The 118,415-nt window shown below is 38.1% G+C and overlaps 4 protein-coding genes across 6 annotated transcripts; 1 reads left to right on the top strand and 3 right to left on the bottom strand.

Moving 5' to 3' along the window:
- The first annotated feature begins 6,431 nt into the window (after nucleotides 1-6,431).
- On the top strand, nucleotides 6,432-17,749 carry kcnk2a (potassium channel, subfamily K, member 2a). The gene is made up of 9 exons (XM_041987566.1): nucleotides 6,432-6,724; nucleotides 7,978-8,084; nucleotides 8,232-8,344; nucleotides 8,657-8,747; nucleotides 10,345-10,462; nucleotides 11,414-11,574; nucleotides 13,674-13,860; nucleotides 13,945-14,084; nucleotides 16,789-17,749. Coding segments are annotated over exons 1-9 (1,254 nt in total). The 5' UTR covers nucleotides 6,432-6,723; the 3' UTR covers nucleotides 17,125-17,749.
- Nucleotides 17,750-27,970: 10,221 nt separating this feature from the next.
- Nucleotides 27,971-45,342, bottom strand: cenpf (centromere protein F). Of its 3 annotated transcripts, none has more exons than XM_041983672.1 (38): nucleotides 45,253-45,342; nucleotides 44,360-44,531; nucleotides 44,067-44,192; nucleotides 43,770-43,840; nucleotides 43,456-43,592; nucleotides 43,228-43,319; nucleotides 42,865-43,135; nucleotides 42,489-42,691; nucleotides 42,226-42,351; nucleotides 42,007-42,135; nucleotides 41,693-41,815; nucleotides 41,457-41,592; nucleotides 41,218-41,347; nucleotides 40,799-41,078; nucleotides 40,321-40,527; nucleotides 39,735-39,943; nucleotides 39,477-39,606; nucleotides 38,813-39,091; nucleotides 38,017-38,604; nucleotides 37,701-37,874; nucleotides 36,664-37,547; nucleotides 36,337-36,548; nucleotides 36,144-36,261; nucleotides 35,914-36,064; nucleotides 35,601-35,676; nucleotides 35,076-35,326; nucleotides 34,878-34,986; nucleotides 34,578-34,783; nucleotides 34,177-34,395; nucleotides 33,160-33,303; nucleotides 32,713-32,902; nucleotides 32,538-32,635; nucleotides 32,412-32,453; nucleotides 31,135-32,262; nucleotides 30,720-30,849; nucleotides 29,824-30,516; nucleotides 29,364-29,473; nucleotides 27,971-28,894 (listed from the first exon to the last, which is right to left on the bottom strand). In XM_041983672.1, the coding sequence occupies exons 2-38, from the start codon at nucleotides 44,519-44,521 to the stop codon at nucleotides 28,715-28,717; spliced, it is 8,514 nt and encodes a 2,837-aa protein (XP_041839606.1). In that variant the 5' UTR covers nucleotides 44,522-44,531; nucleotides 45,253-45,342; the 3' UTR covers nucleotides 27,971-28,714. The 3 variants fall into 3 exon arrangements, with proteins under 3 accessions (XP_041839606.1, XP_041839623.1, XP_041839615.1); XM_041983689.1 differs by having other exon boundaries at nucleotides 35,076-35,245; XM_041983681.1 differs by having other exon boundaries at nucleotides 35,914-36,043.
- A 1,992-nt stretch (nucleotides 45,343-47,334) lies between these two features.
- smyd2a (SET and MYND domain containing 2a) lies at nucleotides 47,335-61,660 on the bottom strand. The gene is made up of 12 exons (XM_041983696.1): nucleotides 61,392-61,660; nucleotides 59,928-59,991; nucleotides 59,228-59,338; nucleotides 56,797-56,857; nucleotides 55,453-55,580; nucleotides 53,955-54,022; nucleotides 52,851-52,953; nucleotides 52,618-52,728; nucleotides 51,889-52,009; nucleotides 51,597-51,771; nucleotides 50,288-50,396; nucleotides 47,335-49,054 (listed from the first exon to the last, which is right to left on the bottom strand). The coding sequence occupies exons 1-12, from the start codon at nucleotides 61,562-61,564 to the stop codon at nucleotides 48,971-48,973; spliced, it is 1,308 nt and encodes a 435-aa protein (XP_041839630.1). The 5' UTR covers nucleotides 61,565-61,660; the 3' UTR covers nucleotides 47,335-48,970.
- Nucleotides 61,661-64,806: 3,146 nt separating this feature from the next.
- galnt2 (UDP-N-acetyl-alpha-D-galactosamine:polypeptide N-acetylgalactosaminyltransferase 2) lies at nucleotides 64,807-117,381 on the bottom strand. Its single transcript, XM_042000969.1, has 16 exons — nucleotides 116,935-117,381; nucleotides 88,894-88,975; nucleotides 83,606-83,759; nucleotides 79,962-80,060; nucleotides 79,800-79,867; nucleotides 79,642-79,707; nucleotides 79,415-79,536; nucleotides 77,760-77,847; nucleotides 76,735-76,822; nucleotides 76,541-76,644; nucleotides 75,267-75,393; nucleotides 71,794-71,886; nucleotides 71,576-71,659; nucleotides 70,960-71,086; nucleotides 69,367-69,486; nucleotides 64,807-69,250 (listed from the first exon to the last, which is right to left on the bottom strand). Exons 1-16 carry the CDS (start codon nucleotides 117,028-117,030, stop codon nucleotides 69,095-69,097), a joined length of 1,674 nt encoding a protein of 557 aa, XP_041856903.1. The 5' UTR covers nucleotides 117,031-117,381; the 3' UTR covers nucleotides 64,807-69,094.
- Nucleotides 117,382-118,415: the final 1,034 nt, after the last annotated feature.

The raw sequence follows: 118,415 nt of genomic DNA, 5'->3' as shown, positions 1-118,415 counted from the left end.
TTGGTGATAATTTGGCCTAACATTTTAAAGACGACTGTACCTGCTATCTTCTGGCTGCTCTTCTTTCTTCCCAGCACCATGTCACGCAACTGCATGACTCTGTTTATCTTTAGCATAGCCCAAGTGCATTCACATGTGTACTCACACAAGTATGTACTCTTGCAAGCACACATGTACACACACATACAGTATGTGCAAACAGAGGCCTTTTCCCCATCAAGTTATGTAACAAGGATTAGGTTCCACTGTTTTGTGCCCCCCAACAGTCAAAACCGTGTGAGCTATTTTTGACCCATGGACCCCACTGTAATTTCAACAAATGCTTACCACAATAATGGGTACACTGACAGTCACTGCTGCATTTGTGGACATGATGTCCTATCATATATTCTGTGCTTGAGCCTCCAAAAACTGCACAAGCAACCATTGTAAAGTACAATTCAAAGCTTTGCCACTTTATATAACCATGTAGGCCCATTAATGTGTTTTATCATTTCCTGAAGCTGAAGCCTATTACTAAGACAAAGAGCAAGTCAAATAAGGGTTTAGAAATATTAAAGGAATGTTAAATTTATTGCCACATACATTTTTGCATATTACAGAACTCATGAAATTCTTGTAGCCTCTCAACAAAGATATTGAGAAAATAGTATCAAGGTATGTCTGGTGTAAAAGATCCTCCATGGCAGATTTCCTCAACTCCAGTCCTCAAGGCCCATTGTCCTGTATACTTTCAATGTTTACCTGCTTTCAACACACCTGACTCAAATTAATGGCTCAATGGCAATCCATTTAACTTGATTCAGGTGTGTCGCAGCTAGGAAACATCTGATACCTGAAGGATAGTGGGCCTTGAGGACCAGGTAGGTAGGTTTGAGTTATTTTAGATGGTGAAAAGTTGCTCTTTTATGGCTCTTGTGAGTAGCTGTTCGCCCCACCATCAGAATTCTTTCACTTACCCTTCATGTTGACTACTGCAGTTTAGACACTGACTGCTCATAAGCTAAAAAAAATCCTTTTAGACATTACCACAGTTCAGTTACCACATTCCCACACACCTGACTTAACCTTAAAAGTTTATACCTAACAACTGCTGCTCAAAATCTTAATGATATGAAGACATTTTATGATGTGAAGTTTAGCTCACACACACACAAACACTCACACAGCAGAGTAAAGCTCCATGCTGTGAGTCTGTTTGAAATAGTTGCTGTCACATTCCACAAGCTAATTGCTCAACTAGAGAACCAGAGGAAGCAGTCATTCTGTTGCAGTGGCTTCTCAAACACACTCACTCACACTGTCCCAATCACACACTAACACTGACACAAGTACACACAGTTTCATACTGTCACTGTTTCAATTCCTAACCTCACAGAGAGGATGTTTCTCTTGCACTCTGGCAACACATACTGTACTTGTGCACACAAACTCACACATAAACACACTCAGATGGCAGTTCTGCTCCATGGCTATTTAATTAGAGACCTGTGTCCAGTTACCACATAGTGTTCTGGGGACACGCAGGGTCATGTTTGCACCGGCATCTGAGAAGGCTACACATTGTTAGAGCCAATTAACTGAGAAATTTCTTAAATACTGCTACACACGCATGCACAGGCAGGATTAATGTGTGTACATATGCATTCATCGGTACAGTGCCTGAACATATAATGTGTATAAATTTACACTTATACAGCACTTCTTAGACTATACAGTCATGCTGTACAGGCTACACAATATTCCACTCTTCCACTTGTGTAACACATGCATACATACTTAAATATAATCACACAAGGTTTTCTATGTACCTGTTCAGAGGTTGGGGGATGTTTTTACTTGAATCTGGAACAGGACAGCTTGACATTACTGATGAATTCAGAATTATACCAGTGAACTAAAATGTGAGCACATCTGTCAGAGAAAAGAGAAAAAGGGTAAAGCAGAAAGATAGAGAGCCAGAGTATTCAATTTATTCTGACAAAGAGTGATTAAAATTAATAAATTAGAATAAAGAACTGCAAAGTCAGAGTAAAATCCAATAGAAATGTTGTGCAAAGACCTGAAAGAGAGGTTCATGTGAGAAAAATATCCTGGAGTAGAAGCTGCTTTGTTTAGAGAATTTCTTCTGAGCTTATGTCAAGGACTCATCAACAGCTACTGTAAATGTTTTTCTCAAGTTATGGATGCGTAAGGGGTCACATCAGGTATTTAAAGCAAAACTTTATATTCTTTTGCACTCACATATATACAGTGTTATATTGTTCTGTAAATAAATATCAAAGTATTTTATACTTGTCTAATTTTTTCAAACAGATTCTTTTAATCCACCTGTAGGGCCTGTGTTATTTTAGAACTTTCTTAATTAATTCAAAACTGTCTGCAGACAGACACCATACACTTTTGTATGATGAAGACAAAATTGATGAATGAATATAAACACAGCTGCATGCAATTAAGAATCACCACTGATCCATGTTGTTATTTTTCATTGTTAATTTCACATATAAAGGTTTGCATGATTCCTCTGTCATTATCTCCTAATTATAAAACTAAAATGTCCTAAAGACATTTTTTTTGTGTGACAAATTGTTTTCACAACAGATTTTTGTATGAGATATATTTACATTTATAGTATTTTTACCCTTCAGACAAGCTACATTTTCCTGATGACAAATGACAGACAAATAAACTCAAATGAGAGTTCTATATTTGGTCACTGGCTCGTAAATTAAGTGTAACTAAGTATCAGAATAATTGATTATCATGTGGCAGACTTACTGCAATCATCAAACAGTCAGTTTCTAAATAATTTGCCACAGGACAAGACACAGCACACACATTCACAGGCACGTAAACTACAACTGAAATAATATTTTTATTCATTAGCACAGTATTACAAATTAACACACAATAAGAACATGTGGAAATGTTTGAAGAACAGTTTGAAGACTAAAGGTGTGAAGCAATGTACTAATTTGGAGTTTTAGTTCATCTTGTGCACAGTTACAAGTTCACCACTAGAAAGAAATTTACTCCATAGGAAGGATATAGGGATGGGCGCATCGATACTCTGCAGCTGATACTTCTATCAGCCAGTATAAATATTGGATTCAGTACTGTTGTTAAATATCGAGTTACCACTCTGCTGATACAAAACATACCATTTGTTTCACTTCTGAGAGTTTTAGGCAATAAATTAACGTGCAAAGCTCCGCCAGTGTATTCCTTCTATGTCACATGATTATGGCAGCCTATCAGTTTTGTTTTGATATTTTACTGGTTTAATGCAGGTTATTGTATTAATTGTTTTATTATATTAATCATATTACTGTTACATATTAGATTTTTTATTTCCCATTTAATAAATATGAATAGTAATAATGTATTAATCTGTGGTTTATTTATCAGTTTAAAAAGATTATTTGATAAAATTTTTGTTTAATCAGTCTACATTATTATTGTTTTAAAAGTATTTCTTTTAAGTATTAATGTTTTTTAGTTTTATTTATATTCCACATTGCCTTTGCAGTAAAGATATTAATGCACACAGTACAATCATGATTTTCCTTTAAGGGGCAAGAAGTATCAATATTGGTATCTATGAAAAATTAACATAAACTAATGGTATCATATCGACAGGAAAAGTTTTGGTATCATCCATCCTTAGTAGGATATAGTCATAAAAAAGTGTAAAATAATAAAATAATAAACAGCAAATCTGGAGTGAGATTGGATGTTTTTGGAAACCTGTCATTTTTCATTAACTGAATCAGAGGAGGGGACCTGCAGCTTTAAAAAAAAAGGATGATTACACTTGACTTTGTATCATAAACTATGAAGAACTTTATTTTTGTTTGGTTTTTATTAGGAAGTGTTGATGTCTAAAAGTGTGACGTAGTTGGTCTGAAAATTAATTGCAAGGAGTTTAAACCTACAGGTTGGACCTACAGGATATCTCCTGACAGGAAGTCAACAATCAACTTTTAAACCAGTATTCATCATGTGCCTCAGGAAGGAGAGAATGGAGCTAATACTATTCAAGACCAATAAAATAAATGATTAGGCCCATTGGTCTGAAACAGGTTATTGATTAGCATTATATGTGCATCATCATTCAAGTGCTGTTCAGAAAAAACTACTAGAAAAAAAGCAGACTTAGCATGAAATGTATCAGTATTATTTTATATTATCATTTCTTTTCTATTTTGAATGATCAGAATAAGCTGATAGCTTGTGTTGGGAGTTCCACTTCTGAGAAACTTCCTCCACTAGTGATTCAATCATTTCACGGACAAAGGTAAATTTGTGCACATACCTTCAACACATGAAGTTTAGCAGCTTGTAAGAAGTATTACTCAGCACAGTGAAACAAAACTCTGTGCAGAAATATATGTGCATGATTCCTACTGAAATATACCAAGTGTTTGTGTATCACAAAGCTTAGAGTACAATGATCAACAGGTACTGTGTAAGAGGATGTGAATTTAAAAAAATTATGTGGTTTGTACATCTTTGTACACTTTCACCAGATGAATGGACAGTTTGATGGAGGTAAGTTGAATTGTATGAACTCAGATCTCAGATAAAATATACTGTCCACCCGCCCAATATTTAATATTTCATATAAAATACAAAGTACAAGTATAGTTATTTACACAGAAATGGCATGTTAGTATGTAACTTCCAGGCACACATGCTGCAGAAACTCACATACGGAAAGTCATGCATACAGCTTCTATTTTTAGAAGTTTAAATGGGCGGATAATTAATGTTTAATTGTTGGAGTCATGAGGTTGAAACACTAACATTTAAACTGCTATTAATTTCTCTTCAGGGTCTAAGACAAAGAGAAGAATGAGTGGGACCAACAGGGAAAGCGGCAGGAACAGAAGAGATGGAAAGACCAGTTGAGCATGTGAGATAAATGATGATTGATTATCAAAACTTAAAAAGCTGAATGTCCTCTGTAAACACGTACATTTGAGAGATTACTCCAGCGAGCAGCCAAATGCTGAGCTTACACTGAGCTATTGAGCACTCCATCTATGCCATCATTTTCTGCTTCTGCACCTTTAGGGCTTTAATTAGTCTGTGAACAGCAGCCTGATTCATGTACACCAACACTGTAATCAGCAGCCTTTGCCTTAGAAAGCTACAAAATCTGGTTTTAATCAGAGGGTGTTGGTCACACGAAGGACTTCCTGCAAAACAGCTGAGGGCTTGTGATTTTTATGACCTTAAATAATTAATATTAGACAAACTGATTCCTGCCTGTTTGTTGACAGCAGTTGTCTCAAACACACCATTTGACCTGGTTCAAAACCATTTCAACTGCACATTTTATCTGAATTTTAATTTAAAAAAACATCTGAACATGTGGGAAAAAAAAGATCATCGCTACTAAAACTACTACTGAGGCATCTTAATTGAACCTTTACTTGGTTCTCTTCTCTCATCTTTCACCTCTTGAGAAGTCTGGTTTTAAAGTTAAGATTTTACCTGTGGCCATGGCAATATGTGTAAATATCCAAAAGCAGATAAGATGTGTTAGATTGCAGGAAATGAGTGTGATAATAAATCATCTCTGTGCTCATTGAATGCTGGTTTACAGCACCTGTTCTGGTAAAACAAAGTATAAACTCTAATACAACAATATATAAACACTAAGGTTAAATTATGGCTTTGATTTCCATTGAAAAGCACAATGACACATAGGCACAACATCTACGTAATTAAGCACCAATCAGTATTAGACTTTAGCTGAATTAACATCCAAACGATCACTAAAACAGTGATTGAATTATCCCATGTTTTAAACCAATGAAAATATCATTTCTCAGAAACAGCAAGAAATTTATTGCTTGACATTTTCCAATATCAACCAACAGTTTCAAACAAATATGTAAATGTTTTCCTTCTTTGTCTCTTTTTAATGTCATCTTGCATCTATGTGTAATTTAAGCAGTAGTATTAAACAAAAAGTAAGTCTAGATGGAACTAAACTAACTTTTAGATGAATGTTTTCACAATCTTGTGAAGAAGGATTACAAGCAGACCTGATACATTTTAAAGGTTCACACTGTAAGTTTAAGACTAACACTGCACTACAGCCACTTTCATCTTAACAGAATACCAAGAAAATCTTTCTCTCATATCATACCTGCTTGTCATCTATTACACTAAAAAAACTTTATTGTTAGGCTTTCTTGTGAGCATTGGAGAGGTATACCAAAACCCCATTCCCTGCTGGATGTTTTCTGGTTCAGGAATCTAATCCTGCAGAAGATCTCCCTGGGTATCCAGATTGGGGAGCACCTCCCCATATCCTGAACCTCCACCCCCTCCCCTCATGCCTCTCCTCCTCCTCCTCCCTCTCCATAATATTCCACTGCTCCACTGGTGTGCTCAAAAGCCTGAGCACAGACGGGGCACAGTTGATGCTGCAGAGCTGAAACAAGAGAGAGGGGAACCAGAGAAAACTCTTTGCTGTGGCACTCAGTAAGAAGAAGAAGAAAAAAAACACCTCATAGACACAGGATCAGTGTCCAATCACCAGTAAAAGTCAAGCAGAGAAACAGAAAGAAGACGGAGCACCAGTCTGTCCCCCAGCCTCAGCACCACAGGGAGGAGACACGCAGAGGAGGAAAGATTCTCCTAAACACAGTGAGAGCCTCGGATGAGGAGACCAGGAGAGCCGAGGGCATAGGATAGCCAGCAACAAGTAAGTGCAAGTTTTTTTGTTGTGTGGAAGTCTAATTTGTATGCATTTACAAATTAAAATCCATGCAATTTTTGTATGTATTTTAAATATAACAGTTGTTGAATAGCAGGTGCAGATGCAAACCCTATCATTCCCCAGCACTAACATGTCATCACCTACTATTTTTCTTCAGCAAAGTTCACAAGATATTTCTTATGTAATTTCTTATGTAATTTCTTGTGTAATCTTGTGTAGTCTTGTTTTTCCATCAAGATCTTTGACTCCAACAGTTCTTCTGCACCACAGCACCAAAAACTTTGATTAAGATTGTTGGGTGATTCTTTCTTTAAAATACAAGAATTTCCATGAAAAATATTAAGTTTTCATCATAATAGCTTAGAAAATCTTGAAATTAGATCCATCACTCCTGACAGTAGAAGAAGACCACATAAAAAAGATGAGTTTTAGACCACTGAGGTGTGTTTTATGGAAAGTAAAATTCTTCTCTTCTCTTCTCTTCTCTTCTCTTCTCTTCTCAACATCAGAAAGTTTGATCATTTTTGCGCTATCTTCCTCAATTCATTACCCTCATTTCAAAATAGTACTTATGCTGTATAATAAAGAAAACCAGATACATATTTAGGTAGAATCTGAGGTATATGCAGTTATCAATTTATTATTTTGATTTGAGATTTTAAGATTATTGATAGATGATGTAACAAGAACACAATGGCTTTATCTATACAGTCCAGGACTGATAAATGTTCAACTTCTGCTGGTGAACATTTCTGCTGAAAGGATGAAACAACAAAGAAGTAACTAAAGAGTATGAAATACATGGGATAAAACATACTGTAACATTCTGCTTCTGTCTCACTAAATAGGACTGAATTGCTGAACTGCTCTTAAACTGTTTCATATTCGCACACACTAACTTGCTGAAACATGAATGCATGAAAGGCGTGTTTTTCTTTCTTAAACTTCCTTTTGCTTTTTGCCCCCTTTATTTTAGATGTTCCTCCTCTTTGTTCTTGTTTCTGTTGTGCTTTTGAATCTAAAATGCTACCTGTGTCAGATAAGAGAACGCACATTACAGACCCAAGTGTTACTGAGGTCTCATTCATGTTTTCACCAGTGGCTACTCAAAGAGAGCATTATATGTAATTCTAAAATTAACAGCTAAATGTGTTGACCAGAGAAGCATGTGAGGAAAGACAGAGAAAAAGTGCATGAGGGAGAAAATTTCAATGTCATTTTCTCATTTTCCTTGACAGTGGCAGCGCCAGACTTATTGGACCCTAAATCTGCCACTCACAACACTAAGCCCCGCCTCTCCTTCTCCACAAAGCCAATTACACTGACTCCTCGGGAGGAAAGTGAGGTGAGGGAATAAGAAACTAAGCCGAGACAACCAAAGTTTGTTTGTTTGTTTGTTTCTTTTAAAGAAATCCTTAAAGCATTCTGTTAACAGAGCTTTTGGATCCATCCTGTGTGAAAGTGGGTTGGTTGATTAAATAAGGTGTTGCAGGTGGTTGCCACAGTGATGAAGTGGAAGACGGTGACAGCCATCTTTCTTTTGGTGGTTCTTTACCTGGTGATGGGAGCTGCAGTCTTCAGATCCCTGGAGCAGCCTCATGAGAGGTGGGCACTACTGACAGAATCATATAAATAACAATGATCATCACATTGCAAAGCAACTCACTGCAGTGAAGCACAAGCAGAACCAATACAACATCAGGCAGGTGGTTTTAATACTATGGCTAAGGCAGTTTTCACACACTTTCAATCAGCAGTTTTCACACACTTTCAATCAGCATTTGTCAGTTTTAGAAACTTTGCTGCATAATCATCAGGCTCTGACAACAGCTATCTCTTTGTCCACTGTTACTGAATAATTATTTTAAACGGGTCCACACTCTTTTTAAACTTAAAACACAACTATGTCTCTCATAGTGCCCAGCGTTTGGCTATCCTGTCCCAGAAGCTGGAGTTCCTTTCCAGTCACTCCTGTGTCAACCAGAGCCAGCTGGAGGAGCTGGTTAAGGTGAGACTGACCTTGACTTAAAACTATAGCCTACATACAGCTGTGCATGTGCTGAATATCTGGGAAGCATGCTCAGATACCTTAATGATAGAACAATGCCTCTCATAAAGGAATTTATACATGAATATGAGCAAACATAAGGCAGCTTAAGGCCTGTATTGTGAGTGAGCAGCTATGCCAAAGGAAACTGGGGTTTTTGACCCATTAAATAATTCCTGGTCATATAATTCTAATTACTTTTATTGGTTTTACAGTTCCATCACTTTTAGACAATTAACCTATTTTGATTTAAACTATTTCAGCAAAAGATCATAACTTGGGTTACAATATCCTTTTAAAAAACAACTTCTTATTTTTTTTAATCTGACCAAGAGTATCAACAACTTTAAAAAAATTTTTTTTCAAAGCCTCATGCACATGACAATAAGAAGCTACCTGTTGTAAAATGGTTACAAATCTAGTAGGCTAAGTACCACAAAACAACCTATTACCAGCTGCACAGGTGAAACTAATGTAGTTGTCTACTTAGCTGTTGCCAAGTAATCAGCTGGTCTCTAGTTACTAAGGAATCCCCTCCACTGAAGACATCAGTCAGAATGGCAATAGGGTTCAGCAGAAGCACCTCAGACCTCTCCAGTCAGGACCAATTCATCCTGTCATTATTGCCTCCTGCTGGTTGGTTGACCTCAGTAATTGTGCTCAGAGATTACCTACCATAATTGGAACATTAGGAGGGAGCAGATCTAAGGTGAAAATGTTCTAAATATAGCACACACTTATCCCGTTAAGATATGATGAAGTATGTGCAGGCTTATACCTTTCAAGCCTGATGTAAAGTGAAAGTTAAATTAATAAATAAGAGGTTTGATGGAAAACAAAAAACAAAAAACATCAGGTCATGGTGAGTTAAACTTATACTAACACAGTAGGCCTACATTAAGTTATTAAGAAATAAGCAATTGCAAGAATAATACTTCAGAAAAGTTTTACTAGCTAAAATTTATCAAAGGAGCCTGGAGGCCCCACAAACGTTTAATCAAGCTTTTAGAAGAGGTCTTATACATCTGGTAAGAGTGAAGATTCAGAAGCTGGACTGCTCATGTCTCACTCCAAATTTCATCAGAAACTGATCCTTGTGAACCATTAAAGTTTAATGAGTAAAAACACACAGTCCTTAGACTACTTCATAGTACAGAACCCTTACACTCATGCACTTGGAACTTGAAGTACAGTAAATTGGAAACAGCATGGTGGTGGTGGATTCAGGACCATGGACAGCTCCTCAGCTTTACAGGCAGAACGTTTGTTCCTGCTGTTTGTTAAATAGCTGATGTTTGTTCAGTTCGCCATTTTATACCAGGAAACCTCCTGGAGCTTGCCACAAGCACCATGTTGCTTGAAGGCACTTTCTTTACTAACTTTTTATACCCCTCTCACAATCACCCCATATTCAACCCCTCTTTGCATTAAATCAATGTCTCAAATTATTTACAGTAGTAAGAAAGTCAAACAACTAATATTTTTTAAGATGGATTTGAAAGTTAACAGTAACTTTTTATTTCTTCTCCCCCCCCCCTACCCCCACCCCTCCCATCAGCAAGTTGTGTTGGCTATCCGCTCAGGGGTGAACCCTGCAGGTACACTGAGCAACCACAGCAGTCTGTGGGACCTGAGCTCAGCCTTCTTCTTTGCAGGGACTGTCATCACAACCATTGGTAAGAACATATACTACCTAGTTTCTTAGTTTTAACCTGATTAGATAATTTTGTTCATTTTATTATATGTGTTTATTTTGGGTTTACAAACCAAATCAGGTTTATTTTAGACATAGAGCAGCAAAGGATAGCTAGAAAATGGAACCCAGCAAAAGGGTGCATTAGCTTTTTCTACATTTTAAGAAGCTCTGTTGTTTTATTCCCTACAATTCCAGTCTGCCTTCGCAGACTACCATCCCAGCTCTGTTTTATCAGAGGGAAGCCAAAATGTGGGCTTCCTGTCAGTGATTTTTTGATATTCTTCCAACATCTGAATAAAACTGCATTACTTTATTCAGTCTAACCTCTCACAGCCTTGGGGCTCATTTCCTGCTTTGGCAATAGAGGGGGTTCCAGCAAGTCATCGTACTTCAGGGAGGCTGCTGCTGTGAAAAGTGTAGTTTTTTCATTTGTCTTTAATCTGCGTATGCTTCCTGTATATAATCAAACTAGCAAACGTACTATCCGCTTACAATAATTTTGTGCACACATCTGTGGAGAGTCATGTCTCCTCCCAGTTAATCCACATTGATCAGCTTTACTATGTTGGTTGCTTTTGTTTTGTTTCTAATTTGACCTCATCAGTACAATAACTAAGAGAAGTGATCTGCAAACTTGAATCAATCACACACAGTAGTAAGTCATCACCCAAAAATAATTGTTTTGAAAAAATGGTTATTGTAACTTTTCTTTATATTCAGTCATTTTAAGAGACAATTAAAGAGCCCATATGTGTACAATATGCGATGTACCGTCTGGAGTAAACCTTTTTACCACATTTTGCCAAAAATCATGTGAAAAGGGAAAAGATGCTCTATGGGCTGCTGTTCTAGTCTTTATACAATAGCCACTATGACACAGGTTACAACTTATATATTTCCCTGTCTGACTTTCTAAGTGTCCTCTCTGCAGGTTTCGGAAACATCTCTCCTCACACTGAAGGTGGAAGGATATTCTGTATTGTCTACGCTCTTCTGGGGATACCTCTGTTTGGTTTCCTATTGGCAGGTGTTGGAGATCAACTCGGCACCATCTTTGGCAAGGGCATTGCCAAAGTGGAGAAGATGTTTGTGGTGAGTCTGCAGTACCACATACTCACAAGCGGACAAGCGTATGGAGTGGATTTACATTAACTACTCCATAAATTCACCTAAATAATCATGTCATGGTATTTTTACAGACACTATCCATTCTGGTTGAACTATGGAACCATGCAATGGTAGTAACTAAAGCATATAAGAATACAGGGAGATATTGAATAAATCCATAATTTAAACATGTGTCAGCCAGTTCAGGTGACCTGTCTTTCTAGATGTCATAAATTGAATATTCACCTTAGAAGTAAATCCTTCGTTGCCCCCCTGGTGACAGTGGTAGGAAAATTATTACTATGTGGCCATGAGTTAATGATACGTTGCCATACGATCAATAAGTAAAGACCACAAGTTAATAACTTAATAATGGCTTAAAGTATGGGAAATCCTGCACGCTGAGCTAGTTTATAGACAGCAACATTTTATATTAATCACTAAAAGGAAGAAAAAAAAAACACTAAACGCAGCATCTGAGTTGATTTACTGCACCTTGGAAGGTTGGCTTATGTAAATTAATCTTTTTCACTCTGCGTTTAACACTTTTTAATTATGCTAAAGACATCTACATGAGACACACTGTGAGCATCATCATAACCAATGCTGTTAATAACACTTGTTGTTATGATGTTGTACTTCTGAGATAAAGACAATGTTTCTAAGATGAGGGAAATTTTTAAATAGAAAACAAAAATTGTGCTTCATGCCAACAAGCCTGCAAATCCAGAAAATATAATCAAAACTAATTCAGTTTGTGGTTAGCTTACAAAGTAAGTAAAGTAAAGAAGTTTACAAAGGTAAATAAATATATTTCGCATCTTAAGCAAGAGAAACAAGAATCTGAAGACAGAAACATAGTTTAGAATGATTTACTCCTTCTGCTGCTCTCAGGGCTCCCAAAGGACTCACTAATGAATAACATGACTGAGGGCAGAGGACAGAAGTTCACTGTATGTCTGCAAAAGCCTTGTGGCTCTTTGCAGATTTTGTAGAACCACAATGTTATCCACAGTGAATATTTTTGTTTAAACAGCCTCCAAAGAACCAATTTATGGAATATTGCATTCACTGCTTATAGTTTTAGGCTCATATGTTTAAAATCAGTTTTCTCTTCGACAGGGCACTTTGTGATTGTCATTGAAAGGTTTTTTCCTCTATGTTCTTTCTGACTTGCCTTCCACAAATATTCAGCATCTTGCTGTGGTTTAAAAGTTTCATCTTGCTGTTGGACAGAGACACAAACTTGCACTTTTCAACATTGAAATGTCCTCAGTGGATCTCACATATATGTTTACTTGAATACTAAACTAGGCTGTGCATTAACAAGCTATTACTGCTTAATGGTTAATTAAATCTGAAAAATTAATTAATCTGCTACTGAAATGCCTGCAGTTATTGCCTGCAGCTTTTACTTGGCCATCTGTAGCCATTCCAGATGCAGCTCTGCCAAACGACATATTTTTACTTGTAAATCTCTGTTATAATAGTTCACAAAAGCAAAGATTAGAGAAAAGACTGAAAATTTAATATAGATTTGATTCCAAGAATGCTACCTCATTAATCTTCTCACAGCCCATTGTATCAATCATACTGTGCCAATAGATAAAATGGGTTCTGCCTCCATAGCAACAGATAGACTTTAAAACAGTGTTTTGCCTTGCAAGATTGGTGGTTTCTGTAGGGGTCTGAATATTTGCTGCATCACTGTCTAGATAACACTGTCATAACATTAATAAAAAATTTGAAAAATTAATCAAGTGTCCAAAAGTATAGTATAATTTAAAAAAGGCAAACAGAACAAAACTCCTCAATGGATAGTTGCAATGTAGACAGATTAACTAATGAATAAATTATCCAAGAGGCCTAAAACCTTCCATCAGTACAATGTCAACTCAAACAGAATCACCTTCCGTATTAGCATATGCATCCGAAACAGTATCAATTTTTTAATTTGAAATATCTCTCATCATCATCACAAACATATGATGACTCCCTGAGGCTGGTGATTAACCGTAAACACACCAGCTCTTTCAGGTGAACAGTTCACTAATGGAGCCTTGGTTGTTGCCTCTCTCCTGCAGCACTGGGACATCAGTCAGACAAAGATCCGGGTCATATCCACACTGCTGTTTGTGCTGTTTGGCTGCCTGCTGTTTGTGGCACTCCCAGCTGCCATCTTTAAGCACATCGAGGGCTGGTCTGCGCTGGAGTCCCTTTACTTTGTGGTTATAACCTTAACAACTATTGGATTTGGGGACTTTGTGGCAGGTAAATGCGTCACAGCCACACTTTTTAAATGTAAGTTCCCAGCACCATGCTAATATGTCTCACCACTATGTCTCTGTGTGTTAGGTGGCTCAGAAATAGAATACCTGGACTATTACAAACCAGTGGTATGGTTTTGGATTCTGGTGGGACTGGCCTATTTTGCCGCTATCCTCAGCATGATAGGGGATTGGCTCAGAGTCATCTCCAAGCGGACAAAGGAGGAGGTAGGACACCCTGGCTTTCATCTGTTGTTTTGTCTTCTTTCTTTTGCAGTTTGCTTCTGCCATTTCTATTTTATTTTGCATACCTCTTCATCTCACTCATCTTTTTAGTGGCACACAAGTTACAAGAGCTCCTTGGTTACAATGCCACATCCCCACATCAACTTTTGCCCTCTGCTTAACTTCGTTTCAATGACACGACTGTTTTCAAATCCAATCAGCTCTCTGCCAAACACATAAACACATACAATATCATGAGCATCTCCAGAGGGAGAAAAGACCATTAAGGCAATGTGAGGTGAGGCTCCTATTGGATAATTAAAATAGAACTGTTTCAACTCTAAATATAGCACAAGTTAGGGAAATGAATCCAGCTGTTTCCAGAAAGGAACATCTAGAAGTTTTCAGCCTGAGGTCCCCCTTTAGAAAGACAGAGCTGTCACCATTTGAAAATTGAATTTCACTGGCACACATGAATTTAACAAACATCCTCCTGAGCGTCAGGCAAGAACATCATGACACAATGACACGGCACAGGGTCCCCGTTTCTTAATCATAATTAAATGAAAGATGCAGCTGTGGTGATTTTTAATCATTTGTGTGTGCTTGAGAGTGTGTTTGTGTGTGTTCACTCATGCTTCCTCTATGGTTTTTCATGCTGAAGTCCTGCTGTGATACACCATAATCTTACTACGCAGTAAATGTGTTTGTGTTATCATTGTCAGTCACTGTAATGCAGTTAGAGGTAAAGACGTCAGCAGAGATGTCCACGGGCTTCATTTTTTGGCCTGAAGTGACACCAAGCTGGGCTTGTGGCTGCTGAGACTTTTAGAAAAGCTGCAACATTTTCATTAGATATTTTTAAAGAAAGTTAAAGCCTTAAATAAAAACATCAGCAACACTGGGGTTTTTGGCTGTATTTATTGGTTGAAATGTGTGTGCTACTGAATATTTTCTCTCACAACCAGTTGAAGCTGGTGTACAAACCTGTCCCCACAGGCAAAATACAAAACTGTGTTTTGCTCCATTTTATTAATGTGATTCATGGCCCTGTGTCACAGCAGGTATTTTGACTAAACATCTAAGTGGTTGAGCAAAGTAAAACTCCATGTAAGAGTCGGGACTTTTCTTTAAAAAGAAGCTATATTATGTAAAGACAGCTGTGTTTTACAGCATTGTTTATATTTTCTATACATGGAAACCAAATATTTTCACTGTAGCAGCAACATATAGGAGCATTATAGATGAATACTGATTAAAATTGTCTAATTTATTCTCAGTTCGTCAGAAAAGAAATATTGTGTCTATTTGCTTCCTGCAACATACCCCCAGAACACAGCTACACATTGTAACTATTTGGGGGTGTTAAATTTATTTGGCTGTGCACATCTTTTCAGTGGTTGATAAATACTGTATGCTGTCTAGTTTTAAGTAAGTAAGTTTATTTTGAGCACATAGAAAACCAAATGTACAGCCATGAAAATTCCAAATACAAAAAAAAAAGAAAAATGAAGCAAAGATCATGCTCGAAAAGGAGTGGGAAGAAGTAAAACTTATTAAATCCCACCCCTTCTCCAAAGTTAAAATTTTATATATATATATATATATATATATATATATATATATTTCACTTCCTGTTAGTTTTCCATCTGAACTTTACAGCCCTACGTCGTAGTACACATGTAAATGATTTCATATTGTTTAGATGCAGATACAGTATATTAATGTAACTGAGTTGACTTCCTGGTTAGTAGGATTGTCTCTCTCCTCTTCACTCATGCTCTGTTTCTCTTTCTCTACTTGAAATCTTAAAACAGTACATTTGCAAGCGTGCTGTAGGTTGCATGAAGAGGACTGCTGTCTTACTTTTGATTAATATAGCACAAAAAATAACGGTTTGGGTTGATAAAGAATGTATTTTAAGCCTTAAGCATAAATGAAACAAAGAAAAGGTGAGTTTTTACTTTCTTAGAAGAATTTAACTGAGCACAATAATGAGGAAACTAAATTCCAAAAAACAAATTAAAGATTGTATTTTTATCCTCCATATTCTGTCCAATTCAGTGGCCACTACAGTCACACTGTTTGAAGCCATTCTAGCAAACCCAGCTGTGGAGTTCTTGAATGCAATGCGGCCCATTATCTTGCAGAAAGATGATAAAATTGCTCATATAAATTACACTCCACAGCCTAACATTAGGAATGGAAGATTATTTTAGTTCATTATTAACCTCTAGAAGCCCAACTAGCTAATTAATGACAACAGCCCTTCACCCAGATGGGGCCTGATTTGAAGTGGTGCGTTTTGTCTGTTAGCGATCCAGTTCCGGTGCATTCTGCTCCATAAATAGTCATTTTCATTTCATTTAACCATAAACCTAAAAAATCTTACTTGTGTCAGCTACCTAAAATAGATGCATGGATATGGTGGAATAATACATCTGATTGGAAATAAGTCAATGACAGTTATGTATTTCTGCAACAGCTGATTGCAAGCAGATAAAACTAACTTGGCTTCATAATTTCATTTATTATTAAATTAGTGAAGTTATTCAATAATAATTCCTAATTTCATTAGAATCTGTAAAAAAAAAAAAAGTTTGCAGTGGACTCTTTTATTTGATTTTGGCAGCAAAACTGTTGTTCATTTGTCTCCCTCTGTCTTAATACAGCATCTCTGTTTACTTCTGTCTCTCTCTTCCTGCAGGTAGGGGAGATCCGGGCTCATGCCGCAGAGTGGACAGCCAATGTCTCTGCAGAGTTTAAAGAAACCCGCCGTCGTGTTAGTGTTGAGATCTACGACAAGTTCCAGCGTGCTGCGTCAATTAAACGCAAACTGTCCTCTGAGCTGGGATTCAGCTCAGCCCCTGAGCTCACTCTGCCCAGGCGGACTGTGTCCACCAACTTCAATGATGAGCGGGACAAGAATGAGGAGGCTGGGTTGCAGGGCTTGTCGACCCCTCTGGCCAGAAACGGAGGTTTGCTTATGAATGGACTGGACCTGGAGAGAGGAGACATCTCAATCATTGAACATTTCAAGTAGAGAGATTTACAGTGTTGGGCCCAGCATTGCTGAAATGAACTGTTTTCAAGTAACAAAGTAATAATGACAATGTGGTACTTTTTGACACCTGCTTAGTAATGAGTAATTAGATTTCAGAAAAGTTGCACCAGTGGGGAGAATAATTGGACTAAGCTTATTTCAAACTAAAAATGAAAAACAAAGTAAAATTTTGTAAAAAAAAAAAAAAAAAAAAAAAAAAAAAGCTTTAAAAGTTTGAAATGGATTTTGGAAGAAGTTGAACACTTTTCTAGTCCAAAACCCTTTTGTCAATAACAACATAAATATTGACACATTCACAGCATCTCTGAATAATATTCCACATTATATCATAACACAGTACGCAACACACAATGCTACTATTTACAATAATATAGCTTTCAACAGATATCATTATTAGCTTCATATCCTTCAGTATAGTATGTAGTCTTATTTAAGTTGTTTTCAGTATGAGGATGATACAGAACATGTAAAAGCATGTCCATGTTTGTTTGTTTGTTCCTTTTTTGCTCTGACTTTATAACTTTTCAATTTCATTTTAGACTGGAGTTGGTAAGAGTTATAATGATTGCAGCAAACCAATGTTTTATTAAAAAGTTGGATGGCAGTTTGATTGTTTTATTTTTGTTTTTGTTTTTTTGTTGGTTTTTTTTTTTTTGTTTGGTTGGTTGTTTTTTTTTTTTTTTTTTAATATAACAGCATTTCATTTCTATAAGTTGATGGTTAATTTAGATCATACCATCATCACTGCTATCAACAACAAATATAAAATATTACCTATGGAGGGAATGTTGAATATGGTTTTTCAGATGTTACATATTTTTGAGAAACTAAGCTGTTGGTTTCTCTGAACTGGAGGCTGAATTTGATCCCTGTGGTGATTTTCCTGTCATACCCATGTTAGTCCTACAATTATGTCTCTACCAGCCATTATTCTTATAGCAGGAATTGGTATGGTGTATGTAGATGTATGATGTATGTAGGTATATGGTAGAGGGCATTATGAGAAGATGTGTGTCTGGATTCTGGATGTATTTAGAGCATCGAATGTCTCTTTGAACATTTGTCACACCGCTGCAGTGCCTAAAACAACTAAAACAAAATAAAGACTGTGAATAAAGACCAAAATTATTCACATCATTTATCAGTAAATGATGCACAGCTAATGTAATTTTTTTTTTTTTTTTTTTTTTGCTTTTGTTTCCCTCATTTGCAAACTTATTGCTTGTCTCCGTTGGGATTACAGACCACTCCTTTTCTTCAATGAGATTTGAAGCCTTTTCCTCCACTTTAGTTTCTTCTAGGGTTTGTGTGGGATTCAGGTCTGGACTTGGTTTAATACCAAAAATTGAATTCTGTCTGATAATTTGTTGGAACATCATCTTATCTTCAGCGTAATCATTGGTCATATTTTTGTGTTGCTTTATCAAGTACGTACTTTGATCATGTTACTGACATCGTTTTATTTAATCCAGTGTAATATCTTCAAACTGTTTAGACCTGATGGATGATCATTTGATAAGTGGTTTGCTCAAACATCATTGTGAAGAAGAAGGTGAAGATACATGAACATTTGCACTGAGAATTCATGAAAACTTTATTACTGTGGAAGAAAATTAGAATCTGCTTTAACACACACAGAAACACACACAAAGACAGTAAGGGCTGTATAACACCTGTCAAAGAAAATGTACTTGTTTCAACAGCCTTTAAGCTCAATATCATGTCACACTGTAAAACACAGTTAAGTGAACTTTAAGGTATGGCAACCAGCTGCAAAGCTTTCTAAATAAACCAACTAAGTGGTTCTAGTGTTGTGTGAACCTAAATTAAGAGAGTAAGTCAAACCTATTCAGGTCTACTCATGTAGTTCCGCTATAGCAACTCATGTTAAGTTGAAAATATCTGACAAAGTTCAGAAAACTTCTGTTCACAAATTAATTGTGTGAGTACATTTGAAGTTTCAGAGAGATAAACAGGCATTCATGCAACTTCCACACAGGAAGGCTGAGGCTTGTACCAGGAAACTTTGTGCTGTGAGGAGACAGTGCTAACCACCACACCACCACGCAGCCCAAAAAACCTGCATTAAAAGAATTCAAATACCTCTTAAAAATAATCTAATTTCTTAGGAACAATTAAAGATTTCTATTGCAATATCATTACAGGCTATTTCAAATTATCCTTTGGAAAGTTCAGGTTTAGAGTATATGTAAGGCAAACTTGTACATAAAGGAATATTTTGAGTCTAAAGACTTCCTGGCACTGTTGCCTCACAGAATGAAGGTTCCTGCTTCAAACCTCAGGATTTCTGTACTGTTTGTGTCTCTGCGTTGGCCCTGCAATGGTCTGGCAACCTGTCCAGAGTGTGCCATGTCTCTTGCCTAGTTGCTGTTGGGACTGAGTCCAGCATCTACCATGAGTAGACTTTAATGTCTATCCTAACTTCGTTCAATTTAGAATTCTACTCAGAGTTACGCTTTAAATTTAGGTTTACAAAACACCAGAAACTCCTAGCTGAGTTTACTCCACAAACCTAAGCAGCTGGTTGCTTTAAGTTCAAATCAAGATTTTTTGGACCTTTTTTTTCCCGTCAGATGGCTTTGTTGTTGTTGTTGTTATAGGATTTTTGTGTTGACTAAACCACTAAATAAAAAGGCAGTTTAATCCTAGATTACATAGGCACGGAGTGTGAAAAAAAAATCAAAGCTATGAAAATATTTATTTTCAGTAATATCCTGAGAAGAGATATATGTAGTGACAAAAAGTAGTAATGAGTGGGTAGCGCAGCATGTTTTTTTTTCATAGAACCAATTACACTGCAAGTAAAAGCTTGATATCAGAAAAAAAATCAAGTGCAGTGTTATTAGATACTAAATCCATATAAAAAGGATAAGAGGTGAAAGGGATCCCTTTCATTTTTATGGATGTATTATTTTTTAAGCTCCCTCTGGACATCTTAACCAAACTGATATAAATATAAATTTTTTTGAATAACTGTGAAAGTGTTTTTATTTGTAGTATTTATAGGGCGGCATTAACACTAAATGGAAATTATTGTGGCTTTAAGCTGTGTTGGACTTTTATCACTGTCTTTACTGTTCATACCTTTCTTACACAGACATCCGTCTTAGCTGCTCTCTAATGAAACTACACCTTGTTTGTGCTACACATGTTAAAGCTTTTCATGATGACAGCTGTATTTTTCTAAAAGTTGTTTCTGCTCGTAGAGATGAGATGAGTCATATTATAAGCCTGTAGAGCTAATCTCTAATATAGCTCATATTTTTGGTACACTGTGTGACTTTAAAATAAAAGAACATTGATTTTTTTTCTGTTTCTGTACATTTGAGGTGCTTTGCTTCTGAAGTCAAAGCTGTGTGTGATGTGCATCAAATGGTAAATCGAGATAAGAAAGGTTAACATATTGCACTGATGTTCAAACTGAGCAGTCATCATTTCTAGTGTTTCTAACACATTTCTAATCATAAAACTAATACTTGACTTGAAGTTAACTATTAAGGCAGCATGTACAGATGTGATTGTAGGAGTATTACTCAAAATCCATTAAATGTGAACAATGACTTCTTGAGAGTGGTAAATATGTGATGTTGATGGGTTTTATGGTAAAGCCTGGGCATGATAAAAGATGGTTGGGGACCAGTGGTAGTTCCTGGACTCACAAAGTAAGAAGAGAGAGGAGAAGGGAGAGAAGAGACTTTACTACTCACCAGTTAGCAAAGTGGGAGCTACATGAGATTCAGTGCCTTTCCAAACACACCCCGGTACGTCTTAATTTCATAACAGTAAAAGATTTCCCCACTTAAGGTAAAAGTTAGGATCAAAGATGATATTAATCAATTCAGTCCCATAAGGCTTTGTTTAAAACAGCTTTCTAATGCAGATACTGCCACGACCAAAATCCGGCTTCTTCATGTGTGAGCCATTCACTTCACAACCAAGTCTCTGCGTGGTCTATAGTTGGATTTAGCTCAGCCTTGACCATAGAGAGGAACATATACAGCACATGGCGGCATCTGTAGCTGAGGGTTTTGTTTTGTTTCTTAACTTAAAAATGTCCACTAAAGATTTGAATTTCTCATCCTCTACAGAGACAACATAAAATATATACTATTTGAGAAGTTAAATCTTGTCATTTTAGTTGCTTTGCCCCAAATGCATCACGTGTTTGTGAAAGATTACAACTGTAACAGTGTGTCTTAAAATGTTGTCTCTCAGTCCAGATTTAAATGGCAAAACAATGCATGTTGCTTCAGATCACAAAAGGATGAAGAGTTGAAGAGTCTATATCACATAAACAACCTCACTGCTTTATTTGGGGACTCTGAAAGATACTTACCTGATTTACAGGAGAGCTGGTAAGTTTTCTAAATTAAAACAAATGTTGAGGCTTGCAGGGCACACTAAAACACAGAACCAAGCAGCAAAAGTTCAAGATAATGTACTTATCTTGAACCTTTACTTGACAGATACTAGTACAAATTAAATTATTTCCAGTCTTCTCTAACTTAATTAATTGCACTCAGAAGAAATAATAAAACGTAGGGGCTGCAGAGTGGTGTGGAAGTCAACACAGCTGCCTCACAGCAAAAACGTTTCAGATTGCAGCCCGTGAGGAGTTTGCATGCTATCTCCTGGTATTCTGGTTTTCTTCAACAGACCAAAAACATGCTTGTTTGGCTAATTAGCAATTCTAAATGGACTGTTCTAGTAAGTGTGGATGAAATTTATTTATTTTTGGTTTCTGTATTGGCCCTGTGATGGGTAGGTATCCTGTCCATAGTAAATTTTGCCTCTTGCCTTGTAAAGCAAATGAAGCATTGAGACAATTAAAGTCTGGTGTTTTTTAAATATTTGAGAACTGAGGATTGTAATGGTTGAAGTTTTGTTCAAAGAAATCTGCACACACCCTTACAAAGAAATGGAATATCTTTTAAACTTGTTTTCTCAGTCAGCCTCTTACCAGAAGAAAAATTGTTTAACAGAAGTGTATAAATCTTTAGTAGCGTATCGTTTTGTTTTATTTATTTTTTTTTCTTTTATCCTCTCAGTGGTTTAAAGTGTGCACAGTTCATCCTCACACAGTTAAGGGCAAAAAAAATATGGATCTTGTAACATTTAGATTATAATCTAAAGACATTTGAAAAATACAAGAGTAAATTCAAAAATCTTTTATGGTCAGCTGATTAAATTTTGACTTTCATGTGAAAATACATGAAATCATGCATACCCAGCCAGACACACATTAATCACTAATCACAGCAATGTAGCAGGTGTTCATAACACTGAGATTTTTTCACTGAAATTATTCTCTCATTTGTCCCCCCAACACATTTATTTTTGGAAGCACATTAACTGATACGCTCTCCTTTCTCACAGAGTTCGCAGCTGCTGATCCACAGAGTAATTATAGTGTTTAAACTTCCTGGACAATAGAGTGACCTTATGAGAGTGACTGGCCGGTGACAGCAGATCTTTTGATGCGTGAGGCAAAGTTATGAAAGCAGGAAGTACAGAACATAATCAACACTACACTCACAGTCAGATACAGTGCACCGACTTACCCCCGTGTTCCTCCACTGAAAAAGCTCCTAATGTTAAGAAAAGGTTTAAGCCATAATCTAAGCCTGCTGTTGAACCTCTTCAGATTTAGCACAGATAAATCAACAGCATGTCAGTGAAGTTTAAGGTTCTGTTTGCTGCTGCTGTGCTGCTGCTATGAATATCTGCAGCAGGTAGATTGATCTCTACTATATATAAATCAGGCTAGTGTTCTTCTCAACTTTCTATTTAAATCTTAATTTAGTCAAAAGTGCCATATTAATTAATTAATATTACCATTTACTAAGGCTGGATTTGCAGGAGGTCATAATTAGTGGCAGCCATTGTTTGCACATCATCAGATACTAAGTTTTAAACAGGGGCAGTCTTCAAATCATGCAGAGGTTCTTATTTATTGTCCCCACTTTCTGTATTCACACAATTTGAAGATGTTGTTTCTAAGAGACCTTTATCTGTCCTCTGGTCTTCAGCAGAGGCTTTTTGGGGGTTTGTTCATTCATTCATCTGCCAAACCCACTATATTTTATTCAGTGTTGCAGACTTTTAGGAAGCTGAACTGTAGGAAAGATCACTTGTTCTGCATGCTGCTTGAAGACATGACCCTTTCACACACGCAAAACAGAGCAAATTACACTGTTTACTAAGCGGTTACATTCAGGCCAGAGAATAATTTGCATTGATCAAATCATTGCACGAGAGGATATTTTGGTGGTGAGTTTTCGTAATCTTATTTTTCTTCACCAACAAACCAATAAACAGCTGAGACTAAGATTTTCATCAAATGAAACAAAACTATCTGCAAGACACAGAAGAGTGGGAAAGTAAGATTGTTTTCATTATTTAAATTTCCTCTGTAGAAATCATAACTATGAGCGAACAACACCCCCAAGTATCCTATACCTCAATCCTGATATATTTTTTCAGTCAATTAAAAAAGTACCTATTTCACCCATTATTTATAGAGCTCATTTCACATGAAAGTACATCAGGGTTTTTGAGTCATTTTTCAAATGGGTTTGGAAACATAACTACAGACGTCAGATAAACTAAAGTGTCAAGTGGTTGTAATTTTGCTTGAATTAAAATGGTTTCTATCTTTAGTGCCTCACATGTAAAGGAAATGTATTGTAATTAAGTAAAGTGACACTTGGTAGCACATACTCTGATTGTGAACACCTTCAACAAGAGGCTTTGAGTTTATGGAGCCATCACCATGAAAGCCAAACAGAAAATTGTGTGTGGAGATGAGCCAGCTTCTCCCGGTTTATATTAGATAACACATTTTCCCCTCTTCTTATCTTTCTTTTAACCTTCTATTCATGCCAGAGGACTAAAATATGTGAGCAAGTTGCTCCTGACACTAGATAAAGAAACTAAATCAGAGGCTTCTTGTCCCAGCTCTGTAACAGGACATATGCTTCATTTAACCTTCCACAGATCTGTAGTGGCTTCGAGCATGTTTGATATGAGAATCATCATGTTAAAGTCAGGACATTTTGTTCTAGGCTGCACCGTTGTTTTTAAAATTACTTTAGGGACAACTTTAATATTTTCAAATGCATCGTAAAACAAGATAGCCATGCATACATATACATACTAAAACAAGCAGCATTGCTTAAAAGTTTGCTAACTTTTTACATTTTTTCTATATTCCTGCGGTAGTTTATTCAAATTGCACAAGAATGAAAATAAATATGAGTCAATAGCTAAACAAATAATTCACAAATATTTTAGGCTACTTATCTTTTAAGAAAAGTTGTCCAGTATAACACAGAGGTGAGACCTGTGACATTAGCAGGTCATTTGAAGGTGAAACTACTCAGGTTTTTTCAGTTATTGGGATAAAGATCAAGGGTGAGGGGATACATTATGGGGGAAAAAAGGCAATCTTTAAAATCTCACCATTTCAATGAGTGTTAAAAGAGGCTCAAAAGGATGAAAAAAGTAGTCAATGCTCACTGGGCTGGAAAAGTTATATAATCATCCCTAAGAGGTTTAGGCTCGATCAAACCACTGTCAGACTAACTGTGTACATATGAGGTAAATTCAGGGCTGGGGTTACACTTGAAGTTTGTATCAGTCTTTAGGATCATAAAGGACAAAAGAATAATCTCTAAGTACCTAAAGGTCTGTTCCACACTAACTGATATTAATGTTCATGAGTCAACCGTCATAAAAAGGCTGAGCAATAATGGCGTTCCTGCAGGTGCTCCTGATGATTGTCTGCTGTATTTTTTTTTACAGAAACTGGAGGATATTTTAAGTTTCTGTACAGGTGCAGCAGCTGGTTGTCTGGGTTTTTCTTTCGGGTTTTACTACACACTTGTGTTTTTTCTGTCTTTTTTATGTTGTCCTCTTTTTTCCTCTCTTTTCTTCTTTTGTTGACTCACTCCCTTCTTTTGTCCTCCCTGTCAAGTCCACGTCAAGTATATGTAAATTCAGCAATAAACAAATTAAATGATAAAAATAATACTTAAGTATTAAAAGGAGCCTTATCTCCATAAAACTCCTTTTGGCAAAGAAAACTTTTTCAGCATGGCAACATAACCCCCAGATGCTCATAGGACAAGGTTAAAAAGAAAAGAGAAATAATGGTGTGGATGGCAGCATTGTTAATATACATATAAAAAAAACCCTGTCAGTGCTTCTGAAAACAGTGAAGAGTTGGGGTATTATTTTAGCATTTCAGCCTAATAGGTTTGCAGCTAAAATGTACCATCATCCTCTGTACTGTTGGTACCCACCATTCACTTCCTGTCAGTGGCTCTCTATAGCCTGGGAGCAGCTGCTTACACAGTGTTGCTGGGTAAAGAATGGGACAAATCATGCATACATCAGGGGGATCGACAGTCAGTCCGTCTGTCAGTTTTACAGACGGACATGCACACATATGCATAAACAAACACACACTCTCCAGTCTCAGTGCCAGTGATAACATAGCTCAGCAGACCCATCTCTTCATTTCCCGTGTCCTGGGCCAGAGTTGGTTCTGGCACTGCAGCTTCCGCTAACAGCTCCAGACATCCGCCACAGACATCAGAGCAGGACCGTGTCCGCTGTGAGGTGTGTGACTTTGTCATCTCCTCCCTGTTCCCATAACCCAGTAATGCCCTTCTGTTCCCTCGCCCACTGCCAAGCAGAAGAAGGGACAGAAGGGTTCGGGACCCTGAACTAACCAGGTGGATGGAAAAACCTCTATTCTCTGTGATCAACACATCCTCTGACAAACTCCTTTGTGCCCCTTCTTAATGTGACTCCATAAGGCATTAGAGGACCAAGAGGTGAAAAGGTTAGCTCAAATCAATACCACTAATTTTAATGTCTAAAGAGAAAATCAATGTTATTGATCCAAAGCAGAGTTCCTCAGGTTCACTCAGAAGAAAAACTGTACAAATCATTTTTGACATTTACATCAGCCTTTGTTCCCCAGCAAGAAATCCAAACCACTGAAAACAGCAGCTGTGAAAACCCATTGTGTAAGCCAAAGATCTGCTGGAGGACCCGATGAATGCAGGAGCAGAAGTATCAATAAATTAATGCCATTATACCTCATTAAACTCCATCCTTGACCAAATAAAGTTAAATATGAAGAAAGAAAGAAAAACAAAAGTCAAATACTAACACTGTTCCAGCAGTCTGGACGGAGGTGTGTTCATCTTGAGGAGTTAACACTGAAAAGCCTTTCTCATGAGCATATGTCCAAACAGTTATATTGATTTTGTGGGTTAAGTAATATAGCATGTTTAAGGTCTCTCCGGGAAGTTTGGCCACTTTTAATAAGCTTGTTTTTATGTTCTAAAAAATAAAATCAAATAAAAATATGCATTTTTTTTATTTTTAACTCCATCAAAGCTTTAATTGATGTTTTCATTCAGTTTCATCCATGTAATACCATAGTTAATGTCTTATGGTAAAAAGGACTCAATAATTTGGATTTCAACTGTAATCTGCTGTTTCCCATTAAAATTGATGTGAATTTTGATTTTAAAGACTGGATTTAATCAAATAAACCAATGTCTCAAACGGTCAGCAGGGGGCAGTGCCTAAAAAAAGATGTTCTAACTACTTTTTGCAGCAACTAGTACTTGAGGAAAAAGTAGTCCACTGAAATTGATGAAAAAAATTAGCCAACTTCTAAACTGATTAGTGAACAATGCAGTAAACAATGTTCATATAACTTTGTCAATTGCTTCAAGTCTTTTTAATATATTATAATGTTTGCAAAGAGTCCATTAGTTTGGAGTAAAACAGATGATGCAGGTCGTTTCCTTTTGTTATGTTCTCAGTCTGATCCAATGATGGATGTTTTAAAAATAACAAGACGTTGATGTACAAAATGTTGAACTTGAGGCTACAACAGTCCCTACACCAAAAGAGACAAGTCACTTTGACTCCTTCCATATCTTATCTACAGTGTCTGGGTTTGTGTAAATAAAGGAAAAGTGTCTTAATGTACTGTACATTAGAAGAAGCTTGTGAACTCTGGTCTTATCAACTTTTCTGAACTGAGTGTGATTAATAACGAATAACTAACGTTAAGGATCTTGTTTATCTTTCTTGAGCTGCAGCGACAGACTATCATTGACTGCAGCTACTAATGACTTTCATGGCTTATTAACAATTGTGGACTATTCCTCCTCACACAGCCGATTCATCAGTCTTTACATTTATCTATCTTTAGTGCATATTGTGCCATTTAAACTACAGCAGTTGGGATTCAAGTCGTTTTCACAAATGCATGCATCAGGCTGGAGTGAGACCAACCTAAATCTAAGCGCACTATGTGAATATTATATCTGTGCCTCTGATGAACCCAGGTCACATGACCTTATGAAGCCTAATAGAATCACTATATTAATAATAAACAAGCCTTCTGCATAACTATACATTACTTGCTTATCTTTTATGAATAAATTGAGTCCTCTACTATAAAACAGGTGCATGTTGACTGAGCTAAAGTTGTTTTTCTTAAGAAATCTGTAAAATGTCTATTAATGCCTTCCACTGGCAAATATGATTAACTATGGATCCTGAACTAAACCTGTTACTCACATACTCTTTCTAGCTTTCCAAAGCTACACCATTACTCCATACGACTCATGATCTCCACCCTGTGGTGAGTGTACTGTGTGGAAGCTTAGCTACACACATACTCTGATTATGCATTCTGTGACTATTTAGATGTCATCTTAATGTAGCAGTAAAAACAAGAAGTGTGTGTACAACAGAAACTACACAAGTTAAAGTAGTTAAAATGAGTTTAATAAAACAAAAAAACTAAAATAAACTATAAAAGCAATTTTTGCATCAATAACTATGTACAGGGATCTAAGCAGAAATAGAAAAGTCTTGGTTTGACCATAATAAAAATGTCTAGAAAAAAAATTAAAAAATACAGACTGAAAGTAGAAAGTCTATTAAATGTTAGCTGCCATTAGCTTTTGGGTAATATGTAAGACATTTAGCTATGGATTTCCATAATAAACAAGGTCCATTAAGAGACATGTCTGTCACAAACAGCAATGAAAGGACAGAACAAAAAGAGGAGAAAGCATATCTAATAAGACAATGCTAAAGAAACAGAGGCAGATACAAATATACAAAGTTGTGAAAGGAGAAGAAGACATGACTGATTTAAACTGTATCTGTTGGGCTTTTTCAAAGATGCATTTTGATAAAAAGAAATAATATCAACAATTATAAAAACAGTGATATAAAGATAGTGAGCACTGGGGTTAATGTTTTCTTATTCCTTATGATGGTGAACTACCAGTTAGCAGTGGGGAGAACAGGGTGGTATAGTCCCGGTCCAGGACAAAAAGTGATTTGACACCAACAAAAAGCTACCAATCCCCAAATTAAATTAACGTGTACATTTTACGTGTTAAAGATGTTTAGAAATATGTCTTAAAAAAAAAAAAAAGACAGAAGAATCAGTGCTAATATGTTGTGCACGTTAGTCTATGAACAAGTTTATGTGTAATCTGATCTACTGGACGTGACAGTTGTCTTCTTGTTGTGGTTGCTTCTCTCTGCACTCCAATTCCTTTTGCAAACTCAGTGAACAATGCAAAGGTTTCTCCTTGTTACCCGGGGACAGGCCTGTCCTGCTAGACGTGTCTGTTGACATACCAGCTGAGGGACTCTGGAGAGCTTTGAGCCCCAAAACCTGAGGGGAAAACAAGGACACGATAAGAGATGAGAGATGATCAATAAGCAGGAAGTGAGACATTTAGAAATCAAAATGGAATAAATCCAACAGCAACAATTCAACACATAAAAGTAGAAACAAAGTCAGAACTCAAAGATGCAATGTCTCCTTAAACATGAATAAATATGTAGATAGTATGTAAATGTATCACTGCCATTAAAATAATAGTTTATGGGTGTTATGAATAGGTGCATTTTAGCAGGGATGGAGCTGAAACAACGAGCAGACACACAAAATGACCCTCTTCCATTGTGCTTTGGTACATTTTGCTTTATATCAACATAAATTTAAAAAGTATAACTTTATAATCACATTGATGTGACCGTATGCAGAGAATAAAGTAACAACCTGCCCACTGAATGTTTATTTTGCGAAGCCATCTCTTAGGGATAAACAGAGTGCAGTGTGGGTGGGCTGTGTTGCTCACCTTGCCATCAGGTACAGTCTGCTTGGCGGCCAGCCGAGGACTGCATCGCCTTGTAGTGGTTCTCCTAATGATGAATGGACTCGCCTCCCCCAGAGGAATATCAGCAAACCCTGAGGAAGAAATGATGAATTAGAAGTTGAAAAAGAAAAAAAAAAACATTCTTTAGTGAAAATTTGAAGCTTTCCTTTGGTCAACCCATTGATTTACTATTTTGTGCAACAGCCCTCGTGCAGCCAATCGAGCCCACATCGGTGTCTCAACCTTACTGTCATGTATAGCATTGCTGATTTCCTTACTAGTGTTACCGTTGTTTCTTCATCCAGGTTAAAGCTAATCATTCCCTATTTAACTGACACAAGAGGGCAATGTGACAGAAATCAGTTAATAGCAGTGAAAAAGAAAACGTCTGATTAACTTGTGAGGCTGTTACTGCTACAACAAGGTACTATGCAACACAAACCTTTCTGCACCAGCTCAGGAAGTCCCTCTGGTCTGAACTCTTCATCTTCCTGCTCAGATTTTGATTTGGGTGTAGTTATGGCGTTAGCTTTAATCTTCTTTGTTAGATTGTGCAGGGCCTCCTGGGCACTGTCTTTGTCACTCATGTCCCGATGACCTCGTTTTCCCGAGGACACCTGAGGGGAAGTGTGAGCTGTTAAGGGAGCCAAGTTTTCAGTGTTGGCCTCTGTTTTTTCTTCCTGGTGTTTGGAGGAAGACTTCCTTGATGAACGCCGGCGGCTGTCAGTGATGCTAGTGTGGCTGTTGGTTTCATTAGCATGTTGATTAGCAGAAACCTGCTGCAGTCGTGTTTTCAGTGCATCGTTGGACTCTTCCAGTTTGTGGACTTTAACAATCAGGCTGCAGTATTTGTCCATGCTCTCATCAGCCTCTCTGCTTTTCTCCTCAAGAAGTTTGTTCAGATCATCCAGCTTCCTCTTGCTCTCCTCCAACTCTCGGTCCTTCTCCTCCATTTCCTTTTTCTTTTCATCGAGGGTGGCTGTCAGTTCCTTCAGCGCTTTGCTTTTTTCTTCAGCCTCAGTGCTCTTCATCTCCACGGTACTCTTTAGGTCTTCCACTTCTTTCCTCATCTCCTCTGCTTCTGTCCTCAGCTGGGTCACCTCGGCCTGCACCTTCTCAGTGTTCTTTCCTTCTCCTGGAACACAGATGTGGTTTGTGTTAAAACAAGATTTAGACTTCCTATAGACATGCTGAGCAATTCCTTTGGAAAAGTAAATAAATTATTGTGGCTGAAAATTTAAATGCAACACCTTAGTTTTACAAGCATTCCTCCTAATCTGTTTACAATGGAAAGCTTGCACATCTCTATGGAAAACCAGATGCTAGATGTGTTCATACCTGAGCTGCTTAACATCATTTGATTCTCCTGCTCCAGCTGTTTGCAGGTCTTCATCCACAGGCTCATCTTGCTCAAGGCAGAGTCTCTCTCTTTAGACAAACGAGCTGCACGAGATGTTATCTCCGACACCTGGAAGGCACGGATAAAGTGGAATTTAGGGAAAATCACTGTGACTGTACAAGTATCGTTTGTAGTTTTCCAATAGCTGTTGTACAAAGACCAATATTTTTCTAGCTCTTCTTTTCATATAGTTTTAAATATTCTTCAACATTTGTAATACCAAGTTTTTTGGGGGGTAATTTTGCAGTCTTTCAACCTTAGAACATGCTTCATTAGTGACCAGGAACAGCAGTGTGACTGGTCCATTGATTAAAGCCCTGGGTAGATCATGATTGGATCTGTGTGCACACATACCTGTTCACTGAGTTGTGAGCTAGACTGCTTGTGTGTTTCCAATTCCTTCTCCATAGAAGCAACAGTTGTCTGAAGACTCTCATGTTCTTCCGTAAGCTTCTCTTTCACATCTTCTACCTGCTGCTTCTCTTGTTCCAGCAAAGAGAGCGCCGAGGAGAGTTTCTGCTTCTCGTCTTGAACCAAATCGAGGGAAGACTGCAGTTCTTGCTTTTCAACCTCCAGCTTCTGTTTCTCTTGCTCTACTGTCCCCTTTGTTTCCTCTAATAAGGAAAGAGTTTGTTTCAAGTCATGCATCTCCTTCTCTATTAAGGAGAGGTTTGATTGAAGCTTCACTCTCTCATCTACTAACACACTTGTCTCCTGAACTATTCTGCCTTTCTCCTCTTCTACAGATATTAGAGTGCAGCGCAGGTTATCCCTCTCCTGCTCCAATGACATCAGGCTCGAGTGCAGTTGCTCTTTTTCCTCCATCAGTTGTTTGTTTACTCCTTCCAGCTGTTCTTTCTCAGCTGTAAGAGATAAGATTGATTCTTGCGAAGCTTGCCTCTGGTCTGCTTCCTTCTCCCTCTCCTTTTCCAAAGTATGTATCTCTTCCTCTTTAACTGTTATGAGTTCTTTAAGCACCTTTATTTCTTTTCCCAAAGACTCAGTTTGGGTCTTTAGGTTGTTTCTTTCCATATCCCATTCCTCTACATCAGTCTGCCTCTCCTGCAGAGAACTCAGCAGGCATAGTTTTTCTTTTTCCAGCTCTGCCAACACAGACTGCATCTTCACCTTTTCTTCTTCTGTTTCAGCACTCCTCTGTTTAATTAAAACCTCTCTCTGCTGAGAGGCTTCCAGCTGTGCCTGGAGGTGATCAACTTGTCTGATTTGTTTTTCAGTTTCTTCTCTCATTCTGTTCTCCAGTTCCTCGACTCTAGATTTCTGTCTTTCTTCTTCTTCTCTTCTATCCAGCTCTGCCTTCTCCAGTCCTCTTTCCAGTTCATCCTTGACTGCCTTTAGCTCTTCTACCTCTTGTTTTTTTATTTCCAGCTCTCTCTCCATCTGTGCCTTCTCAGACTTGAGGTTGTCCAGTGTTGCAGAGAGCTCAGACAATTTCTCATTAAGCTCTTTCTTCTCCTCCTCCACCTAAAAGTCAGGGAGTTGTTAGGGTTGAACAAAGACAACCACAAGAATAACGTTAGGAAGATGAATTGTAACAACTGTTTATTGTTAAGAGAGAAAAGCATCACAGATACACAGAGAAAGGCGTTAAACACCATTTGGTATAGCAGTACCTTTCTTCTCTCCTCCTCTAGCTCTGCTTGGACTGTTTCAGCCTGTGGAAGAGCACATCAAAATAAGATGCTACTAAAGAAAGAAGTTATTTTTTGTTGTTATTTTTTATGTTTGGAACTAAATACCTGCAGCACAGCTTCCTCCAGACTATGCTCTAAATCCTCCTTCTCTCGCTCCAGAGCATCAATGCGATCCTGCAGGGAGTCAGACTTTCTCTGGGCATCTACAGACACACAAAGTCCCATTAAGACCGGCGCCTCCAAAACAAGAGTTTAAGCAATTTCCTGGGATCTGAATTACCTTTGATCAGTTCTCCCATCTTCCTTTTCTTTCTCTCATCTGACTCAATGCGAACCCGAAGCTTTTCAATGCCAGTCCTCATCTGCTGGACTTCATCTTGAGTGGAATTCAGTCGAGAAGCAATTTCTCCTTTTTCAAGCAGAGAGGACTCCAAAGACTGTGAAAGACGGCATACTTCTCCCTCTAAAGCCTTGGTAAAACAGGAGGAAAATAGGAATGAGTAATTCTGATGATAAGTGCTATTATTTTTAATGTATTTTATTAGTATTGTTTTTACACAGATGTGAGCTGACAGATGTTTAAGTCCAATATTCAATTTTCTAAAAACATGAAGAAAAAAAGATCTAGGACATATAATTAGAGATATGCCAAACGTAGCATAAACATGTTCCCTGTTCACCCAGCTGTAACAGCTATGACGAGCTTTGTATCAAACTTTTCTCTGACCTGTATCTTGCCGACCATGGACTCAGTGTTTTGACTGGCAGAGGTGCGATCATCTTTTATTTGGTTAAGACGGCCAAGTAGCTCCTCTCTTTCTCCGTGTTGTTGAGATACTGCCTCCTCCAGCACCTTAATCTGCTCCAACATCTTGGTGCAAAAGAAAAAAGGTCAACTTTATTCAGTCAAGCAAAAAGCTCAAAGATCAACACTCAGTAAAAATGAAACACTGAGCACCCGATACCATAAAAACAAACTTCTTAACAATGGTGAGATTTAAAACTTACACAAAGGGATGAGGAGAAAGTAACCAGAGTGTATATGGAGCTCACATGTAACAGACTGATTGGACTTGATTAAACCCGCACTATAACCTAACCTCTGTCCCCACTTTAGTCTGGACTCTTCTAACCTCAATGTGACCCTCACATAGCCAGGATCACAGAGATCCCCATTTCTAATAGCGATAGGAAAGTGTGACTTTACTTTACATGCATTATAAGTGTTTTCAAGACTTTGCTCGTTTTCTAAGACGTACATGCAGGGAAATGTATGCTATCGCTCCCTGTGGTCACAGATTCTGATGGGTCGGAGATTTTGATAAAACACCAGCTGGGTCATTTCTTTGTAAATGTGTTACCTGAACTTATTAAAGTGTTTCACATCATTGTAAAGGTGCTTTGTTGTTGGTAAAAGTGTTTCAGCAATGTTTTCAGAATGTAAAGAATGTAAATTTGTATCGCAAAAATGTTAAGTGTTTCACTCAGTGCAATATTGTTTTGCACTTCCCGGCCACCGTAGTTTCCCCAATAGGATCAAAGTGATACGTCCGCTACCACTCACACTGCTATATTTTAAACAAAAAAGGGGGATTAAAAAAAAATAAAAAATCATTCCATTTTTGTGGTATACTGCCTTTAAATAAAGGTCTAGTTTGGCTTGTGACTGGTCTTGTAATTATTGCTGAAAAATATATTTAGGCACACGTTCTTTTGCCTTTGTGTGAATTCCTCCTTACAGTACCTGATCCCTCTCAGCTTTCAGTTTCTCCATGCTGCTTTGAAGGGCTTCATACTCCTTTCTTCCAGCTCTGATGTCATCCTCCAGGATGGATATCAAGTTTCTGGTGTCACAGTTAGTCTTCTCCAAACTATGAACTTTCTCTTTCCACTGGTCCAAAGACTGACTCAACTCATCCCGATCTTCAGAGCAGGCCACAATTTCTGATCTCAGCTGGGTTGTCTGGAGAAATGACAAGATTTTTAATGGCTATCCTGAACAGTGTGAATCACAAAGCAGATCAAGTTTATGATGCCTGATTTATATCTCCCTTTTCATTCTTTAATGGAAATCTAAGTGGCTTAAGTTCATATACTTCATTAATTAAATACTTTCCCCTCAAAGGTTTTTGGCAGAGTGCTCACCTCTGTCATAAGTGTTTCTATCTGTTTGTCCATGCCTGAGCAAGTCCTCTTTTGGGTCCCCAAATCATCTTTAAGCCTGGCACTCTCCACCTGCATGGTCTCCAGCTCAGACTCCATCCCCAGGATGTGCTGCTCCAGGTTTGCTTTTTCAGAGCGAACTCTCTTTAACTCACTCTCCTGCTGAAGAAACTTCTCATCCCATCCACCTACAGGACCAAGTAAATTAATTAATGAGTATATCTTTTGACCCAATGCATATTATCACTGAGTACACATTAAGTTAATGAAAAAAAAACAAACCTTTGGTCATCTCAAGTCCTTCCAGCATCTCCATCACATCAGCCAGCTGACATTTAGCCGTTTGCAGCTGTAAAGTCAATGTCTCTTTTTCCTCTGACAGTTGAGTTAACTATACAAGAAAAGATTGATAGTAAAATAAAACACACGTATATGTCCATCACTAGAATGACAACAATGCCGGACAATCTTTGCTCTTACCTCCCCAACCAGACTCTTCTTCTCCTCCAAAGCAATGCTCAGCTGATGTCCTGCAGTGCATGCTTCTTCTTCTGTAGCACGAGTTTTCTTTTCCAGGTTTTGAACTTGGACTTTCATTTCAGAGTTGAGTTCGTTTCTCAGCTCAAGGTCAGAGCTAAGAAGGTCAAACTCTGAGCGAAGGGTCACAAGTTCATTCTCTTTTTGTGAGAGCATTTCTTTGTAATGGTTAAGGTCTTGTACAGGGAATGGTTCTGTTTCAGAGACAGATTTTTGCTTAAATAAGTTTTATATATTTATTAAATCTGAATTAAAACATTCTTATGAGTTGGGAGTCACAGACCAAAGCAAAATCCAGATGAAACTGAATGTTAAAATTATTCAGTCATAACATTACAAACATTTTTTTAAATTTTTAATCCCTCAAATTAAAACTATAATAAGTGGTGCAATGTTAGGCTTTAAGTGTGTTTGGAACAATGAAGAAAGCTGAAGGACAACACATGAAGTTGGGGGCAAGTTACTCACCAGGAGATGAAGACAAATTGCAGATTTCAGGCTCATATGCAAGAACATCTCTGGGACTACAGCTGTCTTCAGAAACCTGTGGGCAAAAGAAAACCAAAAACATCATATAACATTCAAAAGCAGCCGTGTGAATAACTAACTAATAAAGGATGAACTATATGTTTAAATTCCAAGACAAAAAGTAGCATTTTATCTTTTATTTAAAAGAGTTTTGAATAAAAGATTTTTACAAATCACTGACAAATAATTTAAACATTTCCAGCTCAAATTAAACTTTAGATAGCAAGGTGACCTGTGATTACGTGGTTTCTACCTGTTGATGAAGTGCCTGGTCCTCTTCATTGCTCTTCATTTCCTCTACATCAGCTTCAAATGCCTCCTTCTCCTCCTCCTGGATCATCTCTTGCTCAGTGGCATCCACACTGAAGACCAGTTTTGCCTCACTACCGGGCACATAGGGACATCTATTTTCTCACCATTATAGAAATAAAATCACTACAGAATGCTAATTTGCCTTTTTGTTGAGTCAAAAACTCTCTGTACCTGAAAGTCTGGTGAGAACCGTCACGCAGTTCAGACACCAGATGCTGGTCCTTTAAGGGAAGGGACTCAGTACAGTCACTGATGCTGGGATCAAACTCAGCCTCCCTTGGGGTGATTTCTGCAGATAATTAGACAAACACGTTGTTATTCAAATAATATAAAACGCTGACTGACATACATAACTGACACTTACCACAACTTTTGGCATCTTCTGGGCCGAGGTGGCTGCTTTTTTCTGCTGTGCTCTGAGTTTTCTGTGACGCTGAGAGCTGCTGTATGAGACTATGTTGTTGGCCCACTTTTTCCAGCAGTGACTCGTACTGCTGCTTGAACATAGTTAGCTCTTTTTGCAAGACTGCAAGCTTCTGGTGAAGTTCATCCTGTTCTGCCTCAAACTGCTGACTCCTGTAACACAACACATAAGCAAATCAAGTGTCTTTCCAGATTTAGATGAGTACAACACACTGAAGAATCTGTCTATAACTCATAGAAACAGATTTATATATAAACACATACATACCACTGCTTGCTCTCTTCCTCAGTCCTCCCATCCCTCATCTCAAGCTGCTCCTTCAGACTCTGCCGCTCTTGTTCTGAGGACAGCAGGGAGCGCTGGACACATTCATTCTCCTCTCTGAGAGAAACCATCTCATCCTCATGCCTCTCTCTGCTTGTCTGTAATTGATGATTCATTTCAACTATTTCATTCAAACTAGACTGTAGTTTGACGTTTTCCTCAGACAGCTGAGCATAACTAAATTCCTGCTGAAACTTTTCCTCCATTAGCTGATTCAAGTTAGTAGCCAAGTCACTTTTTTCAGAAGTTAATGCAAGGCATTTATCTTTAAGTTGGGCTTTTTCCTCCTTCAACAGACTCAAGGTAACATCTAGCTGGGTTTTCTCTTCGTTGACCAGACTCAAGGCTGATTCAGCCTTGTGTATTTCTGCAGTCATTTGCTGCTTTTCCTCAGCTAGCTGCTCAACGTTAGTCTGCAGCCGTGTGATTTCTTCATATAACTCTTCTACTCTAGCTTCCAGGTGTTTCTTCTCTGCATTTACTTGAATTATTTCAGTTTCAACTTCTTTTTTGTCATCCGATAACTGCTTCAATGAAAGTTCAAGGCTGGTCTTTTCCTGAAGTAACTCGGTGAGATTGTTGTCTTTGTCCTGAATTATCTGCCTGAAACTTTCCTCTAAACTAGCATTTTCTTTTGTAATGTAACCGAGTTTAGACTCTAACATAGCAACGCTCTCTTCCAGCTGCTGCCGTCTGACAGAGTCCTCCTCCATGCGAGTTATTTCACAGGTCCTCTCAAACAACTCCTCCTTGGCTGTGATGTATTTTGTCTCCAGCAGAGAGCTCTGGGATTGGACCTCATCTAAACGGTTTTCCAAAACAGAGACCTGGAAAAAAAAGAGCTATTAATAAATGACAATGTGATACCCAATTATAAGAAACACATTCACCAGCTAGAGCAAAGAAGTGCGAAAAAGGAATCATATGGAAAACGCTGCCTAGAGATTATAGCAGATTTTTGTGTAAAATAGTGGCCAAACCTGAGCTTTGCTTTCCTCCAGCCTGATCTCCATGTCAGACATCTGGGTCTGGTTTTGAGCAAGCTGGGCTTCCAGTGATGCTATAGTTCCTTTAAGTTCCTCCACATGACTGTCAACAGAGTTCATGGCTGTCTCGTTATCTTCTAGGTCCATCTGCAGCATCTCCAGTTGCACCTTAATTGAAGAAATGACAACCAGTCATAAATATATCTTTACACTTTAATGGCCTTATTAAATGATATGATACCATTAAGACTGAAGCAGTACAGATGGTTTTAGGCCAGGTTATTGTAAAAAATTAAGGCCACACACCCACCTTGATTTTGTTCATGGCGACAGTCTTTTCCTTCAGGAGATCAGAGGTTTTGACCTGTTCTGCTTCTGTTTTATTCAGCTTCTCCTTCAAATTTTTAATCGTGTTGTCCCTCTCTTCTAAACCACGTGACGCGGCAGACAGAGTCGTCTTCATGGTTCTGATCTCCTCGCGACGGGAACTTGCTTCTGTCTTGGCAGCGGCTAATGATTTCTTAGAGGATTCAAGCTGCTCTTTGAGGCTCTTCTCTTTAATGGTGAAGTTTTCAATCTCCAAAGTGTGGCTCTCTGACTCTTTACTCATCTTCTCAGTTAGATCTTTGATCTCCTTCTCTAAAGCCGACATCAGTTTCATTTTCTCAAGCAGAGTGCTCTCCAAGTTGGTTTTAATTTCACTTGCAGAGGAGAGACTCTCCTGAAGATCTTGTAGAGACTTGTTAAGGTCAGCGAGGGATTGATTCGCCACATCCAGTTCACTCTGCAAGACTGGAAGCTTCTCTGCTGCATCTTTATTAGCAGCTACCTTTTCTTCTAAGAAAGAAATTTGCTCCAGCAGATTGTTGGTCCTCATAATCTGATTGTCCTGAAGGATCTTTGTAAAAATACATGTAAAAGTATTATTTGTAAGAAAGAAAGATGTAAATGCAAAATATGTAACATTAAATAAAGGCAGCATACATATACCAAGAAAAAGCAAGAAGACATTGAATAAGATTTGCGTTTATGATCCGACTAGACTTGCTGGGTGTAGATGAGAAAACATGCAGAACTTGAAATAATCAAAACACCCAATATTTTACCTCCGCTTCTTTCTTCATCTCTTGAACTGTGTTTTCCAGCTCAGATTTTAGTTTTTCTGCAGACACAAGCTGAGCTTCAGCCTCTCTGAGCTTCTTCTCTTTTTCCTCAGTCTGGCTCTGCTGATCCTTCAGGTCCTTTTCCAACTGTTTGAGCTCGTCTGATTTACTTTCATACACCTTTCTGAGCTCCTCTTCCCTACTTGAAATGGTCTTAGCTTCTTTCTGCAGCTCAGCCACCAGCTGCTCCTGGACTCTCAAGAACTGCTCCATGGAAGTGATCTGAGACAAGCAGAAAAACAAACTGACTTTAAGAGTGAAGTCACAAATGAAAACCATTATAATTAAATGTAATTATCAAGCAGAAATAATCACATCCAATGTGGGCAGAAAAAGTCAAAAATAATTAAATAAAATACTGCATTTTTGTTTGTTTTTGCATTATAAGCATTGCCATATAACTGATACCATCTTATACTTTTGGTACTACCTGATAGTATCATTAGCCAGTATTGGTCATTATTCTGATTTGCTGTTTATTCAATAACATTCATTTAAGTGAAAGTAATAAAGCAAACTTGTGAGAAACCTGATAACAGTAAATGAGAGTTAATAACAGCAAAAAACAAATAAAAGTTCCTCTATAGTTAGAGTCATTATAATGGACCTGGTTTTTGCTGAGCAGCAGTTCCTGCTGGGCCTCCTCCAACAGAAGCCTGATGTCCCCAACCTCTTCAGTCTTTGCTAAAACCTTCTCCTCACATTGCTTTAGTAGAGCTGACCTCTCCTCTGCAAACCTGAGGAAGCAGGAGATAAAAAAAAACAAAACAAAACAAGAAAATGTAAGTGACCCCCGAATTTGCAGCACTCTTAATAAAAGTGCAAATGTCATGTTTTTGCTGAATGAAAGTGAAACATCCCCTACCTGGTATTTAGATCCTCCTGCTGTGCAGTGGCCTGTTCAAGGCTTTCCCGCAGCTGGCTGACCTCAGCCTGGCCCAGCTCCACCAGCTGGTCTTTAGAGCGCACCAGGTCACAAGCTGCCTGGTGCTCATCCTGCAGCTCTGTGTTTGTTCTCTCAGCAAGCTCTGCTCGAGTAATTTCCTTCTGCAACCGGGATTCTAATTCCTTAACCTTTTTAAAGAAAATAAAGACCAGAGATGACCCAACAAGCACTAATAGTGATTTTTTTTTTTTATCAAATTGTGGCCATTTCACTGTTTGACACTCTAATTCAAAGTTAATAAGAGTCCTGTGCTGTTGCCACAACCAAAAGCTGAGAGAATATATGCAGTAATCCCCACATTATTTAATTAACCAAATAACAAAACATTATAGAGACACAATATTTCAATTACTTCATGTGCATACTTAATACTCATCATGACCTCAAACAAGAGTAACATCCTATTTATTATAATGATCAGCAGATTTCTGCAGCAAAGATCAATCAGTGTGTTACAAACCATCTGTGTTTGCCTATAAAACCAGGAGGAATATCCCGTAATTACCTGTGCTTCAAGTTGAGCCACTTGCACGCCAACATTTTCTAGGTCTTTGATGTGTTTCTTCCCAGCCTCAGAGAACTGAGACTGAAGCTCCTTGTACTGATGCTCCTTCTCCTCCAGCTCCGTGCTCTTGTTGAGTAGTTCTCCCTTCAGGGAATCAATGTGAGCAGACAGACTGGCGTTGTCGTCCTCCATGCATACAAGCCTGTTCTGCAGTAATGAAAGAAAATTCGTTCAGGAGCTCAGGTTAATCTGTTTATAGAGATTGATGGAATTTTAATGTCCATTACTTATTTTTACTCTAGTAAGGGGCCATTAAGTAACATTTTATAACCGTTTTTGGCCAAAAGGTAACTAAACTGAATCTAATTTCACATTATGATGTTTCCTGTCAAATAAAGCAGCATTGAATGTTTCTGTAATCTATGTATTCTTTTTGTTTAATATTGTATAAAACTATATGAAAATCACTACTCCTTACCTGTAGCTCCCCATTAGCCTCATTCAGTGAGCTGAGACTGCTCTCCAAGCTGATAATTTTGTCAGTAAGCTCCTTTTGCACAGCTTCAGTTTCATTAATCAAGGTCTCCTTCTCTTTTTTCCACTCCAGCAGAGCTTGATGTTCCTGTGTCAGTGCTTTACACTCGTTCTGGCTTGCAATGAGATTGGATTTCAGCTCTTGGTTCTCTGTCTCTTTGACTGTCAACCTGTTGCACAGCTCCTCTGTCTCTTGTTTCTGTTTCTGAAGGTCATTCTGAGATCTGCATTGAAAAAAAATCCCCCCCAAAATAACAAATTACATTAAAAAGGACAGCTATTTAAATAATCTAGAAACAATTATACATACTCTGTCACAAAGTGAGTACGTTTCTATTTTTGGAGCAGTAACACTATTTTTACTTGTTGTTTCTGGTCTCTGCATCAGAGAGTGTTTTCTTCAGGTTTTCCAGCTCCCGTGCTGAAGCCTGAGTCTGCTGCTCCAGTTTAATCTGGAGTCTCTTCAGCTCTTCTGCCTGTCCTTCTGATTTGGCTAAAAACAAATCAGGATAAAAAGTGTGAGGACATCCTAACTGTCCAAAAAATAATAAAAAACAAAAGACTCTGCTCTAACTGTTTTGCCATTGCTCATGCCATTTTACCTTTGAGGTCATCTAGAAGTCCCTGGGAGCGTTTGAGAGTCTGCTCTGAACTCTTCTTCTCTTCTTCCAGTTGAGACAGGCGCCTGTTGCTCTGGTCCAACTGGACAGTTACACTGTTCTTCTCCTTTTGCAGCTCCTAGAGGGATAAAGAAACACAGAGGTCCATGAGTCAACTTATCAACACTCAAATGATTAAAAAAATACATCGCTAAAATAGCAAATGGATTTCATCTTACTTCCATCTTCTTGCGGAGGTCTTGTTCTTTGGTCTGGCTAGCTTGCTGACTTTGTTCAGACCGCAGCAATTTCTGTTTTAGCTCATCTACATCTTTCTCCACCTGACTCTTCTGGAGACGCATCTAGAAAGAAACAAGTGACACATGCAGAGATTTAATCTATTTTAAAATACAGTTTTACAGTAAAATACTCTAAATGGACATTTTCTTTCATTCTGTACTTGAAAACGAAGGTCCAACAACTTGCCATCCAAAGTTAAGTCTTTTAGCAGGGAAAACAAGAGCAGAGAAATGCACAGATGTTATAAGGGTACCTTCTCCATGTCAGCTTGCAGTACATTGTACTCTTTTTTGGCCTGTTGGATCTCTTGCGTTAGCTTGGTTCTAGTCTGGTTCAGCTGCTGATCCAAAGCCTGGTGCGAACTCTGAAGCTGGCCAAGCTCCTACAAAACACAGCAGATGCAAATCTGTCTAATAATAATTCACTAGTTTAACTGACTGACTGCTTAATGATAATATACACACTGTCTCACCTTTTGGCTGTTTCTCTCTTGGTCTTTAAGCTTCTGCTCCAGGGCTCGTTTGCAGCTTTCAGCATTGTGCATCTGACAGCTCATCTCCTCAGTGACTTGTTTCAGTTTCTGTTCAACTGACGAGCACTACCAACAACCCAGAGAACATTTTAGTCATCTTTGCCAGTTACTAACATGTTTAATTTGCTTTTTAAACAACCTTTTACATTTAATGTATTATTCAAGTGAACAAATATTCAATTATACAAAACAATCCATCCTACTTTTGCCTGAAGCTGCTGGTGTCCGTCTCTTGCCTGACTCAGCTCATGACTGGTCTTGGCCAGGTCTTTGTCCCGCTCAGTCAGGTCTTTGCGGGCCTGGTTCAGCTGAGTTTGTAGTTCTTGAAGTTTGGAAGCTTGATTACGAATGTCCTTCTCCTGATTGGACAGATTTCTCTCTAGCTCTGACACACGGCCACGCAGCTCTGATGAGGAATCAGATATATTTTTTAAATACTGTTGCTGTACATGACTAACACAACGATTTAGCATTAATTACTCTTCTGAATTCGTGAAAACCTTAAAGGTGACAACATTTCACGGATTAAAAACTTAACATGATCCAACTCATTTATTTACAATATAAAGGACAATCCACCTTGATTAAGAGTCTTTAGCTGCTCCATCTGATGGGAGGATCCACTGGGAGTGGAGACGCTCATCCGCTGGTTGGGTTTGATTGGCGTCTCCTCATGGGCATCCCAGAGTGACGTCGCTCGTCTCTTCAGAGGCGTTTCCATCACATCCTGAGAATGCTGAGAATGGCGGCTATTGACCTGATCCTGCTGTTGCCATGGGAATATGGAAGATCCAGCTTGGCGGGCTGCAATGTCCTTGTGGCTAACACCGACTGATGGCTGACTCAACAGCTGGATGAGAAGAGATACGTTATAGCTACAACGAAACAGATCGTAATCATTAAATAAAAGATAAATGAATAAAATAACTGGTATATACTCACTTTGACCTGCAAAACTTTGAGTTCAGTTTCGAGACGTTTTCTTTCTTCCACCTCTTGGTTGTATTTCTCCTGAAGCTCCTCTAGTTTATTATCTATGATACACATACACAATTTAAACAGGCTAGAGGAAACAAGAGAAAATGTGCTGTTTTTCCTGACCAGTGAATGTAACTATGTAAATATGAACGCATACACTTTGAGTCATTGCAGATGAAAACTATTAACTACCCTGGTGTCTGTAGGCTGGGACAGGTGCTGGAGTGGAGAAACTCTTTTGTGGAGTGGTGTATGGAGGCAGCTCAGAGGAGGAGGATGACAAGGCTGAAGCACCGGCAGGTTGAGAACGATCCAGCTCATTTTTGTACCTGAACAGATGAAGAGAAAAGAGCAAGAATATGACAGGGCATTCAAGATTTCAATTATGTTCCTTCCAGCTTTACTCAAGTATTTTACAAACTCGTTCGAGCTGCTTTTTACGAATCCATTCACTATTTTTAAATGCACAACTATAATTGATTAATAGGACGCATATGTAAACTCACTTCTTGAGTTCCTGCTCCAGTCGATCTATAGTCTTCCTGCAGGAGTTAAGTTGGCCCTCCAAGTAGCTCACCTAAGTTCAGAAAGATTATTTGTTTAGGATCAAAGGAAGGAAAATTGTCCTTCACCAGGTTATTAGGAGGATATTAGATTTGCAAATGTGTTTTAGTGTCTGTTTACACATACTTCTTGGTGTGTAACATTTCAGATATGAACAGTCCACACCACTCTCTAGGTTTAACACACTTTAAACACAGGTGAAACTGTAAAGTGTTTAAACAATTTTTCTCACAACTGACCTGCTGCTCTTTGACTCCAAGGTCATGGACGGTCTTCTGACGAGCTTTCTCCAGGGAGTCACATGACTCTACTAGAGACTGGTTTTCTCTTTTCAAAGCAGAGATCTCTGTACGTTCACTGTCCACCTGAAGAAAATAGATGCAGAGATTATGGACAAAAGTATTGAAATAATGAACATTAGTGTTTCTCAACAGTAATTTTTTCCAAAGCACTCAACAGAATTTAATATAAGCACAGACACAAAAAATCTCTAATAAATTAAACCCATACTACTACTGCTACAAAAGCTTACCTTTTGTTTCTGTTTTTGAAGGGCAGCTTCTAAGGAGTCCAGCTGAAACTGCTTCTGCGTCTTTTCCTTCTTAAGTTTGTCCAGCTGGCTTTCCATCTCCTGGATCTTCTGCAGGGCTTTCCCTGGCAGTCCATCTTTCCACTCCTCCACCGCCCAGCTCATGTCTTAAAACCTGAATAAACACATTTCATGTATACATCATTACCAACACACACACACACACACACACACACACATAGAAAGTGCACTGGATAAAAGAGACTTAAGGTATAGATGCTTACTGTGAGCAAAATATAAATATAACCACTGGGTTCTGTATTTGGTCTTAATAACAAGCAAAATACAAAAATCTGAAGGGACACATCAAAGTTATTTAAGTGCATTGCAAAGCATTCTTAACTTTTAAATTACGTTGTCTGTAATGCACTGTGAACAGGTTTTAACTGTGTGGATGCCGTATAAAGAGCGGCAGGTTTAATGTTTTTAATAATTAAGCAGACACTATCACGCGTTAACCAATCTGTGTGCACTGTAAGCAAAATTAGCTTACTTACAGCTTGACGTTAAACGCAGCTAACAATGATTACATTAAGGCTGAATTGTTTAAAGTGTACAATTACTTAAATATCAGTATCAAATCCAAAATATCAATGAATTCAACAATAAAAACAAAATTACCATTAACAACATTCAGGTTACAGCTTTTACTGGCCTCGTCTTTCAGTTAGCTGTGCTGGACATGGTTTTAGCAATACGATACATGAAAAAAAAGTTCATCCATTTTTAATCGGAAATCAATCAATAGCCCAAGAACACAAAACACGTCAGAAAATTGCACAAAATAACTTGCGACAGTTCGTCTAGAAGTTTAGTTTAAGAAAGGCTTAACTTACTTTGGGCGCGAGGCTCCTTTATCGGTCACGAACTGTTTGGGTTCTTCTCTTTGGGAAAATTCAAATTTCAACGGAGGAAACAGAGACCCACTCAGCTGCACGTCCATTGGTTAGCTAGAGAGACGTCATTCAAAAACGATTGGCCTGTTTTTCATTTCTGTTCCCGTGGTGCCACCACGTGGTGTAGCTTCATAAATCCCATTATAAGTAGGGTCTGAAGCTGCCCTCCATTGTAATGTGTCCTTTTTCGCTGTCTGATCAATTTACCGGGGTAAACTATGGGATGTTATAATGCGAACTCAACTAAAGCCCAAGCTCACGAATCATCAGTGTCTAATTTGTGTTTTACTTTGTGTCTAAAAGTACTAAAGATCTCAGTTTTAAGATAACTGCTCACTTAATTTATTTCAGTTGTGGAAATATGCTGTAAAGGTATGGAAGAGGCATGGAGCTAGATTTTTAGCTGACACCAGTAACTACTATCCTTTACAGAACTCGGAAATTCCTGATACCAATTCGGTGTACAGACAAACACAAATAGAAAGAGACAAATGTTCACAGATTGTTTTATGATCTTTATTTTTCAAAAAGAAAAAGAAAAAAATCAACTGAATGTTCAGTTACATGTCACTTAAGACAGACCACATAGGCACAAGCATATGAGAGGGATCATATCGTTCTTATAGATGAATTGGTGATCTTAAAAATAATACTTAATGTCACTACAGTCCTGTCATCCTTATATATGGACACAAGACACTAGTTAATGTGATGAGCTAGGACTAGGATATCACATAAATAGGAACATATTCATATATGGGAGACACTTGGACTCAGTAAAATACTGGAGTTTTTCTAAATGTGATGGATAAGGTGTGAAACTGGGTGAACCAAACCACAGGAGTATACAAGCAGCATCTACAAGGGGGTCAAAGCCCTTTTAACTTTGTGTCACCTATGTGAAATAAAGTGTGACCTTAGGTGTGATAGAACTACAAAGGAAAGTATTTGTACATATTTTCATAATTAAATCGATATATGAACGTATTTCATTTTTGTATATGTGTACTATAATTTTTTTAGCTGTAGATATAGATTATAAAACAATTTATGAGCATTCGTCTTTTTCTTTGTGAGCATTTGTCAGGGAATCCACTAATTCCAGTGTAACCTAATTTAATCATATGAAAACTAGAAAAAAAAATGCTATGTAGTTTCACTATTACACATTCTTTAAGCAATAAAATTCATGGAACAAAATTTGGCATACAGTCATTTATTGGAATCCATGTAATGGGACATGAAGAAATACAGAGGTTCAGATCTGAAACATGCATTCCAACAGAAAAAAACATTCATGCTTTGTAATTCATTACAGAAACAACAGAAATGTGACGCAGGCAACCCTTTAATTTAGTCTTTGAATGGTGAACATACGGGATGATTCAGGATTCAATATTTAAACACAAATACAACAGGCTTTATATTTGAAGACATCACTTGAAAAAATTTTGGTTGTTTTCGTTTTTCTTTTAGTGTGTACAACAAGTGAAAAAAAAAACTAAAATGTAGTCAGAGGGTTGAAGTAACATATCTCCTGTGAAAACCCACTACCTTTGTTTTCTTGTCTTGTAGAAACACAGTAATGAACATTTGGAACAGAGTTGCTGAAATAGTGCTTTTGGATTACCTTGTTAAAGCTGTAAGGCAGGCACCTTCTAGATGCATCTTAGCAGGTGACAAAAAGAGTCACAAATGCAGGAGTTGCTACAAATATCACCACAGGCAATTAATCACAATGGACCATATCCAACTGTAAGTAAGCCACATTTGTGCAGTACTTCAAACTCTTAGTACAGTAGTAAACAAAAGGCAGACGCTACAGTATTTAAAAAGAATCCTCCGGCAGTACAAAGTTAAGACTGCAGGCAGGACCATCCATATTGAATGTTACAATGAAGAAAAGTGTGCTCAGGTTTCGGTTTGATATAATTTTGTCATGTTAACTGTACAAAACCTGAGCATCAAGAACTCTTGAATAAGGCTCAGGTGATGATCCTTGCATTAAGTTCCCTTTGCAGACTGCATGCTCAACCTTAGATCTGAGACAGACTAGACAGACTAAATCTTGGCTGGTGTTTTTTTTTTCAGGTAAATTCAGTCTGAAAAGCCCGATCCTGCTCCTGATGAACAAATTACAGACCACAGCCCCTTTATCTTTGACTAGCCTTGCTGTTAAGCTTCTGAACTATTGCTGCTGAAGGTGATGCTTCCTTAGAGGTTGAACTGTTGGGATAATTTGCAGTGTGCACAGTTGTTTACAGTGAGTGGTGTAAAAATAACTTGCAATGCATATTTTAACATCACACTAAGAGATAAAAGAGAGACTAAATATTTTTGATAAAACAACTTCATTCATTTCATTTCAACTGTAACTGATCTCATCCCGCTTTACCACAACTGAAATGTTATAGTGTATGTTAATATCCTGCCCACAGCTACTATAGTGACTTCTTCTCCAGGCTATTGATGTAGATTCATGATGTTTTACAGAAAACACTAAACAATAATGCATCTCTCAACTAAGGAAATAGAAGCTACAGTGTTGTCGCTTGTATCGCAGAGAGCATGAAGGCTCTGATCCAGGATCATTGGTCGGGTCATAGTTTCACTGTTTTCATTGTGACAGAAGAGGAGAACTGGTCTCAAATCAGCACCCCTGTTTAAGGATACACTGAACGGATTAAATAGCTGGTTCCTTGTCAGATAAACTTGGAGCCCATTGGGTCAAAAAGCCTCACATGAAAGAAAAAAAAAAAACATCCACACTTGAATGTATAAACAGTCAAACATGCAACACTTTCTGCTTCATTTAAACAAGCAAAACATACTGTAAGACATGCCAATAAAACTATTCATTACCCGTTCAGAAATAATTCTTTGCTTCCTCCTCTCTGGTGCTACAGAGTGCCAGATGCATGGTCAGCTGTTTTGTTTGTTTTTTTTTCACAGTTTCAACATGAACAATGAGGCCATACACTCTGCTCTGTTGCTGAATATTTGGCAGAAATTAGATGCGCTGGCTGTAAATATGTTGAAATGCCCACAGTACTACTCAGCAGTTTGATCTGACTTTTGAAGTGATAAGATACAGTAAAGGAGTAATGCTGCGCAGCTCAAATTGCTGCCAAAAAAAAAACAAAATGATGGGAGAAACAGTCTGTTGACTCCACAAATCTCAGTGAACAGTTTCAAACTCACTTGGAAAAACAAATTTGACTTCAGTAAGTGGATCTTTTACATTAAAGCTTTTTTTTCCCCCCAGAGGCAGCATCATGATATCTTTCCCACCAACACAATGATATTTACGCCTGCAGTATGGATAAGAGGTCCAGCAAAAAGAGCCAGAATTTTCAAATTACCTTTAAGGACTGAAGATGAATACTTTAGATGGTATTTCTTTGTCCAACACCAAATAAGGTCTGACATGAAGTAGTCTGCGACAGATATAAAATGTGGTCATCCTCAGCCAGAATGCATGTAAAAGGAACTCTGTCTAAAGAAAGGCAGGAAAAGAAATACAAATAAAAATGTTAAAAATGCAGAGGTATAAGATGCATGCCATGCATTTGTGACATATTTTGTTGCTTTCTGGGAGGTTCTTTACTCCAGAGCCTCACATGATTTTTTTTTTTTTTTTTTGCTTCTGTTCCTCTCTTTACTTCTGATCTTGAATTTCTCTTTTGACCTCTGCTACATAATGGTGATCTTTTCCATGTGCAACCTCCATGATGGCCAGAGCCTGAAGACAGGAAAAAGAGAAAATGTGTTACAAACCAAACAGACACACTTGCCAGAAGAGGTGATCAAACTGAAGACTGAGCTGGAAATGTGACATAAAAACTACATCTTTTATGTCATATTCCCAGCTCAAAGAAGAAACACACAGTTTCTTTATCTTCATCCCCAACTAACTCGAAGTTCATGTTCAATGGTTGGCTGTACCGCAGACATAGAAATGTTTTTTCACTTGCTTTTTGCCTTTCTATTAACACCAATTATCATCAGTTATACAATTCATTTGAAAAGAAATGGAAAATAATACTTCAGCAGGTATCAGTTTTATATATCTAGACACTGAAATCTGATTTCAATTAGGCCTTTTTTTTCCATGATTGGATGATTGAAATTCAGGTGGTTCTGTAGTTATCAGCCACACTTACTAAAATAAACTCAACTTCTGTGAGGATCAGTTTAAATAAACAACAGTTCTTTATGTGAGCCTCTGAAAACTTAAATAAAAAAGGTATAGATGGACAGGAAAGCTCAGTATTTATGGAGCCAAAATGTGACAGAGGAATTTACTGCAAATGCTTCCAATAAGCTATAACCCACCAGCTGGCTGTTAAACCTGTGGTGCTGCATTTTAACCGCTTGGGCCAGAGTAAAACATGGCTCACGGTACAACTGTGCGATTAATGTATAAGAGTACTAAATTGCCTGCCAGGAATTGCTCATCAGTTTGGTGGGTTTTAGTCTGAGCTGGAATAGTTGTGTGTGCTAGCGTGAGCTATCAAGTTATTTACTATATACTCTGTCATATCACTGTATGGTGATTAAAGGGTCACAGAGCACTAAAAAAGTAGGACCCTGCAAAAGAGAGGGGTGAGGTAGAATGAGTGGGGTACTCTGACCTAAAACAGATCAGTGTGGATACAGGTATGCCTTCATGGAAAAGGAGCTACTGGACTGTTTTTCTGTGATATTTTGACCAAATCATGTCAAGACACTTCATTCAGATCCCAGGAACCTGTAATAGCTTGTGAAAAACAGGCATGTCTTCTTTTTTTTATGGGAATATGAGCATCACATACAAAAACTCACGTAGCAGGACTAACTTTTTTTTTTTGTCTTTTACAGTCACTTATCCTCTGATAAATACTCCATCTTTATTCTTGCTCTGTTTTTAGTTTACAGTTAGTTTGAGTAACAAATCCAATCAATACACCAACAGCCAAGAAAATGCTAAAATCACCTTCTTAAGTGCTTTGACTCCTTGTGCCTTCTTCTCAAGTCCTAAATACAGACGTCCTAGTTTCAGATACATCGATGCCACGTTCAGAGAGAAGGCAGGATAGTGAACACTGTAGAGAGAATCATTTATGCATTTAGTTAGTAGTGACTGAGATTAAGCTAAATATACGATTACTACAATCAGTGAGAAATTTGGGTTTGTTTCAGTGCTGCACAAAATAAATGCCAAAAAAGTGAACGCTAAATAATGAAGGTATAACTGAGTGTTATGTAACACAAGGAAAGTGTGCTCAGCATGATTAAGCTACAATGAACATTATAATACATTTATTATTGGTATGAGAAGGAACAGGGGATTGTAACTAGATGTTTTATTTGTAAATCAGGTTATTAACACATACGTGTTTGATATTATTGCAAGTCGCAGTGACGAAACACAACTAATAGATGAGAAGTCAGAGATAGAACACCGGCAAAAAAAAGAAAAAAAAGAAAAAGATGAACTAGAGCCGCTGATGAAACGTTGTCGATGGACCGTCCAGAAAGAGGAGCGGATGGGTATTAAGAAGTAAATGTCTGCTGTGAATCATTTATGTGTTACAGTATAATGATCTAGCAAATGAGAGGAGAATAGAAAACTCATTCATCCCCCCAGGTGCTGATGAGTCGGTGTAACACCTGGTGGAGATGCAAAGCCACACTTAATAATGATGATGTGTAATTCCCGGAGAGAAACTCTCCCCTTGTTTGCCTTTCTGTGGGCAGATCAGCCCTGTTCCATATCAACTGTCTGCCGACATATCACAAAAAATGTTAAAAGAATCTAGTTGTAGTCCTTTAAATAGTGATTCACAGTCTTTGTCAAATCTCAGTTTGAGACTACGATAAGACTTAAAACTATAAACATTTGTCTTTAGATGTGAGCAGGTTTGAGCTGGTAGTTTTCTAGAGTATTTTGCAAATCTTTTCAAAGTCTTCTGATGTAAGCCCAGCATAAGTCTCAATACAAAACTGGGATGAAGACTCCATGCTGAAGGATACAATTCATGTATTTGTACACTAAAAAATTACAAATCTTTAGATCAAACAGCATCTCTTGTGATTTTATGGTCTCCAAACTTTTTCACACTTGAGGAGAAGTTTTGCAAAAACAAATATTAAATTATGACTGACAGATTAATGGATCACACAGATATCCATTCAGCTTTATCCGATATGACACATCGGTTTTGGGACTGTTAAATAACATTGTTGTGCTACAATTAACTGGATCTAATGTTTCAGCATGACCCCTCTGAAGATAAATTTACCTGTATGGATGAATGATCTTCTCCCCGTAGCTCATAGCACCATCCCAGTCTTGCATGTAGAGACAGACGCCCATGGCTTGATACATCATGTGCAGCATATAGACATTGGTGTCTGCAAAAATAGCTCCCATCTTCTCCAGGCTGAGCTCACACATTTCCAGCAGCTCACTGGGAGGTACAAGACAGTCAAGGAATAATACAGAGAATGCATAAAAGAAAAGGAGGCAGAGAAGTGAAAGCTTGTCACTTATTAAGAGAAAGACAAGATGAGGTTATAATGAGAAGAGGATATTTTTATAGTGTTTGGCTCTCCTGAACTCCTCAATGACATTCCTGGCATAATGGACCATCGACTGAACTTCCCCAGGCTCTGGTGGAGAACTCAGCTTCCTGATCTCCATTTTTTCCTTGTCCTACAAAGACGTAAAGAAAAGGAATAAATAAACATGGTTGCATAACATACACACATTTTCTGTTCAAGAGATTCAAGTTAGAAGACCACAGCAACAGAGACTAATCGTCAAAAATTAATGCAAGTAAAAACATATTTTAAATTTCTCACTGTAAAATTTTATACATGTAACACTGACAGCAGCTTTTGAAAGTAAAACGGTTTAAAAAACAATTTGTCAGACTTCTATTATTTATTTTTGTTGTTGTTTTATTTATTTCCCTCCAAAACAACATACCCTTTAAAGACCACCTATACAGTATATAAAGCACATCCTCCATCATTCTTTCATTGAAACCACCTTCAAAGATTTTCATAGATCAGGGCAGCCAGATAAAATGTGTAATGTGGGCTGAAGAGCCATGGTCTGACAGGTAATATTAAGTTTAACATCACCATGAATAGGATCAAGAGTTTCTTTGTGAACACAAGAAAACCTTACAGAAGGGCCAGCAATCGGGCTTTTTTCCCTTTTTTTTTTTTTTTTTTTTTAAATGGCACAGTGATAATCCCTGACTGAGGTATTCTGAATACACAATTTCATAAAAGTTTGAAGTAAATCATCATCACCTTAGACTTGGTGGTGCACTCTGTGCACTGGCATGTGAAGAAGTAGGAATCTAATAACCTCTCTTTTCGGTCCTCTGTGGGATAGAGCAGGTCTATGTAACTGTTAAAGATCTACAAAGAGACAGAAGAGAAACAAAACAGTTCTTAAAAACATGTACATTTATTGTATGTTTTTATTTATTTTTAATTATTTCTCCAACAGTGTTTGACTTAAAACGTCTGTGTTTATTTACCTCCTCCCCTGGGTTGATCTCTTTAACAGCTCTAACTTCAGCCACTGTGCCTTTATAGGTCACTATGACATTAGGACTACAGCTGTGGTTCATCAGTGCTACACTGGAAGAGGAAAAAATACACATTAAACTAAGTAAGATGGCAAAAGCATAACAATAGGCAGCTTTATGAAGTTGACTGAGCCAACATCCACCCATCCTTGATCCATCAAGCCATCATGGATGGAACAAAGCACAATAATAATAATAATAATAATAATAATAATAATAAGTCTGTGTTGACTCTTCAGTTTCATACATGTAACTTACAAACAGGCTTAATAAACAGGATGTAAATCTCAACAACGTTAACATCAGCTCTGCTGAATCCTGTTTTCATGAACTCTGTAGCTGTAACAGGTAACCTATCCATTACAGTGTGAATATGACACTTTGGATAATCAAATAATTTAAACATCACGTGGCAGCTACGCTTTGCTGTGAAGTCACGTTGCATTTCCAAACTTTAATGCAAACCAATTTTCCATAATTGACCAAAATGTTGTGATAAAACAAAACACTCGGATGAAGATCGTTTTATTTATTAGAGCAGCTAAATATTTTTCATGTTCAGATCTCAGATAACAGGCTGACGTTAACCAAGCCTACAAAAAATACTGGATTCATTTTAAGCCGTAATACGACACAGAAATAACTACAATGACAGCAGAATCAGCTTGTTCAGCTGTCCGCGTTCCTGTGATGGACATGAAGTTCTCGGCTTAACACCGGAGGAAAAGAAATATAAACCAGATAAATAACATCAGCCTGTATAGTTTTTAATAACAGAACACAGTATAAAACTATTGTATTGCAAACATACCCTGAAATTACTTCTGTTGTAACTTGGCGATGTATAGAAAACCAGATCAAAATAAATTAAAGTGACTTTTTTGTGAGGGCGGTGGGTCTGGTTGGGAAACACTGATGTTTTGAATGAAGTTCTTATTTATGTACAGAGCTGTGAGTTTAGTTAGTAAAATTAATATATGAGCATTAAATATAAAATAATTAGCATATCAGGGGCATACAGAGTTCAGCTGTGATGATGGATCAGTTACTTACTCAGGAAAAACAGCTGATCCCAGGTGGGAGAGCTCCTCATCTTCTATGGTAAAACCATTACAGTTTACCTGGACACAAAAGTGGGATAAAGAGGGACGGATGAAGGAAAAGGGGAGGACATAAACAAACAAAGGGGTGACACAGTTAAGGAACAGCAGGGTCGAGTCAAGTGATGAATCACACCGTAATGTGCTTTAAAACCTCCACTGAGGAGGAGGAGGAAATCTGGTGGTGGAGATTAAATGTAGTCCTGTGGTGAGAAGCCAAATAGGTTGTTTCCATTAGTGTAGCATGAAGGGAAAGAGGATGCAGAGGACTGCCAGACAGATCAAATTAAAGAGTTAAGAGCTGCTGACAGGACGTAGTGGGAGTGTGTTGCAGATCCTGGTTGCAATAACACACTCCTGTGTGTATAACTGCCAAGAAGTGGAAAACCACTTGAGATGTGGAGTAGGGGTGAAGGATACCAGTGGATACCAACCATTAACATGCAAACACAATATGCTTACACGTTGCTCATTTAAATGTTTTTTGTATGTATAAGTGTACAATTCAAACAAGCATTTTTTTATAGATCATTTACAGAAAAGTCAACATCTCTGTCAAAATAAGGAGCTCTTACTCCTCAGGTCTGATCAAACAACAGTACCAGAACAAACCTAAGTACACACCCTGGATCCTTCTGAGAGCAAACAACTTTTAATCAGTTGTTTTAAGGCTGGAGTGATTATGACATGTTTGAGTAGGTTAGTGTCACTCTGTAAACCAGCTAGAAACTAGTACATTTTAAAAAGCTTGAAAACTTCTAACTTACTGACAACACGTGTACAACTACTTTGTACTTTTTTATATAGCCTGGATGGTTTCCATGGTGATTTCTATGATTTATGATGCAAAAACACTCGATGTATAACCTTAATCTGATTGTTTTAGGCTGCATTACTGTAGCAACAGAGCACCATCTCATACTTACTGCTTTATATAATGTGAAGAAATTGGGATGCAGCATCTGATTTCTTGACATTTGATAAACTTGGACTGCTGTTGACCTAATACATTTAAACAGCAAAGACCTTTTGAAGCAACAGACATGAATAAAGATATCACTAGGCATGGCCTAAAAGTTAACTCACGTAGTGTCTAGAGTAACTGCAGTCAGGAGTCCTTCAGCCGCTACGCTGTCAACAACTATTAAATGGCAAAAATGTCCAAAAGTGCTCAACTGGATAAAACTGCTCCAGTTTAATGCAAGTTTAAATATTTACTTAATGATATTTTGTATTTAATTATTATTGTTTATTCATCCATCCATCCAGTTTAGAAACTGGACAGATGACTAACCACACCAGGACAACAGAGCGTGTTAGACAAAAGCAACCAGCAAAGAAGATTAAAAGAAACAAGAAAAATTCAGATAAATTACACTGAATACATTCTGTTTGTTTACAAATAAAAATGAAGAGTTCATTGTTCTAATCAAAGCATTGTCCAGTTTTACCTGTGCAAAGAGCTCGGTGAGCACTTGGTCGTTGGGAAGGTCACTGATATGTCTGGAGTAGAAATGATGCAGAGCTGCTATGTCCGTCTGGTTCATCTCCTCTTTCTCACTGTCCATCTTATCCAAATCTGTCAGTGGCAACGAAACACAGGTAGATTTTTTGCTTTTTTAAGAAAACAATGAGGCAAATATGTGAAAGCAAAGGAGACGAAAAAGCAAACTATAAGGAGTAATCACCATTGAACTGAGACAGTAGTAGGGCCTGATTGTAAAAAATCACTTTAAATAATGAATTTCCCTTTAAAAATGATGAACCACCAGGTTAAAGAGATAGCGATTAATATGCTCTTTGGTTTTTGTATACTTTTAAAACTTTTAGACTTTTTGTTTGTATAGCCATTTATATTAATATTTATTAAATTATCTCTGCAAATGTTGTCAGCCATCCTCATCTTTTAAATTTTTTTATTCTTTGCTTGCTTCCTTTTATGTGTTGATTTTGCTCTGTTCTTTGGGTCGGACTCATGTTTAAAAAAATCCTTTAAAAATAAAGCTGAATTTAAACATGAGGCATATGTCACTGAGGACATTATCATTATTTTTTCTTTTCACCTGTCATCACTCCTGTAAATACCACTCACTTAGCTTAACAACAGAACCTTTCACCATTAATATGTTCAAACCACAGCTGAAGGCCACATGTCTTTATCAATCACAACTCGAACCAAGGCAGAGCAGCAGGAGCAAGCAGCAGCTGGCCACTTGGTAGCTTTGAGTGCAAGAAAAACAGGTGTGAGGGTAAACTCTGACAATCCTGTAGTGACATTATTGAGCTCCCAACAGCAGACCAGACTAAACGATAAATCAAACAGACCAGAGAAAACAGCTTCAATGTGTGTTATTTTATCTAGGTAATCACACTTTAGATAGCTGCCTTTAAAGTAAGACAGAAGAACAACAGAAAACAGATTAGCAGAGTTCAGCTTTTTCCTTCTTTAATTCTTAGCTGTAATAAAGGCAATACCCAATCATGTTTCCATGCAATCACAGTCTTAGAGAGACTGCTTAAGGGCAAAGTAGCAGTAGCTGTTAGATGAGGGGAGAGAACATGAAATTACAGCACCCAGAAGCTTGGGATTTAAGTCCCACAGCTCTGCACGCTTGGATTGAATGAAGGAGACAGAACCAGGACTGGAGGCTACAGCACTCGATATTAATAGGCACGCTGCAACTACTGCAGAGGCTTAGCAAAAGTGCACATACACACCATGTAACTAAAAGGGCTTGAATATGTAACTAAACACTGATAAATTCATTCTCACACACACTCACACATTTACTTACGTGATTCAAACTCTTTGAGCAGTAGTAGCCTCTCTGAAGGGGTGCGCTCTGGTGTAGCTCTCTAGAACACCAACACAGTTTAGACATTTTAATTAAAGATAAATATGCTCAAAGCAACAAAAATAGCCTGATTTTGTCTTTTGACAGCATTTATTAATAAGCAGGTATTTTTATATATATTCATTCATTCATTCTCTGAACCGCTTTGTCCATTACGGGTCGCGGGTAGGCTGGAGCCTATCCCAGCATTAACAGGTGAGAGGCAGGGTACACCCTGGACAGGTCACCAGTCCATCGCAGGACAAACACATAGGGGACAAACAACCATTCACACTCACACTCAGGGAGAATTTAGAGTAATCAATTAACCTAACATGCATGTCTTTGGACGGTAGGCTCAGTTTACACTGTGACATTGGTAAATTACAATTTCACACATGCAATAAATTTATAAAGTGTCATAACACAACCCGCGTAAAGCTTTGTAAATTAACCCGATATAAGTACTTATTACCAAGACTCACCTTAGGGTGTTTGAAAGAGAACTTAACAAGTCAAATACAGGTCTAGTTATCTATCTATCCATCCATCCATTTTCTATTCCCCCTTTTTCCAGTGTAGGTTGGAGCTCATCTCAGCTGCTAACAGGCAAGAGGCAGGACACACTTTGGACAGTTCACCAGTTATTTGCATTATAATGATTTCAATTCATAAAAATTTGCCTAGCTAAGGAAATTAATATTATCTAGGGAGATAAGGATAAGAAACTGACCCAATATTTAAACTTGATGAGGCTCAGTTGACACTGTGACATTGGTAAATTACAACTGCACACATGCAATAAATTTATCAAAGTGTCATAACATAACATGTGTAAAGCTTTGTAAATTAACCTGATATAAGTACTTATTACCAAGACTCAGTTCTTTTATTTGAACCTAAGTCTTATTTGAAAAAAGCATCACTGTTACAATCATTAGAGAATTGTCTAATCGGAATTATTTTTCATAATTGTCAATCACCTTCATTCACCTGTACAGCAACAGCTGAGTGAATCAAAACATCAATGCCACATCATTCTGGCATTTGACAGGCAGACAGGCTTTCTACTCTGAGCATGTGTCATCTGCAGCACATGGAAGGAATTTAATCTCACGGCATGAGTCTATTCAACAAGTCTGTATTGCTTAGGGACCGTCCTAATTGAGTAAAAGCAAGTATCAAAGCAGCGACCATGATAAGAGTTGTCTGAAATCTCAAAAATACTAAGAAAATGAGCACCACTGTTTTATTTATCATCTTCTTTAGCAATAAAGGAGATAAATCTATCTCACAATTCGTTACAGCCACAACTTCCAAGGCTATTCAGCTATAAATAACTGTGATCCATGTGGACAGTGAGGGGAGCGTGAGCAGCCTGTGACAGCTACATGTTTCACTTTTGTTCTTTTTTCTTTCCTTTCTGAATATTTCATATCGTAACACACCAATGCTATACGGTCTCTGTATAACACTGTGATAGGATTACATTAGATGAAGAATCTAATGTCCTTTCTGCAGAATATGTATTGGACACATGAAGTTTCAGTGCTGCAGACCTGCATCACAACTTAGTGGAAGTGTGATCAGACTCTCAATGCAATGCAATCATATTTCTCAAAGTCCTTAAAAATGTCTTCTGCCACTTTTCCATAACCTGGTCAACATTTTGTTTTTAGGCCAATAAAAAAGAAAGAGCCAAATAATGTGGGAGAGCTGATATGACAGATTTGGAGCAGAAAGGTGGCAGTCTGCAGCACCAGTATCACTTATCTGAGAAGTCATCTTTGCATCCACTACCCCACCCAATGTACCAAACTTAGAACAAAAGTCGCAGCTGCAGGACCTTCTTGTCAACTTGCTTTTATCAAAGTTTACAAACAAGTGATTTTATTTTAAAGTATAATTTGTGATTTTGTTTGCAGAGTTATAGCTATGACAGTAAAAAATGTTTCTAAAAATGTGCTTTCATAACTGTCCTTTACCATTTAAGTCACAGCTTAGATCACTGATACTCACTTTGGTCCTACGAGGGCCGCAATCCAGCAGGTTTTCCATGTATCCCTGCACCAACACACCTGAGTCAAATAAGGTGGCTCTAACAGCCAATCAGGTTCTACACAATGACTCATTAATTTGACTCAGGTGTGTTGGTGCAGGGATACATGGAAAACCTGCTGGATTGCGGCCCTCGTAGGACCGAAGTGAGTATCAGTGGCTTAGATCATAAACCAGGAAAGATGTGCTCTGTCTTTACTTCAGTTCTATTTATTTCAGCTTTTCTGTTTTAATATAAAATCCCAACCATCTTTCTTCTCCATTTTCCTTCTCTCCATGTTAACCTACCTTACTTTAGGTAAGAATTTGTTTATTCTCTTTCTTGTTACTTTACCTGTTTCATGATGATTCTAGCCACCAGTCTGACCGTCTCTGATGGACACCAGTTTTCCCCATATGCGACCATAGCTACACACTCCAGCTTATGCATGGGCCAGTCACCTCTCTGAACACAAACAGAAGTATGTATTTTACTGCAGGGCAGCAAGCATGTTTTTGACCTCATTACTAAAACTATATAGTCTGTGAGAAGACAGACTGAATCGTCATAGCAACAACAGTAAGCCTGTACACCCTGTCTTCAGATAATACCTGCATGGAGCTCTGAGTATCAGAGTTTGGTCCTCAGTGCTGAAGTTAGTCATGAACCATTAAGTAAATCATAGTTATTATGAATGACAGATTTTTTGATAATTTATTAATACAGAACTATTAGAGTTGATACTTAAAACATATGAGAGAAAAATAGGCTGCAAGTACAGCACAAAAACTTCAGAAAAACAACAGACAAATGAGTTGGACTCAGTCACAATATATTTTTGGGAATAAGAGCAGAAGAGAAAGGGCAAAAAAAAGGGGGGGGGGGGGTGTCTAGCCATTTTAAAACTGTGTATAACTCCTAATATTGCTTAAAAAAAGCTATTTATTGCTAATTCAACTTGTTAATTTAAGAGATGTGCCATGTACACACACACACATGCGCGAGCAAAGAAACCACAATCTCCCCCTGAATCAGCAGGGGAAAAAAAACTTACCTGACAATCAACATTGCAGTAGTACGCCTGCTTACATTTACCACACTTAAAAAGGTCTTCTCTCCTGTAATGACAAGTAATTATTTTACTGTATTTGTGCTGCAGAGGACCTCAGAGACATCTTTACCTGATGATGCAACATTTTTTTGCTTTCTAAGTTTAAATTAAACTTTACATGCAAAGAAATATTCTGGCCACCCATCTTTTTCTAAATAAGACCATATAAAAATCATAATGTTTATATTCATTACAGACAAAAAATTCTCTTCATGTTTCTGTTTTTGTCTAGTTAGTAATGATTTCAGTATGTCTCTCATGCCACTGTAAAATGCAGAGTACTGTTGGGGTTAATCTCTCACTTCTACAGCATTTTGTTTAATTTTTTTTTCTGCAGCCACCTTGTTTAACCCTTAAAATTAACTTGTGTTGTATTCGATTCACCTTAGAGTTGCAAAGTCAGAATCACATAATTTTTCCACAGTCTGAGAAGAAATCTTTAAACTTTATTTAATTCACAACCACACTAATTACAATCAGAACTGTAAAATAAAGTCTTGGGTATTTCTACTCATTTTAAGGGTCTGATTTCGTGGAATAAGGAAAGACATAACTAACAAAGTTTTGGTTAACATAAATATAGTCCCCCCAGTGTGATGAAGATTAAATGCACACATTCACGTCCACCACTAAGAACATGCACCCCTGGCCTTCTCCTCTCTAGTCTCCTCCTCTCTTGGGACACATGGACTTCTATATTTAGCACCCTAACCTTTTAGTGCTGTAATGGCTGCCTGGTTAGGACACATGTATAAAAGTGTGTGGGTGATCACGGCTCTGTATCACGGAGGGATGCTTAGTTTAACTCAGAAGAGTGTTGTAAAGACTGTCAGGATGCATCAGATCTCGGTGGGCAATCCAGATTAACAAACTTTGAAAGACCAGCTTCCTTTGTGTTTCTGACATTTGTATGCCTACACACGCCTACACATGACAGTATTCTGTGAGTGCTGTAGGTTGGCCTTTCTAAACATTTGATAATTTACATGTCTACCGGTGCAAGCTTTGGTGCGTTGATATCACAGACAGCCGTATCTCAGGTGGTGCCTAAAAGGTAGACTGAGTATGCTACTGGTGACTTTGAAAGCAATTTATTAGCTTAATTCAGGGTAAAGGAAAGCAGATATTTTTTGTTTTTGTCTTTAAACCCGCCAATGCTATATTTTCTTGGCTCTGCAGTGGTGCAGCTACAGTGAGGTGCGCTGCCTCACGCATTAACCCATTTAAAGTCTCATCTGCTGTATGAGTCCAGTGGTTTAACAGCTAACCTAGCTCGGCTTTAAGGTTAGCCGCTGTTGATCTGGCCACATCACTCGCTCTTCCCTTCTTTTAAAAGGGAGAATGAGATACCAGCTCGTATCTCGCTGTTGCTTTTCTGTTGTTTCGGAGAGGTGAGGTGCAGGTTACCTGGTGAAGCAGTGTTCACAGTGCGCTCCCCTCTCATTCACTGTCAACACGTAAGAGTAGGCAGGGCAGGCGAACACCAGTTCCCCCACCGCGAAGTGCCTTACCGCCCGCAGGCCCCTGCCTTTGTCCGGGCTCAGAAACCTCTCCGTGCCCTCTATACCTTCGTTCTTCATTGTTTGTTTCGTTCACGGGTTTACGCTTAGACAGAACCGACCGCCACTGGCGTCTGCTGACTCCGCTAATCAGCCTCTATCTGAGCTTTTTCTTCCTCCCCGGCCCCGCGTGTGTCCGCTGTGTCTGATATCGCCCCCTGCTGGACAAGCGGCGGTACTGACTGTTACAGAGACGGAAGGCCCTAACACAGGGGTCTCCAACCATTACAATCCAAAGAGCCATTTTAAGACTCGTTTACAGCGGCAAATGTTACAAGAAATTTAAAAAAAAGACAACTTATCATTTTTGATAAATATCTGCTATAGGAAATTTGTCATTTTTTAAGAACCACGTTTTTATTTCTATTTTTAGGATTTAAAATAAAGAAAAACATTAAACTTTTGCAAAAAGAGAGGATGGACAGACTTTCTTCTATGGGGCATAGATATTTGTTGAAAATGAAGTAACAAAAAAGAAATAAAGCCCATTGTTTCCAACCTAATAACAGGAAAAACATTTTAACATTTTTAACTCCAGAGTATTTCTCATGGGGGCCCTCGCTGGCACCATTGCCTGTTTGGTCTGCAGGATTGTTGCCATGGGGATGCCTGTGGTCTGGGTGGCTGGGTTGAGTATGAGTGTGTGTGTGAGAAAGAGTAGGTGTGGATTTTTAAATGCTGTTTTATATTCTTTTTATTTGAAAATATTGTTTTTGTGTGCATTTTATTATGTAAAGCACTTTCTGCTACTTATGTCTGAAAAGTGTTTTATAAATATGATTTGATTTGATTTAAAAAACTGATTAAAAAAACTTTATTGGTACCTTTAGTGTTATTGTGTTGTGGAAATTCAGTGCAATTATTCAAAGAAAAAAACAGAAAAATTGCTTTAAAAAAAAAGACACTTGCATATTTGTTTTTATAGCTATATATAAAAACACATGAGTTAGTTCTTTAGCATTTTTGGTATTAATAGCCATTGTGAAAGTTCCAGAGAGTCCCAGGTTGCAGACACCTGCCCTAACACATAAAACATAATCCAATGTTTAATATTTATTTTGTTAATTAAAATTATTAATCACAAAGCTGGAGATATACAATACTTTAATCTTTACACATCAGTTAAATGTTAAAGTCAGAAGTTTACACATGAAATTATGCAAAACTTATTTTTAACAACTGTTGGTGCATTGTTAGCAAAACATGTCTTTGTTAGTTAGTTAGGACGTCTACCCATGTCTGACAAAAGTCATCAGCATGCAGTTTGCAGCTACATGACAGGACTGAGAAACCTGCAAAATCTCCTTGGGAGAAATAGCTTCTAGTCTGATAAAATAAAAATGAAACTATATGGTAATGACAACCCCCTGTCATGTTAGGGGGTTAGTGTTCAGGGGCAAGCTGAAGAGCAACATCCTTCCTGAATTACTGTGGGGGTGGGGGGTGCAGATAAATGCTCACAAGACAAATATAAAAAGAGAAGAATGCTCACAAATTGTTTAACACTCTTTATTTTTCTAAAAGAATTTCACTGAATCACTGTGGGGTAGTGTCAATCATATATGGATCTGCTGAACTGACAATAGTCACCAGGCATTCAAACTGGCACTTGTTAGCAAGGACCACAGATTTGTATCACTAGTTTTGTCAGAAAGAACAAACCACAATTCCAGAAAGTTGCTGAGTGAAATGAAATCTTACAAAAGCAGTACCACTATGTACTAACAAAATTAATGCTATTTCCTGTGGATGGAAATATTGTTTAAAGGTGATTGACAAGTGTATTCAATTTAACTCAAAATATTTTTTTTTTCTTTTTGTGTGTGTGTGTTTTTTTAGAATAGTTTAAGTTCTCAACTAAAATCACCTCAGGTTGTTTGAAAGAGAACTTAACAAGTCAAATACAGGTCCAGTTATCTATCTATCCAGTCATTTTCTATTCCCCTTTTTCCAGTGTAGGTTGGAGCCCATCTCAGCTGCTAACAGGCAACAGGCAGGAGACACTTTGGAAAGTTCACCAGTTATTTGCATTATAATGATTCCAATTCATAAAAATTTGCCCAGCAAAGGAAATTAACCTTAGCTTGGGAGACAAGGATGAGAAGAACATGTGTTCTCCTCGCTTTAGGCTGTTGTCATTTTTGAACTGCAAGCATTTAGCTTTGAATTTATTCTGTGTGCAAATGCACTGAAACTGAACTCAAATTTATTTAAGGTTTAAACAGCTTCAGAGGATTTAATCCAAGACCTAATGCAACACCTAATGAGTAAACCTGGCTATACGTTTAGAGGGTGATTTAGGTCTGAATGGGTTAAGAGAAGTCCTAAATATTTAATATAATATTTTTGTGCAAATGCATAGATTGGTGTACTCAAACATCCATCAAAATAATTTACTGGATTAATGTTCAGTTGGGATAATTAAGTTACAAAAAATAGTTTCCTCCAAGATTAAACAAGAACCCAGATAACCAGAAATGTCTTAAAATTAATTTTATTAGTGTAAAGAAGCATCACTTCACACAACCCTACTGTCAAGGGTAGGTCCCGCCCCCCAGCATCAGCATGGCGTGCTCTTTGTATGCTTGTTTTTCCATCTTGCTGGAACACAGACAAATATTTAAAATGACTAATGATAGTACAATATTTCTCCTTTCTGGTTGGTCTTAAACATTAGTGAAACTTGGAGCTGAATGCTTTATTGCATTTGTCCCAAACAAATACTTAAATTTCAAACAAATATTCAGTATTGTTGTGTAAAATTTTAAGCTTGGTTTATCTCTGGGCAAACTGAGCTTAGTAATTACAGAATATTAATGCAAATATCATTAGGTCAAGGCTGAAGTATGTTGCCATGAAAATCATTATTCTCTAAAAGCATAATTTAAACTTATATGTTGCCAAATGCTCTCTTGTGGATTGACACACACCAGCTTGATTGAAGTCAGCCTGCCATCTTCTACATTTTAAGATCCAAATAACTGGAAAGTTCCTTCTTTAAATATTTAGGCCTCACGACAGATGTTAAATCTATGTGCAGCTGCCTCATTATGCTTTTTATGAAAAAGTCAGCCAAAAAAAAATGACTCAGAGATTAACTGAAGCATTTTTAAGGCTCAAAATGACATAAAAACCCCACAGCTGCATAATCTAAGCAAAATTCAACAGAAAACATCAATAAATTTAACATTTAGAGGAAACTTTATAGAGGTGTTTGCACCACTGATCACCAAGGAAAACCAAAAGACTTCACACTGTTTGACTTATATATAAATGCTTTTTATTTAAGTTAATCATTTCTCCTCATTCAAGGTTGAATTTCTGCAGAATCTATAAAACAGAACAGTTAGAAGCGCTGTACAGTCTGACAACAAAACTAGGAACTGCGGCCGAGTACACTGTGTATATATGTACATACTGTACACACAATGATGTAGGTATATACAAAAATATACACTTTTACATGTGTGACCCCTCCAGTCATGTCACCCACCCCACTAATAACTTCACTCATCAAAAACACATTCCTCACACACTATGCCACTAGTTCATGCCCCTCCCTGCTGATTACTGCTGTTATCTGACATTAATGAACCCTTTACAGTGTGTTGCGATATGTGCATGTTCTCTGACACACATACACTGTTACAGGTGCTCAAAGCAAAAGATGGAGACGCTTAAGCAGTCCGGAGTTGGGTGCTTCAGCAGGGATTTTCACATAGCAGAGAGGGCTCTTCTTCTGTTAATCCTAAGAGGGGATGTGAGGGGAGCCGAGAGGGAAAGATGTCCCAATTTTAGAACAAATCATGACCTAACTCTCCCTGAAAAGCTGAGAACAAAAAGTTTCCTCTTCTTTTTAAATAAACCAGTGATTAATTCCTTTTAAAATACAGTAAGAACAAATAAAAAGTCATCCTGACTCAGAGGTGAGGAACCTCCTGTTTACTAACTTGTGTTTAAATTTGGGTAAAAATGCCCATCTACAAGATAACAGATATTACTCTAACGTTTGAAGGAGGGTTTTAATCACTTAAGTGTTTCTAAACACAGTTGGCTCTACCACAGCGAGTGTTCCACAGCTGGTGTTCTTGCTCAAGATTGAAGACATTAAATAAAGAAATTGCATTTTTTTTTAAAAACCCACATTCCCGTTATGTAACTGACACTGGATCAGCAGCTAAGAGCAGTCCTCCCACAATGTTTACATGTTGAACTAAAACTGGAGAAAATAATAAAGATGCGCAACATCTTGCAACTCTAAACGACTTCAAACTTTAGGAATTAAAAACTGCAGATTTTTGCCCCTTTTCACTCTTTTTCATACAGAAAAAATCAAGAGGAACTTTGGCACATTGTGCTAAAGATGTAAACATTTAATCATCCAATCAAAGTGAGGCGCTGGCCTTTGCAATTATTTGGAATATCCTCTGCATAAAACATGAAAAGATCATGAAAAAATTAAACATTAAATGGCAAACATTTAATTTTCACAATAATAAGACTTAATTGAAAAGAAAAGGCTTCACATGACATGTGCACTGTTGTTGCAGAGTAAACTGCTCCGATTATTCAGGTGTGTGTGCAGTTTGATTACAGTCTCCGTTTTTTCCATCTCCATTACCTGCAAGTAGGCTCAGCCCATCAAATACATAAAAAAGGTGAGAAAGAAAGAAATCTGTTACTGTGAGCTGTGCAGCAGAAGTTTCACATAACAAATATTAATCTTTCCTTTCTTGGTCTTTGCTGCCTACAAAAACATGGCAATAGAGGACAGTAAAGACATGAACAAAACATGAATATGTTGCCTTTCTAATTTAAGATATTTATATATTGAAACCTGACTGAGAAGCATCATCACTGCAAGACAAATGAGTATTTCAGTATTATTTCCTTGTGCAGCATTAATCTTGAGTCATCTGCAGATTAAGTTGAAAACTAATTCACCATAAATGTACCATTCCTACAACCAGAGTAAAAACACTCTCTTTACATAAAAAAAACATTTTTAATCAGGATCTGACACTTCTGTCTGCACTGCACCATGTAGTAGGCCATGGGTACAAAATGTGAACCATCAGAAGCACGTCTTCACATTGCTGTTCTGAATTTGTGTGTATTTTAACTTTTCTAGCACAAAGCTTTTGATTTGGAACATGATTTAAAGCAAAAATAAGGGGAAATTATATTTAAATTTAAACTCTAATAATTCTTAAGAAACTAAGACACTTTCATCTGATTTGCACAAATTCTGATTGAAACCCAGATTTGGGGTCTGGTCTCCAAGGCAACAACAAACTTTCCACAGGTCAAGCCTGGTCCTTGGCTGAGAGTACTGTGCCCTGCAGCACAATGCAGCAAGAAGTCACAAGATAGGCGTTTTAAGCAACTGCTTAGTTACAACTGACCTTTTCAACACTCCACTTTCAGAGGAACAGATGAGACAAGGCAAACATCAGATGCAGAAACAAAATGATAGAAAACAAAGAGGCTGAGAAGAAAAATGATCAGACAAGACGGCAAACACAACCAGCTGTTAACTGGTAATTGGCAGCTCAGTGAAAGCTTTAAACAGGAAGCTTTCTAAGTGTGGAAAAAAAGGGAGACCTACTGAGAAAACGCTATTTTTACATTAAAGACTTAAAGTTGGGATTTCTTTGCAGTCTCTCTCAACTCGAAGATGAGTGCTGTGATCATTATGACCCATTTCTGTTGTACAGAAAGGAGATCATTTGTGTTACTGTAGTTGCCTTGAAGGTGCCAAATGATGAGTCTCGGAATTTAATCAAAAGCAATACCATCAAATTTCTCCACCATTACTCACTAAAAACTAACAGTAGAAGATCACAGCATTAAGGATGATGAGATAAGGAAACCAAGAAGAGATTAGCCTTGAAAAAAAAGCACAAAATGTGTCAGATGGCTGTCCAGAGGACCTGTAACCCTATTTTGTAACAAAAAATGAAAAATTGCCATTGTGATGTGCTCTAGAATGAACAAGAAAACTCTTATTTCCACTCTGTAACAGCAAAAACCGGTAAAATGTTGTTCACTGCAGTTTCTAACTGCTGAACAGGTGGTTCATCTAAAAAGCACAATGCAAAACACTTCTGCTGGAGAGCACCTGGGGTGTGCAGGTGATACATGGAGCTTTTTAGTGCTGTCAAGATTTCTTGTTTGCATGATGACTGCACTCTGAACAAGAAAGAGAGAGACCTCTGATGCATCTATTTAAAAAGTGACTTCATTACAGGGTGGCATTCATAGTGCTGAGTTGTTTTGTTTTTTAAACTTTGCCTGTATGTACGGCTGAATTGAAAGATGAGAAATGTTTCTGAGAGACAGAAAATATTGGTTATTGCATGAATGTCACTTTTTTATCTGTTAACAGGCAACAGCTGTTAGTTTAGAATCAAGTATAAATAAAGAGTTTGGGTAGAATTATTTGATGGTAACTCTTAACAATGGCAACACAGACACAAACAAAGGAAATTATTTGTGCTGTGGAAAAGAAAAAGAAGGAGGAGGAAAACCAAAAACAGTCAAATGAAGTGCTCCACAGGGAGCAGTCAGAGAGCAGCACGTACAGTAAAACAGTTTTAATGGCTCTGCTGGTCTTACTGAAACCAAATACATACTTTTAAAATTTGGTTCCAACTTTTGAAAAAGTAAAAAAAAAAAAACAAACAAAAATAAAAAAGACAAGAGATTTTTTTTGTGTTGTATTTTTTTCCCCCAGAGATGTAAAAATGTATAAGTTAAGATGCTGCAGCAGCTAGCGCTACATCCTGAAGACAGTCAAACTTTCAGGATGGGCTTCATGACACTTTGTTTTCAGGAGCCCCACTTCCCAGATGCATAACCCACCCCATGCAAAACCCAAATCCAGACCCTTTAAGACACAAGAAAGGAAGAGAATTATGTAGAAATCAAAAGAAAATACCTCTTTACCTTGTCAGTTCCATAAACCAGAATGAACACGAGAGGAAAAGCTCAAGGAATCAAGTCCATATCCTCCCTTTACCTCAATCACTATTCATACTTCTCCAAAACCCCAACCTGAAGCCTCCACCCGCTGTTACAAGGTTCTTTTAAGAACAGAACAAGCTTCTGCAAGTCTGTGGACTTTTAACCACAAGAAATTAAAAATATGAATATGAAAATAAAATAGTTATGCCAAAAAGTTCAGTTTCACCAGCATTAAAGAACAAAAAGAATTCACTTTGCCTGTGGAACCATCAAAGAAAAACACTGAGGTATGTAGTTTGAAACAAAAGCCTCTTTGTCATCTTTATCCTCATCACGATCATCACCGTCCCCTTCCACTCGGCAAATACAGTCTGTTTGCTCCATAATAGTCTACAAGCCCCTCCCCGAGTGGACTCACTGTTTAAGGGAGGGGCATGAGGGGTGTTCACCTTCCTGGCTGCACCTCTGCGGAGGAAGATCATCAAGTTTGTCATTCTCCTAGAGTCTTTCATAATTTTCTTATGTCTCAGAGTCTTTTTGTGTCTCAATTCAAAATCAAAGTCTTCCTGGGGTCTGCACCACCCACTATGATTGTAAATTGAGGGTGAACTTCCACTGCTGGCTCAGGCTCGGGCTGCAGACCTCCACAGTGAGTCCGCCCATCCTGGCACTGCGGCTGTCCAGGCAGAGGTTGCTGCCCACATGACGCAGCTTGGAGTTGGACTCGATCTGCTCCCATTTCTGGAAGAAAATAAAAAGACATTCTGCAGCAAACTTTCATCTACCAGAGTGAGGCTTATTCTTTTTAAAACGGGCAGAAAAACTAGTCTAGACAGATATTCCTGGTTTGGTTTTACCTGTCTGCTGTCATTCTCTCGACAGCCTTGTAGTTTGATAAGAGATCCAGCTGTTCTCTCCACCACAGTCAGACACAGGTCCATGTGTTTAACCGATTTATCCTTGGTCAGGGCCCATTCCTTTGTAAAAATGGATATGGGCCAAAACATTAGTGCACATACTAAGCTTGGAGATGTTCCGAACAAGACCTGAGCCACTAAAAGAAGTGTCTAGTTCATATTGTTGGTGACCATATCGTGATCAGATTTTTATTTTTATAACATAATGTGACCCCACGGTGCTGAATAGAAGAGTTAATCCATATTTGAATGGCAAATCATAAAAGACTGTTGGCACAAACTAAGCTTCACAAGTTACAGTGAATTTCTCCATTTGACACAAACGTCACACATATAGTTTCAAAGCGTTTTTCCATTATATCTAAAAGGAATTAATTGTATCAGGGGAGTTGACTGGGCTCACTTGAGGATCTGTCTCCTTAATGTACTGAAAACAACATCCACATGAAAAAATGGTGGTGTTAAACCAAACTGAGTCAGTCTCCAGATGGTAAACCTGACGTGCAGCCAGTGGTCTATAACTGCATGACAGCAGTTTTCTGCTCTACAAATGTCATTCTATTTTAGGAAAACAGAATGTGGGTAAAACCAGACAGTGAGATTTATTTATGCACAATTAATGTACAACATTCATATTTACAGTATGTACAAGAAGTTCAAATTCATCTGATGGATGCCAATGCTACAATACTTACTTACAAAACGCCCCATAAAAGAAGAAAAGTTTTCATATTTAGAGTTTTGGGCAAAGCAAAGGTGATTAGTCTGTTTTTGCTCTCATATTTACTATCAATTCTAAATTTCTGAAATACTTTTACATGCACAAATTATAATTGAAACACACTTTCCTTGGACTTCTCCTTGCAGTATTCTTATAATCTTGCATAAGTAAGTTTGCTTAAGTCTACATCATTCTTGAACAACTCAGACTGAGACTCAGAATTAGTTAGATTAAAAAATAATCATACGAGCTGCAGAAAACTTTCTCTGGCTGCAGACTTGATGGGGCTACACTCACATTAATACACTTTTCTCTTCCTAGAAAACATAAGATCACAACTTGCAAGACATCAGACTCCTGTTCCTGGCTGAGCTGTTTTTAGCACATTTATTGTTACATGAACATGTACAACTAATTCAGACAGGGGAAAATGATGATTTAATACCAGAGACAAAAAGGTTAGTCGGAAAATGTGTCTTCGAAAACTGAAAAACCTTCATTTTGGCCTGTGGGGTCCAGTGTTTGGAAAGCTTACTTTCATAGTCTGTCTGTATGATACACATGTGCTGCATTTAAAATGCAATGGCAAATAACTTAAGTGTGTGTCAGTCTTGCATAACTTCTGCATGAAAAGTTTTATTTTATTATTCTTATCTATTAATTATTCTGAAAACATCACATGATCTTTAGCAGCTGAGTCTTTTTTCAATGTCCCCCTGTGCATTCACCACATGTACCACCACCTGCCACCCAGGTGTCTCTGGAGCAAGAGTTCACAGGCTGACCTGCATGTGTTGTCGTAGTAACACTACCTGGTTTCCACCTGCGTTGTGACATTCATAGACGCCCACAACCCCATCAGCAAAATGACCCAGGGTGTCGAGGCAGTTTCCTCCCTGCTGCAGGGCTCCAAAAGCGATGTCCTGGTGATCTGGGACCCTAAACACACAAACACACACATACAAAGTGTTATGTATAAAGTCTATTTACCATTTCTGTTCATATGTTTGATTTTTTTTTATTTTTATTAATTACTAGGACACTGTAAACATTAGGGTGGACAGAAAGAAAGTGACATATAAATAACGCAAACTTCACAATTTCCTTTAATTACAAAAGGAAAATGATGCCTTTTGAAGTCATGTTTCTGGAATCATTCAAAATTAGATGGATAACATTTAGGCATTATTGAACTTAATCATGTAAAAATCAAATTGCACACCTGACAAAAACGTTATGGTGTGTCCCAATAATAACTGCTGGCAATAGTTAGTCATTAATGTAACAGCTTCTCTAGGTATGCAGGAGATGTCAGGCAAACTGTTACTCTTGTCTGAGTTGTGATATATTCACTCTCAATGTAGAAAATTACATGACATATGATACGGTGCATTATATTTTATTCAAGCAGCATCCTCATAGTCTTACCTTAGTTCGGGGTAGACGTTCTCCAGGTACCACTTAAATGGCTTGCAGCCTAATCTCTTCTTCATCTCCAAACGACTCTGGATACTGAGGGACAGATACAGACTGTGGTTTTCAATACATCTATAAAGTCTGATTTATGGTCCTAGATCAAGGAAGAAAGTGGAGGCCCAGGGCACGTCTGAGGCCATGTCCTTTGGGGAAAATAACACTGCACTTACTTTCCATAAGGGACATTTCTCGCCGAGGGGACAGCAGCATAGTAGAAGTTCTTATACTCATCCATCCACACCTCTGCAGCTCTCCTTGTGTTCCTGGTAGAGGAGAAAGAAGAAGAAAAATGAGGTGCCGGGGCAGGTGTGATGGATAACAAACAAAAGAGTGAAAATAAAAGCAGAAGTTGGTGATGAATAGCACGTTGTGGATGGAAGGAATAACAGGACTGTGAAGAGACAAAGTGACAGTAAGACATATGTGGTAGGCTGTACCAGTGCTGCACGGGAAAAGCGCTCAGACTGATTTAACCCATCAAACTGGAGGACAGGCAAGGCTGGATGAAGACAATGAGCACATCCTGCTGCTCATGCATCTCACAGCCATAAGAGGGCAGAGTTCAACTGGTTAAATACCTCTCACTGTCCCAGTTAGTCTTGCTCAATATAGTGGATGCTGATGTTACTTTTTGTTAAAACTCATAATTTAACTGTAATCCTGACTGTCAGTCCTCAGTTAAATAAGTCAAATAAAGGCTCTAATTAATTTACTGTTATCAGTTATGGCCATCTTGTTGCTCTGCTTTATACTATACATAACTTCTATCTCCCAGTTAAAGAGTAACAAACTGGCTTCATAACAGCTGATAGTTACACATTTGGATCAATAACAGAGGACAAAGCAAAATATGGACTTCTATAAGCTTGCTTTCAGCAAGTTATTTCCTCACTTGTTAATGTAATTAACAGTTAACAAGAACGGTTGAAGCCAAGCTGAAACACTGAAAATATAACCAAATTGATGATTCACGCACTTTGTAAGGTTAATATAAAAAAACCCTGCATCTTAAATTATTAAAGACATGTAATTTTCTTTGTTAATTTGCTCATAAGGAAACTAATCTGATTAATGAGGACAGCAATAATCATTTGTTGCAGCCCCAAATGATGACGAAGCAGTGACTGGGATTACGTGGAGAATTTCATGATTCATCAGACACATTCTGCTTCAAACATGAGGCTAACCTGCCCTTGTAAAAGCTCTTAAAGAGTCATTGCATTGACAGATGTTTTGTCCAAACTGCCCAGACTTTTTTTGTCGGGCACATTCAAGAAATAACTGAAAATCTATCAAATTTGTTACTTATTTATAATTCCTACAACTCACAAAGGAAAATCAATTTCTACTGCAGCGAACATTTTTTATTTGCAATTTTAAATGGGCTCTTCAGATAGTTTTTAATCCTCACCTGCCTGAACCCAGCAACAGTGGCCACACCTGAATTAATTTGATTTATGACCAGTCTTTCATATTAACTATAGATTGGTACTGTCTCAAAATCTTGATTGTAACTTGGCTTTGTTGACACAAAGCTGTTCTTAAGGAACCACCTTTTCTTAAGGTGCCACCTCGTAGCTTCACAGAGTTTCCAGCAGCAGCCATAGGGATGCTGCCTGGATCTTTACTGAAACTGAAAGATGAGACAGGGAACCGAAGACACCTCACAGCACACAACACTGCTCTGCACTGTAAAAGAGAACACTGCTGCACCCATCTATAACTGTTCAAGAGGATGATGCAGCCCCTACATGTCGGTTTTATGTACCCAATAAACACTAACTTGGCTTGTAGCCTACATGAGGTGTCTAAGCTCTGTTAATGTCTTATCACATGTTTAAATTAATACATATCTGCAAATGTTTTCCTTGGGAGTTTCACCCAGGTCAAGGTTCATACATCAAGATCTACTTCACAGTTGACAAGAAACCCAGACAAAAGGGCACTTCTACCCAGTGGTGAGGGGTTAAAATTTACATTTTAATGTGTAGTATAATTCAATTGTGGGAGCGCCCAAATTCCATTTCTTTATTCCACACACATCCTTGCAAAAGAAGAGTCAACTACACTCATTTTAAATGCTCTGTTATCAGTTTGTTGATCTGCCAAAATGTTCTTAATCAGGACCATGAGGGTTTGTTGGGGTCATCTCCAGGGTGGTTACTCATACTTTGAAACTGTCTAAAGGACAGATCCATATCTATCCATGCATCATGTTACTCATTACTTGTGTTCCGTGATTATGTTACATGTCACATGTATGGGCACTCTAAAGGGCAGCATATGCAAAAACAGATTTTATATTTAGCAGGAGCTTATTTTGTTACTTTTCTTTCTTTTTTTGTCTTAATATCCTACAGTAATTTGAGACCCAGAGGTTTAGTAAAGCCATATGTTTGTGTGGTTATTTACTATAAACTACAGCTGCAGAAAATAACGCATAACTACATAAAGCCAATAACTACAGTGCTGACATAAAAAGAGACTCGTCAAAGAATTGTCAAAGTTCCAGTTCCCATTTCTTTGACTTGTATGGCTTAAAAAATTGAGACTCAAATTTCATATCTGACCTTAGCTCTAACAACGGGCTTGTTGTAGTAATTGCAATGGAGCTTTTAATCAAAACTATCTTCAATAATATATAAAAAGAGGTCAGAAAATGAAAAATGTCAAACTCTGATTTTGTTAAGCTAATGTTTTTTAATTTTTTCTCAAGGACTATCACAGTAAGTAATCAGCCAGGTTGCTGTAATTTAATTTCTTTGCAAAGAGGAACAAGCTGTAAGGAAAGTAGTTGGAGAGCATAGGGCTGGAGTTTGTTTCCCTTCTGTACTTAATAATTCATTTAGACTTAGTGAACACATTATCAGCCTTTAGTTGTGGTTTGGTGAGTCACTTAGATGAGTTTCTGGATCATAGTTTGTACTGAAAAGATTTTTTACATTAACATTTTGAAAGAGATATAAGACAAATCTCTTCAGTATGGAGTCATCTAACCTCACCCTACAATTAAAGCAGTAATAAGTTATGTTGCTGTCATAAGGGTATTACCAGATTAAGTATGACTCGTTTACAGGTGAAAATGTAGGAAAACCAAAAGGCCCAGAGCACATAGTAAAAGGAGCTTGTTAAAGACTGTTTCTCCTCATTTAAGAATAAATTCTTAACTCAAAATATAAAAATATATATATATATAAAAATATCCTCTATACATGAACCAAATACAACCCCACAGAAGTCCAACACTTAAGTCTTAAGTTCAGTTCATGCAACTGAAGAAAAGCTATGTATGCACATCTTTTAAAAAACATACAATCGTCTTTACCTACTCATGCATTCATGCTCTGGCAGTACACAATGGTAAAGCCCAGTCACTAGGAACATGTGTGTCTCAGTGTCTTGTTTAAGGACACTGTAACATGTGGACAAGACAAATTTGGATGTTCTTTGAAGCTGAACAATAACAAATCAAACACACTCAGTGTAACATTATTAAGGAAAATCACAAGAAACACATGGGAAATGGGCTGAGTAAATAAATTAATGAATATGACAAATGAAATATGATAGATAAAGCCTGGCTAGTTAATGAGTGTTTAACCTTTTGTGTGTGTGTGTGTGTGTGTGTGTGAGTGCGTGTTACCTCGCAAACACAGTCCCACTGCCTCCAGGGAAGGTATATGGGTGTTGCTTTCTGAAAACGTGGCCAACTCTGCTGCAGGGGATGATTTCCAGGCTGCCGCCACACTGCCACACGCGAAATGAGATTTCTAACAAAAATAAACCCAAAAAATTTGTTTGTTAATTATTACAAGCAGTTTGCAAGAGAACTGTAGTAGAACTTATTCAGAAATTCTGCACTAGACAAATGTGTTGTTGTTGATAAAGTGTGTTGATGTTGTCAGGCTCTGCGCTAACATTGTCTGGGTTTGAATATCTAAATGAACACAAGAGTAAATTGATGCTTGAACTGTCAATCTCGCTCTGACTCACAGTACCGCCTGGAGAGAAGTGTGAATCACTCTCCCTGCAGTGTGATTTCCCAGCTGAGTTCAGACAAAGGCAGAAGAGAAAAATTGTTTTCAAATGATCTTTGTTGTGTAGATTACAGTCATTTTCACTCAGTTTTGAGTCTAATCATTATCGTAGCACCACTGTAATGTAAGTTTAACTGTACTGTAGAAGGCTCTTTCTGACAGACAAAACAATTACTAAACAATTTTCTGTTTATCATGCTCTTGGCATGAAAACGTAGATGATTTCTAAACTTTGCCACAGACACACACTGCACTACTTCAGTATTAAATGTCGAAGGAGAGTGGAGATTGCATAAGTGGGAAGCAATCTGTGGTTGTTTGAACCAAACACAGAATTCACGAGGAAGAGAAATTACATTCATCTTCCTGTTTAAGGCTTAAAGAAACAGTTCGAAATTTTGGGTAATATGTGAATAATTTATTGCTGTTAAATCACATGAAAATAGTGATACAGTTCTGCCTGTATGCTAAATACGAAGCTGCAACCCATAGCAGGTTAGCTCAGCTTAGCATTACCACTGAAAAAAGGAAGAAACTGCTGGCCTAGCTCTGTCTAAAGTTAAGAAACTCCACATTATTCTCATTAGTTATGGCTTCTGTCACTTTCATGTGTACAAATGAATGCAAAATTATTATAAAGTCTGTGTATAAATAATTATATCTCTATTTTTAACTTTTCTGCATACGATAACCAGCTATGTTTAATGAACAGTGCTATTAAACATCTACTACAAAACTAAAGTGTCTGCTTTTGAAAATCTCAAACAAAATCTTTAAAAGCAAAGCATAGATGACTAGTAAAAGCAGATTTTACTTCTCTACCAGCTAGTGTATTTGACTTTCTAAGCCATTTCCATTTTTCAGACTTCACAGCACTCACCCAGGTTTTCTCCTCCCCACACGTCCATCATCATGTCATACTTCCCCAGCTGCTCAAAGTATTCCTTATCCATGACAAACAGACCCCCTGCAATCATTGGAGTCCTGGAGGGGTAGAGAGAAGACAAAGCAACTGTGTATGAACACTCAGGTGACGGTGTGATTGACTTAGTTTCATTGTCTTGTGTTACTTACTTGATGGGGGCAATGGGATTGCCTTGCCTGGCTCGTCTCTGTTCCAGAGTCATGTAGTCCCACTTAAACACCAGATTCCAGTCAAAACCTATCAGCACAAACACACACGGATGGTATGAGACAATAATGACAATTTCTTGACACCAGATATAATAGTTTATATTGGTTGACTGGACTCATCAGAACATGTGCAGTACACTGTGTGTGGTATAAGCAACACAGTGGACAAATTAATGCTGCTAACAAACTGTATATGAAAACATCATTTAGTTGGTTTTCAGAATGACATGCAACATATATTTATCCTCCTGAGACCCGGGAGAAAAAAAGTTTTTCTTTTATAATCTTTTTATGACAATTCAAGTATTGTGGTCACAAGAAACATGTTGCAACAATTTTTTTTCAAAAACAATGTTTATTGTGTCTTGCTTAATACACATTGTAATGGTGCAGTTATAATAGTGTATTATTATTTGTATGGATTTTTAAAAACATCCTTTCATTTAATGACCACTTAACAAGATTAAGACAGTAAACGAAGAAACATGAAAAATGTGAAAATTGAAATTCCCTCCATTTTGAAAAGACACTGCATGTGCTGTGTTGGCCACACCCCCACAACAGGGGCATCAGAAGAGAGTTCAAGATATTTTCTTAAAGGAAAAATATTAATCACATACATACTATAAACAATGCTTGACTTAGAGGTCTGAGACTCATGTCCTTCACAGAGGACAAAAATGAATTGTCGGGTCTCAGGAGGTTAAAGACTTAGACGGTGCTAAAATCCTGCAGTGTGAAAGTGGGACTAAATATGGTGAATGAGTGCTGGAAAAACAGAAAACAGTTCATGAGGTAGAGCGCTGCACAGCAACACAACAGGTATTAATGCAGCTGGTAAGACAACAGCATATGCTCAATGCGACTGAAAGTATTCAAAAAAAGAAAAAAGTAAATTGTCTAAGCTTCAACAATTGAATTACAGAGAATTTGCATGTGTGTATCTTTCTGTTTGTGTACTTTACCTCCTTTGAGATCAGCTGAAGCTCCCACATACTGAAAGTTGTCCATGTTGATAACATCAATGATAGGAGAAACTACTCTGGTCTTATCCTGATAAGGAGGGAAGAGACAAAAAAGCGACTGAACTTTTGACAGCTACAGCTAAACACAAGAACAGTGTCATTCCACTAATGTCGTTCTTAGTTTGTTAAGTGATGTGCTTCTAAAACCAAGAGAACCACATCATACAGCAGTTAGACAAAGAACTGCTGAAGTGGCCTGAATGGTAGTAACAAAAAACAAGCCTCCAGCTACTGAGTGAGTTTATTTATTTTGGCCTGAAACATTTTTATATGACAAATGTAGCTTCATAATATAATTGCAGTTCTTCTTCCTTTTTCGTAAAACCAAGAAACAAAAAGTACATTTCTATGTCTGCATTTTTTTTTAGATTTTACCAACAGATCTAGACATTTTTTTTTTTAACTTGGGAATAACAAAATACTAGAATCTGATAATTAAATGTAGAATCTGATCATTTTCAGTCAAACTGGATACATAATTCAGGAATAACCTTGATTTTCCAGACAGCATCTCACTTAAGATTAAAATAACAGTCAGGATGCTCATTTTCAAGTGGTTTGAGGGCTTTACTCTAAAATTTGCCTGTATTGTTTATATACAATGGAGCCAAGTTTATGTCTATATAGTTCCACCTTAAAAATACAGGAATAACAGTCCTGCCTGTGAGAATCTCCAAAGATAAAATAAATTATATCATAGATCATGTTGGGTCATAAACAAAAGAAACATGAAGCTTTGTAGCTGCAAAAATGGGCCAACGTCATGTGCTCCTTATATTTCACATAAATGTTAACAACCTCTAGAGGTGCTGCTTCGTAGTTGCTTCTGACCTGTGTGGGAAGGAGGAAAAAATTCCCCTACACATGCAAGTAATTTAATCACTATTATTTGCAAATAAACCCCTGCTGAGCTCGGGATGGAGCACGTTTTTTTTTTTTTAAATACCAGAGAAGGGATCTGCATGGGCAGAAAATCATCTCTTTCACACACTTCCACTGTTTTAGTGGCTTCTATGCAGCATTTTGTAATTTTAGATGGTGTTTTGTTGTTAGATCAAACTGTGACCTTTCATTTAATAAAAATGCTTGTAATGTATGCCATTCATTTCCTGTACCACTTTTTTTCATGATGTCTTTAATGAAGGAAGGTGGCAAAATGATAGGCAGATAATTTTCCACTAGTTTTTAAACCCTTGACATATTTGGTAAACTTAATTAAAATGCCTATCTAGGGTATTCTCACAGCAAATTGAGAGCTGTTCACCAAATGGAGTAAATCAGTAGAGGAGAACCCTTTTCCTCGAGGGCTGCAAGTTATTTTCCTAAACGGTCAGAACAAAGTGTTACTGAGAGTGCGTTACAGAAGTTTAAACACAATGAATTTGGGGCTTTTGTAAGCCTGTAATACGCAGAACCATAGCTGTAGCTCATTAGGAATATTACTGATTTTAACTAGTGTGGCTAATGCCCAGGCACATTCTCGTTGGCTATTAAACCCTGTGGATTCTGCTTTTACAGGAGAGTGGGCATTTTTAAGCAAAGTGCTCAAACAACTAGAGACAAATGTGTCTCTGTGTGTGTTTTAGTATGTGTACCTCAGCCACTCTCTCCAGTAGTGGCTCAAGCCAGTGGTCATTACATTCACAGTGGGAGTCCAGAAAGGTAAGGACTGGTGCTGTGGCAGCATCTGCCCCGCGAACCCTTGAACGCATCAGTCCTGAGTGAAGATACAAAAAGAAACTTGATTAAAACCCTAAACCTCATTGTTTTCTTTTGTGTGTGTGTGTGTTTTGTTTTTTCATAAATACTTTCTCCTCAATACCTTCTCTTCGATCGTTTCTTAGGACGCGTACTTTCTCAATCTTTCCCAGAAGCGCTCCATCCTCCGCTAGAACACACACAAAGCAATATATTTTAATTAAATCTACACACCGATGTGAAAAGGTTTGTCTGTGCTCTGTGTTTGCTAACATTACTTACGGTTATCACTGTAATCGTCAACCAAAATGATCTCTTTGACCAAGTGAGGAGGACTTTTCTTCAAAACACTGGAAAAACAAAAAAATTATTCAAATAAAAAGTAAATAAAAAGATTCCTAGGCAACATATTAAAGTAGAAGAATACACACACCATTAACCTACCTGACCACAGTCCGCAGCAGAGCAGAGCGAGCTTCATTATGAAAGGTGATGACTACACTGGAGGCCGGCAGCTCTGACTTCCACTGTTTATGTCTGCAGCTACACACACACACAGACAACCACACAATTCAGAGATGGAAACAGAGACATACTTAATGACAAAAGTATAAATGCCTGCATGTGTGGATTAACTTCAACACAAAAGCACAGGGATAAATATGCGAGCTTGAAACAGATCTAAATAGATCTTGAAGCGTTAAACATAACAGATTGGATTTCTGCACCCAGTGACTGAGGTGCACACGCACAGACACGAAGATGATGCACGAGCATATACAGGCACACATTTGCAGAGTAATGCACTGCTGAATCAGGGAATGACTGTGGCTTCTGGAGATGAAGGAGCAAAATCCCAAGAGATTGTATGTGTATGTTTGTGCAATTGCATGTTCAAAAAAGCAAATCCTCACTCAGATTAAAATGGAGAAACATTGGTGACAAGACACGACAGGGTTGGGATTGACAAGACAGGAAAGGGGGGAGGAGGAGAAGGAGAAAGAGGGGCATATGACAACATGTTCAGATTGAAATACTACAGCAAATTTTGTCCAACACTGTAGACAACTGTATGAAAGAATGTACCACGTGTGTTTAGACAGCAAAATGAGGACTTACACAATGTTGTGGCTGAACAGCGTGGATTTTTGTAAAGACAGTTCTTTCCATTCTTGTAGCTTCGACATAGCACCCTCAGTAAAAAGTCAGAGATATATATATATATATATATATATATATATATATATATATATATATATATATACATATACACATACAGGGCAGCACTTGTCGTTAAAAAGGGGATGTATGTGGTCTAATGTTTCAGTAGATGGTACGTATCAATACAACATTCCCATGAATGCCAGGACAAGGTTTTATAACATCATCACATGGCCTAACTGGATTAAAAGCCGCTGCCATCTCCTCCAGGAAATAAGCACGCATACCCATGGGCACACACACACACACACACACACACGAAAGAAAGACAAGACTAGACTAGATCACCTTCCTCTGCTGTACTATGGTCCAGGTCTAGTTCCAGCTGTGTGCACTGTATTCTTATACCTTTAAATCATCACCAACATAAAAGGATTTTGAGAATTGTGTGCAACAGCATCAGTTTCCTTGGACCACCTTTGGTGGAACCATCACACACTTTTCATTTCTAAAAAGTCTGCGCACTGTTAAAATGACACATCGCTGCCAGATCAATATGAAATGCATCATGCACTTTTAGTAAGCCAATGGCTCCAACTGTCTAAGTTAAGTCAATATATCAGCAAGGCCAGATGACTGCCTTTATATAAATAGCCTTTGGATCGGTGTGTGAATCCTGATAGATGTCAGCATAAAACTGCTTATTGAATTTAATGACATACCCTATTAAGATGACAATGAAGGAAGAGGTATTACTTCTTTGTGTCTTCAGTTAGATGTAGCCCATTTTATTTAAAATTCTTAACAGCTGTAATAAAATCAGTTATTTGTTGGAAACAGCAGAGTAACTGCTATTAATGTTCCTGCTAAAACCCAAGAGAATGATGTGAAAACCTAGAAGAGTGCTCATGCATGCTTTAAAAATAACATTGTTGGAATTAACTATTCCAAAATTATCAAAAGGATACGTTCTCAGTCAGGGCATGAAATTATTCACATAACCAGTTCAATGTGTCACAAAGCATCCTGGTTTTTGAGTTATCACAAGTTCTCAATGTCTCATCCATACAGGGGTTCTCATGATGGCTCACACATCAGATTCAGCCTTTTGTTTTCAAGTTAAATGGAATGAAATCTTTTCAGATCATGTACTGCTAGATTGTTACAGCCCACGGCCTCTGGATATGTTAAACTGACTGTGTCATCCCACCTAGACAATTGGACAGCTGTATGGATCCACCCCTGCTATGCTAGCCCTTGCCTGCGATTGGCTGACTGTGACATCCCTGAACCAGGACTGGCTGCTTGTTCTTCGTCTCCATCTGGTCCTGGCTCATCAGCCCTATTTAAAGAGCAGGCTGACGATGATTCAGGGCCGCTATGTGGTTTCAGCACAGTTTGACTAACCCTAACCTTGGGTTTGACTGTCTACGCTGTAGATCTTGTGATTCTTGTGCTTTGTGAAACTTTGTAGAACTATTTACAAGAGGACACATATTGAGGACACATCCACAAAAAAAAAAAAAAAAAAAAGAAAACTCATTTGTGGATTTTTTTTTAAAGGTCTTACAGGATAATTCAGATAGTTTTAAACCTGAACCCTATTTTTTTTCTAATAAAGTTTATTCAACTCTAATCAACAAGGACCACTGTCCTGCAGGTTTTAGATGTTTTCCTGCTTCAACAACCTGACTTGAATTACTGGGATACAGCTAAAATCTGCAGGACAGTGATCCCCAAAGACCATAGTTAAGAGCCCTGATCTTAATTGTCACTGAAGACAATGGTATTTAGGTGTTGGTCTAATAATAACTTAAATTGTTTTCACGTGTGTGACATTACAGAAAAGACTGACATGAAAACAGACGTGGTCTTACATGAAACTGAAGTCTTGCACACAGATGAGTGTTGTTCTGAAATCTTGTGGGAAGTGAGTTATTGCAGACAGACAACCGTGTAAAAACACAACTGAGAGAAGAGAAAACCATCTGACAAACAGTGGAGCGTACAGACAGCTACCAAAGATTAGTAGAACAAAATAACAAAACTAAACGGTTTCCACATCTGTGCTGTCTGAAGCTTTCATCAAGTACTTCTGGAGGAAGTAAGTCAAAATGAATTAAAGCACTCCTGTCCATGTATTAAACTTTGCAGACTGTCATATTTGCCCTTTTTACTGGGATGACAACTGACAGTAAGGTGAACATAAATCTGACAATAAAGCAACTTTTCCTTAAAAGTGCAGCCTAAAAAGACGAGAGAATTGCTGCAGACTGAAAGTCATTTTATCAGCTTTTGTTATTGCGTTGACCTGGTATTAGTTCACATGAATGCATAACTAATGGCAATGGGCAGTTTTGTAGCATTCTTTTTTAATACTGGACCTACCCTAAACTTTTTATTAATAATTTAAATCCTGAGTTATGGCGAAGTAAGATAAAGTTTACTTAAATGTGTTTCAGCTTTGTCAAACTACAGCAGAGACATGAAAAAGCTGTGACATGACCGGGCTCATAAATGTCAGAGAGATACACTTAAATTCAATTATGATTAAAACAGGACATGAGACAGACGTGACATTTAGACTTACAAGGACGTAATTTTCTCAAAGGAATTGAACTGACATTATGACATGCTTTATTTTTTTCTCCTCATGTATTTTATTACCAAAACAATTGCCAACCATTTCAGGAGGTTGTTTTATATCTGGGGCACAAAGCATAGAGCGCGTCTGCTTCACAGCCACTTCCTGGTTTCATCTGATACACAACAATAGTGGGAGTTCCCAGGAGATTTTATCCTGTCTGGTACCAATTAGTCAAATCACCAGGCGACAGAGGACAGCATGTACAAATATAATCACACACGCAACACATGAAATTAAAGAGGCATAGCATCACGCTTTCCATCTTAATGACTGTACGTACTGATCATGTCTTGTATCAGGCACAGCTCTGTCCATTCGGAGTTTGTCACTCTCCACCTGGTTGAACTTGTTCCTGGCGTAAGGGTCCTGACCTGGTCGCACCACAGTGGCTCCAACATACAGATCCTGGTCAAAATCCTGCCAGCGCACCTTGCCTAGACACACACACACAAACACATTAATAAAACTGCCGGTTAAAGTCAACAAAAGATGTGTCATGTGTGTTCAATGTATAACATGACAGCCACAAAACAGACAGGTTACAAGACAGAAATCAAACAGGACAAAATCATAACTACAATTTTTTAGTATGTGTATTTACCAATAACATAAATCAAGGTTTTCAAAACAAACAAAAAAAAAACCAACAAAAAACAACAACAACATTTACTCAAAGTGAAATAATGCTAAATAAACGCAGCACATTCAAACAATGAAAGCCATTACCAAAGACTGTCACAAAGGCTGGAAATATGTCTTAGGAATAAATGGGATTATACATCAGTGGGAGTATAAAATGCAGACAGGAGCCTGGCTGATGCAAGAATCCTTGGTGAGTGACAGGAATGAAGTCTCACTCCAAACTGAAGCTTGACACGGCAGCAACATGGCACCTCGAAAAGCTGACAGGAAATGTATGCTGCATGTATCCAGGAATATGCTGAGGAAAATTCAGCAGACAGGGCGAGACTACTTTTGCACACACAATAAAAAAAATCATTATGCACTGTGGAGAGTTAGAAAATAAAGAAATCCCATAAATTTACTGCTTTGCTGTAGTTCAAAATATAACTTTGGGAAATAGGATTTAAATGGTACAATACGTTTTAAAAACAACATCATCAAACTTCACTTTGTTCAGGTGGTGTCTGAGCAGATTACTAAGATCATGGCACCCTATATAAAGAAAGTTATGTTTAATTTCACAGTTTATTACTGACTGCTGAGACACAGTCACACACGAATAATAAAGCAACTCATTAGCCGAGTACAGCTGCTATGTTAATGACTTGTCTTGAGCTTATGGCGGAGTGAGATTACAGTATCAGCGTAGATGAGTGTGTGCATGACGGAGACAGACAGCAACAGAGTCTGATGAGGAGAAAATGTGCGTGTGCGTCTTCCCAGGCACCATGTGATTGTGTTTGGCATGTTAATTAGCAAAAGCTTGCAATGCTCTGCTTGAGCCCATATAACAGTACTTGAGACACTGTTGCATGTGGAAGAGAGCGATGCCCTTGCTGATATTCATGTTAATGCCAGCAAGTAATTACTGCAGTGAAACTGATGCTGATACTTGTTTAAGTCTTTGTTGGAGTCTCTTTCGATAATGTGGTTTTATTAGTATGCTGAACCAAAAAAAGCAACTGTAGAATTGCTGCAAGTATTTTTCCTAAATAAACCTTGTTACACTTTCTCTCAACCAGACTCGTGGTAATTAATTTTTCTACAACACAACTCACATTTGCACTTAGCAAAAACATCCATCTATCTTAAGAAGCCTGGTTTGTTGTCTAACTCCCTTTGGCTCTGTGCTGATGAAAGGTGTGGTCTGTTGGTTTCTGTTACAGCCGTTTGAACAGTTTTCATTCTCCCTCAATTCTCTTCACTTAGCCGTTTCAACCCACTCCTACCGACCGGTTGGTGCTTATGTCAACATTTTCTGTAAACTCCCTCGGCACTGTCGCATTTCCAAGTGATGGCAACAAGTAAGAAGAATTCATGCTTGATACTGCTTAACAAGCACACACTCAAAAGCGAAGTGTTTCAATTTTTTTTTTTGCTAAGCAACATCTTTCACCCTTTTCCCAAAGGGCATAATCAATGTGTGCAGACAAAAATATCTCTGGATGTAACAGCTGCTCAGAGCAATTAAAATTGATGTATACTAGGCAACAGAAATATGTAAACAGACCAAAGCCAGATATTAGAAATATCAATTTAGTTAATTTTAGAATACAGTGTGCAGGATTTAGTAGCAAGTTGCAAACAGCTGAATTCCCTGTCCTTTCTCTCTGCTTCTAAGAGGGAAACCACTTCTGCCTCTAAAAACAGGACAAATCAATGTGTTTTTGTCCCTTAAGGACATCCTTATTTTCATGTGATTCTACAGACACAAATAACAAAGCTGGGTAAAAATGACACTGGATTTCTGTGAAACAACAAAAAAATACAACAAATGTTGCAAACTGGATCTTATAGACTGACAATGCTCAACACTGCCACACTCTTTATTTATGTAATAATTTGCCCCCTCATTTTTCAAGATATTGGTTGTAATTGGAAATAACAAGAAACAGAGAAATCTGTTTAAGCCAGGGAAGGTCAGACTAATTCTGCTGGAGCAAATGAAACCGGAGCTTTCATAGTTGTCTGGTTTCCAGGCTGTAAACTCAAGAAACCCAGTACTAAACCTGGCCAGATTTTTTACTCTGAACAGAGAGATCAGTGATGCAGAGCTGTTGTGCCTCTCATAAGTAAAACAAAACAGCTCATAAAGTATGCTTGGGCATAAATCCAGCTATTATTGATTGCATGTATATGGTAACAGCAGCAAGAAACTTTAAAACCACACTGACTTAGTAGGTCTTTCTTGTCAGTACATAACCTCAAAATGAATAAGTCTTCAACTTAAGCCATATATTTATATTAACGTTCAAAATAATAAATAAATGATTTCATGTCTGTCAAGTGAAACAATTTTCACAAAAAAAAAAAAAAAAAATCATGAAACATTTTTAAACAGCCTTTGAAAATAATTAGGCATGAAAAAAAGGCAATCGTATTTAATTTATTTCCATGTTTTGCAATCAAGTTTTTATACTAAGTGATGCATTTTCACATCTTCAAGTTTGTTTTAGTGGCTGTAAGCAACACATTTTAGAAGAGTGTGAGCACCAACTTCATCACTCACCATCTCCACATTCATTCAAAGCTTTATCTTTTTTTTTCCATCTTTTACTCCTGTATTCTCCCTCCTTCTCCCACACCCTCTGCTCGTCACTTCTATTCTTAAGTGTGTTTGCACACTGGATGATATTTTTACATGCTGTTATTGTCAAGGTTAAAGTCATCCTGAAGATGCAATGGCCTCACTTCAACCTTTAAATGGGAGTTTTATTTTAAAGTGTGTGCTCAGTGTTTGCAAAGGACGAGCAGAGGCTGCTGAAGTTTTGAGTCTAGCTGACAATGAGGCATGAATGAAAAAGCCCTGCTCCGATTCTCCTCCAGCATTCTGCTCTCCTCTGCTATAAGCCGTTGCACCCTGGATAGTTGCTTTTGTGGGATTTGTGACTTTTACTGGATAACTTAATGGATATAACCTTTTAAGTTTGTATCAGACATCTGGTTGTGATGCACCATCCTCTCCCTCTCCTTCTGAGGTTTGTTTTAAACACAGAACGGATGAGAATGTTTGTGTTATTCTGGTAATAAAACCATGTAGCTGTGTGGGAAGGGAAATGTACTCTTCAAATGTAAATGACATTTCACCAATGTGTCACATGTGTTACCGCATTCTGACAAGGAAATGTATTTGGTTGTCAGAGTTTAATGTGGAATACTATGATATATGAATGCAGAGTGGAGTGTCTACCATGCACATACTCAGCAGCTGGGATATATTTGCTGAGCCTTTCCCTTTAGTTCAACCACAACTCTACGAAATGAGATACGGAACGCTCTCCAGATCCTGAGGGGGATCCTGGTCAAATATCCTGCTGACAAAAGATCCGTTTCATGGGTTTGCTTTATGCCTTGGCCACGTGCAGTAAATGACTATGGTTTCTCTCAACAGAGTGAATGTGCTGTGACGTGTGCATTGTGCAATGTAAACAACAGTTCAGCATGAAGAGTGCCAGAGGCAGTGTAAACAGCACAGTTGCCAACATCACTGCACAATCCAGTCCTTTTCTTTGAATGAATTGGTATATTTCAGAACAAGATCTCAAGCTTAATTCTACTGTCTGGGGCTGAGAAAATAGAGCAGTTGTCCATGGATCAGAAAATGAGTGCGATTTACCCCAGCAAGTTCCACATGATGAAAGGCTCCTGGACAAAATAATGAACTCTGATATCTAAGTGTTTATCAGTGTGTAATATGCAAATCAATTGCATGTGTGGGAGAAAAATAAGCTGGATAAAGCTTTCTGTGGTAACAGATGGAGCTGCACAGTCTGATAACTGATAAAGTGGCATTACATACATTTGAGATGAAGACTAAAACTTTGGAGGGGCGGGGGGGGGCATTCCCCTTGCATATCAATATCAATCGTTTCCATAACACTTACACAGTCATGACAATAAAAGTAACAGTTAAGATGACTCAGTTTATAAAACCCAATACATTCAGCAGTGAAACAAAGAAAGAGGAAATGTGTTTTATTTGCTGACTTGTTGAATTTACGAAGTAACACATGATCCGATCTGTAAGCTCGGAGCAAGCAGCCCTGCTAAGCTAAAACCAAAATTGTAGGATTATAAACCAGTGGCCAAAACATGCATCAGCTTGCATGTCACAGTAGAGCTTCAGCAGAAGACCAACAAACTGCTGTTCTATCTGCAACAGATGAATGTGCAGCCTGTAAAGAAGAGCTACACTCTTCTAGCTTGGTGGTGTTTAGGAAGGAGAGACAAATGTACAGATGGATCCTGGTATATTTAGCTCTTTGGAAAGCTATGAGACAATCTTGCCCTGAAACAGAACAATCCCATTTTTTTTTAAGTCTCATTAGTGAGGTTGTTCTCAGCCATTCTGCACAGTGCACAGCTGCAATCATTTATAGCACACAGGAAACAAAATTAAGAGTCACTAACATTTGTGCAAGATCTGTGAAATTGTCTTTTTTATGGTAAATTATGTTGCCTCTTCTCACTTTTCTCACCTCATGTCAGGACTACATTGTTCTAAAACGGTGTGTATGCGTGGTCTGAAAAATACATGATGTGCCCACATTTTCACTGCATTGTTCATGCATCTGGACCCATGTTTTCCCAGGGAAGGACAATGTGCATGTCTTTTTTTTTTGTGTGATGTACTCAGAGAGGGTCATCACAGTGTTGAACTGGATCGCTGTGAACGCTGCCCTGTGGTCACATAACTGAAGACGAAAATGTAATAAGCATTTCTAAAAGTGTTACTAATTGTGGTATATAAGTGGTATTTGCAACTTTGGCCATGAACTTTGTGCAGAAACCCTGAAAAGTTGTGTCCTCAGAGTTATTAGGCTTTCGAGTTATAGAAACAAACTTCACATTGATGGTCGAGAGAAACATTTGTCACATTCCTACCTGGTGGCAGAGTGTCTGGGCTTTGGGCCTTATCATCAGAATTGCGAGCATTTCTGGAAGATTCACTGGAGCCCCACTCATCCTGAAAGCAAAAAAAAAAAAACACTCTTTACATATTTCTCACAAAGTTAAGGTAAAATTTATTCATATAACACATTTAAAAACAAGAAAAACTGAACAAAATGCTTCATGGTCCAGTGAAACTTACAAGAGATAATAAAGACTTCAGTGATGATTTGAATATCTCTACAATCTGAGTGGTGCATATAAAACTGTAAACTGTTCCGCAGACTTGCAGCAGATGCCTCAAAAGCTTGAGCCCCCTTGTGTTTTAATTCTTTGAACAACTAAAAGAAACTGGCTTGTCACCCATGGCACTCTTCAGATTCAGATCAATAAGAGCTGATAAATTTTTTAAACATTAAAAGAAAGCAGAACTATCTTAAAACCAAGGTGGAAACAGAGAGGGAACCAGTGAAAGGATGCTGAAGATATGTGTTCCCGCTTTTTCAAATCAGTTGAAAGACACGTCTGATGTGTTCTGAGCAATTTGTAAACTAGATAGAAGACTGGTTTAGACGATGTGTTACACGAGACAAGACGGGGTGATGAGGTGTGAAAAACTTTTTCCAGGTCTAGAAGGAAAGAGATAAAGCTTGGAAATCACACTAGATTGGAAGAGGCTTGATGTGACATCTTGATCTGCTTATGCAACTTAAAAGAGCTCACACTCATTAGATTACATACACACAGTTGATGCTGAAACACAGCAAGCAGAAACCAGCTGACAGCAAGAAGAAAGGAGGAGATAAAGAATAGTAGGCAAGACTCCACGATCAAAACACCCAAATATTTACCTCACTGCCTGGTAAAATCTGGTGAGATCAGAGTTTTAGAAATGTTAATCAAGATAAATCAACTATATAAGAGTGTCAAGCAAAAGCTGCAAAACTAAAATCCAAGAAAGAGGAAATGTTTTAAATCAACACAACTGCTTGTTTCAGGTCATTCAGCTTTTTTTTTTTTTTTTTAGGTGATAAAGTCTTTAAGTGTTTTATTATTAGTTTTGAACGCAATAAACAAGTATTTCAATGTGTTGAACAATCATAAACCTCTTTTCAGAAACACTTAAACAGAACATTTATTTTAATCACTTCACTTATCCTCTCTGAAGACAGAAAATCCACTTTGTTTCACTTCATCACTCTTTAAAACTGGTCTGGAACCAGGTTAAATGATCCATTGTAGCTCACATTCACACATAATTCCCTTTTATTTTGTCCTGATCATTTCTTCTTTCATTCCTTACTGAATTTTTCTGAGAAAAAAAAATATTAGTCATACTTGTGCCTTCACCATTTACACAAATAGATTAGTGAATCATTCATCCTTGTGACTATTAAAAGCAACTGGATCGATACAGAGGGAGGCAGTGCAATTAGCACCATTCAGTACTGTCCAGCCTGCTGCGCCTGGGTTACTAATGCTATTGTTCACCTGTCTCTTCTGCCCCGTGGTTTAGTTTCACCTTTAGCATCTCCAAGATGCATGTTGATCAGGTTATTTTACAGCTTTAGGAAAAACTGATGTCACAACAATAGTATTTAGATGACAATTTATACACCTTGAGAAGCATTAACGAAAGTCATTTTCACCCTTTTTATGCCTTTCTTCACTTTTCAAGTCCAGCAACACAATGTCGGCTTTTGTGTAAATTAAATGTTGCTCATCATTTACTCTGCCATGTGTTTTATTTACACGTGCCTCCAAATAGACTTAAATTATCATAAACTACATCTATCTTACAATGTCTTGAAAATACAAGACTGATTTGGGCATGTGCACAGAGATGCAGGATCCTTCTGCAGCACTGCATAGACCAGGCAAACAGCTCTGACAGGCAGCTTTTCCAAAAGAAAAAGAAATCCAGTTTCATCAACTGACTTAAGTCAACGTTGTTTGGAATAATCTTTCTCATCCTTGAGTTTGTGAGACAAAAGTGGTAAATATTCCCAGCATCAATAAGTGACTTATGACAGTGATGCAGTGGGAGCATGTACAACAGCTTACAGGCATGTTCACATTTTGACTTGTAACAGAAGGAAGAGCACAGCTGCTACTAATAACGTTAACTCAGCTCCATTCAAGTCTAATTAAGTCATGACAGTGTGACGGTAAGTCAGCAGCATCAACACCAGGGGCCCAAAACTGAAGAAGCATCACTGCATTAAGCCTTGGTAAATTGTAAAATGATAAATGGACTGTATTTTTACAGTCAAGAGAAAGACTAGCTGTAGCTGAACAAGTATTGACAGAAAATATATATAAAAAGGGGATATTGCCGACAGCCTGGTGAAGATCCTCCTGTTTATTGCCAAGAGCGTTGAAAGACTATTAAGATAAGATTTTCTGCTGCTTCCTGTCAGAAACCCACCGCTTTCTCTTCTGCTTTTGCTGGGGAAAAAAGTGCTTCCAGCATTATTCCTTTTTCTTCTTTAAGCATTTTTACCCTCATGAAGAAGTCCTAGTGAGGACAAATTTTTTAGCTCATTTTCAATTAAAAATGTTTATTTTAAGTTGCGGAGTCAGAGGTTATCCTTGATGTTACCTTTTAAATAGATGAGAAATCAGGATAAAATAATGGAAAATGGGAGAAAAAAAAAAGCGTAACTAGAGAAAGTTGTACAACAAAACGTGCAATAAAGGTGAACTTTGCATGCTTCTCTGTGATTTATGGAAATTCTGGTCCATCACAGATACCAGCAAGACAGAAAACATTAGGGGACGATATGAAGAACGGATTGCTTTAAGGAGCCGTTCATGTGACATAGCAAGAAATGGCTGCTATAAATACGTCTTCAGACGTGTGTGACAATTAAAGGTGTATCGTATCCCATTGTTTCTGTGAAAAAAACACATCTGAATGAAAAGACACAAATAAAGACAAAGGCACCTCATTGTAACACCTCAATCCAGAGATATTATTAAGGTTTCAAGCATTAACCATCATGTAAAAGTAGGTTTGAAGGGTATATGTTGTGAAACAAGAAAACACTTCGTGTTTTAGCACTTTAGGTAAAACTCAACAACTTGGTCACTATGTTTAGGGCATCCTAGGTCTGAAAGATGTTATTCAGTGAGCCATTTATAAATTAGCCTCTAGGCTCAGACATCATAACCAAAGCTTAGATTAAGTTTCCTCGGCCTCCCCACATTCATCTCCATCCATCCATTATGCTTCATTTGTTGCTCAGAAGTGAGAAGCTGCACCTTCGACATATTAAAAAGTTTGCTTTATGCTTTGCTATTAAAAGGACATTCTTGTTGGCCATTATATAGTTAACTTGATTCATGGAAGAAATGAGTATATTATGCTCTACCAGTGATTTGCCAATGTGTTATTAAATTAAAACATATCAAATTAAACATTTCACAGTAGCCAATGACTTAAAATGCAGAATTTTTACCAGGGTCTCTAAATAGTAAAACATCTGGTAATATTTTCCTTGATTTTTCTCTTAAAGAAATTTTGAACATACAAGTTGTCATTTGTAATCGAATACGGCATCACTAGAGTAGACCTGTGAAGCAAGTGTTGCTACACAAACTGCTCTATTTGTCATTTGTAGAGAAACATTGACTTTCAGCTTTAATGAATGTGACACCAGTGAATAAACTTTGTGAGGGCAAGATTCCCGACAGCAGCTGTTAGCGTCTGCCAACCACTTCTCTGCATGTTTTTAGCTCAAAAATTTATTCTTTATGAATAATTTTGATGGGGGGGTTGAGAATAACATTATTTATTAACTGTGAACTGGAAATAGTCTTCATTAAATGGGGATATAAGACATCATTCAAAATTAAAACTGCTTGCAGGAACATTTTGGTCCTGCAGACTGGAGGCTGGAGATTTTTACTTCTATTTCTAGTCAATATGCTATGCTAAGCTTTACTGCTTCTACTTTGCAGAGGAGTAAATCTTGCCATAACTTTAACTGATAAGAAAAGCATAGATAGGATGATAGATAACTAAAATTATCTTACAGAAACAGAAATTCGTCCTCGACACAGCTCCAGCACTTTTAAAAACATTCTCAATAATTCACATTCACAGCAACAAATAAAAACATATTTAACCTGTGCTAACTATTTTGTGCTATTTAGAAAAGTTATTGCAGAGGGGATGAATTAATTTTTGTGTATGTTTTTCTGGGCCAGTGGGGTTCTGTAGCATCTGCCTGATGGCAGTAACATTAAAGAGTAGTGCAGGGGATGGGAGGGGTCCTCAGTGATGAAGGTGGCTTTCCTCTTTACTGAGTGCTTGTACAGTTCAGCCAGAGGAAGTTGGGCGGTTCTGGTTATCTTACTGGCCTGATTTATTACACAGGAGAGTTTAGTTTTAGTTGTAGTGGTGAGGAAGTTGAACCAGGAGGAAATATTATAGATGAGAGTGAATTCAATGATTCAAAATGTCTTTTTTGACGTTAAAAGTTCTCAATTTTCTGAGCAGATGGAGATGTTGTTGAGCCTTTAATGTAGAGGGACTCAGAATATTGTGAAAAGGACAGGCAGGGGTCAATCTCCGTCCCAAGATACTTAAAGCTGCTGCAACAACTGACCATGGATGATGAAGGGTTGGAACATCTGCCCTGAATTTTCCTTTCTGCTCCTGCAGGTCTTAGATCTTAAGCTCTAATGAGCTTTTCGTAAAAGTTTGGACCAGGGTGTGGACCTCCTGTTCATACCGTCTCACTGAAAGGTATGAACACTAAAAAGATATTTTTATTATCTTTCCCCATTTTTCAATCTTTCAGTCCTTCTTGCTGTCCATCGTTTTTGTCTCTTTCTGTTCTCTGATGTGTCACTCAGGCAGCAGTTTGCTTTGTCACATGACAGATGGTCATGGCACATAAAGGCAAAAGCTACACTTTATACATGCGCACAGGCACACACACACACACACACACACACACACACACTGGACAAACACAGACACGTGCACTGGCTCATTCAAAGTTACATTTTTTAGTCATGGTGTAAAATCAGTTCCTAGCTGGCTGGTCAGAGAGACAACTTTCCATTCAAAGAGGATGTTATCTATACAATAAGCAGTTCTATCATTGGTGATACAAAGGGGAGAGAGACAGCTTAAAATAAGCCTGAACAGAAATATATCAGATAATTCCTTAAGGCCAAAAATGGTGTTTGTATGACAAGTCCAGTCTCTGCTCTCAAAAAGCTAATAGACTGTTGAAATCAGGAGTTAATCATGCTGATGCACTAATACAGGTGCACAGCAGAGGTTCCCAGCAGTTTCAGCTGAATGGTGATAGGGTGCAGACAGACTTGTACAGTGAAGAATATACTACAATGCTGTGCACTTTAATCACACCACAGCACTTTGAAAGTACGTATAAATGACGATCATGTTGTTAAACATTGTCTATGGATAGTGGATGCATGGCAATGGAGGGCAAAACCTTCTGAAGTGTATTTTTGACCAAAGATACAAAACTCTTTAGATTTGACTGAGAATTACGTATGTTTTGACTTTATGTCCCAGAACAGCTGAAATTACAGGTGTGGTTCTCCCCCATGTAATTCAAAATAGCTTATATTAAGTTACTTGGTTCTATTCAATATAAAACTGTCAACACTAAAACTTTGAGCCCAGTACTGATGTTAGGAAGTGAAAAATTTACTTCAGCCAATTCATAAACATAATATCCTAAGGTCTTGGGATCTAAATAACTTTTTAAACATACATACCCTAAATAAGTTATAAACTTTCTATAAACACAGCTGAATTTGGCTAAATCTTCATATTCTGCTGCATGGGCTCATAGACATTACAGTGCCAACCAGCAGAGCCAGTAAATTACGGGAACAATTTTTTTTATGTTCTTTAAAAGCTTTTGGTAAAAAAAAAAAAAAAAAAAAAAAAGTCTGGTTATTTTTATTTTGCTGCATCTGCCTTTTTAGGTTTTTGATCCTGTGGTTGGTTTGTTTTTCTTGGTGTGAACCATCCAACAACTCGTGGCGACCATGTGGTGTGTGATTATCTCTGTGCTTTGTTGTTTGTTCATATAGGACAGAAATAAGAGTCTTGCTGTGCACAGAGTATGAAAGAATTAATGTGTATTAAGAAACCACAGCCAATGTAAGACCTGGCAGGATACATGCAACATTTTCAGCTTTGCTTACAATAAACACTCATTTGTTAAAACTATGTACACAACAATGAATTAGTACTTCGGGTGGATTTTGATTCAAACAACTTTCTAAACTTTTTCTTACCAACTGATGGATCAAAATGGGGCACAAATGAGCTCTCTTCTCTGATAATGGGATGGACTTTAAGCTTCCAACTGATCAGATCAGGCATCCATGTGTGTTCTCACAAGTGTCAGCTTATCTATGCGTATGTGGGGGGTTGTGAGCTCACATGCTCGCTGCATTTCCATGAGTGTGCATGTCATCTAGTCTCATCTAAGCCTTTAATAATCAGTATAATCCACAGTAATCTGATAACATCCACTGATAGATTACTGCAGATAGGAGTCAAGAGTTCACCAACAACAGACACACACAATAAAGCACTGCTAGGCATGAGAGGCACATACGACTGCTACATCCAAACATGCGTCAACAGAATTTGCTCCTTTAACTAAAACCATCTGACCAGTGTTTGGGGAACATCTCTACATCAATAAAGCTATGAAGTGTAACAAATGTTGTGACACTTTGACACGTTCAGACTTAAAGATGCACTACGCGACATTTCTCTTAATGACACACCCTCTGATGGCTAATTCAGCATCCAACTTGCGTCCTACCTGCACTCTGAGCTCTTTCCAGCCAGTAAAAGTCAGTCTGATGTTGACTCATCTTATCTCTTGCTCTGTCCCTTTCTCTTTCTTTTTCTCTCCTTCTCTTAAAATGTCATTTTGCATTTCTTTGATGAATCAGCCATGGTGTGTATTCAAAATGGCAAGCACATTGATATCCGGTCCTGGCATGTGATGCGGTAAGTAAAGTAAACTCAGCTGCTATGTGACACAGCGTCTCAGAGGAAAATGTTTCTCAGCCTTGAGATGCTGCTGGGTAATGACAGCTCCAGAAATGTATATGATGTATGTCATCATGCCATCAAAGTAAGGCGGAAACACATTTTTTTAAGATGATAAAGTTACGTAGTGCGACTTTAAAGCCGAACCAGGTTTGCTTTCACAGTGAAAATCCAGATTAAATCACATCTCTGATAAGACAAGTTGTGCCAGTGATGGGATTTGCTCTTCAACTTTAATCCATCCCAACATCACTAAAAGCAAAAAATCAGCTGTCAAGATCAACAGGAAGAGGTGGTAATGAAACAGCCTGATGGAGAACAGCAGCAGTGATAACATAAAATGGCATTCATGTTTTTTATTTCCACCATTAGTTTTAGGCTTGCAAACAAAACCAATTACCCTGCATGTAACTAACGAACTGTATTGTTACATTACAATAAAAATTCATTTTCTGGAGCTGTTCTATTTCTTATTATGTGATAAAATATTAGCTTACAAGTAAACAGGTAAACATTAGTGTCCTATTTACACAAGGCAGTTTTAGGACCATATTTAGCATCACCAATGTGTTGATCTCATTTAAGCTCAGTGAAAGATATTGTTATACACCATCTGTTGGAGGCTTTTACCCGCAGATATGCCCTTCAGCCGTACGACTGTGGTCCAAACCACTACAACAGCCAGCATCTCTCCTGCTTTAGCGAGACATTGATGCCAGACCAGCTCTAACCATTGCTCTCAGCAGGCTGAACCCAAACCTGACCTCCCTGAAAAGTGGAGAGAAACAGCTCCGAGGCTCAAAGCAATATCATAAATCTATGACACAGCTTTGGCTGTCCCATAGGGCATCCAACTACAGCTTTCCTAAGTACACACAGTGAAGAGGGTTTTACAAACAAAATGTGACTCCCTTTTCCCCACCATTCTAGCTAAAAAAGAGAGTGTTTAACCAGCCTGCTGATGCTGATAAACATCAAAAACATCTCAGGAGTGATTTTCCCTCTCAAGTCAGAACAGTCTTCAGTTTTATTCCATCACTAAGCGTGGAAAACTAATCTTTAACAAGTAGCTCACACTACCTTCTGATTCATGACTCCTAGCCAACTTTAGACGAAATCCACCTAAATCTACTGTTGTTTATTTTATATTTTGATTTTTAAAGCGAATTAACAGAGAGGAACATAGAAACATGTACATAAAAGTGCATAGGTAAATGGATGAATAAATACATAATAAAACTGCCCGTTATATTCTAAATGTACGTACTGTGTTTCAACCAAGCAAGAAATGGGTCCCAAATCTCTGAGAACTTTCCAATTGAATTAGTCCTCATAGACCTGGGTCTTTCCATTGGTATGACAGAGGTGTAATCAGCTAGCCATTTCTGAAAGTAGGGAGCAGAGGTTGATTTCCAGTCCATCAGGTTCAGCCTGTTAACAATAATAATCCTCAGCATGAGAAACTGTCACATTGCTGGCGGTAGGTTTGCTGTAGCCTGCGAGCAGCCAAGGCAGGTAGGCCTGTTAGCAGCCAGCCTCCAGTTGGAAAGCTATTTTGTAAGCTTTAAAGAACCAGTTAAATAACTTGTCCCAGAAACCAGTCAATAGTGTGCAAAACCAAAAAGCATAAGACAACGCGGCCTCTGCACAGGCCCGGACTGGCCCACGGGAGAAGCGGGACAATTCCCGGTGGCCTGGACCCAAAAGTGGCTTGACTGGTCTGCTTATAAAAAAAAGTAAACAAACAAAAAAAAAAAAATTGTATACATTACATCAGTGTGGCTGATTGGTCTGTCTGGCAATGACACTTGTGCACACACAAAATCATCTGTGCTATAAAATGACATGGGTCAAATTGACGGTTATATATTTTTTAAAATGATCAACAAGAGCAAAGTGGAACTGCTGAGATGCAGAGAAACGTGGTGGCGAAATTAACTCAGAATAAAAAGATGAAAGACGGAAGACAGCAGAGGAGGCGAGCAAGTGTTGGAAAATTTCAGATATTTTCAAATAAGCAGCGGCGACATCACCCAAGTTCACTGTTTAATAAATGAGTGAAGGAGGTGAGATGGCTGGTGTGTTACAAGCTGCAAACGTTTAATCTGAACAAAACATCATGAGCACTAGTTGAGATTCTCCATGGTCCTTTTTATGTAGCTGTGGTAATGACCTTAGTAGTAGTACTTGCTGTAATAATTATTTTGGTAATATTTGTTGTCAAAACTTCATTCTTTTGCTAATGTTGCCGTTGTTTGTTGCAACAGTGTTATCAATCAAACCAATCAAATTTTAACAACTCTACTGGCTCAAAGTGCTGGACAGAGATAAAAACAAGAATGCACCGCAAACTCTCTCTATGGGCTTCCACAGTTAGTGGATTCAGCCCTCCCTTCACACCAGAACGGTGTTTGTCGGAAAGCACTGACAGATATACAGTAAAGTGAGTCGTCACTCAAGCCTGGAATTTCTCTCCTCGAGATGCAGAGGACAAGCCCACAAACTCTCGTTAAGAGACTACCAACATCAGGGGAATTATTTCTGTAGGAGATCCCGTATGATAAGGATCCAGATATAAAGGGATCACAGAGGCAGTTGTCTCTTCCATCTATATGCAAGATATGAAGCTGTTTATACAGTGGTAAAGTTATGACGTTTTTTAACTTCCTTTGCTGTCATTCATTCATTCATTCATTTAAATAAAAAAATAAAAACAAACATTTTGCATTCAAACGCTTTAAGTTTAATATAGTTTTTAGTAAGTTTAAAAAAAGAAAAAGGAGGAAAAAAATCAGTAAGAACTGAAAATCGGATTTTGGTTATACAAAAAGTATTTTTTGGCCATATCGTCCAGCCCTGGACTTGAACAGGGTTACAATTAGAGCACCTTGGCTCTTAAAACTTTTCTTACCAAACACACAGTTTAATGCCTTAAATCTAAGAGTGCTGATACAAAGTGAAGAGATTTATTATATTATCAAAATTAACTCCATGTCTAAGGAAACTTTCCAATGTGGTGATTAGATGACACACTTTTGTTATTGCTGGCAAAACAGAGCCTCCTGCCACGACAGTTTATGCAAAAACTGAATCACAACCACATACAGATTGAAAAGATTAGAAATTATAAAGATAAAATGAAAGAGGATTGTAAAAACATAAGTTTCAGTGGAGCCTTTGGATGAGGGTGTGTGAATGTGAATGAGGAGGCTTCATTTCAGCAATAAGAGTAAACCTAAGTTTGCTGTAAGACAGGTTAGATCAAAACATTCCATCCCAATTTCCAGAATAATCCCCCAAAACATGAGCAGGGAAATAAAATATGAGCCATGACACAAATCTTCATAAGACTCAGGGAGTCTGACAATGTTCGCAATGTGACCGTGTAAATATCCCTAATTTTGTTCCCCTGCAGTGATGCCGTCCTCTGCGGCTCATGCTGAAAGTTGTTTATCCAGGAGAAGGAAAAAAAAACAAGAACAAGTCAAACTTTTTCTTTCTTTGATCACAACTCTGTCCTAAGGCCACACAAACACACACAGAGCACACAGAGAATTTTCTGGCAGCAGTTCAACATTACAGATAAAAGAAGTGAAAAAAAGCTTGTTGCTGAAAACAAGTCTTCAAACACTGCCATAAGTGAAATGTCATTACACTGTGGGAGAGCGAGGTTAGAGAAAGAGGGAGGATGCAGATGAGGGCCTTAGTATTCACATTATTTTGTCATCCAACAGAGCAACAATACAGTTTAGAGGTTCAGCCTGTTGAAACTAGCCGCCCCCCCGAGCTTGATGGTAGCAAATTTAAGCAGAAAACTGTCAACTACACATGACTGAGCTTTTCATGTAAGAGCCCCTCCTTCCCCCATCTCCTGAGCTCATTTTACTGCATCTCATCTTCCTCACCCTCAACTCCCCTCCCTACAGCTCTTCTCTCCTCCACTGCTCAGCCCTCAACTCATGCCTTCCCTGTCTTCCTCAGTCACTACTGTGACATATTGAAGTTTAGTCTGTCATTTCATCTACATGTTGCAGCATCCAGTTTTACCTGCAGCAGAAACACAAAGGTGGAAAAAAAAAACATCCCAAAATAAAAAATGTGGGACTGATGCTCGGATTTAAGTCCCCATAAGTGAAAAGATATTCCTTAACGTCATCATGCCAGGTAGGATTTTACATAATTATTTAAGTGTTGCTGCAGGGAGATATAGCATAATATGCACACTCTCTTGTCAAGGGCAAAGCGGAGAACAGCAAGAAAATTGAAAATGAGTAAATAGATGACTAAAAAGGTGAGAAACAAGGTGCAACATTCAGGTGTTGGTAGGTTTATCCACAACATGTGGGCCTGAGTGGACCATGTAATGTTTTGCTCTGTCATTAAAGAGTGATCACTCTCACTGCATTTGCAGGTCTTGTCTGACTGATGCGCATCAGAGTGATGAAAGAGAGGAGGGTGATGCATAAAAACAGTCCTAAGACCAGTTTTCTACCCATGTCTGACTAAAAGCTGCAGGAATGTGTTCATTATTGATTTAAGAGAGTGCAGTTAACAGGAATGATGGTGGCCAAGGTGAGGCCTGTAAGAGAAAAAAAAATACTTTCTGAAAAAGAAAATGCTTCCAAAGACCTTCAAAAGAGATTTAATAGACTCTGGGGTGGAAATTCAAAGTTATACTGCACAATGACAACTACACCAGAAAAGAATTATTATCCTAAACACACCTTAACATCTACAATAAACCATTTGAAGAAAGCCAAGGTTTTCCCAAGACCTCCATAGTCCTTCCATCTGAACATGAATAAAAATCTGTAGATAAACTTCAAAAGAATAAGATAACACAGGACAGTCTTCACAAAGAGGTTTTTACAAGGTTGTTACAGCTTGTGTATCTGTCAAGCTCTGGTGGGGTCCGTGTGATGTAAATATGATAATCACAGGAACTGAGCCAGGCTCCGTGTGAACACCGGCATACCTAGAAATTTGTTGTGACAGCACAGACTTGGCAGCTGATTGGATTCTTTGTCTGCAAGTACGACACCCTCTTTCTGTAAACGCTGATCCACTTGAACAAGGTCCTCCATGTAGATGATATAATATGAACAACTTATCACAAAGTGCCAATAAGTGTCTTATGTCTGCAAGGGAACATGCAGTGCAAGCATTTTCCTTGGGCTCTTTTCCTCTTTTTTAATTTGAAAACGGTAGAAGACTAAAATAAAAAGTCAACATGGTTTAAATATTTAAGAAGTGCTTTAACATTCACTTTGAAAATTGTGGAAATCAGGTCATCTTTTACTTGTTTAGCTATTCACAGAAACATAGGCGCCCAAACGCTTGCAAAGCACTCATCTACTGAAACTCTCACACAGGTCAGTAACAGAGAGGAGCTTTAATGTGTTCAGTCGACCATCCTAGGATAAAAAAAAAAAAAAAGCCTTTTGCGGCCCCTCTGACTTCATGATGTTTATTAAGCTACAACTGGAGTTATCCAAAATATTACATAAGTGTCACACACACATGTACATTTTTGCAGATTCACAGCTGAAGAAAAAGTCATTTTGTTTTTTATAATTGTTTTTTATTTTAAATGAATGTCTCATATTGAAATATGAGACATTCATTTAAAACAGTAAAATGCTTTTATACTTAAATGACAGCACAATGACAGCACAACAAATTAACAAGAGCTCAAAGGGCTGTTTATAAAATCCACAAGACAGTCATGAAGTCCTTTCAGCTTCAATAGGTTCAGAAATTAGACTGCACTGAGCAAACTGTGACAAGTCTCACCAGGGTGTGTGAGAAAGAGGGAAAGCAAGAGAGACTGGCATTGGATGACAGCTCAATGGAAGAATTGTGTGCCCTGAACCTTTTCCCAAAACCCTATCTGCACCCCCCCTCCCACACACACACACACACACTCCACCTTCAACAAACTATCAGATCTAACAAATCATCAGTTGCAGTTCCTGTTAATTTCTTTGTTAAACACCAGCTGAGGTGAATGATTCCGTGAGTGACTTCAGTCTGTCAAACCGCCACACAGAAGCAAATTACCGAACCACATCACAGCCACACATCCTACTAATTTACCATTTACTGTAAACTTGTTGCTTTCACAAGAGTTTTAGCTGCAAATAACACTTTTTTTTGTGCCTCTTTCATTGCCGTTTATCATCATAATCACAGTGTAAGCTCACTTTTGGCACTGAGAAAACATCCACCCGGTGGAAGATCTTTCCCTCAGGGGGAAAATCAAGTTTTCAACATTCGCCGTGTCTGCTGGGTTTAGCGGTGTGGCTCTGCAAACGATGAATCCAGCCCACATCTGAGAGGAAAAACAATCACTCACTCTACATCCAGTGTGTATGGCAAGAAAGTGTTCTCTCATTACATGTGTTTATACAAAATCAATTTAATGCATTTCAAATTAATTTCCATGCCGCCTGCAACAAAATGTTAATTCGGAAGAGGGTTGAGGGGCAGGAAGGTGTTCTATTTCTCAAAGCAGGCATGCACCAGTATGAATTGTGTACAATCGCCAACCATCACAGCTGACAGTCCTGTGGAGCCCTTGTGTATTGTTGTCGTACAGCAATGCTTTCTAAGACAAACACAGCCTTTTGATGTTGAGCAAGAGAGGTCAGAGACAGGACCCTTTGTGCTTGAGTCCAGCCAGACATGAAAAGAGCAAAATAAAAAGTAAGAAAGAACGCATGAAAGTTGATTCACAGTTGTTGACAGGGTCAGTGAGGACTTTTGTGGGGGTGAGAAACAAGAAGCGTGGAGGAACAGAAGAAGAAAGGCAGAGTGGCGGGACACCTGATCCAATGAATCTTCAGTTCTGCCTGGTTAAGTATGCCGCTTTTCATCCTTCTACCTGGGTATAAAACGTGATCCATCACATGCTGAGTGAGTAGCATTCAGAGTCATTACACTGTCATCTGTTGGTGTTATACAAATATGAATCATCCTTTAAAAACCAAACTGTTCAATTTAAATCCATGCAATGTACCCAAAATGTCAAATGTTTTCATGGTAGCAGCGATTATTCAGCATTGTGAAAGGTGCTTACTTCTGTGCTGTTAGTCGGTGGGAGTTTGAGAGTTTGAACAACCGATAATGGCCAAGTTTAGATCCAATTTTTCCGACAGAAAGAAATCACTGCTGGAACACCGAAAGGGGCATTTACAAAACGAGACAGAGGAAGGGCAAGAAGAAGAGAAGTGTTGAGTGTGAATGGTGAAAAAAGGAGCGGGGAAGGAGGTGAAGTGAAACGCTGAATCATCCGAGTGTGTGTCAGCAGAGGAAAAAGTAGGTCAGGGTGGTGGGGTGCAGTGGTTTGTAATGCTGAAATCCTCAATTCAGTTGTACAAACTCTTTCATCAACCACCTACTTCCTCTCCTTTCTTTTCCTTCAGCACTCTCTTCCTCCCTGCCCTCTTTGATGCCCCTCTCCTCCTTCTGCTCCCTGTTAAACAGTAATTGATTGTACCTCCTCAACCACCAGTGGAGGTCTGTCATGACTACCACCACCAGGGCTTTTGCTGGATTTAAGGCAATTTACGTGCCAGGAAGTGTTTCCATAATGTTCATTACACAAAGAGGTCTGTTATTTGTGAAAACTGCAGCTCCTGGTGTTTTTAAAAGAGAATTTGATTTAGTTTGTAATATGCTCTAAAAAGGCAGCAAGAAGAAAACAACAAACAGCTTTGGGTGTATTTACATCTCCATATGCTGCTGACCTTACCAGTGTTACAGCACTGATACCAACTGAAATCACACTACAGCTCATTTTCTCATACTATAGGATTGTGTGTGTGTGTGTGTGTGTGTGTGTGTATACTTGTTTGTCATGAAAGGTAAAATAAATAAATAAAAAAACGTCTGGACACAAACATACAGAGACTTCCCATAAGTGTAGGGCAGTGATGTCCTGCTCTTGGCTACAATTACTTTTGAGGGTTATGACTCAGTTCTAGAGTCAGTGTTGGGAAACGATTATGGTTAAAAGTAAAGGTTAGGGTTAGGCATTTAGCTCATATGGTAAACGTTAGGTTAAAGGACTACAGAATGCATCGTGTTAACAGAGACTTCCTACGGCCACATAAACCAAGCATGTTTGCGTGTGTGTGTGTGTGTGTGTGTGTGTGGGTGCAGATTTGTATGTCTGTATTTTCTTTGCCATAAAAGGAGAAAAGCTGCTTGTAAGTCAGGAAACTTTTTTCATGGAAGTAAGCAGCAGAGGCGTGTAATGCACGTGCACAGTCCAGAAAGCAGAGCAGCCTCACCTTGCCCTTCAATTTAACCATGTATACTGTTGGGTTTTTGTTTTGTTTTGTTTGTTTATTTATTTTTTATGTGTGCTCAGTTTTATTTAATGCCAGTAATTTATATTGGGAAAAGCTAAAACAGGGATTAAAATTTCTAATAAATTGGATGCACGATATTAATTTTCTGGGAGCCCAGAGAAATCCCTGAATCCGGGCTCTAAGCCAAAAAACTAACATCACTTTCATCTTTAGACCTTTAGTCAGCACTGAATTAAAATATCATTTCTGTAGTATAACACTTCTGAAAACTAGATGGCATACGTTTCAGAGAAGAAACTGCTTACTTCAACAAATAAATGCCAAACCACAAAACATGATGTCACAGTAAAGAAATCCACGTCCTATACTGGCCTGTTTGGAAACAGTTAATGTGAGGTTTTTTGTGCTACCTTGGACTAAATATAGGATTAATAATTTGGAATTCTGTTAACTACAAACATACACCATAGCATCCCAACATGGTTGTATATTGATAGTATTTGTGCACAAAAAGGACAAAGTTGTTTAGATTCAAGGGCAAACTTGAAAAAGTCTGCAAGCCAAGATATTAAAAATAGAAAAAAAAATCTGCTCACACAGCTCATTATGAAATACATTAATTATTAATCCAAAGCTTGATGCATGCCCTGACTGTCATGTAGGAATGGAGGTCTACACATGCTTATTAGGACACAAGCATAACATCATGTTTTGTGTGTCATTAAAACATCTGGTTCTAATTGGCCCTCGTTGATGCACAACTACGTCACATTTCTGTGTCCATGTTGCAACAAAACGAGTACACAGCCTGTCAGGATCATGACACCGACTCAGCTTTGCATTAAACCCCACTGATGTGTTTAACAGGCTGGATTTACAGAAAGGGAACAGATGTAAGACTTTTAATAAAGTCTAATTACACACTTCGCTTCTTGTTCTGTAGATTTTTTAGCACACAAAAAAGACCGTTTTTCTTCAGAATGGGACAGAAACCCTTTGAAACAAATTGCTACTTTCATCATGTGATTCCCCCCAGGGAGAGGGATACATCTCATTCTGAATTATAACTTAGGAGTTTAAAGAAATCAGTGAGTGACATATTACAGACCTTTATCAAACCCTTTTTACAAACTGGCCTGGCAGTTTGTGGGTGTTGCTCACAGTTTTGCTCAGCTATTATAAATATCTGGCTGAAGGCCACTTCAAAATACTCACAGGAGGATACTTATCATTACATTATCAGTGACATGCAAACAGCAAGTACAACTGGTTTCTATTCCAAACAAAATGAATGTTGTGGATTCTGTGGCTGTAAATGAAATATACATTTCAGACTTCCTGTACAAGCTAATTTTAAATGTGTGGACATGCTGACAAGTGGGTTTATGATAATGATTAACTCATGGGATCAATGGTAGAATCACTTAAAATTTTCTATCCAGTTAGAATGATAACATTTAATTCTGCCATTATAGTTTTTATCTATTTAATTTTGCTTACATCATACATTTTAATTAATCAGTTGACAGAAACTGCATCCAGTCTTTACTACTGGTTGTTTAAAACTGCAGATTCTTATGTTATTGTAGATGCACACAGTTGGGTCAATCGTTCGCTGGCAGGTGAACTCTGACCTGTGAAAGCATCAGGCACTCCGTGGCTGCCATGTTGTTAATGGGTGGCGGCACAAGGAAGAGCAGAAAGGAGATGGAGGCTGACAGGTGAAACAGTATGTCAGGAACAAACAAACCTGACAGCCAGCAGCCTGTGCTGTTATCCAGAAACCATCCATCCATTCCACAAATAAAGGAGTGAGATGCAGGTTGAATTAAATCTCACACAGAGGTGAATGCTCAAACACCTTTCAAAAGCCTGGCCTCAGCTAGCTGTAGCTTCATCTGTGAAGTGAATGCGAGCAGCACACTTGGCCTCCTCTCAAACATGACGTCAGACTCCCGTTTATATTAACAGCCAGCAGGGAAGGCGAGAAACAACCCATTTCAAACCAATCCAAGCTAAGGTGTTAGATGGCTTTAGCTATTCTTAGCTCGTCTTGATGGGGTCTGACACAATCACATCTGCTCCACCCACCAAACTGAAAGCACAAATAAATCAAACCTACCTTTTAAGGCAGAAATACAGAGACAGAAAAAGGCACAATACCTTGCTGGCCAAAGAGCTCAAGAGCCTCCCACCCTTGTTCATGTAGTTTCTTAAACTGTGGGTTAGGGGCTCCAAACTGGACCACAGACCTGCTTCTGATGGGTCTGGACATTGTAGGAATATCAGGTAAACTATTTGGCTCCCAAGGTGAACAAATATATTCTTGGCCTACTTCAAAAGATCAAAATGCATAAAACAAAAAGCATGCAATAGCAAGCATGCATGGGAAAAGAGGGAGAGGCGCTATTACAAAGAGCAAACAACCAGGGGAGGAGAGAAATGTAGACATAACAGAGGACGGTTGAAGAGACTGAGGGGAATGACCATATTACCGTACAGTTTGTTTGAGGGAAGCTAAAATATAGTCTGAGTCAGGAAAAACAAGCAAACACACACACAAAGTGACAAAATTATCTGCCAGTATGTTTCCATGCATGGTGATGCAATAAAAATTTACTGGATAAAGAAAAAACTGGTTGCTCAAGAAAAAAAAAACATCCTAATTGGGCCAAGATCCTATCCAGATGACTGGAGAGTTCCACAATATTGCTCCACCTATCAAGTATAAACTCAACTGTCAGACAAAATGTACTATAGACAATTTCCACATAACTGTAGAAATGTTGCAAAACAGGGAACAAAAAAGCTAAATCAGTATATTTTCCAACACAAATATGAGAGGAGATCTGGACAAGGAGCCACTAGAAAGGAAGATTAACAGGGACCGGTTGGGATTGTTTTCAGCCTAGCACCTACCTGCTTCTCTGCTACTTTGCACACTTTTTGCATCTTCCACTCTTAAGGCCACCAGAATCAGCAGGTTGTAATTACATAGTTTTTCCAGAAAAATGACCATGCAACTTTATTGTTAGATTATTTCTATACTGTAGCATCATCCACTGAAAGTAGACATGGACACTGGCTGCTTTTGTGTCTGTTGTAGTCGGATTTACACTGCAACTGTTAAATAAAGCAACTTATAATGAGCGACAAAGAAATTCCTACCATAAAATTCTCTGTATATTAACTCATACAATTAAAACTAACACAGGCTGCAATCCTGAGGCAGAAGCCTGCCATTAAAAAGACCTCTGAAGACGATGGACTAAGTTTGTGTTTAAATTGAAGGTTTATGTTAAAGTAGAGGCATACTTTAACATCATGTTAAATGAGTCTATTTTTACAGGACCGCCAACCAAGTTCTCTGTCACCAGGGAAATATGCCATACAGTAGCAGTCTGTTTTTTAACATCATACTAGCTATGCAGTCTAAGGGTCCTTTTTTATGCCTCCTTCCAGATTCAACAACTTAGATGACTTGCATTCATAGTTCCTCAAAAGTAAGTCTGACTAGGGCAAGTCTAAAAACCACACACACTCTGAAAACACTTCACTGTTTTCAGGCTGTCCTTATTGGATAAAATTTAACTTTGAGACATGAGTGAAAAAACTATTTTCTGGATTTGTGCAAGTTGGTGTATAAAGACATCACAGAAATAAACAGAACATGTCAGAACAGTTGATGAAAATAAACTCCCACACAGTCTGTTTCTTCCTCCTAAAGGAGCTAGAGGAGGGCTGGCAGAGCAGAGTCAGCATCTCTGCTTCCTGAAGCTCATTTCACTATACTGTAAAAGGACATTTTACAAGCTTATTCCTCACTAGTGTTGGTCAATAACCTTAAAAGTTTACTGTGGAATCTGGACCTTTTTATGCATTGTGTGTGAGACTGTGTTCACGTTAGTCCTAAAGCAATCTGTCCAGAGGTTGACACCAAGGTTGGAAAGTCACAAGAAGCAGCAATGACAGCATTTCTTACAAAGTGCTGCAACTTATAACACAACCTGAATTATGAATTTTTGTCTGAAGCTGCTGTCAACACAGACACTGTTAATATTCATTCTTAACATTCCGTTCCAAGTAATGACAACCCGTAAGATGACACAACAACAAAAGTATGCCTCATTCATTCATCCAGACAGGTACAGAAAGAGCAGAAGTATGAAGAAAATGGAGATTTGTCCAAGATAATTAGGTGATACATGCAGTTAGTGTGGCGTTTTGGCAAAAATTAATATTGTTTTTAAAAGATTTTTTATTTTTGGCAATTTTTTCCATCTTTAAATTTCAGTTTGAACACTGCAGGAGCTTGGCTGTGCTAGCTTTAAACACTTTACACACACAACTAATTTAAAAGACTGCTTACTGACTGCTTAATCAGGGTGGGAAATTGTTGGAACATATGTTAGAATTGTAATTCTTTCAATCATATGATGTAAACCAGAAATCTCATTTCTAAAATTCAGTTAGATCTAACTTTATCATAAGTGTGGATATCTTCATATACAGTCATTTTTCACATGAATTTAGATTTCTTTAAATGACCCAGGAAAACGATATCATGAAGACAGTGCTCAGAAGAGAACAAAAAATAGCAAACAATGATCTGCAGTTTATTTGAGGTTGAGGCAGATGTATGAAGTCAGCTTCAGGATCCTGTGACCCAGTTGTGACAGATCATGTTACACTCTTTTACAGCCAATGTGTCAAGATGAGAAATAGGTGGGTGGACAGGAGGGCTGCTTGCTTGTCTCTCAGTCTGTTCTGCATATATTTGATGTTGGATTCTAAAGTCAACAACAACAAACAACCGATAGTGAAGCAGATGGAACTGCTTTTAAAACACAAGCGGAGCTAAAATTTCTACAGATCACATGCATACGCTGGTGCAGTCTGCCTTCTGTTTGCTTGGATATTCATATATGTCAAAAAGAAAAACATAAGGTGACGTCTCTCTACTATTGAAGCCTGTAGGGGAGAAAAAAAAAAAAAACTTGGATTGAAAGGAAAAGGCAAGAAGCTCTGCAATGCATCATAATCATTACAGCGTTTCCACAGTCCAGTTAGCAGAAGCACCAGTTAAGCTACATGGATGGTTACTGTTGAGACGTGTCATTCATCCATTCATTTATTGTCTATAACATGCATATCTTTGGACAGTGGGAGGAAGCCAGAGAACCCACAGATTAACCCACCCATACATGGGGAAAACATGCAAACTTGAACATCCTTGCCACAGACAGGGCATATGCAAAATACTATGACCGCCTGCATTCAAAAATCACATCAATATTTGTATAAAATAGCCTGATAGCAGGAGGGCAGATTGCAGCTGACCTGACTGTGAAGTTCTGAGGGCATCAAACTCCGTGTTATGACACAGCTGAAGAAGTTGGGTGCCTCAGAGATAAATTTAACAAAACAAGGCTGCTTTCTTTTCTCTAGATGTTTTAATAAGAAAAAAGCTCTTCGGAAGGCTCTTATCTCTCCACCGGTCCTGTGAACAATGGCTACCCTCGTCCCTTTTAACTTTTTCATGAAGGCGCGTCATCTGCCAGGAAAGAAAATCATCACAAGAGGAAAATAATCCAGTTTAGTGCATGAACAGATGCAACATGCTTTGTTGTTTAACTGCAAGAATTGAGGGAGTAAATTTCAAAAGAATGAACATGAAATAAAATGGATGCGAAAGGATATGAAAGAAAGGAAAGCAAACAAAAGTGGAGTTTTTAATACAACAGATCAGGATTTCTTAGTTATGATTCAGTCTTTATTGCCTGGCATCTCCACAACTGTCTGCTCAGTGCAATCATATGATTATTTGGTTTCAGAGTTTCCACATCAGGCACTAACTCCCTGTGACTGGTGAGGAAAAACCTGCCAAAGCACCAGCAAACCAACATTCCTCTGTTTTGGATATAGTGTAACAACATCCCCTTTTCTCTCTCTCTCTCTCTCTCTCTCTCTCTCTCTCTCTCTCTCTCCCTCCCTCTCCTTCGTCACTTCTTTTCTTAATCCTTGGTTGGATTGATTATTGCTTTCTTTTGATAACTAATACAACACCTAATATGGACTAATCTTCAAAAAAAGTAAAAAAGAATAATTGAGCAAGAGACCAGGGTGTAAGGCAATGCTTCACAGGGACGCAGGGTATAAAATTAGATTTTTCAGGCTCAAGAATGAAAGAAAATGTCAACCCGAGTCCGAGTGACATTTGAGGCTGTGCTAAAAATGAAAAAAAAGAAAAAGAAAAATGCCAAGCTTTTTCTATACCAGATTTTCACTACATAATTCTAATGATGAAAATTATTGACAGAAAAAATGTAATGAGTACTGAAGGAAGAATCCATCTAAAACGTTATGCAAGTCTGAAATGAAGTTTTGCAAGTGGCCATCAAATTTAGCATCTAAATAAATGAAGTTCATCACCTTGTAGAATTTAAACAAAAAGAGTTCATGACATAAGCGCAGTGAAATATCTGAAGGCTTGAGTTGGTTCATTTACACCAGTGGTGGGGAACCCTGGTCCTCGAGAGCCACATTCCTGCACGTTTTCCATGTGTCCCTGCTCTTTCACACCTGATTCAAATCAAATGGATCCAACAGTCAAACTAGTTCACTTGTCATTATATTTAAATACAATGGCATACATTATAAATCAAAGCAGAAATAATTAAATTAACATAACTGATTGATTCCAAGTAAAGTCAGGCTGTTTCAGTGGGATTATCTTTGAGATCATGAATAGAGAAAAATGGACAAAGTATTATGAAATTTCCTGTTAGACCTACTGCAACATTAAAGAAGCGGCAGGACTTTCTGGAAAGTACTGGTTGTTCAAGATATGGAACAACTATCCTTTGTTCTTTGAATATCTGGGCTAAGGTAACAAGGAAAGGCTTGCTGACAAAGAAAAACACCCATCCCTGATTGTGCAAAAGAATGTGTAATATCTTGTAAGATAAAATTGTGTAATGTAAGATAAATTTTTTGGCCATAAAATGCATCTTTGGAATAAAAGCTAAAAAGCCAAATCCCCACAAGAGCCCCATAAACATTGAAGAACATAAAGCATGTCGAAGCAAGGTTTAAGATTACTTTTCTTCAGCTAAAATTGAAGGGAATTCCCAATAGAAACAAATACCCAACAGTTAAGGTAAAAACTTGTCTGGTCTCTGCTAGGAGATGGAAGGAAAAGCCAAGATAAAAACTGGACTCAAAATCAGCGGTGAGACCTTAACAGCCCTGGGAATATCAGAGACCCACAACTGAAACATACAGATTATAACATAAGACTGATCATCAAAAGAGACTTCAACATTGTTAGAAAAGGTTTTGACTTTTGGTTTCACTTTTATAACAAAATAAAAACCCAAGATAAAGATGGGGAAACTTTCTGCATCCTCTACTTCTTTTCACTTCTCTCTCAAGGAGCCAGATGCTACAGTAACAGTTTCTCGCCTCCCACATGTAATGTCAACTGTCCCTCGAGTAAAGAGTCTATCAACCCTACAAACACACATCTGTGTAGCTGCTCCACCAGAGCAACACTATCTCTCTCATGAGATGCTCGGCTATGAAGCTGCACAAATCTAATGTGACTTTGAAAAGAAAATAAGAGCTTCATTTAATTGCATCCTTAAGGCAAAAACACAACAGTAAGTACTGGTTTCTAAATTTACACCCCGAGTAGAGGAGCGTCTGTCAGAAGTGATCATTATTTTAAAGAGCGCATTCACACGCACACACATAATCAATACTTCACATCAAAACCCTTATATTTTGAAAGATATTCAAGGATTCCTGGCTTATTGATTCATGGGTTTGCTCTGTAGAACATTTATTTGGTTATCAATACTGGATTTGCTTGCCAGCTGACATTATACTGCATTTAGGCACTGTAAAGATATCGAGTTGTTTGGGCCTCAAGTGGTTTTGAAGCAACATGTCTTAAAGATGTGTGTCTCTGTTATTTTACAACATCAGGAACTGAAAAACACGATATATAGATTATGAATGAAGCAGCATGTCAAGAGATTTTACAATAAAGACCACAGTAACAGCACATGTATACATGCTGCAGTTGTTGGTCTGTTTGGTTGCAAGTGTGAAGACTCTGTACTCAATCACAGAATGCAGAGCTGAGGAGCTGAGGCCAAAAAAGTACCAAAAATTTGCAAAAGCCCTATTTTTCTTAAGAAGTGTGGCTGCTCAGGGTGAGAGAGGTTACGCTGCCTGCGATAAGACTGATGTACTGATAAAGATTAAGTCTGAGACATGCAGCTACAGGCAGAGGCTTCAGAAAAAAAACCCCACTAACTTTCACTCACCAGTTCTGAACCAGATTCATGTGTGATTGTCTCCCCCCTGCAAGCTTTCTGAAGGATGAAGAACTCACAGAGATTCAGCTGTCACCAATATGAAACTAATCCAAATCTGCTTAGAAGACACTAACAAATACCTGAAGTTCAAGGCTTTGCTGCACCTCTGGATGAGAACTGAGCTCCATATCAGAACTGATCAATGTGTTCATGAATTATTCTTGCATGACTGTGAAAGAACGAATCATCAACACATGCTGTAAACAGTCACTGTTACATTATTTGTTTTTAATTACAGGGATTTCAGTTTGCACGTATGTAAGGAAACATTTGCTCCCCCAATTGAAATAACTGACACAAATTAATGTCCCTTCAGTTACCTGAGAAAATAATTTCATCCAGTTTTATATCTGTCTGCATCTTTGCTCAAAGAGAAGCTGATTGTTTTTAAAAAAGTAAGCAACTGTTGTTCTTCCTGCAATTCAGTGCCACCTTCCTCTATCTGCAATTAGATGTACTTGCGTCCCACTGATTAGCTGGAAAGCAATCTCAACAGTAAGGAACAGCTTCTCAAGAGCCGGCAGGGAAAAAAAAATCCCTCTTAGGTTTGTCCAACAAGGAAGACTTTAATGGGAGATCCCAGTCAGGGAGTCAGCTGATGTCTGCAACATTATCTTCATGTACAACAATGCACTTACAGATGTGTGGGTTTGTTTCAAGTCCAGCTGCAGGGTGTCTCCCAAAGATTCCTGCAATTCTACATAGTGTGAAGTGAGTATGGGGGAAGAAAAGAAGGGGAAATTTTCATTTCAGTCTATAAGTTAGTAATAATAAGAATATAAAAAAAGGAATGGAGGCAACAATGGTCATGCAAGGCAGAGATGGGGAATTTCTAACTGTGAAAGGCTGATAGTAGGAAAATGATTGATCTTTGCTGCAAGAATTTCTCAAAAATACAATTGATCCAAATTTCTATACAATAAGAAACCAGAAGAGCTGAATACATTTTTCCCATCTTCCTTTCTTTAAAGTGACAAAATTAGGCTTCACTGTTTTTAGGTGATGGAACCTTATATAATGATCATAAGTATAAGAAATGCTTAAGAACACAATCGCTGTGTAAACTAAGCAAAGAAAAGAACATTCGTGAAGCATGAAATCTCTGATCAAAGGTACAAGGAGCATTTCATGCAAAGGTTTGCTCTTCACCTTCGGGGACACTATGACATTTGAGTTTCTTTCTGCTGTAACAGGAAAAAAAGAGCATTTATCTTTCCAACAAAAACTGTGATAGCATGCAGGCACAGATACTGTGGTCAAAAAGTGTCTTTAAATTGGTGTTCGCACTCCTAGCTGTGACTCATTCTCTCAAATAGGGGATTTTTCAGATGATAACAGTAGAATCCCTCCCTTTGATCTGAGGAGCCGGAGCTTCAGCGGTGTGTGACTGAGCTGAAGAAGCCGGCTGAACTAATTCTCCTTGCAAGGATACTGTCTTTCAAATTCTTTAGAAATGGCCATTTGAACCAGCAGTGTGACAGCGAGCAGCCCACATGCACTTAACAATGCTCAGGAGCAGTGATGACACCACGGCATGCAGCTTTGTCAGGTGGGACGGATGCAGGGAGGAGAATGTCATTAGCATCCTGGCTGACATGTGGGATGAATATAAATATCAAATCTGACTGTTATTTAGATGCAGCTGATTGGAAAACTTCTTATAAAAACTGCAAGTGACGCATGGATATATGCTTCCTGCTAACCTGCTCAATACCACTACAGACACAAGCAGTTTAAGAGGCAGCAGTGGAAATTGCTTTTAGAGGTTTATGTTTGTAATTAGGTAACTGACAGAAATGTTAAATCCATCCACCCATCAGCTATACTCCCTTACACCAGGGCCATGGAGCCTATCCCAACTGCTGTCAGGTGAGAGGCAAGGTGCACCCTGGACAGGTCATTAGTCCATCACAGGGTCAAAACATACAGACAAACGCTCGCATTTAGAAACACCAATTAACCTAACTTTTTTTTTTACTGAGATAAGTACTCAAAGAGAACCCATACATGCACAAGGGGTAAGCATGAAACTCCACACAGAAAGGACCCAACTGAGGTTCGAACCAGGAACCTTCTTGGTATGAGGCAATCGTGCTAACCATTAGTATTAAATCCACTGAAACATTTCAACAGAAAAAAAAAATCTAACATGAACCATTTCTACTCAAATGTGTCTTTGCTGTATGTGCTTGATTTTCAGACACACTTTCAGTCAACATTTTCCTTACTGGTAGTCCTAAAATGCACCAAAAGTATCAACAAGTATCAATACAGTTTTGAAGTAGTTGAATTTGGTGCATACGACCAAGATCCATAAAATCAAGTCCATCTGTTGGAAGTATCTTTGTCAGTAATGAAAAATTTACCAAACAAGATTAGTAAAGTTTGCTTCTCAACAGCAGATAGAAGCTAATAAATGCCTCCCCCTCTCTGAAACAGGAGAAGGGTGTGATGGAAAACAACTATTTACCTGTGCAGCAGTGTTGTTTGAACAGATTTACTGTCCCTCAGTGTAAAGATACCTGCTAGGCACACTCCATCATCCATATTGATGCTGCTCGCAATCCAACCCCAGAGAAAGTTGCTTATCATGGTGCATCATTTTGACCCTGCTGAGAACCTCAAATGCGCACACACACACAGACCAAGTAGAGCTATCAGCCTAATGGAAAAGTAAAAGGGCTGCTGTGGTTGACTGGAGCAAAGCAAACACAGAAAGACAGATAGGACAAGACAGGAGGCAGGTGGAATACACACAGGAAGTTCACACACACACGCAACCAGATACCGAGTGGTAATAGAGGCAATGTTCTGTGCACACAACCACCCACACAAGTCAGCCCATACATATAAAGAAGAAAACAGTGGTCTACATCAGCATCAGGAGACACACTTGCAGTGAAAATAGGCATGTGTACAAAAAGGTGCCATGTCTTAAAGTACACATTAACACCTGGAGGAAGCCAAATTTACATATCTTATAGAGTGTATGACTGCATGTGCAGACTGGAAGTATTATGAATGAAATCAATGTCCACTCATTCAACACCCCCCACCCGCTGACCCAACACACACTACATGGCAAGTATGTGAAAATCCTCAGAGAAAACTGACTGAATGCCAGTTTATTAGGTAAGCCTGTCTAAAACTAATCAAGTCTAATGCAAAAGTCTCACAACTCATTTATGAAGGTCACATGGAGTGGTCAAGCTGAAGGCTGCAGCTTGTGATGCTGTTAATTTGGACTACCTCAGGTGTCTCTAATTAGGCTGCACATATTATCTTCATTATTGATTTATCTGCCAGGTCATTCCTTAATCTATGAAACGCCATGATGAATTTTCCAAGGTGATGTCTTCGTCTGCCATCAGTCCAGGGCTCAAAAGATCTTTATTATAATAAATTTAGGGAAAAAAGCAATACATTCTCACATTTGCTGAGTGTGAGACTGCCAGGTTTGTCTCTTTTTCCCATTTACTTGAGAAAACAATTAACATTTATCATATTTTCTTTGAAATCACTAAAGTTTGAAATAGAAACTAAGTATTTCAGCTATAAGCACCATTTAGTCCAAACTGAAATTAACTGAATGGACAAATAACCTATCAGACCATTAAAAAAATAGATGAGAAATCTGCACATCAATGAAGTTGAGCTGACCCAGGGTGGTTCTCATAGCAGAAAAATTAAATGAAAAGCCTCCCTTGACAGGAAAAAAAATCACTTTGACATCACGGTGGATGAGCAATTTAAAACTGCATTAATCTGCACACTTCCTGATCTTCAATTATTACTCGGGCAGCAGCTGCTTGCGCTGACGTGCTAACCCTAAAACCCCCCCGGCCTTGAGAGCCAGGCCAGCAGCCCCATATTAATAACAATCTTTCTCTGCATGCTTTCACCTTTGTGTCCACGTATTAACGGGCACGACCGCCGTGAAGTGGTTAACCGGCTACGAGTGGTGGCCGTGCTTTGCTCCCTCTGCCACCGGAGGACGAGCGGCAGCAAACCGGGTCTGTGCACGACAACCGGCCAGACCAGCCACCCTCCAGCCCTTGTCCACACTCATCTCCACTAAATCAATGCCTGCCCACTGATACTAGCACGGCCTTTATCACATTACTCGCAGCATCGTGCAACCGCAGAAACAAAGATGTGAAAAGAGACACAACAGCATCAAATCACATCTTCGCTTTGTCTCGCAAGAACCGTCCACACTGGCACCAGGGCGGACTGTGTAGCCAGAAAAAGCAGTCGAGGAACGAAATCCTACCTTTCGACTCAGCGCTGTCCCCGAGTAGAAGTAGTAGGCTATACCGAGCACCCATAGCACCGCAAAACACAGCAATATCCTCGATTTCCTTCGCATGGCTGCGAGCTTTTTCCGTCCGCCTGCCTGTTTGTATCACGGCTCTCCGCTCCGCTCTCCTCGGGCTGTAACAGCAGCTCGTCCCGGCCGGCTGTGTCCGTGCGGGGCGCTTCGCCGTGCGGCTTCGGCAGGCTTCGTCAGTCGGCAAGGGGAAGCCGAGGGAGCAGGAAGCAGCAAGACAACATCAGTGAGGTTAGAGGGTAAAGGCTAGCCGACTGTAATCCAATCAAACACCGGCTCAGGCAGTCCTGGAGGAGGGCCGAAACTAGAAACTGGCAGCTAATCGATCCGTGCAGTTCCGTGCTAAAGACGGACGGGTTGGTAGTGGTGTGGCAGTTCCTGCGTGAGACGAGTGTTGTAGAATTTACTGATATGTAGTAAAGAGCAGTGAGAGCCAAGCTACATTTCTGTGTCTGTGTTGAGACGATAGGGGCGCCAGAGACATTTTGAACTGGGTTAAAACAAGAAACAAAAGCTTTAAATAGCCTGATTATTGACACGAATATAGAAAACTGACTAAAAGACTAATTAAAGTAATGGTGTAGTAAATATGTTCATTCACTACACTGCAGTGTTTGTGAATGGACACAGTATTTAAACAAAGAAGATGATTTATAAAATAAAAAGAAAATTAACAAGCAAGTAAAAAAATCCATCAGAAATAGATTAGATGATTTTCGGTTTCATTCTGGTTTATGTTATATTAAAGTTTATATTTTTAGTTGGCCTAGTTGGTCTTATCACATAAACCTCAACCCATTTAGTCTGAAATCTTTTAGTCCAGTAAATGTGCACTTTCAGGTTTAACTTGTGATGCCATTTTTAAAAATATAACTCCAAATGATCAATCATGATCTTTGACCAAAATAGAGCTTAATTTAATGTTTCAGATTAACTTTCACTCACATGTTCTTCAGTTCCATACAGTTCAGGGTAGTTGTATGGTTTAATTTCATTCATTTAAATATAAAATCTCCACCAGTATATATTTTATATAAGTATTGTTCAAACGCTGTGTGAAAGGAGTCACAAACAATAACAACCAAGCTCTACAGTTTTGACCTAAAGCAGTAATGTTTTGGTCAAATATTTATGTTCTCATCAGCTGTATTTTATCTTCAGCTGCAGCTTTTTTTTAAATACTTTTTTATTATTATTATTGGGGGAAGAGTGGGTGTACATCTCTTGCCAAAAATCCCCATGAAATGCCTGTTTATCAAGATGAATAACATATTACAATGAATAAATAAAGAAGCTGGGGTTTGGATTTCCTTTTTAGTTGTTTTCAGAAACAATTTTCACTCAACTTTTCTCCACAAGTTTTAAATTAGTGAGAGGAGCACAGACAAAATTAAATACACCACAAATGAAATAAGTAAAAGTAT

The sequence above is a fragment of the Melanotaenia boesemani genome, chromosome 1, assembly GCF_017639745.1.
Source record: "Melanotaenia boesemani isolate fMelBoe1 chromosome 1, fMelBoe1.pri, whole genome shotgun sequence".
Classification (NCBI taxonomy): domain Eukaryota; kingdom Metazoa; phylum Chordata; class Actinopteri; order Atheriniformes; family Melanotaeniidae; genus Melanotaenia; species Melanotaenia boesemani.
Note: the sequence above shows the minus strand (reverse complement) of the source record. Positions and strands in the feature narration are given on the sequence as shown.

Coding starts and splice junctions, on each gene's coding strand:
- galnt2 (XM_042000969.1), bottom strand. CDS start 117,030: ATGCGAAGGAAATCGAGGATATTGCTGTGTTTTGCGGTGCTATGGGTG. Junction 77,848..79,414: donor TACTGGAGAGAGTGGCTGAG/GTACACATACTA, acceptor CCTCCTTATCAG/GATAAGACCAGAGTAGTTTC. Junction 76,823..77,759: donor TTCAGCTGATCTCAAAGGAG/GTAAAGTACACA, acceptor TTGTGCTGATAG/GTTTTGACTGGAATCTGGTG.
- cenpf (XM_041983672.1), bottom strand. CDS start 44,521: ATGAGCTGGGCGGTGGAGGAGTGGAAAGATGGACTGCCAGGGAAAGCC. Junction 38,605..38,812: donor AGATGAAGAAAGAAGCGGAG/GTAAAATATTGG, acceptor ATTTTTACAAAG/ATCCTTCAGGACAATCAGAT. Junction 29,474..29,823: donor TCCTGAGCTGGTGCAGAAAG/GTTTGTGTTGCA, acceptor TTTCTTCCTCAG/GGTTTGCTGATATTCCTCTG.
- smyd2a (XM_041983696.1), bottom strand. CDS start 61,564: ATGAAGAACGAAGGTATAGAGGGCACGGAGAGGTTTCTGAGCCCGGAC. Junction 55,581..56,796: donor GCTCAAAGAGTTTGAATCAC/GTAAGTAAATGT, acceptor TGCCACTGACAG/ATTTGGATAAGATGGACAGT. Junction 49,055..50,287: donor GAGTCAAAGCACTTAAGAAG/GTGATTTTAGCA, acceptor TCCTGTCTTCAG/GCTCTGGCCATCATGGAGGT.
- kcnk2a (XM_041987566.1), top strand. Junction 8,345..8,656: donor CTGGAGCAGCCTCATGAGAG/GTGGGCACTACT, acceptor TGTCTCTCATAG/TGCCCAGCGTTTGGCTATCC. Junction 8,748..10,344: donor AGCTGGAGGAGCTGGTTAAG/GTGAGACTGACC, acceptor CCCTCCCATCAG/CAAGTTGTGTTGGCTATCCG.